Raw genomic sequence first — 142846 nt, 5'->3', positions numbered from 1 at the left:
TTGAACTGAGTCTATTGCAGCATAGCCACCATCACTCCTTTTTTATGGAGACGGTACAGAATTTGACCTCTTTTGGCTCGCCTATTTAGCCCCATCCTGGGGCGTAACTATAGAGGATGCAGGGGATGCGGTTGCACCCGGGCCCAGGAGCCTTGGGGGGCCCATAAGGCCCCTCTTCTCCATATAGGGAGCCCAGTACTATGAATAAAGCATTATAGTTGGGGGCCCCGTTCCAGGTTTTGCATTGGGGCCCAGGAGCTTCAAATTATGCCTCTGGCCCCATCACATTACAGGAACAAAACATTTGCTTAGCCATGGTGGAGTTAGGTACTGTGGGATGGCCACGGTAGGGGTAAGAGAGAGAGTAAGGTTGTAGTAATAATAATATAAATGTGTTTCTTATATCAGCCTAGGCAAACATATATATATTCATATATCCAGCTTCATAGGAAATAGCTAGCAGTTAAATGGTTAACGAGCTCAATATTATAGGTTGGTATGTACAAGTTGAAGTTCCCACGTACAGTTCCCAAAGCTCACTAGCAATGGAAGGAACTTCTTATCTCTGACTGCATACTTTTGGTCCAGATTGGAATATTAATAAAGTATATGCTACTTGGGTATATAGGAATTACGTGTTCACATAGCGACATACACCCGGGGCGTAAACATATGTTAATCATTAGCGTCATTACATACTGGGCCAATCATGAGTTGTAATGATGTTGGGGGCGTGCATGTAATTGGTACGTCATATTCAGTATATCTGTATTGTACTTCCTTTGAATAAACCAGAAGAGTATTGGGGCTGACGGAGAGCATCCGTGGGTTCAAATACATATATTTGTGCATGAAGCTTCCCATTATAACCAATCTGGTTATAATGAAATCTTCTGGAATATGATTTATTCCCGTAACAGTGGGAAGAGAGTAAGAAGAAAGCAAGTAACATAACCAGAGTACACATCTGCATGTACACCCAGCCACACTAAGTTAACTACAACTTGTAGAATGTCATCAACACACAACATGACGTAGTGGACCCTAATGGGAGGCTAGGAAGCTCGGAACTAAGTGGAGCTTCCCTACTGACCAGCTGAATGATAATTTGAAGTAAAAGGGACTATTGAGGGTCCAACAATAACCACCAGGTTGGAGCATTTTAAAGAACTGGAATGAGGTAGGCAACATGAATATTAAAGAGTAATAATAATAATCTTTATTTGTATAGCGCCAACTTATTCCGCAGCCCTTTCAGGCATGGATAAATGCAAAACAATACAACAATTGCAACAAATACAATGTGAGGTACATTGGGTTAGATACAAATTGGTAGAGGGTGGTACAGGAGGTGCAGGGGTTGGGGAACACAAGCAATAGGAAATTTTATGTACAGATGATTTATCAGAAGGCAAACAGGGTGGGGCACCATAGGGAGGGGTGAGGGACTAGGTCAGGAGATTTGGTATGCTTCCCTGAAGAGCTGCGTTTTTAAGGCACGTCTGAAATTTCGTGCATTGGGAATTGTCCGGATGCCTTGGGGTAGAGCATTCCAGAGGATGGGTGCTGCTCTGGTGAAGTCCTGTAGGCGAGCATGAGAGGTTCGTATTACAGGGGTGTTTAGTCTGAGGGTGTTAGCCGATCGGAGTGAGCGGGCTGGGTGGTGTACTGACAGGAGGGAGGTGATGTATGGTGGCGCAGCGCCATGCAGAGCTTTGTGAGTGAGGTAGAGGAGTTTAAATTTTGTTCTGCAGTGGATGGGCAGCCAATGCAGCGACTGGCATAATGCAGAGGCGTCTGAATAACGACTGGATAGAAAAATGAGTCTAGCTGCTGCATTTAGTATGGATTGGAGTGGAGCGAGTCTAGTGTGGGGGAGGCCGATGATTAGCGAATTGCAGTAGTCAAGGCGGGAGTGGATGAGGGCAACCACGAGTGTCTTTAGCGTGTCCGTGGTTAGGAACGGACGTATTTTAGCAATATTTCTGAGGTGCATGTGGCATGTTTGGGCCAGAGATTGGATATGGGGGGCAAAGGAGAGGTCAGAGTCCAGTGTGACCCCAAGGCATCGGGCATGCTGTCTGGGGGTTATGATGGTGCCAGACACTGGAATGGAGATGTTGAGGGGAGGTCGGTTAGAAGGTGGAAAGACAAGGAGGTCAGTTTTAGAGAGGTTTAGTTTGAGAAAAAGAGAGGACATAGTGTTAGAGACAGTGGACAGACAGTCGGTGATATTTTGGAGGAATGGTCCAGAGATCTCACGAGAGGAGGTGTATAGTTGGGTGTCATCAGCGTAGAGATGGTATTGGAGGCCAAATTTGTGGATGGTTTGTCCAATTGGGGCAGTATAGATAGAGAAAAAAAAAGGGACCAAGGACCGAGCCCTCGGGTACCCCAACAGCGAGAGGAAGTGGAGCGGAGATAGAACCAGCAAAGGAAACACTGAAAGAGCGGTCAGAGAGGTAGGAAGAGAACCAGGAGAGAGCAGTATCCTTTAGACCAATAGAGTGGAGCATAGTGAGAAGGAGATTATGGTCGACAGTGTCAAATGCAGCAGACAGGTCAAGGAGGATTAGTAGGGAGTAATCACCTCTCGACTTTGCAGTTATCAGGTCATTTGTTACTTTTGTAAGGGCAGTTTCGGTCGAGTGTAGAGCGGAAGCCAGACTGGAGGGGGTCAAGGAGCGAGTTGTCAGAGAGAAAGCGAGTAAAGCGGGACTAGACCAGGCGTTCCAGTAATTTGGAGATGAAGGGGAGGTTTGAGACGGGTCGGTAGTTGGCAGCATCACTTGGGTCCAGGGTTGGTTTTTTAAGCAGAGGGGATATAATGGAGTGTTTGAATGAGGAGGGAAAAGTGCCGGAGGTTAGGGAGAGGTTGCAGATTGTAGTGAGGTGAGTAATGAGAGCTGGGGAAAGGGACCGGAGGAGGTGAGAGGGTCGCTAGCGCAGGTGGTGGGGCGGGCAGCGGAAAGGAGCCTGGAGACTTCTTCCTCTGTCGTTGGTTCTAGCGTAGATAGTGAGTAGGTGTTGGATGCAGTGCTGATGAAACTGGGATCGGGGCTAACCATGCAGCTTTCAGAGATTTCTTTTCGAATGTTGTCGATTTTTTCTTTGAAATAGGCAGCTAGTTCTCCAGCAGTCAGGTCTGTCGCAGGGGCCTGTTTTTTGGGGCTGAGGAGGGAGTGAAAAGTCTCAAAGAGTTGTTTGGGATTGTGGGATAGTGAGGAGACAAGGGAGGTGAAATAAACTTGTTTGGCATGGTGAAGGGCTAGGTTATAAGTTTTAAGCATGAATTTGAAGTGAAGGAAGTCTGCCAGCAGCTTTGACTTTCTCCACAGCCGCTCGGCGCACCTAGAGCACCGTTTGGGACATGAGCCAGGGTTGCCGTGGTCTGCGTTTGACGGCTCGAGTCACGGGTGGTGCCGCTTCATCCAGGGCACGGCTGAGGGTGGTGTGGTAATATTCGGCTGCCAGGTTAGGGCAGGGGAGGCGAAAGATAGGAGACAAGGAGGACTGAATAGTTACGGCAAACTGTTTAGTGCGGACAGACTGGAGGTTCCTAGAGGTGCGATAGATAGGAGGGTCAGGAGAGATGCTAGGGTGCCTGATGGAGAAAGAGAGAAGGTTGTGATCTGAGAGTGGAAGGGGGGAGTTAGTAAAGTGAGAAGCAGAGCAGAGACGGAGGAAAACTAAATGGAGAGTGTTACCATCTCTATGAGTGGGGGAGTCAGAGATAAGTGATAAGCCAAGGAAGGAGGTAAGTGTTAAAAGCCGGGAGACAGATGAGGAGCTGGAGTCATTAGTAGGGATGTTGAAATCACCAAGGATGATGGTTGGGATTTCACAGGATAGGAAGTGGGGGAGCTAGGCAGCAAAGTGGTCTAGGAACAGGCGGGTGGGACCTGGGGGGCGGTAAATAACTGCGACACGCAGAGGCAGTGGGCGGAAGAGTCGCAGGGTGTGGACTTCGAAGGAGTGAAAGGTAAGCGAGGGAGCTGAGGGAATGACCTGGAAGGTACAGTTTGGGCAGAGGATGATTCCTACTCCTCCGCCATGTCTGTCATCCGATCTGGGAGTGTGGGAGAACTGCAGGCCATCAAGAAGGTGGAAACTAACAATCGTGCATCCATGAATACCAGATACAAACTCGGGGAGGGTTGATCACCAAAACACCGGAACAGTATGATTTAGAAAGAAAGCATTATCAGGTTATAGCAGTATGTGGCGCCTGCGCTATCTCTGAGATTCTGGATTAACCCTACCTATAGTGAATCTCCTTTCCTCTAAGGCTCGCCAGTAAATGTTTTAAGGCCAAATGTAACTGTAATGTGTGTCTGGCTCGATCAGGCAATATAAAAATTGGGCAATATTGAACTGTTAACGAGGCTGTAGCCAGAGTCTGCCTCAGGATAGCGTCCTTCTGTTTAAAGAAGTGGATCCTGCATATAAGATCTTTTGGGCTCATCGGGTCACATGCTTTGGGGCTCAGATCTCTCTGGATTATATTGCTCTCGATGGGACGGTCAGGGGCCTTGTTAAGTAAGGATCCAAAAAATTGTTGCACCCACTCTTCAAGTTGTATGCCACTTATATCCTCTGTCAGACCTCTGATACGGAGATTATTTCTCCAATGTCTATTTTCTGTTATCCAGGTGCATCCAAAGGTCTGCTATTGTCGATCATAGCTTGTCTGTGTGTCTTGAGCACAGTATGCATATGTTCCTGATTTTCCTCCATGGCCACTACCCTGTGGTCTGTCTGCTGTATCTCCCTTTGTAGTGCTTCTTATATGAAGTTTCAAACCTTGAGAAATGCCCATCTCATTCATCTCTAGGAGGGATTGCTCTAATGTGTTGGAAAGATAGAGCATTTGCTGCTGTGTGCACTGTTATGCATAGTCGCTGCAAGATTGAAAAGCCCATAATGGAGGTTGCCCTCCTTCTACTGATGGGACAAATGGCGTCATGGTGAGAGGGGGTGTGCCCTGCCATGTGCTGTTGTTTGGGACCACAGGTCAGTTCTACCTGAGGCTGCTACAGCTTCACTGCCTCCAGAGTTGTATGCTCCAGACGCTCCTGTGAATGAAAAGGAGCCAGGTTAAAGAGCCGCTCGTCTCTGTGGAAGGCAACCCTCTTGGACTAGTGGCTATGCAGCGCTGGTAGCTGAGCGCACACTGGCCCTTGCACTGCCGGAGCGGGGCTTCACTGAAGAAGCGCTGGATGCCAGTGGAATCACTCTCCTATGTCAGGTAGCTTGGCTGAGCCCTATCACCTAGTGAGTCCCCTCTTAAATGTCCTGGTGTGCTGGTAGGAGCTGGGTCAGTAGGAGCTCGCTTACAAAGCAGCTTACTCCGCCATCAGCTGGCCACGCCTCTGGGTTTTAATTTTAAAGAGTAATTGCACTTTTTACAAACTTTTGCCATGTCAAAAGTTAAGATCAGTGAAGGTCCTGCTACTGGGCGCTGTACCGCTTTGGCTGTCTTCGCTGCTTGAAAGCTCTCTTCAGCAGCTGAAGACGGATGCATAGAGGTCTATAGGCATCTCCTGCAGACCTCTATGCTTCGGTCCTCAGCTGCTGAGAGCAGCAGACAGTCAGCAAAAACAGCCAAAGGGGCACAGAGCTTAAAGGGGTTGTCCCGCGCTGAAACGGGTTTTTTTTTTTAATTCAATGGGCCCCCCCCGTTCGGCGCGAGACAAACCCAATGCAGGGGTTAAAAAAAACAAAAACGTTTAGTACTTACCCGAATCCCCGCGCTGCGGCGACTTCTTCCTTACCTTACTAAGATGGCCGCCGGGATCTTCACCCACGATGCACCGCGGGTTTCTCCCATGGTGCACCGTGGGCTCTGTGCAGTCCATTGCCGATTCCAGCCTCCTGATTGGCTGGAATCGGCACACGTGACGGGGCGGAGCTACGAGGACCAGCTCTCCGGCACGAGCGGCCCCATTCACCAGGGAGAAGACCGGACTGCGCAAGCGTGTCTAAGCGGGCGATTAGACGCTGAAATTAGACGGCACCATGGAGACGAGGACGTTAGCAACGGAACAGGTAAGTGAATAACTTCTGTATGGCTCATATTTAATGCACGATGTACATTACAAAGTGCATTAATATGGCCATACAGAAGTGCTGAACCCCACTTGCTTTCACAGGACAACCCCTTTAAGAGAGCACTACAGCACCCTCGTTTCAGCAATCGACAGGGGTCTCAGCAGCAGGACCCCTATGGGTCAAAACTTTTGACCTGTCGCTCTAACAGGTCAAAAGTTTGTAAAAAGTGCAGTTACTCATTAAGTTTAAGCACATCAGTCTTTTGGTAAGGAAAGCATGCGTGTAGAGGTTTTATTTCACTGTTTAAATGGCCACTCCAATGAAAACACATCTGCCCCCCTCAAACTCTGGAGGTCTCCTCTGTATACTGCAGCCACTTTCACACAGTGTAGCCCTTGTCTAATGCTTATCAGGCACCCTCTTAAAGGTGAGATTTTTTTACATTTAGTTCCACATCTAACCCATGAAGCATCAGCACCGCATTAGCCGAGGCTGTATCATTTTTGCTTGCTGGGGGGACAGTTTAATTAATTATCATTATCTTCAATGAACTGCAGACCATAAGTATACAGTCAGAAGGATGATCTGTGATCTCCTTTATTATAACTGTGTGACAGGAACTGTGTTATTATCCTCAGTAACTGTTAGGAGTGCCTGTGCCTCCCTGTAGGCAATTTCAGTGGTAGGTTCATGTAACACCACAGACACTGAGAATTCAACTAGAAAATGAATGTATAACCCCAAGCAGATGTGATCTGGTCAGAACTGAGATCACATAACTGGGAAAAAGAGGCTGGGAGTTTCAGATAGAAATAACTAAGTGAGGTAACACTAGCTCACTTGTAGAAACTGGGGGGATAGCTACATAATGAAAAAAAAACTAGATTTGAGACTTAACCCCCCCAGGGCTTGGTTCTCGGCCCCCTCCTTTTCTCTATCTACACAGCCCCTATTGGACAAACCATCAGGGATTTGGCCTCCAATACCACCTGTATGCTGACGACACCGAGCTATACACCTCTGCCCGCGACATCTCTGCACCTTTCCTCCAAAACATCACTAACTGTCTGTCCGCTGTCTCTAACACTATGTCCTCTCTCTACCTAAAACTAAACCTCTCTAAAACTGACTTACTAGTATTTCCACCCTCCACTAACCGACCTCATCCTGACATCTCCATCTCAGTGTGTGGCGCCACCATAACTCCTAGACCACATGCCCGCTGCCTTGGGGTCATATTCGACTCCGATCTCTCCTTTACCCCCTACATCCAATCTCTGGCCCGAACATGTCTGCTGCACCTCAAGAACATCGCAAGAATCTGCTCTTTTCTCACTGTGGACACGTTAAAAACGCTCACTATTGCCCTCATCCACTCCCAGCTCGATTATTGCAACTCGTTGCTGATCGGCCTCCCCTGCTCCAGACTCTACCCTCTATAATCCATCCTGAATGCGGCAGCCAGGCTCATCTTCCTGTCCAGCCGCTACTCGGACGCCTCTGCCCTGTGCCAGTCACTGCACTGGCTGCCTGTCAAATACAGAATTCAATTTAAACTCACTACCTTCATCCACAAAGCCCTCCCTCATCTCAATCCATCACCCAGCCCGGGCCTTTCGCACTGCTAACGAAACTAGACTGCGCACCCCTCTAATTCGAACTTCTCATTCCCGCCTCCAAGACTTCTCCAGAGCAGCACCGGTCCTCTGGAACGCACTACCAAAGGATACCCGAGCAATCCAGGACTCGCAGAACTTCAGGCGTGCTCTAAAAACGCACCTTTTCAGGGAGGCATACCGCATTCCCTAAACAAACCCCTCTATACTCCACCTGATAACATGCTCCCTGACCTACTGACTGCAATCCCTGTTAACCATCATAAACCGCTCCTGCAGTCATACCGATTCTGCCGTCATACGGCCAAATGTCTGACCATTGTCTGTGTGTATATCATCCCTCACACTCCACCCCGCCATACCGTGCACATCTCCAGCCCATTACCTTCTGTATCATCCCATTACTTGTAGTATGTAAGCTCGTTGGAGCAGGACCCTCACCCCTATTGTTTCCATCAACTGATTACTATGTAACCCTGGTTCTGTAATTTTTGTCCTTCTGTATTCCCTGTCTATGTAAGCGCTGCGGAATATGTTGGCGCTATACAAATAAAGATTATTATTATTATATTATTCCAATCCACTGTCTGACCTCTGAAGACATTATGGTTTAAGGCTGTACAGCTCTGATGTTGGAAGACGTCCATTGGGGTTCTCTTACTGTATATTGCCAGCCTCTCTGCTGTTGGAGCCTATCCAACGTGTCACCTCATGCAGTACTGGCTTTAGCCAGCAGATAGCGCCGTTGTATAACAGCAGAAAAAGAGTAAGCCCCCTAGGAAAACCAGGATACAAATTGGATTGGAAAGTGTTAATACACACGTTTGAGGAAAATATTTCCAAGCTCCACGTCTCCACCCCCTCTCTCCACTGCTGTGTAATGGAAAGTTTAATATACATAGCGTTGTGGTTTTGGGATGCTCCACCGACAAAGTCTTCCACATGCTCACAGATATTTTAATCCATAGATGATAACCATAGTCCTTAGAGTAGGACTGCTGTTTTCTGGGTTTACAGAAAGTGATGGCATACAGAGATGGGTGACATCACATGCAGCTGCATTGTGATGTCACCATTTTCATACGTATGCTGCTTTTCTATAACAGAACACGTGTAATGATGCCTATAGGATTGATTTCTGGACATTTTTGATACATTTTATGCACACTTTCAGCCGTCCCAGACATACAAGACTTCAGCGTAATTCATAGGTGGCCTTTTTTTAACACTAGTGTTTTCATTTGTTCCGTCGTTGGAACAGCAAATCGTAAACGTTTTCGGTTCTGCAGCCCGTAGAAATGTATTGAAACGGAATAGCTTTAATCTATTTCCGTTTCCATTCAGTTTTTCACCCCGGCGCAGACTGCTGGACTTTTGTCTGCAGTTACAAAAATGTAATAAAGATTTATCTGTTTTTTTTTCTTGCATTGCAGTCAATGGCAGACGGGTGGAAACGGAAAGTAGCAGTTTTATCTCTTTAGGACACCTACGTGGTGGTTTTTCCATGAATGTGGTTAAAAAAAACTAGACAATAATGCTATCAACTCATCATGCTTGTTCTTCCTGGAGAGGAGAACAAACACAAAGAACATACAAACTCCTTGCAGATGTCGCTCTTTGTCAGATTTGAACTCCAGCATTGCAAGGCAACGGTCCTCCGCTTTACTTATTTCCACTGTTAGTAAAACTCGGACAATAAAAAAAAAACTATGGAGTGAACATAGCCAGAGAAACGGAACCACAGCAATTAATCTCTTAAAGGGAATGCACACTTTTTTTTTTTCACTTATTACAACCAGATAGTGAAGCATATTCTATTTTCTAAACTACTTTTATTTTCTGATTGTAGATTATTACTGTCTCTACATGACTATGGGGGCTGTCATCTTACCTTTGCCGCAGATATCATGGGCCATTCATACAATGGACAGAGGCTGATGCATTGACTACTATGGGAGTGTGTTGATGAGCATACTGTGTGACCTGGAAAGCGTTAAGCCCCATTTATACGCAACGATTATCGCTCAAAATTAGTTCAAACGATTGCTTTTGAGCGATAATTGTTGCGTGTAAACGCTTCAATCTTTCACTCTTCAGCTGAACGAGGATTTTTAGGGGAGCAGAAAATTCATCATTCAGCCGAAGATAGCTGGGACCGCCCGCTGTGTTCTCCACGGAAGCAGCTGATTACATTGTATTCAACTGACAGCCCATGCTAACACAAGGCAGCTGAGTCCAGACCACATGCTAGGATTTGCAAAGAGCCACTAGAGGCTGATTTATATGCAAATGAAGCTGATAAAGCGCTAATGGACATTAGCGCTTTATGCAAAACGATCGCTAAAACTGCCAATCTTTCAATCATTTGAAAGATTGTCTCTGCATGTAAATGAGCCTTAAGATAAGATGTGACCATCACCTATTGTGTGATTGTTCTCAGTGACAGAAACCAAGTAATCTTGAAGATATGATACCTTTTAAATGGCTAACAAAAATACATGATACAGCAAGCTTTCAGGTGTTCTATCAATCCTTCATCAGGTGAAATTAAAACTGTTTGGATGGGGCATATATATAATACATAAATGCAGAGAGAGCACCTCCTCTTGATTGAAATACAAATAGTCACACAAAGAAATTTGAGACGGTTTTGCACCCTAAACGTAAAAACAGACAAACTGAGCTGAGACAAATACTTAATCAGTCCACTGAGCTCAGGAATGTGAGTTTTATGATGCGTCTTGTCTCTCCTTCAACCTGCACATGAAGAGATGCAGCACCACCTAATGGATGGCAACTTTCTTACAAGTCAAGTTCTAAATTTAAAAAAAAAAAAAAAGGATTGGGAAGAGGCGATCCCTCTTGACCTCCTTCAGACCTTTCATATTCTCCATTTATGCAAGAATCCCAGGCTGAGGTTCATTTCATTCGAGTGTATTAAACATGGCCATAAATTTGTACTCCCAAATTCTTCTGTGATGTTGTGACTTGAAATTGCCTTTCAGTATGATAACTCACATCTGCTCTATGCTGTGTCCCGGACCACAAAAATGTTTTGCCACAGGTAAATCAGTCTTTCCCTCTGTAACTGAGTGGGGATGAGATCTCATCCTGGCTCCCCGACATAAAGTCCCCCCAACAGGACATTCACTGCACAGGATCAGGTACACAACATTGGACATGGAACATGTGAAAAACTGAGAACCAAAAGAGAAAAGGAGTACTGCGATTCTAAGTCCAAGAGGACCCCCCAAGAATTATTTTCTTGATTCCTAGGACAAGGTTAGATTTATAAAAATAAACTATTCAGCTTAAGTTTATAGAACAGGCTCATTATTTGGTCTAGGTATAAACTCATAATTTCTGGTGTACTGGGCACCACTTGGAAGTCATTGAGATAAGGAATAATAGGACCCCTGAGCATCTCATCCTGAATGAATCTCGGTTCCTGAACCTCTTTACCCTTATGGTTTCTCTCACTGCCTTGAGGAGCTCCAGCATGTCAGCTCCAGGTCCAAAGGCTTTGAGAAAGGCAGTTGCATCTGCTGAAACATGTCAGCTACTTGCTAGCAGAGACATGTATCTTTTAACGTGTCTAAATATTTGACTAAGATTTAAAGAAAATCTCGTGTAGAAGCCGGAACTTTATCATACATTATTTCTTGTCCTCATCAGTAATCAGAGGTCCCTCTCTGCTGGTTCCCCATCCAACAGATCATTAAAGGAATTCGAATCCAAACTAGGGAGTTCTAGCACACGGGGTCTTTTAGCTAGGATGGAGGGGCCCGATTGAAGAGTAGAGGAAAGGTTTGAGATTGAAGCCTGCACTTGCTCTCCAACTACACTCCTAATATATCATTCATGAGGGTAGCCTGTTCCTCTTACTGTGTATAATGAAAACAAAGATCTGGTACCGTGTTAGCCAGTAGCGCAAAATGTGATTGTTCTCAGTAAGAGAAACGACGTAGTCTTGTAGATATGATACCTTTTAATGGCTAACAAAAATACATGTAATAATAGCGAGCTTTCGTACCAACACAGGGTACTTCTTCCGGCTAATTTTTGTTAGCCATTAAAAGGTATCATATCTACAAGACTACGTCGTTTCTCTTACTGAGAACAATCACATTTTCCTCTTACTGTGGTGGCAGCACTCAACACAATTGCTTTTAAGGCCGCTTCCACACGGGCGACTATCACACAATTTTGTCGCAACGCGACAGTGCTACAAAACGCCATGTATCTAGCCCATGCCTTCTATTGGGTTCTTTGTAGCCTGCAATTTTGCGAGCCTACAAAATCGCAGAATGCTCTATACAGCCGCAAGTTTTTTGTAGCCCATGTTGCCTTCCTTTCTGTTGCATCGCATAAAAACGTCGTTTTTGTGCAATGCAGCTTTTACAGTAGGAAATCCTCTTGTAAAAGCCCAAATATATATTTAATATTTTAATACAACACCTAAAAGGTGCTGTCATCTCCGACACATCTTGTCCCCTGAAGCTCCCTGGCACTTACTTGAAGTCTTCGTTCAGGAGGATCAAAATCCCAACCTCCAGGAAGGGCTGGCTGTGATTGGTTCACGAGCGCCGCGGCTTAGCAAATCAGAGCCAGCGCTCAATGAACCAATCACAGACACTCAATGAATAGCTGTGATTGATTCATCAATCATTCACTAATCGGCAAAGCCACGGCGCACGTAAACCAATTACAGCCTGACCCTTCCTTTAGGTGGGGATTTTGATCCTCCAATCCAGGAAAGGCTGGCACCAGACTTCAAGCAAGTGGCAGGGAGCTTCAAGGGATGCATATTAGCCTATTACTCCCCATTTCCACAGGAGCCAACCCAAACAACTAATCATCAGTTATCAGGTAACGCAAATAACCAATCACCGGGAATGAGTAAATTCAAACAACCAATCAGGTTGCGAATGGTGTGCATTTGGGGAGTAATATAGATATATGCTCAGGGGACAAGATGTGTCTGTGATGACAGTGCCTCTTAGATTTTTTTTTTTACTGCTGTTAGGGCTCATATTTCTACTAGTGGTTGATTGTGGTGGTTTCGGGCTGCCAATATGACCACCGCCATTTTCTAACTACACTATGCACTGCTCTGCAATGAGCAGTACTAGCCAATCACAGATCAGGTATAGCACATAAGTAGTTCTAACACTACCACTGCACTATAGATTTGGTAGTCTAAAGATGGCGGTGGCCATATTGGTTGCTGAAGAACAGCATCAGGAACCAGCAGAACTAAAGCGCTGACAAATCCACCCAGTCAACGTACTCCTCCACCCTCCTGCCCAAAGACAGAGTTTTGCACCAAACCCGGAGCAACAGTTTATCACCAGCGTTGGCTTTACATACAATTAACAGACAACTACGGATAGTGTGTTTTCATTTATTTCCAATTCGAATAGCAGATATTACTACAAAATAACTGTATAATCTGTATTAGAATTTGATCAGGTCTTCACATGGAAACTACAGAGAGCTGGTCTGCCATCTTCTTTACAGGCCAAGCTTGGTCCTTCTCCAGTGTCTCCTCTTGGAGTTGTACCTGTGATTACAAAATACATATTTTACTGCCATACCAAACAATATGCATTCCTCCAAGTCAGGCCTGCACAACATACGGCCCGGCAGAGGATTTCTTGCGGCTCACGGACTATGACATGACTAATCATGTAATAGTCCACGGCACAGTCATGTCACGCTAGCAGCTGCTAGCGGTTAAGTTTAGGGCAGCGGTAGCAGCGCTGCTAGCGTGACACGACTGTGCAGGCAGTCCCTTACTAAAGGACCTATAGTCATGTTACCGGCCAAGAGAGAACCCCCTGGGAGCGGCGGTGTACAGAATCTTTATAGTAAGTACAAGTGAGCAGCTATAAACCTATCTGCGGCCCGAGAGGTTTGCCCGTGTTAGTTTTGACCCTGAACTACTGCCAAGTTGTGCAAATCTGATCAAAGTGAGCCGAACTATAAAGGCACAGTAAATATACAGTAGTGACTTGTAGCTGTCGGCATTGAAGGAATCTCCCCGGATGAGAGAAAAACCAGCAAGGCAGCCGACAGCTTTACTTTCTGCAGGATAATGACAGCGCCCCCACCATCAAGAAGCGCTGTAATTGCAACCTGCATTGGAAACGCCCCAACAAACTACAATAAAGTCCAATTCTAAAATACACATAAATAACAAAAAAAAAAGCTAACAGCGGTACAATACATTTTAGGAACTGAATTAATAAAACCTTGTGAACTCATGTCAGCTATTAGGATATGTTCACACCGGGCATATAGGCTGAATATTGTCTGCTGCAGATATGCATGCAGAGCATCCGCAGAGTATTACAGTAGAGGCCAAGCGATGAGACTTCAAGTAAGATCACCCACTCTGCAGCGTAAACTGCCCTACGCGGCGCGCTTCACATCCACGGCACGTCAATTTATGCTACGGATTTTGACAGCTATTTAAATGCCCTCAAATGGGGAGCCGATGTCCGTGGCAAATTGACACGCAACACAAAATGCATGTTTGTGTTTGCTGCAGATTTTCCGCTGCAGCTTGGATTCATTCACATATGCGGATTTTTCATGTGAAGAGGTCAGTGTCATGTCCTACTTTGGTGCCAGTTATAGGTCATAGAAGTAAACAGGACAGAGCTACTATGCATACACCCTGTCGTAGTCCGTTTCGGCATGTGAAATATGCAGCATTTTCACATATCAAAACTGTGCGCATTCCCTAGGGCAGTTTTTTTTTGTACACACATTGCAGGTTTTTTTCCCACGAGCACAAAAATTAAATAAAAAACACAAACCTGCAAAGCCCCATTGACTTGATTCATCAATCTGCACGTATCATTGTGTATCTTCATGATCCCATTGACTTTAATGAGCTATTTCAGTCCGTAATACGGACCAAAATAGGATATGCTGCGTTTGTTTCCAATTCTGTTCTGTAGGGCAGGGAAACCGTACTGGAATGTTTTGGGCCTACAGACCAGTGATTTGTCTGGAGAAGGACGAATGAGGCATACACTGAGACCTGCCTACACTGAAGCATGGCGGTGGCTCTGTGATGCTCTGGGGCTGATTTGCTTCCCCTGGCGCTGGAAACCAGCAGTGTGTGAAAGGTGATTATAGAGCTCCTGTCACACAGTTATAATAGAGGAGATCACAGCTCATCCTCCGGACTGTATACTTATGATTTTTAGCTTATTTAGGTGAAGGTGATGATAATTAAACTCCTTCACAGCAGGCAAAAAAGGTATAGACTCTAAATACTGCACCGATGCATTATAGCAAAGATGTGAAAGTAAAAAAATTAAAAATATCACGATTAACATGGTGTCAGGCAGGAGGCTGCACTGCATGGAAGTGGCTGGAATATACAGAGGAGACCTCCAGAGTGTGACAGGAAATCAGATGAGGGGGCAGAGATGAAAAATGTGTTTCTGATAGAGTGGCCCTTAAGGCTGTGATGCGAGCCGTGCCCCTGCAGCTCACCTGCTCCACCGTCTCTTCTGCTCTGCTTGTGCCGGCTGCAGCCCAGCCAGAACATGCGCAGAGTAGAGCCGGCGCGGCAGCAGTGACATTTCTGTGCAGGACTCGCAGAGGCCCGCAGAGAAATAGAACATGCCGCAATTTGTGGTCAAATCGCAGCTGTCTGCATTATCTAATGCAATCCTATAGCAGCCGTCACGGGTGGAAGTTCTGCGGGAAATCCCGCTGCGGCATTTCCGCCCATGTGCAGGGGGCCTAAATAGTTTTTGTTTAATAGTTCCCCCCCTCCCCCCCCAAACAGCTACAAGTTTGTAAATTTCGTAAATAAATCCAATCATAGGTGGCTAAATAATTTTGATTGCAACTGTATGTACAGTTCTGTAAGTGTACCAATTGCCCACTGCCTACTACAGAACAGAGACCACTGCTGTATTATTAAAGAACAAGATTATTGAAGCCATGGCTGGAGGTGCAGGTGGGCTTGTATACGAGAATATATATATTTTATATTACACAAACAAGCCCCCTGCACCCTAACAAACAAGCAGCAATGTAAGGATAACCCACCTCCCTCCCTGTAGACAGGGGTCTGTAAGGCTTTACATACCTGATCTTATTGCCAGTCTTCATTCTGATCCACTGCGGGATCGGTCTGTTCTGTTTCTGCTTTTTGGCAAGAAACCTTTTAATTCTGAAGGTCTTGTGGGACGACTGATGGAAAAGAGGTAAAATATGAAACCATTAGCACTTTCATAATAAAGCACATCTAAAGCACTTCTACACCGTGGCAGATGTCAGCCCTGTGGAGAAAAGTAACACGGCACATGTGAGATCTACATGGGGGGGATAAAGCACTTCTTCCCTACCAAAAGATCCCCCAGGAAGACATGGATGCAGCTATGGTAGTAGGGGTGCAGTTATGGGGCGCAAACGGACAAAATGTAGTGTTGCACTAAATAACCCCACCGGTAAATAACCTGAAGTTTAAAAAAAATCCCTCTATTATTCCCCCGGTGTGGGCGATGCTACATAGAACAGAGGCCAGACATCACAGCGGGCGGGATACAGTCATTATGTCATAAAGGCAGTTTTATCATCCATTCAGAAGCTCTGAACCCCTTTTGGGGCATTTTACTCTGAACTTAAGCGCATGTATTTTGGGCTGTAAACCTTTTTTGCAATAGTGTTTTATTAAAACCGTTGCATCATTTGGCTTCTACATATCCGTGTATAGCGGACGGCAGAATCCTGCTGCCCAGCACAAGGAGCTCAGTCTCCCAAGCCCCTCGGAGCTGCTTTATGACCAAAGTCTATTTGCAGTTTGCTATATAAACGGAGAAGCAGAAGCTGCAGAAGATAAACGGTGCTACATGTTTTATAAACCGCACTGCTAAACTGTTTTGCACCAAGAATGCATGGATTTACAGACTATTCCAGGCTTTTTTCCCCCCTATTGATGGCCATCAATAGATAATTGGCTGGAATCAATCACTCAGCATCCCCGTCGATCAGGCGATTCCCAAGGCCGCTGTCACTGCAGAAAGCGGTGACTGTAGCGCAGCGGCCAGGATGGTAGTGCAGGCGCAGCTCTTGTCGAGTTCAGAGGGGAGTTGCACTGCAATTCCAACCAGGCCGCCGCGCTACGGTCAGCGCTCCCTGCTCATCAACAGAATTAAGAGAGTCCCAGAATACCCTGCAAAAATATAGAATACCCCCAACTGTTTCCATAGCTTTTAAATGGGCAAGCTGGTGAAGGAAAAAAATACAAGACAGTCATATTGAAATGTGCTCAGTGGTGTGTTAGGCCGGGCTCAGATGGCCGTTAATTCACTGCGTGCCGCCCATGACATCGCACACTTGCTGCGTGACGCTCGTCGCCATGTACCATCTTGGTGTGTAAGCTAGAACAGGCTGCAATTTTTCTTGCCGACGCATTTCATGTGAGCGGTAACATGACCGCCTATAGAAGAGCGGTAAAGCCAATCCCACAGCTGAGGAGCGGTACCATTACACCTGCACCTCATCCTTAGTCGGCCCACAGGCAGGTAGTTAAACGGCACCTATAGCATGATGGACATTTATGTAGGCTTACACTAAATTTATGGCATATAAAAAAAAAGCAAGCTTTTACGCAACGGCCAATTGTGAAAAATTTTTTCAAAGATTGGGCAGGGCTTATGGGAGGGAGAGCGGCCGCCCCGGACCGGCACATTTATGTATAGTTTACGCCAAGCTACTTTTATTGATGGCCTATCCTCAGCACAGGTCATCAAAAGTTGACCACGGGGTCTGCCGCTTGGGACCTCCACTGATCAGCTGTTCAGGCGCCTACTGTCACCGTCAAAACACACAGAGCATGGAGAGAAAACAGCTCCGACCTGTGTGCAGTGGCCGGCGCTGGTAACTGTAGTCACACTTATTTTAACGAGAGCTGAACCTCCAACTACCAGTGATGGCCACTAGGTGGGTCAACGCCATCTGCTTCCACTCCATGCCCTGTGTGTTTTATCGGTGACCGCGGACACAAAAACCATCTGATCAGTTGGGGTCCGAGCGGCAGTCAAATACTGATTACCTATCCGTAGCGCAGGCAGCGCTGCGCATAGCGCAGTGGCCTGATTTGGTATTGCAGGCACAGTGCTGCTGCACTACAGTCAGCACTGTCTGCTTCCTCTGTTGACCATAGCGGCAGTGTGAATCAGTTCATCTTCGGGGATCTGAGCAGCGGCTGCAATGGTCATCAATAGAAAAAAAAAATAAGTTCAAGTCCCGGGGGAACCCTTTAGCTTCCCCATAAACAAAACAGCGATATCTACTAAACCCAACCAGTAGACCAGCAGCTTAACGCCAACCAGTGACAAGGAAGCGGCGACCGTCATCAGCGGTCATAGACTACAAATATGGGGTCTAAGCTGCTATTATAGACGTGATCACACAAAAGGTTATTACGCTGCGATATATTAGGCCGCCTGCACACGGGCGGATTTGCATTGCAGCCGCCTCTGGATTCCACCCATTGCATGCAGTGGAAAAGCATGCTGTATTCCTAGGCGGGATCTGTGCAGACGGTGTCCACTGAAGTCAATGGAAGCCATCCAACCCAAGGCCCTTCCGCAAACATCATTGCGAAAAGGTCATGGGATCTGCATCATTGCCTAGCGACAGCGCGGCAACATTTGTAATGCGCATGTACAGCGGCCGGCACATCCACAGCACACATAAGGACGACTCTGGACAGGTACGCGGGGGTCCCCAGCCAACCCGTCCCTGTTCAGGCGCCCTCACAAACCTGATGGGACGCAGGAAACAGGACGGCCACACATTTTTTTTTTTGTTTTAAATCCCACTGAAATAAACCGGGAAACAAATGGATCCGTTTCCTTTATCAGTTCGGCCGCTTCCACATCCGCGCCGCAGCGTCCGCTCGCAGGATCCGTTGCAGATCTGGCAGAAAATACCGGAATATATATGGCTGCATGTAGATAAGATGCCCGGCAGCTGAGTGGAGACCAAGTGGGCGCCATCATAAGTCGTATCCGCTCCGCCGCGGGGATTCCACATTCCTGCTTCCCAGTCGGAACAGAAGCGGCGGCGCAGATGTGAAAGCAGCTTCCATCCTACATAGAGAGAGATGGAACGGCGTGCGGACGCAGATGTGAAAGCACAACCTGCTGGGTACTGTAGTTCTCCAGGACAGGGGGGGGGGTGGGTAACAACCCAGCAGACTGCAGCTGATACACAGCGACGCTTCCCCCCCAGCCAGCAGTAACCGGGCGGCTCCCCGGCACAATACACATATGAAGCGGCTGCTCGGCGTCTCCGCCGCTCTACGGCACAAGACCAGACGGACATAACGCGCCACCGCCGAGGATGACCGCGGATTCACTCACCATGGTGGACCGCCGCGACCCTCTTACCACAATGGCGGGTGAGAAAGAGGAAGCCGGAAGTCAGAGGGCAGAGATTAGCGGTGCGGAGGAAGAGAGAGGGGTGAGGGGTAGACGGGCTCCAGGCGTGCCGGAGAACGCGGGCTCCACCTCGCGGTCGGAGGACTAACTGCAGCAGGGCTCAGAATTGAGCTTCTCAGATGTTTCTTAGTATGTGACATGCAGCATCCATGCTTCGGCCTCCCTCACACATCTGTCTGCAGATTAGTGCAGGCTCCCACCAGCGTGGTGTAGACCGCAGCATGTAGTCGCTGTGTGAGCCGGCGTTTTGCGGCGATTTTGGACTGCGTATCTCAGAAGAATGGGGTTCATATTTGTGCGTCTCGCAATGCAGAAATCTCCCGTGATTTTGATGCCAGTGTGAAGGCATTCTAAGGCCCCCTGTCCACAGCAGTGATGTCGCCGGCTGAAGCTTTCCATAGCATTGCTATGGAAAGCGCCAGCCCTGTGTCCATGAGCGGAGAATCATTGCGATTCTCCGCTCGCGGCCGGCGATTCGCAGCATGCTGCGAATTGCTCCGATTCTCCACAGTCAGCCTATCTGTCAGATAGGCTGACCTGCGGAGAACCGTATGCAGCTCCTGCTCCCACAGCTAAGATTCGCAGCGGGATACTGCAATGCCCGTGGACAGGGGGCCTAAGAGTGTATTCACACAGGAGAGATTTCTGCGCAAATTCTGTCCGTGTCCGAGATGATCAGGACTCACGCGGAAAAAAAAACCCATTCGTTTTAATTGGTTCTCTCGCACAAGTGATTTTTTTTTTTTTACTCAAATTCATGTTTTGAGTTAGAAAAATTGCAGCATGTCCTATTTTTGGGCGAGTTTCGTATGATGATAGGACATGTAACGCGGGGCGTCCCGCCCATTGCAAATGGAGGAATGTGCGTGTGCGGTGCGAGCTGCAGCCGAGAATCTCAGCAGTGTGCATACAGCCTAATTGACATGCGGTGCAGAATTTCAGCAGTTTTCACCTTTTCAAATAGAGTGAAATCCACAAGTCTGTAACCAACCGCACGAGCAGTAGAGGGGCAGCGTTATATAACCACCACCACCACACCCAGGGATTTTACCTAATACCGAGGGTTGCAGTTTGCTCATGCTTTTCCGGAATCTCTTGTGTTGTTTGTCGGAAACATCCATGTCGAATGTTCTGCACAGCCGCCATGGTGACCTGCGATGGAGGGTAGGAGTTCTCTTCACCTTCCATGGGCTGTGGGGCGCTTCACCCCAGCTAAGCTGCTATGTGTGACCATTTATGTATATTTTATGTTCTAAAAAGACACAATCCCTATATAATCTGTAGGCCGCCTTCATACATGACGGAACTTGTGCAGCATCTGCAGGACAAGCCCGGTGGATGAAGTTTCAAAAAGTTTCACCTGCTGCAGCTATTTTCCGTTGCCGAATGCCCATAGAAAATAATGGGGTTTTACGTTTTCTTTGTGTTTATTCGCTGGAGCAGAACAGACAAGTGTGGTGGCCAAAGTGTTAGTTCGACCCTGACCAAGGGCAACATGTGGACGGTGATTTTCAAAGTCCATGCAGATGTTATTCTTGTTGCGATTTGATCCTAGGACCCCTGAACTGCAACGGCAATAGGGTTAACCGTGGAACAGAAGCACACTTTTGCAAAAAATATTTAAAATTGCCCCATCGAGAAACACTACACAGCACACCCAAGATCTACGCGACCTACAGGTCATGTCAGAGAGAGACAATACACTTCAATGCAGGGGTACTGCAGTGTATTATACAAGTGAGCACATGGTAAAGTTCCAGAATGAGACAACCCAGTAAAAAAAAAATAAAAAAAAATTTTAAAACAAAAAAAAAACTTTTCCTGTACATCATGAAAAAAAAAAAAATACATAAAGCAATGAAAATAAATGTAATTGGTATCCCAGTGTACGTAAAAGTCCGAACTAATAAGATATCAAAAATGTTATTGATTCTGCAGAATGAACGTTGCTTAAAAACACACAACTAGGGTTGAATTGCTGTCTTTTGTTCACCTCGCCTCCCCGAAAAACAAAATAAGTGATCGAAAAGTCTTAGGCCTCCTGTCCACAGGAAAAATACGGCCCGCGCCGATTTCTGCTGCAGATTTCCGCAGCGAATGCACTTTAAGTTGTCCTTTTTTTTGCATGCGGGAGATCCACTGAGATAGAGAACAATTGAGCCCGCGTGAGAAATCTGCAAATCGCGTAACACACCATCCGCGGCTATTTAATTAACGTGAATGGTCAATGCTTCCTAATGGGATGCGGATTTCACATGCGGGAGAACCGCGCAAATTTGAAAAATATAATTTCACGGCGGACATGAGGCTTTATGTATCCTGTAAAAACACAACGAGCCTTCACTCAGGTCTGTTAACGGAAAAAGAAAAGTTACGGAAATACAAATTTGCGTAGGTTTTGGTTAACAGTAAAATCTTTGCTGTAAAGCATATTTCAACTTCAAATTGGAGCCTTTTTTTCGAAGACCATTTTATTCGGCTCTGCCCTCTGTGGCTTGGAGGGGTTAGTTTGGCAGCACTCCTACAAAATAGTTTCCTTTATGTTTTCACGATACTTAACCCTTTCCAATCCAGTGTCTGACGTCTACAGACATTCTGATTGAAGGCTGTACAGATCCGATGGCAGAAGACGTCCGGCAGGGTATTCTTACTGTAGGTTACTGGCCATTCTGTTGTCAGGGGCCTCTCCAGCATTTTACATACCGCAGTACTTGCTCTAGCCAGTAGATGGCGCTATTGTATAATGGCAGAAAGAGAAAGCCCCCTAGGAAACCCTGAATCCAAAATTGGATTGCAAAGGGTTAAGGACTAAAGTGTAACTGTTATTTAAATCATTTAAAAAATGTACAGAATAGACAATTATAAGAAATAGTGCAACATTTATTATCCTATTTTGTATATTTTTCCATCAAAACCCTTATTTGGTTATGCAGCTAGGTGAAGATGTTGATAGGGAAATCCGTATTCACATAACAGTATAGCAGAAGAGGGCGCTCCAGCTGTGCCTGCACTGTTCTCTCTGCAGTGCAGCTGCAGGCATAGTTATCATTTACAGTATTACTAAGGGTTTGTTTTAAATTTTATTAATTTTTAACCCTACTTTGTCCTCCTGTGCACCCCTGTTCTGTCCCTTTGCTCTGGTGTTATTTGTCTCAGCAGCTCTGTCCCCGACAGTGAAGGAGAAGCCATTCTGCGCTGCACACAGCTTCTTCCCTGCACAGCGCCCATTTGCCGCCGTACCAGATACACTGCCAGGGTCTCAGTGTATCGGATGGTGATACAATAAGTGGGGCACAGGAGGAAAAGGAGGGTTTAAAAATTAATAAAATCTAAAACAAATTTATTAATGTTTAACCCTTCTATGTCCTCCTGTGCCCCACTGCTCTGTTCCCCCATGCTGGTGTTATTTTTCACTGCCAGTCTCGGCTGCTCCATCCTCAGCGCTGTGAAAAAGCCGATCTCTGATGCAGACAGCTTCTCCACTTTACAACCCTGCTCCCCAGCGGATTTGGTGCACCAGAGTCTTATTGCATAGGGTAGTGACATACTGTACTGAGATCCTGACAGTGCATTGAATACAGCAGGTGCTGTGCAGGGAAGAAGCCATGTGCCTCACAGAACAGCTTCTCCTTAACAGCACCGGCGAGACTACCACCACCAGTGGTAGAACAAAATAGGATTAAAATTAATAAAAAATATAAAAAAACAAAACATTTAATACTTCATTACATGGAAACAACCATGCCTGCAACTGCACTAGCGAGAACAGTGCAGGCACAGCTGGAGCTTTCTCCTCTGTAAGGGCTTATTCAGCCGACCGTATATCGGCCGTGTTTTCACGCCGGCCGATATACGGCGTCCCTCTCGGCAGGGGGAGGAGGCTGGAAGAGCCAGGAGCAGTGCTCTGAGCTCCCGCACCCTCTGCGCTATTTACAATGAGGGGAGGTGGAGCTAATTCCCAAAACTTAGCCCCGCCCCCATCCCGTCTCTCATTGCAAATAGTGCAGAGGGGTGGAGAGGGGGCAGGAGCTCAGAGCACTGCTCCCGGCTCTTCCAGCCTCCTCCCACTGCAGAGAGAGATGCCGTATATCGGCCGGCATGAATACCCATCCGATATACGGTCGTCTGAATAAGCCCTTATGCGGTCAGGTGAATACAGATTTCCCTAGCAAAGTCTTCACCTAGCTGCATAGCAGCAGAAGGGTTTTGAAGGAAGAATATACAGAATAGACTAATAAAATAGCACAAAAATGTTTACAAAAATTACCTACTCTGTTCATTTAAAAAAAAAAAAAAAAAAAAAAAAGAAGTAAGGAGTATTAAATGACAGTAAAGGCCCATTTAGACACAACGATAATTTGCTCAAAAGATGTCGCTCAAGCAACTTTTGAGCGATCGTTGTGTCATTTACAGCTCAAGATGAGCGATCACCCACCAGCGGAGGATGCAGAAGACAAGCGGGGTGTCCCCGCTTGTTTTCTGCATCTAGCTGTTCCCCCTGGGAGCGCCCGGCTGTCATACAGCCAAGCGCTCCCAGCGGAGGATGCAGAATACAAGCGTGGTGTCACCGCTTGTCTTATGCATCCAGATGTTATACAGCCGGGCGCTCTGTGCGGGGTATGGAGAACAGAGCTGGACCACTCTGTTCTTCATACCCAGCCCGTTATCAGGAAGGGGGATACAGCTGAAACAATAGTATCAGCTGTATCCTGCTGCGAATCCCTGGGGTAATGAAAACTGCCCGATGTCAGTGCAGTTACAACAATTATCGCTCAAAAGACGGCTTTTGAGCGATAATCGTTGTGTCTAAATGGGCCATTACACTTTAAAACGGGAATTTATTTCTGTATCGCATTGCGCCGGCTGCAATTCACATGCGCCATTCTTCCATGCTTGCGCTCTGTGAATAATTTTGCTAAATACAGAAATAATACAAGTAGAATTTCAGATTCAAAAATCTCATTTTATTTTTGCTAGAAAAACATGTTAAGAAATAACGTAGGTTATATTTATGTAAGATAGTTAACACTTTATATGCCTCAGGTGCGATAAAATAAGCCGCCACGTGCCTGTGAATATGCCGCTCTTTACTGCTCTCATTGCAAGTAATAAAGATCTGTATGAAAATAATTAGGAAAACCAAAAAGGATTACAGTGTTATTCTGAGCCTCGACAGCATTGTACAGCAGCGATCATTCTGGTCTCCAGAATGTCCGAGAAAGGGGTAAAAAGAAAAAAATATTAACACTTCAACAGCAAAACTGAAATACAGGGCAAGCCGTATGGAAACATCCCATGTAATACTGGGCCGGAACGTTCAAAAATAATCATCTGTCATAACCCTCTGCCAAATCAGGAATGGAGGACTCATGTATCATTAAGGCCACAAAACAAGATATTGTAAACTTCAGGATTTGCGCTCTCCTCTCCCCGCTTGCACTATAGTACTATATACTAAACCGTCCACCAGCATTCTTGCTGCTAGGTGAACCCGTTATGGATTCCGATCCATCTCTGCACGCTCTATACACCCCATAGGTGCCTCCATGCCTTTCCTCCGGACACTGTTCCCGATTCCTTCCCCGTGAAGGCACTTCTGGATTGCAGTTCGTTTTCTTTGGTTGTCACAACGGGCGGGACACTCCAAATCTTCCGGCTCCTTACTCGCCTTTTGGTGTATCATTGGTCTCACTCTCCTGCTTCTTCTCACTAGTCGGATCGCTGGATTTGGATGGGCTCTCATCACACTGTGTTAACCTGCTCCTGCTTCTTGCCCCGGGTTGATATAACTGCATGGCAGGGCGATCCTTTAAAAAAAAAATTAATAATTAAAATATTGTAATAAGCCTGTAACGTAAAGTCCGGACAACGCTTAAAGGGATATTCCTCAGGAATCTTATTTCAATGCGTTTGAAACCGCAAAACAATGCATTCACCCTTAAGATGCTCCGTTCTCCAGATATTGCAGCTATTGATTCCTCTGCCCTCTAGTTGTTTACTGCTCGTTGCTAGGGAAACAGACCACCTCTTCTATGGAAAATAAACAGTTCCTTAAAGGGGTTATCCCATGAAAATCATTTCATACCTATCCATACAATAAAGTATAATTCCTTGCAACTCAACACCCGTTTTTCTAACCATCCCCGTCAATGGAATCCAGTCCAGAGAAGCGCCGGCAGCAGCGTGACAAATACATTTGATCATAAGAAAGTGTCCTGTGTTAGGCCTCGTGTCCACGGGCTTAAAATCTGCAGCATTTCTCCCGAACACGGATCTGCGCCCCATAGGGATGCATTGGACACCCGCAGGTAGTTAAATACCTGCGGGTGTAATTTTTCCCGTTGGGCGCGGATCCGCATGCGGGAAAAAAAATGGACATGCTCCTTTTAGTGCAGGTCTCCCGCGGGGACGGCTCCCGCAGGTTTCTATTGAAGCCTATGGAAGCCGTCCGGATCCGCGGGAGACCCGTACCAGAATAAACGCACCTGCTCCGGACGATGCGGTTCTTCTCTTCTTCGCGGCCGGATCTTCTTTCTTCAGCCAGGCGCATGCGCGCGGCACATCCGCCGGGCCGAAGAAAAAAGATCCGGCCGCGAAGGAAGGAAGATCCGCATCGTCCGGAGCAGGTGAGTTTATTCTGATTTTTAGGCCTCATGTCCGCGGGCCAGGAGGGACCCGATACGGATTCTACATGAAGAATCCGCGGCGGGCCTGATTTTTCCCGTGGACATGAGGCTTATAGAATAAACTTCAAGGCTTCATTTCATGATCTAATAAAAACAGCATCAAAGGCAAATAGTATTTGCTTCACCAACACGTTTCGAACTAAGGACTTCTTAATCATGGTACAGTAGCGTGATAACCGGGGGTCCATGCGGTTTTTATTGGATCATGTAATAATGCCTTGGATTTTATCCTAGCACCAGAACTTTCCTTTGTTCACGTCTATCGATAGAAAGTGAGCAATTAATAATCATGGCAATCTGACTGCTGAAGCCCCCCATGATCATAAGAACAGGGAACCATAAATGCGCCAGGTGAATGGAGCACCGGTGTGCTTGCATTGCTGTCCCCCCCATTCAGTTCTTTCAGGATGATGGAGATAGCCGAGCACTGTGCTCAGCAATCTCTATAGAAGTGATGCGACTTACTTCACTCGGCAGACTCGGGGTGCACCATTCTCAAGATTGCGAGGGGCTCAATAGAAACCAATGGAGCAGCACTAAGTTGCGGCGCGGTTAGGGGATGTGGCAGGGTGATGCATTTTTTAAACCCAACCACTACCAGTGTCACCTGGTAAAGATCGCGTGGCATATGAAAATCTGACATTTTTCGGGTTCCTGTGCACACGCTCTCCCTATGACTTGTATGGGAGAGTGCGCACACGGGAATCAGAGAAGAGTCCAAATTTTCAAGTGGCACGCAATCTTTGGCGAGTGTCTGTGCTGGAACTCTGACATCACTTAGTTTACGGTGCTGTGGGGACATGACAGGTTCCCTTTAGAGTGCCTAGTGAGACTCCTTTCTTTAACCTTCTGTTTATACTGTCGGCCTTTACATTGGATACAACTGCCTATCAGAAGGCCATGTTTCCGGTGAGCGCTCCTTTTATTTCGTGTCAAGTCTTTATGGAGACCGCTAAAACTTTAGTGAAAGAGAAGATGACCAGTCCCACCTTGTTCCTTATTCGATCTCTTTTGGCCATATCTTCTTTCTTTTCTTCTCGGGATGGACGCTCAGCTTTATCAGGGGTTGACGGAGATTCACTAACCTCCTGCTTCCTCACTCTCTCCCTTACTACTTCACGGTCCTTTCTAAAATCATCATCTCGTCTGCGGAAACATCGGTCTTTCTCATATCGATCCCTCTGCTTGCGTCGCTCGTCTTCATGGTATCGCTGCTTCTCCTTTTCCCTCGCACGTCGTTCTAAGTCATAGTCTTTCTCTCTGTAATCCTTTTCTCTATAGTCCTTCGTGTACTCGTCTTCACATCTGCAAGGGGAGAACACAAGGGTTTGTGTAAACAAAGTAAAAAGCTAAACTTTTCCTGCTGTTAAAGTTTTTGGTGAACAAACTGAACTCTTGAGTAAATTCCAGAGAGTGCCCTCCCCTTATAAACCTTTATAGAATTATGTATGTAACATGTTAGGACCTGCAAAGCATAGCAATTACCAAAAAGATTTTTAACCCCTTAATGACATGGGCTATTTGGTCATAAAGACGTAACGATTTTTGGGGGATTTTCATCTCCACTTTTCAAAAGCCATAACTTTTTTGTGTTTATTGTGGGGCGAGCTGTGGTTTTTACTGGTACCATTTTCTTGGGTACATATAAGGTATTGTATAACTTTTATTACACTTATCTTGGAGGGCAAGGAGAGAAAACACATCAATACTGCTATTTTTTTTTTCTTACGGAGTTAATGAAGCAGCATAAATGACAGGCTAGTTTTTTTTTCTTCCTACGGGTCGGTACGATTACGAGAATACCAAAATAAAAAATATATATATTTTTAGTTTTTTCTACTGTTGCTTGATAAAAACTCTTTATTAGAATTTCTTTTTGCATTCAAAGTCCACAGACTTTATTTTTCCATCAATGGAGCTCAGCGAGGGCTTGTTTTTTCACGTGACAGGCTGTAGACTTTATTGGTGCCATTTTGGGGTACACAGTTTTTTGTTGTTTTTTTTTTTTTTAAAAAAAACAGCATTTTGGCTCCATTTTTAAAATTCTGTTTATAGCATTTGCCGTGCTGGATAAAAAAAAAATAGTGCTCAATTTATTGTTACGGGTCATCATTACATATGTGATGATACCACATGTGTTTTTTTTCTTTATTAAACAAAGAGGGAAAAGGTGCAATTTTTTTTTCTTTTTTACTATCCCTTATGTCCCCGTGATCCAATGATCGCTCTGATAATACATTGCAGTACCTCTATACTGCAATGCATTATCACTATTGCAAGCGATCACAGGCCATGGCAGACCTGGACGCCATTATCTGCCATCCGGTTGCCATGGTAATCCATCGGCCCTCCGTAGAGAGCTGAAGACATCACAGAGGGAGCACCTACCCTCTGTGAACCTTTTACATGCTGTGATCAACATATATTGCGGCATGTAAGGGGTGAACAGCAAGGATCGGTTGTTATTCTTACCGATTCCCACTGTTACAGCGGTTGTCGGTCACAGCTGGCTCCCCCTGTTACAGCGGCGGGCTCAGATTCTGAGTCTGTGTCATTCATAGGACACAAGCTTACATCCATTTGTGGGAACCCTTTCCCAGTTTCATCCAGGGGTGGAAGGGGTTAACTTTATCTTTGTTTGCAAGCTGGAGAATTACAGCACTATAAAAAAATGCTGTGATAAAACTGAAATTTGGAATTTCCCAGTTGCTGGACTTTTAGGGGTTTTAATATATGGCAATTTCTTAACAATAAGTGCAGATTGACAAAAGATAAGAAATAAGAGTAAATTACCTTTTAAGGGACCCCCAGATACTTATAGGGACAGACATTAAATTACCTGGTCAGTTACAGACGCAGTGTAATTCAGAACATTCACAAGTCTACAAATACTTGCAGCTCAGAGACGCTTATGAGATAGAGGATTTCCCACTTTGTTGTGGCCGACATTATTGGTACATCCTCCACCACCACCATGGGGGAAAATATCTATAATGTATGAACATCTACAAAGAAAACTAAATCTATGAAACCCAATGACCATTAAAAAGATGTGCAAAAACTGACCAGATAATGGATAGATGTGCAGTCACAAATAATGTGTACAAAGTTAACTTTGACTTCTCCCCACTAGTATACATACTCCGCTATGCGAGTGATCTGCCAACAAATATTTGTTCTTGAGGAACAAGAACAAATAGTGCTACTAAGGTTACTCTACATAGCAAGAAAGCGGGGAGCCCAACACTGGTTGGATGAAATGCCCCCCACAGAGGGGGAATTTAAAACCAAAAGTTACCATATTTTTCGCGCTATAAGATGCACTTATAGAGTGAATGTGCAGTTTGTTTGCGCAATCGCAAGTTTCACGCGTGAATGTGCGAACAACCAGGCAAAGAAACTCACGATCAGTTCGGAGAGCAGTTCTCTCTCCTTTGCACTGCCGCCAGTATATACCGCTGATTGGTGACGAGCGCCAGCGAAAACTGCTGCTGCTTCCCTGCCTCCACCAATCAGATTCTTCCCTTCCCCCTGCCATACACAAGCGCAGCTGTGACACGGAGCTCCGGGGTTTCATACCTCTGCTGCGCCTTCTGCTCCGTCGCCTGCTAATATCCCCTAGACAGTACCTGGGTAAGTTCAAAATATTTTCCCCCTATTTTCCGCCTCTAAAGCAGAGGTGCGTCTTATCGTCGGCGCATTTTATAAAGCGAAAAATACGGTACTTGTCTGTTACCCTGTGAAAAAGGAATCTCACTTAAGAGAAACGCTGGCCACAAATACGACAAGATATGGGGAAATGGTTAAGTACATCTGGAGTGGCAAACCGGAGAACAATGGTTGGCAACTAGGTTATGGAAATGCCCCAACCTAGGAGGGAGTGTTATATACCTGCTGTGACGCAATGGGTTATAGTGGAGATATAATAAATGTAATAACTTGGTAAATGTCATATATGGGTCAAATGTTATACCTATGTGCTTGATAAAATGTAACAGGCCGACTCCTCATGCTCCCTGGAAGAGGGGATCACACTACAAGATACCAAGGACAGACTCTTTACACCTAAGGACACCATGCAGCGACTGAAATAACTGTCACCTATTATGTCTGATATATAGGAGGTTATATGCTGATTTATTTGGTAGGAATGCCAGAGGGGGGTAGAAATATATGTCTCTATTTGGGGAAAAAATAACAAACATCTCAAAAATTATTAAATTTAAAAAATTACCGTTTCAGCTTTTCCTCTCCAGCTTCTCCATCTGACCTCTTGGGCGTTGAGATGCGCTCTTCTCTCACACCGTCTTTTTCCAGCTTTCTGGGTTTATACTTCTTTTCTGGCTCTCGTTCATCATCTTTCTCAGGCTTCCTAAGAAGCTGCCCAGACAGCAAAAGTTGTACTTCAATAACAGCAAGTAACATCGGCTACAAAAGTGTTACCACCAAAAAAACAGAATGACAGAAATTCTGCTTGCTTATCCCTCATCAAAAAAAAAAAAAAAAAGAAGTTGTATATAGCCAAAACAATACCAATGGAATTTACGAATCTACCTGTCAAAAACAAGCTCTCGTGCAGCTCTGTCAAACAGAAGAATAAGAATGCCATGGGTTTTAAAATACAGCAAAAAATAAAAAATAAAAAAAATAAAAAATAAAAAAAAATAGAAAAATCCTAAATAACTAGACTCTGATTTTTGCCTCACGACCGTCCTGACCTGCAGATACAGCTAACATGTCATTTATATAGTGCACTGAACTCTGCAGAAACTAAATCTGAAAAACAATGGTGGAATTGCAGCTTTATTTAAACTCCTCCTCTAAAAAAATAATAGAAGTTATAAAAAAAACATTATGTACCCCAAAATGTGTCCATTAAAGGGATTCTGTCATTAAAAAAAAAAAACCTCAATACTTACCTATTCCTCCCCGTCAGTCTTCTTACCGCACTTGTCCAGTCCCCCGGGTCACCTCACCACAAGCCGGACAGATCCTGTTATTCTTGTTATGGAGCGTCCATGCCCGGCATTCTTCTTCCGGGAGGTCAGTGTAGGTTATATTACTAGTAAGCTAACGTTTACTGCCTAGGAAGGAGTGCCGATCTATTGCTGAGTCTGTGCATACGCACGGTCTCGCCACGAGTGTTGATGTACTATTGCAGAGAGACAGCATGCATGCACGCACAGTCTCGGCAATAGCTCGGCACTCCCTGCTAGGCTATGAACGCTACGTCACTAGTGACCAGGTACATTGACCTGCAGGAAGGAGAATGCCGGTAATGGACGCTTCGTCACCAAGATGCTTCGAAGACGAAGAATTGGCCGGCTGGAGGTGACGTAACTCAGGGGAGGCGGAGAGGGGGAGGAGGGGAAGAGGGGGAGGAGAGGGAGGAGGGGGAGGAGGGGGAGGAGAGGGAGGAGGGGGAGGAGAGGGAGGAGGGGGAGGAGGGGGAGGAGGGGGAGGAGGGGGAGGAGGGGGAGGAGGGGGAGAGGGATCTTTCACTCTCCACTCCACTCCCCCAAGCCTGCTCGGGCCAGTAAGCAGTTACTCAAGAAGAGCGATGCTTGCTAGAGTAGCTGCTTTATTGGTAAAATAGAACATGCCGCGATTTTTACCCGCGGCAGAATCCCGAATGTGATGACTGAGCTATTAGATTCAATAGAACCTAATAGCTGCGTTATTCCGCTGTGGGAAACGCGGCATAAATCCGTCCGTGGGCATTAGCCTTAAGTGATGTTTTTTGGTAGCATATTGTTCTTTATACGATTGGTAAATTTTGGTTGATATGTTTTGTGTTTGTTTATGAAAACATTCCTAAATTTACAGAAGTTTTTTTCAGACTTTGACAGATACTCATACTACACATGGTAGTTAATAGATAACATTTACCATATATCTACTTTATACTGGCATCCTTTTTAGGCGTCCTTTTATTATTATTATTATTATTATTATTTTTTGAGTTTTCGGGTGTAAGAAATCTTATAAAGTATAGGGACAGTTTTTTTCTAATTTTGAAGAAACTATCCTATTTAAGAGATCAACTGACTGTATAGTAATCTTTAATTTGTACATCGCCAACGTATTCTGTAGCGCTGAAGAGACTTTGACAGATCAATGCATTAGAAACCCCCCCACAAATAATTTTTCCCAAAAGGAAAATAACTTAATAGTACAGGTTGTTACGTATGCATCAATACCAAACTTGTTGGTTTCTTTTTATTTGTGGTTTACCAGTAATAAATGGTATTTTTATTGGATTTTTTTTTTTTAAAGGGAGGGAATTCACCTTGCAATACTACGCCTTCCTGAACGGAATACTTTAACTTTATTTTTCAAAAGTAGTTACACAACAATTGGCAAGTACTTCACACATCCAAATGAGAGTTGAATATAGTTTTGTCGTAATATAAAAAAAAAACCACCATAATATTATTAGTGCTCTGGTAGCATTAGTTTGAAATTTTTTTACTCAGGTTAGTATTCCAAGGTTAAGGGCGCCCACCCACTGGCGATTTTTTTCCCTGCAAAATTCGCAGCATTTTTTTCTCTGCAGGGGTCTATGGGACTTGTAATGTTAAAATCGCGATCGCGCAAAATCGCAATTTACCGCGAAGTCCCATAGACCCCTGCACAGAAAAAAATGCTGCGAATTTCGCAGGGAAAAAAAAAAAAAAAAAAAAAAATCGCCAGTGGGTGGGCGCCCTAAATGAAAACTTCTTTTTTTGCAAGATTTCGGGGTGTCACCGCTGGGGCCGCTCTGTGGGATGTCACTATTACCGCTGGGGTCGCTCTGTGGGATGTCACTATTACCGCTGGGTTATGTTTACATGTAGCAGAAATGGGCAGGGCTGTTTCAAAATAGACAGGGTGCAGATTTTGACTGCTTTTTGGATGCGGTAATGCTGCAGAATTTTCCACAGACATTTCCGCATCCAAAAAGCAGTCAAAATCTGCACAATTTTGAAGCGGCCCTGTGCTTTTTAGAACGACGGGGGTAAAATCATAAGTTGTGATAAGCCCCGCCCCCTGACATGTTGGCACTTTGCCATAAATAAGTGGGTTTTGGGTTGCAGTTTGGGCACTCTGTCTCTAAAAGGTTCGCCATCACTGCTATATACAATCCTGCTTTGTTTTTCATTTAAAATGCAATGGAGGAACGACCAGAGTCAGAGTAAGTGACCTATGGCAGAAAGTACATTTTATAAAATGAATTGCCCTATGTCAAAAGTTTTGCATTTCAGAGCCCATCTGCTGCGTTACATGAGCAGCTACTTACTCATTTAATCAGGCATACGAATAGGTCACTCTTTCTGTCAAGACAAACTTACTAATCACTTGCAGTAATATTACTAGCTGCAGGATCCGGATGATTCTAAGCAAGTTACGAACAAAAGGTCGGACCATTTCTAAAGTCACCTAATAAGCTGTAAAGACTATTCCCATGTGCGATTCTGGGTACCTTAATTTTAGGCTCATCCTTTCCTCTTTCAGTTTCTTTCTCTGGAGTCCTTTCATATTTCTTTTGTTTTTCCGCTTCTTTCCTTTTTCTTCTCTCATCCTCTTTCCACTTCCTCCTCTCTTCTTCACGCAATCTTTTACGCTCAAGTTCTCTCCTCCTTCTCTCTTCACGCTTTTCATCTCTTATTCTCTACAACATTTTGCACACAGTACAAGTCAGGCTGTGTGAGTCTATCAGACTTCCAACAAACAATGAACTAACACTTAAGTTCAAAGCCGGGTCCTAAATAAAATCCAGATATTCCGTACATACAATAGTAGTAGTATACGTACATATAATAATCATCTTTATTTGTATAGCACCAACTTATTCCGCAGCGCTTTAAATAAGTAGTAAGACTGACCATACATCGCCTCGTCCCGGGCCAATTAGAACTACCTAATTTAACTGCAACCATTATTGGAATTCATTACATGTGAACATTTGAAATGCTGTAATAGATATTAGAGGATACAGTGTCTTCCAGCATCATGTGGTTCTCCATTCCTTGCCTACAAACTTTGCGGAAATTTCAAAAACTTTCTTGGGTTGCTAAAAATTTGCTTAGTTTATAACAGTAAACAGAAGTCCTGGAGGAGGAAGGTGCAGCTTCTATTACAGGTATATATCTTAAAGGGGTTCTGTCATTAGAAAAAATAAACAAATCTGTACTTACCTATTCCTCCCAAGGCATCATCTTACCGCATCTTCTCTTGGCTCGGCATTCCCTACTAGGTAGTTAAATGCTACATCACTAGTGACATAGCGTACATTGCCCTGCAGGAAGGAGAATGCCGGCAATGTACGTAACGTCACAGAAAGAGGTTCTAGCTGGCTTGCGGTGATGTCACCCAGGGGACCGGAGGAGCCGGGAGAAGATCTGGTAAATAGGCTACCTGGTGAGGAATAGGCAAGTATAGTTTTTTTTTCTAATGACGGAACCCCTTTAATGAGCGAGTATTGATAAAACAAGTGCAATTACATATGGAAGAAAGCAAGGTCACCAACCTAAAAACATCCCCATTTGCTGCCAGTAGAGTCCACTATCTTTTCTGCAAAATCTAGCAGCAATGTGTTTTGGGATCTACCTAAACTGAGTCAATAGAGCGAGACCCAAGTGAAACGACACCCTACAAACATTTAAAGAAGAATTTGTCACCATCTTTTTGTAGCCCTCACCAAGAGCATCATAAGCTAGTGCCTGTCACACTGATTACATTGGGTGGGGAGGGGTATAGTTTCTCCTTAGAGAACACTTAGCAGGTGAGTGACTTATACGGCCATGCAGGCTCCTCTGGGAAATATACGCAAATATGGAAGATGGAACAATACCTCTGCAGCGCCACCTATTGGATGGCAGCATGCCATTGATATGTCTGCTGAATGTATCTGTGCAGCAGTTTGGGAGAAAATTGAATTTAATTAGTAGCAGCCAGACACAGAACTAGTACTGCATATTCATGAGCTGCAACTAGCCACACCCACACGTACCTCCAGCCAATGATTGGCAGCTCTACTATAATTACATAATAATAATAGGCAGCTATCTGTCTGTCACTATTATGCACAGTAATAGGCAGCCAGCAGTCAATCAATCACTGGCTGGAGGGCAGGGTGGGTGTAGCTAGCTGCAGCTCATGACTATACAGGACTACTTTAAGTAGTGCACTATGCATGTGCTGCTACTGATAAAACGCAAGTTTCTCCTTAACTATTGCACATATCCACAGCAGACATATCACTGCAGTCATTGATAACAATAACAAGCACTACCTTAGGGTGGATTCAGACGGCCGTATATCGGCTTGGTTTTCACGCCGAGCCGATATACGGTGTCCTCAACTGGCGGGGGGGGGGGGGGATGGAAGAGCCAGGAGCAGGAACTAAGCTCCCAAGTTCCAAGAATTAGCCCCGCCCCTGTCCCGCCTCTCCCTATGGCAAACAGTGCAGAGGGGCGGAGAGGAGGCAGAGAGGGGGCGGGAGCTCAGAGCACTGCTCCTGGCTCTTCCAGGCTCCCCCGCTGCAGAGAGAGCTGCAAAAGGACAGTGACAGAATCTCTTTAACTTAGCAATAAGTTCTTTTCCCCCTTTGAATGTTACTGGCTTTAATATGAAATGAAAATAAGTGCAAAAAATACAGTTAAGGCGATAGTGTTATAAACGTGATGAAACTATACGAACCATAAGCGCGGCAAAATTCTTACCTGTCTATTTTTTAAAAAGCTTAACAACGGAGTTGTCTTTTTAGCTATAAAATAAAAGGGAAAATGAATAGTCGTCAGAGAGTTTCCTGTATAACAGTCCGGCAATCAGAATTTTTGTAATGTTTTGAAAGCTACCACAGTCTTAGGACTCGACGGGTATGCGAGTGCGTATGGCGTGCGTTGTTCTCACACAGCAGTATGCAGCAAGTACACATGTAAATGCGTACTTGCTGCATACGTTCAATTCCCATCGCCCATCTTGGAGCGTATGCGTATGTAATATGCACAAAGATAGGACGTGCCATGTTTTTGGGGGGGGGTTTGCGCACATCGTGTGAGTGGCACAATGACAGTCCATGGCTTTAGCAATTGTGTGACTTACATCTTTACAGACAAGAAAATACTATATATTGTGCCATAATTCAAAATCAGATTTTACAAAGGGCCCAGATAACCACGATTGTAGAGTGTTATACATTTTTGGAGCACCCTGTATGTAATAAGTAATACATTAGACTATAGTCTGCGTTACCTATCATTTCTTTGTTTCTTGCCTCAATTTCTTCCAACAATGTCTCGGGGGTGGAGGTAAGCTTCTCATCATCCACGTTGTATGATTCTAAGAACTTTCTGTATTCTGGATCTAAGGAAAAACAGAAAAGCTACATCACAACATGTTTTACAGGCACAGTAAAAATCTGGCATCAGTAGTCAGGTATAGCAAAATAATACTGAATCTCACATGACCAAAAACAGCAGAATAAGCCGAGATCCGCAGTCCTGCCCTTTAATAAGAACACAATGTGAGGGCAATATATGGTAAAGTGGATCCTGAGACTCTGTGGAAACGCACGCTCCTCAGTTCATGTGCGACAAGTACCTGACAACTTTCTTTTTCTTACTGCTTGTTCAGTTGCTAAAACTTTATAATGATTCTATCCTAAAAGTATTTTGTTCAAAAGTACTTTTCAGGAAAAGTTTATAATGTTGTGTATGGGGCCTACGTGTAGGTGTGTGGGGCAAAGGATGTGGGATGGCTGGAAAAAGAACTTACCATCAACTCTACATGTAGGCCCCATACGTAAAATTATAACCTTTGACTGCAGTGCTGGACAGCTACCGGGTCAGGTGAGTATACCTTTTCTTTTTTAGGCCATATCGCCTTTTTTAGGCCCCGGAAAACCCCTTTTGCCATACACAAATAAAACCTGAATGATTCTTTAACCCTTTACAATCCAATTTTGGATTCAGGGTTTCCTAGGGGGCTCTTTCTGCCATTTTACAATGGTGCCATCTGCTGGCTAGAGCCAGTACTGCGGTATGGGACATGCTGGAGAGGCTCCCCGACAAAAGAGCAGCCAGTAATATACAGTAAGAATACCCTGCCGGACTTCTTCTGACATCGGAGCTGTAGAGCCTTTAATCAGAATGTCGTCAGACAGTGGATTAGAAAGTGTTAAATAAATTTTATATATATATTATTCCTAGCTAACAGTTTGACCCAAGCAGAGCCCTAAACACAGCACCTCCAAAAAATCCCAGAATGTGAGTTCTTACATATCGCTTGTGTGTACATTCACATTCCTAGACATATTCACAAGAGTCAAGACACTAAAAATCTCCATAATCCACTAGATAAATGTACTGAAGAGGTGCAGGGGGCGATTAGGGGGAAAGGGACTTATTTGTATAGCGCCAACTTATTCCACAGAGCATTCAGCTAATTTATTTATTACCCCCCACCAAGCTGGGTGCTCATTTTACTGACCTCAGAAGGATGAGTCAACCTTGAGCCGGCTACCTGAAACACGCGGGGATTAAACCTACAACCTTCAGGTCGTGAGCGAGAGCTTAGGACTGCATACTGCTGCCTTAACACTCTGCGCCCCCTGATTATAAATGCAGCAGCTTATATTATCACTCCTGCAGCAGGACCCTCCCCATCCCCACATATGACAATCAGAGGGCATATATCCTCAGCAAGTAGTATATGAGGCTGATAACATGAAGAAAAGTGTCCCCCTAGGGTCACTGGAGGCTGTATAGGGGGGAGACGACCGTAAAGTCACTTTCAGCTTCGTCCTTTGCCCCACATATAGAATCAGGAAGCACAACATTTTATGCGGCTCCTGAAATATTGCATCTACAACATGGTACCAAGATCTAAGCTCCAGTACTTGGTATACGCTACTCAGATTTTACCATCGTCAATAGTCCCGGTCTTGGAATCCTTTTTCTTGCTTTTCTTTTTTGCCACTTTTTGAAAAGGGGCAAATTCCACAATCGCTGGATATTCCTGACCTGTAATAAAAATAAAGTGGGTATACAGAGAATATTTTCAGTTCAATCCTCCCATTCTATCTAAAAGCACAAATCCGTATTGTTTGTGTATCGAGTCACAGACACGTGTGCCAATATCTGAGAGTAGGAATGGAAAGCTTTGATGGACATCACACCGGTAACACTAAAAGGGAAACAGTCCCATCCGCTGAGCACTAAGCTATGGTGCTTATAGGACAGGGAATTTGAAGTCGGTGTGTACAATGTATAGATACTCAGCTTCCTATTTCCTCGCTACCATCCTTGGATGTCAACGCTCGGTATGTACATGTGACTTTTTTCTTCAATCAGTGTGCACAAACTCCCATAGAGGAAGTGTGTGTGACTGACTGACTGAAGAAGAGAGTCCTGCTGAGAGACCACCGTCCAGGGGTGACAGCGAGGGAACGAGAAGCCGGGTATGTACCGTCTAGTCAACACCATAACTTAGTTTATGGTGTTTACCGGACGTGACAAGTTCCCTTTAACTTGGCCCATATAAAAGTTACTTATGGTACTACAATGATTGGTTTCATGCTTAGATGCAACATTAGCTGCGCTTCCTTGTTGCCAGCAGTGGATACATTTGTGCAGCAAGGTTTGCAACAATTAGAATGGCTTCAAGCATGGAACACACAAAAGATGTGCAAACGATCCCACTACATTGGAGGGGGGGCTTGTCACTAACCGTTATCACCTCTCCAGGAGATGAATGGTAAAGGTTAGCCATCATGGCCTCCACCAATCACTGGAACAATATCTAACCACTTACCTTTATGATCAATGAACACGTAGCCATCGAAGCGATCTCTGAACAACATGATGTCATCCGGACTCTTGAAGTTGATATAAGCCCTTGAGAACATGTGAGGGAATAAGCTGCGAAACAGAAACAAGACGACATATTGGACAAGACCAGAAGCAACAGGAAGGAGTCCCGGGGACGGTGAGAATGTACCCATTTCTATCGCATCGACTGGAATTACCTGGTGTCATTTGCAAAAAACTCAAAATAATCGTGTTCTGGTAGAGGCTGCAGATGCTCTTCCAGCTGCTCTTTGGTAAGACTTGGAGGCAGGCGGCGGATCACCACCTTAAAGCAAGAAGTATCGGTTAGAACCAGGTTATTGCCATTATTTATCTCCTTAAGGCTTGTCCCATCTCTCCAAGGTATCCCCTATCCACAAGATAAGGACAATTTGTTGATTGGTGAAGTCGACCACTAAAACCCCACCAATCCCTAGATTTTGCCCCCAGTGTGTCTCACAGCCATAGTCTTCATGTGCTCCATGGAGATAGGCAAGTTCACGGCCTCCGCCGTCTGCAGCGTTTCCACTGAGGTGAATGGAGCGTTGGCACAAGAGGGCGCCCCCTGCCGGGAAAACTCTGGAATGAAGTCTAAAAATTGGTGGGGGTCCGAGCGGTTGGAGCAGAGGAGGTGGTCCTGTGGGAACCAGACATTACCTGTGCAGGTGACATGTTGTGGGTGGCCTTGTAGGTCATTATTTAAACCTGACAGGGACAGAAGGGTAAAGCCGGAGTCACAGGAACATATTTGCGCACACAATACGCAGGAAAAAAAAAAAATAGAACCCACTGATTTCAATGGGTTTATTTACATGCGCGTATTTGGCGTGCGCAATTCTGTCGCACAAATAAAAATGCGTCATGCTCTACTTTCCTGCACATTTGCGCAGGGAAAGAACACATCTTGGACTAACTAAACTAACTCGCCGTTTCAATGGCGGAGAGCGTTGGTGCGTGTTTTTTTCACGCGCACAACTGCGTGCGCAAAAAGTACCGTAAAATACGTACATGCAAAAATGCAACACAATGCGCAAATATGTGGTGAAAATGGGCATACACCCGGGTGAATCCAGCCTGAGAGAAGGAGTAAAGGAGTAGTCGTGCTGCAGCGCTGATGCTAGATGGGAGGACGTGCGGGAGAGGAGGAGGCAGAGGCGGCGGGGGCGAGGAGGCTGGGAGAGGCGGCGGGGAGCACCAGGATTCTTCTTGAATTGGAATTGAAGAAAGGTTGCTTTTACAAGGGACGACTACGGGGTGCAGAAGCCCGACAACAACAGCACAACAACGATTATCACTAGCGAACGGAGGCGGAGCGGGTTGGGGATCCTTCCGGCCCGCCTCCACTCCCAGTAAACAGGTTGTGTTCATAAGTGAGCAACTGCCTGTTCACACAAGTCCATTCAGTTCTGTGTATGAGAAAACTGAAGCAAAGAAATTCTCGATGGTCATTCAGTCGGGGCGTGCCTTTACACTCAACGATAATCTTCACGGTCCCGCTGGATGCTTAGAACCATTTATTGTCCTGCGTAGAAGGGTGCAACAAACAGGTCACTAGTGAGATGGGACGAGGGAAGGTACCGGAGCGGTCAGAGACCCCAGCGGGGTGCGGAGGGCATCGGCGGCTCATCAGAGGAGTCTCATCCGGTCCAGGAATGAAAATATAGTTATTGAAGTCTATGTAACTATACAAAGTAATAATAGACTATAGGGTCATAGAGTTCAAGAAACTCATTTTCATTCGCCGGACTGATGAGGCTCCTCCCACTTCATCTCTGATCGCTCCGCTTCCTCAGGGATCAGCAGCAGCTTCTATCACCCCGGCTTACATAGAAGATGACATTACTACTACACGAAGCAGCGTGCGTATTAACCCTCTAGGTGCCTCACGTCTACCTCCTGCTACATGCATGCATATGTGCTATATATATTATATATACATACATACACACACAGTCAGTATATGATGGCTGGCCGGGTACACAGTGTGCAGGCCGCTCCTCACCTTGCTCATGACTTCCTTCTTCTCCTTCACCCTCTCGGCTCTCTCGCCCTCCTCGGCGCCCAGCTGCTCCGCTCTCTTCTCCTTGGGTCTGGTGTTCTCCTTGTCCTCCTTCATGTCTCTCTATGGGAGGCGGACACCAGCGACGGCCAAAAACTCCAGCAGCACTTCTCCTCAGCAGTCTGCAGCTGCGCTCTGCGATTGGACGAACACGCCGTCACGTGACCAGCAGCGGCGCACAACAGCCGCCACCTTGGGCGGGGAATCACCTGACAAACACTAAACAAACAGCGCAGGCTGCACCCGCAAGGGAACCACCTGCCGCCCCGACGGACACAACGAGGCCGCGCATCCTCTGCTACCTCACGGGCGTCCTCCCGACGTGCCTAGCGCTTAGCACAGCAGTAGAAACTAACTTACGTTATCTGTCACTGGAGGAACTTTTCCCTTCACAACATGGGCGCGCGCTGACGTCAGCTGTTGCTGTGCGTCGTTTTTTCTCGTGAGAAAGCTCAACTCTCGCGATGTTTGGTTCCTCTCTCGCTGACTTCCGGCGCCATTGCCGATAAGGGCGAATGTCAAATTCATTGTTCAAAATAATACTTAACCGATAAGATGTAATATAAAAGAAAAGCACACGATCAAAAATATATCGCCTTACTTATTTTTTTTCTAGAATTCATTGTTTTGGTAAACGGGTTTGCCAGTAGTAAACATGGCGGACTTCCGTGACATTAGCAGCGCGCTGTGCATGCTGGTCCAGCCCTGTGACCCTGACCTGCTCCCGGCTCTGCGTTCTCTGCAGTGAATCTCCCGGGGAGCCCGGAGAAGCGGCGTCATGTGGTACGAGATCCTGCCCGGCTTCGCCATTATGACCGTTTGCCTCATGATTCCCGGTATATCCACCATTTGGATCAATCGCTACACCAACGGGGGCAAGGTGAGCGCCGCCCTATGGGCTGCTGGTGGTTACTACTGCAGTTTTACTTTTTGCTATCTCACGAACAAAGATGGCGTTTGTGTTTCCGCTGAGGTGTCGTCGCCCCCAACGGTCTCCCATCTTCGTCCGGGTTCACGTGACCGTATTTGCGCACGCAATCCGCAGTGCATAGAGCCCATTGATGTTAACGCGCTCTACAGCACTCTTTCCGCCCGCAGGGCGTCATCATTCGCGCGCAGCAAACAAGACGCTCCGCTTGAAATGGCTAATTCATTCCACAAGTGTGTTGTTTTTTATTTTTTTTTCCCCTAGCGGAATTCCGCAGCGTATCGCGCCTCTCCGTATGGATCGCGCCTCTCCGTATGGATCGCGCCTCTCCGTATGGATCGCGCCTCTCTGTATGGATCGCGCCTCTCTGTATGGATCGCGCCTCTCTGTATGGATCGCGCCTCTCTGTATGGATCGCGCGCATTTTTGCACCCCATTGACTTTGTTGCACAACTGCGCAGGAAAACGGAGCGCGCTGCATTTCTGTTTTTCCCCGTGACCGAAGCGCACAGGAAAAATGCGCTCATGTGAACGAACTTGCTGAAAGCAGTGGGTTCTAGTCTCAGCATATGCCTTGTGTACATTTTGCGCGCCCGCGTGATGGAGCCCTCAGATCGCCAAACGGCCGGCGTAAAGGAAGTTGCACATTTTTGTGCATTGAAGTTTTGCAGGCTTAAAAATGCAATTCTTCTTTCTTTTTTTTTTAATTTAATTTTTTTTAATTATTACGCCAACTCGCCATTTTCTAAAGAAGATGGGTGGGGCTTAGCAGGATCAATGGAGGCCGTCCGCATGCATTCTGCAGTAAAATAGATTTCGCTGCAATGTTTCTTCCGCTCACGGAGTACGCAATCCATATCCGCCACTGTGAATGAAATATTGAATGTTTGGCTTGTCTGCGCGATTGCGGAATCCACAATACAGATTGGCCCCTCGGAGCCGCCGGCCTCAGTAAGAAGAGAACGACCCCCGCGCATGACGACCCCCGCGCACATCTCACTGCGCTCAATAGTTTCCGAGATGATCAAAAATGCTGGTTCGCGATGACCTTCCATAAACTGCCCCTGCCCCCCCCCCCCCCCCCCCCGTATTTCTTGACTAATACGTCTAAAAATTTAGATTTTTAAATATATATTCTCGTTACAAACAAATGTGCAAAGTTTTGTAAAAATTGGCGCTAGTCGGGTGTTGGGGCCCTTTAAGATGGAACAATCATCGTTCTAGAAATCTATCTTTCATTCTAAACGCAGCCAACGATGAATGATAATCATTCACTTTTCATTCGTCGCTCTTCACTTCGTTGGCTCATTCGCTAACCATACGGACCCTTATACAGCGAATGTGAAGGAGCCGGCGCTGTATCTGCTGTATAAGCTCTGACGTCGTTCGCTCATTCACACTATGTATCGTTTGGTGTAAGCGGCCCGGAGCCCTCGGCTGATTGTCCTGGAGGGTCCTGAGCACCGGTGGCCGCTGATGGCGCTTGCTTTTTTTGACAGTTGCCCGGCTGAACCTACAAGTGCAGATGCAGCCCGTCGCTTAGGCCGGTCTCACACGGGCAACAAAATCCCGCGATTTTCTCGTGATTTGACAGCGCTACAGAAGAGGCCCGAGTGTTTCCACTTGTGTAATATTGCTAATTTCCAGGCTGAACCTGCAGTTGTTGGAAAACACGAGCCTGGAGATCGCGGCCCGGCACATGCGCAGAATAGAACATCTGCCCAGAAAAGGGCCAATTGAACTGCGCATGCATCGGGCGCGATCTGCAGACGCATGCGCCAATTCACTAGCCTTGTGGTCAACGACTTTTACGTCACCTACATCATGCCAGCGGTGGTTAACCTAGCAGACGTCGTCCACAGGGCTGATTTTGGCAGCCAAGTTGGTCCAGATGGCTTGGCTAATTTTGGGGTGCCACACAGGAAAAGTCTAAAACTCCTTTTTCTAGGTATGAGTTAATCACTATTTTTAACAATAAGTTTGAGAATGCCCAATCCTGCCATGGGGTACAGGGGGAGTCCGTCTAATGGGTTCCCTTTTATAAAGTGGTTTTCTGAGGTTCTGAATTCGATATCCGATGAGTGGGGGTCCGGCACTGGGGACACCCACAATCGGCTGATTTAAAGGGAAAGCTGCGCTCACCTGATCGCCACGGCCTGGGAGAGCTCGGTCTAGTGCAAGTGAATAGGAGTGAGCTGCTATACAGTGTCCGGTCTGTGACTAGTGTGCACTGATGTATTGGAGTCTTGGAAAGCCCCTTAGAGGTCTGTTCGCTTGTGACGGAAATTCGGCGGAAAAACACGGCTGCAAATCTGTCGCAAATTCTGTATTTGCTACGTGGATTTACAGAATTACGGCAGATTTCACCACGCTCATTGAAAGGGGTGAAGGTCTGCAGCACACGTTGACATGTTGCAGACTTTAAGGCAGGGTTCCCACGGGGCGGATTCCCGACGGAAATCTCGCGGTTTGGCCGCAGCGAAAAACCGTGAGATTTCCGCCGGGAGAACCGCTGCTTCAAAACCCGCGGCGGTTTTGAAGTGGCCTGGACGCCCGCTCTTCCACTGCTGCCGGCGCTGCCATAGAGGAAAGCGCGGCCGCAGCGGGGAAAAAAAATGGACATGCTGCGGTCGGCAAATCCGCGCCGCAGCAGCGTCTTCTGCCGGCTTAACTGCAGTGGATTTGCCGTCCCGTGTGGACGAGATTTCTAAGAAATCTTGTCCACATGGCTGGCTAATCCCGGGATTAGCGGCCGCATGCGGATTCGCCGCAGTGAAATTCCGCACGGAATTTCCGCGGCTAATCCGCCCCATGTGAATCCAGTCTAAAGTGCTTTTCCAGGCAGCGGCCGCCGAGATAAACGGGGGTCGGGTGGATCACTGCTCCGACCCCTGTGTAGCGTCCGGTGCTTGTACTTGCAGTCGCAGCTCTTACTGAAATCAATGGGAACTGTGCTTGTGATTGCAGACTGGGGTCCCATTGATTTCAGTGACAGCCGTGCCTGCAATCAACGAGCGCCGGCCACTACACGGGTCGGAGCAGCGCTTCCACTCCAACCCCGGTGGACCCCAGCGGGTGCTGCCTGGGGAATCCCTTTAATCTCATCCACACTGCAGGCCAGTATCCCATGCATTGGTTTTCTGCTTCCCATTATGTTACAGTAATACACTGCAGAGATTCACGGAATTCTGCTGCAGAAAACATGCGTGACATTCGCTATATATGAACATACGTTTATGGCTACAGGTAACGCGGTTTCTTTTGCATTGCCTATTTGACGTCTTACATTTGTCGTCTTCTATAGGACAAGAGGGTTTCCCGGTTGCCCTACCAGTGGCATCTCCTACAAAGAGACAAGAGAGTTTCTGGGGAGCAGATTTATTACAAATCAAAAGTAAGTAATCATCTAACCAACGTTGTGCTCTAGTTGGGATTTTGCTGCTAGCGTCCCGCATTGTGCTGCCGAATTAGCTTTCACACAATAGTGACAGTCGTTCAGTAGATGGAGGTGTAGCAGGCTGGAGATCGCTCCCGCCTCCATTCACTGTGAACAGGCAGTTCTTCATAGATGAACAACTGCCTGTTTACACACAGTTTAGGTGACCTAAAAACCAAAGGACTCCAACAGGGGAGCGATTTCCCGCTCAGTGCCCCGTCGGGGCTGTGTACACGGGACGACCAATGCCTGAATTTGTTGTTTCCAGCGATGATTTGGGTGATATTCTATTGAAATGGAATTCAGTCTAACAGTTTTTTTCTGTTTTTTTTCTTTTTCAGGGCCTGGAAAATATTGATTAAGATGACTTACTAGCTGTAGAGAGCGTTCCCCACATGTCTGTCTTCAATAAACGTTATGTACAAACAGACCAAATGATGTGAAGTCTCACTGATTTGTCACGGCCGGCATTTATCACAGTTTGTTTGAAAGCAACCTTGAAGTTGGAAACTTGACAATAAAATGTTTGCATAACTCTTTCCATTTCCCCCCCCCCCACACATCCTGTGGTGCTGCGGCTGCGAAAAGTCACATGGGCGAACAGAATAAACATGCGTGCCCCTTCCCCACCAGGGAGCTGTGGCGCACTGCTTCATTGGCCTCTATGGCCTAGGGATGTGTTCACACGGAGCAGATTTACCATGGATTGTTCAATCCGCATGGAATATCTGCGGCATTTACAGTAGCGATGGCCTGCATGCGGTTTTTAAAATCTCATCTGATCCGCCCATGGGCATGAGGCCCAAGGGTGCAGAAATGTGCCCTTATTCCACTCATATGAAACTGGCTTTAACCCTTTGCAATCCAATTATATATTCAGGGTTTCCTAGGGGGTTTTCTCTTTCTGCCATTATACAACGGCACCACCTGCTGGTTAGAGCCAGTACTGCGGTATGGGGCATGCTGGAGACAACAGAGCAGCCAGTAAAATACAGTAAGAATACCCTGCCGGACGTCTTCCGACATCGGAGCTGTACAGCCTTCAATCAGGATGTCTTTAGACGTCAGACAGTGAATTGGAAAGGGTTAATAACACTGGTACTCTAAAGGGGTCTTTTCATCCAAGTCATTGGTGGTGTGCCGCTATGGTATGACACCAATGTTTGTTGTGTGGGAGTCCAACTTCTGTGCACCATGCCAATTGCTAGAATGAAGTGGCATTGGTGCTAAGAAAGTACCATGACCTGTTGGATCCATGCAGCTTCTTCAAGGCGGCTGCATCTGCAGCCATTGTCTGTAATAGTTGTCCTCCCATGCTTTAGACTTTGGTGCTATATACAATCAATCAAGTCTTCCTGATAACTTATTTTGGACATGCTCGTCCATAACATTGCTGAGCATCCTGCAGCTGAGACCCCCACTAATAAGGAAAGACCGTGCCCCCAGCACTGGAGAGATGCGTGTGCAGCCACTACCGAAATAAAGGAAGTTTTATAGGAACTTCTACAACACAATGATGCTTTACAATATATATATATATATATATATATATATATATATATATATATATATAATATACACATTCACATGTAGCAGAGTTGGTGCAGATTTTCCACACCATTGCTGTGGATTTTGATGCGGATCTGCAGAAGACTTCACTCCTTCAATTGAAAGGGTGAAATCGGCTGCGGATCCACGTCAAAACTCGTAATGCAAAATGTGCTACGGGTTGTGGTGTTGATCTGCACCAAAATCTGCTACATGTCAACGTACCCTAAGGCCTCATGTCCACGGGGAAAATCAGATCCGCTGCAGATTCTACATGGAGAATCTGCAGCGGGTCCCTCCTGCCCCGCGGACATGAGCGCTGAAAATAGAAATTTAAAAGCATTTACCTATCCGTAGCGGGCGGCGAAGGTCAGCTGTTCCTCACGGCCGGATCTTCATTTTCGGCCGGCGGATGAATTCCTGACGCCGGCGGCACGTCGCCGGCACGTCGTCGACGTGCCGCGCGCATGCGCCGGGCACATCCGCTGAGCCGAAGCAAGGGAGATGCGGCCGTGAGGAAGAGCAGAGCTTCGCGGTCCGCTGCGGGTGAGTAAATGCTTTTAATTCCTATTTTAGGTCTCCCGCGGATCCGGACGGCTTCCATAGGCTTCAATAGAAGCCCGCGGGAGCCATCCCCGCGGGAGACCCGCATGAAAATGGAGCATGGTCCAGATTTTTTCATGCTCCATTTTTTTTAAAATGCCTTTTATTGACGATCCGCGGGTATTTATCTACCCGCGGGTGGTCAATGCATCCCTATGGGGTGCGGATCCGCGCGCGGGAGATCCGCTGCGGATTTTAAATCACATTTTGCCCGTGGACATGAGCCCTAAATGTGTGTATGTAATATACTCCCTGAAATCATGAATGCCAATACTTCAATACTATTGATTTTTATTTGCATAATTGTGGAAGTAACGTCCTGTTTTTGCTCATGCGGCAAAATCTTCATTGTTCAGAGCAGAAAGTGACGTTGCACAAAGAACAATACAAGCTGAAGGCAGATGAATGAGTGAAGCGCTGGTTGCCAGGCCATCCTACTACTGGCTGAGAGAAGATCCGTTTGCCCAGGAGTCTCAGTAATGCTGCATGTTGCTTTCTGATCTGTAGGAAAGGAAAGTGAGACAAACCGTTAGGGTAAAGTTCTCTGTCGGACAAATCTATTAGCTAATTAGTTTTAACTAGAAATAACCAATAGTCCCAATACAGTCATACTGCTAAGAATCTGATAAGCTTAGATGGTTCAGGGAGGCTGTTTGCATGTAGATAGGTATACTCCGTCCCGTGGATGGGGAAATAACTTTCCATCTTGGCAAAACTCTTTTAGCCTAACTTTTCAGAACTGACTTTGTCACCAACACTTGTACCAGTTTTCTTATACTGACCAGGTCCTGTGATGGATTACTAATGGTTCCATCAAATTTTAATTTTTTCATATAGTTCTAGAATAGTGTCACATACCGTTGTAGATAATAGCAGACCGGACTCCAAGCCAGTAGACGTCAAACGACTGTACAACTGTGGCTCTAATTAAAAAATGAATCGTACAGTCATTGATAAATTCAGCAACCATGATCGTTTACATGTAGGCTATGCGCAGGTAGTATTACTATGGGAAATCAGCTGTATCCAAGAGGTTGACTTGTCATACGTCAATATATCCTACAGTATGTGGACCGCAAACGCCACTGTTACAGCTCCATGTGTTTAGTGTCAAGAGTACTTGGCACTGTGATGCGCTGCGGAGTTTAGATCCGCAGTAAGTCAATTGTTTGCTGTGGATTTGCATTGCAAAGGGTGAAATTTGTGTCAAAATCCTCAACATTTGGTACAGATTTACTTGCTGTGGATTTTTTGCTAAGGAAAATCTGCAGCAGATCAGACCCATCTGAACATATCCTACTGGAACATTATGGGGGCAGTACCACTTCCGTAACGCACTTCTGTGCCTATAATGACCAATCAGCTGCAACCCCACCCCCTCTTACGTGATCCCAATGACCTTCTTTTCATACTTCTGCTGCCATCTTGACCGTTGTCCTGATGCGCTAACCTTCCGGTCTTGACCGTCCCTGCTTCAATAGTACCGATATTTATGAGGTGGGCGGACGGGACCAGAAGATTAGATGAAGAATGAGCACGCACGGCTCCAACATAAGTAGTCAGCGCTGCTCATACTGCCAGCTTGGTGTCTCAGACTAATGCTCAATTGCTGCCATATAGCATTTAGCGTATCAGGACAGTGATCAAGACGTCATGTGAAGCGTGTAAAGCACTGCTGGATCACATACCGGCGATTGTTTACAGTTGATTAGCGCATTTTAGGTACTAAAAGTGGTACTTCAGCCAATCATCAGTTAAAACATTATTGTTAATCTAGTCCCAGAATACCCCTTTAAGGCATCTAATGATTACTGATCATAATCAAGAGAGTTTTGTGGAGTTTCCCTCCACTGCTGTTTACTTACATGAAGAATAGGACATCTGGACAACTTGTATTTGGTGCTATCCAGATATACGTAGTGGACTTGCCCTTTAGGTTAGTGTTGGAGTGTGTAATAGAACCAAGGGGATTTTCAGGACACTGCAATTAATAAAAAAAAGTGTAAACTTTCAATTAGTTTGAGACTTGGGCTACATGATGACTTGCTGTAGTTGTATTACCACAACTGCAATGGTTTACTGCAACAACAAAAAGAATGAAAAGCAGTATTTTTGAGGCTGTTACAAGGTTGTTACTTTTTTGCCATAGGAAACCATTGCGGTAGTCATGAGAATTTATCTCAATTCACACGGCATTAAAAAAACAACACGTAAGTCTTCGTTAACACTGCATGACTAGGGAGCAATTAGTGGAATAATTGGTTCATGTCGGTATTGCGCCAATTTCACGAAAATCATCGTAAATTGGAACCGTCGATTCTGACTCCCATTGAAGTCAACAAGAATAAACATCGGGTTCACTAATTTGCCCTCCAGAAGGTCTCTAATGCCACCAAAGTCCTCTAAATTGCATGGGATTACAGCCACACATCTGGGGACACTGTGCTCCTCCCAAAAATTGGTATAAAATAGTGTACAGTGGTGTAAAAGTTCAATTGTAGCACAGGGGTGTCACTGAAAACAAAAGAAGACCCATATAGGGTCTCCTAGATGAAAAATTGCGTAAAGGCAGGCGTGCTGCTTGTGTTAAAAGCAATGTCATAAGGTTTGCAAAGGACACATTCCGCGAGGTGAACAGAACAGCCAAGCACGGACCTTCTCCAAGGAAAAGCTGTAGAGCTACAGATGTTTGTTGTGCTTTAGAAAATTTTTGTTTTGGGAGACTGAAGAGGAGGAGGAAACATGGCGGAAGCAGAAGAAGGAGAGCAGCAGCCGTTCCACCAGCAGCAGCAGCAGCAGCACCTTGAGGACAGAGTCTGCTCCACATTGCAACATGACAACTGTAGCTCCGTAGTTCCATTCTGACATTTTTTATTTGGGAAAGGAAGGGGGAAGTAGGAGAAGGAGAGCAGCTCCACCACCAGCAACAGCTCCTTGAGGGCAGAATGAGGTATTTGATATAAATCTATGCTCAATCACACATGAGTAAAAATTGCAGCATGCTAACTAATCAGTGGAACCTTCCATGAGGGTGCAGAAGTCAGGTGAAATCCATGCCTCGTTCAGCTTTATAAACGTTAGACAAACCACATTGTCTGTTGACAGGTGGATGCGTCTGTCAGTTATCACACCCCAGCTGTGTTGAACACCCTTTTGATAGTACACTAACAGGCAAGCAGTTGTGTAAGCTTCTGCCACTCGTCCAGCTTAGACATCCAGACGTCTTAAAGAGCTAATGCCATGTCTGAGTACATCCGTATGGGAGCTGACATAGTCTTGGACCATCACGGATAAATGCTGCTGTGACTGTCAGTCTCACCCTGTGCTTTTGCTGCAGGATGCGCCAGGCTGAAAAAAATCAGACTTCTCTTACCACCAGTGGTGGTTCTGCGGTAGCGGGTTTCTGCTCGTTCACTATGAGCTGTAGAGCTGTGATTCATTGCGGATGTATCCCTGTGGCCATGGGGAAATACTGTGCTCAAGCTGCTTAACAGTCAGTCCTGGTAGTGCTGCATTTTGAGATCCCTCTCCACTGCCAGAATAAGATTTGTCATTTTGGCCTTGTAGTAAAGAGCAAGGAGGGTGACCACCCAGTAATGATCTGATATTTGATGTGGGCTATACGACGATCCTTCTGCAAGCACTACAGCATAAAAACACTCATATACCTCAAAATATCTAAGGGTGATGACCCACATTCCTCAGTGTCCCGCCATCAACATAGAATATATTCTTCTCCCATGGCTGGAGAAATGTGTTGGAGAAGATTCCCCTCTTTCTTATCCAAAGTCACCCTCGTGCAGTGTTGAGTAATGGTGGACTGGCCAGACATTTGGGAGATTGGTATCCCTTACTCCTCCTCCTGTGACAACACATCATTGTCCCTGAAGCCCTGTAGCATCTGTTCCAGCAGGTAGACAACAGGCATGGTCATACTGATCAGTGCATCATCATGACTGACCATTTTGGTTGCTTCCTCAAAGCGGGCTAAAATGGCACATACGTCTTTGATCTGCAGCCACTCACAGGCATCAAGTGACCGATATCCATACAGAGTCTGCTAATGGCATACACCATCTGGTATTCCGTGATTGATCTCGTCTGCTGGCATAGTCACTGCAACATATGCAACGTGGAATTCCACCATATGGGCATACCGCAGATGACACAGTTGGGTGGTAGCTCGAACTGTCACTGCAGGAATAGCTGGTGACCTGGCACACGCTGGAATATAGGGTAGATGTCAATGCCGGTGATAGTGGCGGCTCAACTTCTGCTCTTTCCCACTCATGGCTCTGAAGCCTGCAACCTGATTGTCAATTGCGGAGGAGAGACCTGAGGTAGGTGTGCTACTGCCCCTACAAAAAACTGCCTCTCTGTGCTCAGAGGCTATGGGGAGGAGATGGAGAAAGAGACAGCTTCAAAAGAAGAGGGAGCAGAATAAGGCTGACTCTTTGCCCTCTGGCCCAGGTGGTCTCTACAAGGCAGCGGGTAGTGGAAGTTCATTGACTGTTCATACACATGGTGTTGAGGTTATTTATGTTCTTTCCGCATTTTAAACACTTACCCCCTGATGACCGCTCTATTGTTATTATGTGCTATTTCAAAGAATACCCAGACTGCCCAAGTCCTGTGAGTAGACCTAGCTATGGGCCTGATGTTGTTGCTGCTGCGACAAGTAATACCTGAGGGTGGGTGACACTGACCTTTTGTTTTTTTGCTGCTGCTTTGGCAGGGTGCTGCCCTGCAATGTCTTCCCCCTATAAGTGGCTATGATGACTCTCCCTACTTCATCCTCTTCCACCTTCTCTTCCTCTTCGTCATCCTTCTCCTCCTGAGTAGACTGTATGGCACAGTTAGCACCAGGAGCTAGCATCTCCATTTACACATCCTCCTGAGTACACATTGCTTACGGAGAGCTGACCACGCGCACCTATCCACCCACTTTTTACTCTTTGGAGGAAAAATTGGTTGGGCATCAGTGCATTCAATATATTGGTCTTTTCTCTGATTGCTTGAACCGCCCCAGTTGACATCCATGACACTGAATGATCAAATAACTCCTCAGCTTCAAAGGATGCAGGGAATTTGGCACGGGATGAAGTAGAGGCGGGATGCTCATGGCTGATTGCTGCAGACTGACTCCTGTGTGCTTGTGATTGAGAAGAAGAAGAGGAGGTGGTTGTACTTCAGGCATGATGTGTCATCTACTCTACAATCTGTGCTGAGTGCTGCGGATGTAACGTATGGACAGAACCACTTCTAACGAATGGCAGCGGGCTTTCCTCGCCTCCTGCAGAACATGGAGCTGTTGTTTCAGTGGTTTCTGCTTGAGGTGCTAAATTGGACCATCCTCTACCCCTTCCACCACCGACACGTCCACTACCCCTTCCACCACCGACATGTCCTCTACCCCTTCCACCACCGACACGTCCACTACCCCTTCCACCACAGACATGTCCTCTACCCCTTCCACCACCGACACGTCCACTACCCCTTCCACCACCGACATGTCCTCTACCCCTTCCACCACCGACACGTCCACTACCCCTTCCACCACCGACATGTCCTCTACCCCTTCCACCACCGAACACGTCCACTACCCCTTCCACCACCGACATGTCCTCTACCCCTTCCACCACCGACACGTCCACTACCCCTTCCTTTCTTCATGTTTCCTTTTTATTTATTTTTGTTAATTTTTAGTGTACTTTCATGAAACTTATCAGCTAACTTGGTAGTTTGCAGAAAACCACTGCTAGCGGCGTAAGGCCCGCAAATAATTCGTAGTGGCCAGACTGGTGACTTTGAATGACATCTGAGACCGCTATATGTTATATATGGCTAGGTCATGTGATGCAGACGTCCAATGAAACTGCCCCCCCCCCCCAGGGCACATTTGGCGTCATCAGCAAAGCACCTTGGCTGCTGATTGGCTGCACGCTGACCTCTACAGCAGGCATTCTGGGAAATTCGACTGCTGCCAAAAATTAGTACGGACTAACGGATTCGATTTTGCAAAACTCAGGACGATTTTATCACCCAGCTGCTCAAGATGAGCAACACTATTCACAACCATCATTTTACCGGCAATATCTTGGTGTTGATTGGAGGTTCAAGCCATGTCCCATACGGGGTAGTCTTTGAATATGTCCGGGCTTGTAGTAAGATACCTTTATATGGAGGGCCCAGTATCTGAACTACAAACAGAATCATTTCATTATAAAATATCATCCATGGTAGAGCGACTAATGACACGAATGAGCATGGAAGGCAGTCAAGATCTTGTCATAAAAGCTGCAAATTGGTCATTTTAATAATCAGAAAAATTGCAATAAAGTCACAACTAAGTTTCTTCTACCTGCAAATCTATTGTATCATAACACAATACTAATGGCTTCGGTAATGATAAAGTAGTTCACACTTGAACAATTACGTTTCTTTCCCTTAAATCCCCCTTATTGCTCTGTTACTACATGGATGTCTGTTGTATTTACGTAGACACTTTCCTATCATTTGCTGTATTAGTGTAGCTTCATTTTCAGGCTACCTCTATTTCTTCATGTAAAGCACTATTGTTACCTTTAGGGTATGTTTATATGTGGCAGGTTTGCTACAGAGATTTCTGCTTCTGTTCTGTACATCTGAATGGTGTTCATTAAATGTCCTGTATATGGTGCAAAAACAACCCCATTCATAGCAAAAATTAATTCTATATACTATACTAAAAGGATGGGATTTTATATGTATCTGTGTCAAAACAGCCAGTGTGAACCCACTGTGCCACAAACAGATTTGTCTTGGGCTCTCGAGGGCAGCACCTGAGTCCCCTGGTATACATGTATCATAGTTTGACAACTTAGGCGCTAAGTCAGGGGTGACAACTTTTTCTGTTTTTCTGTTCTGAAGGCTTCATTTAGAGATGAGCAACTGCCTACTTCTCTGAAAAGATTCGGGGGGCGGCGGGGGGGGAGAGAGAGAGAGATCTCCCCCCTGCTCTCCCCTGACCCCCGTCGAATCTTTTCGGACGAGTAGGCAGTTACTCGAAAAAAAGCATTGCTCGTTTGAGTAATTGCCCTAACCGAGCATGCTCGCTCATATCTAGCTACATTGCCATACTAAACCACTTCCAAGGGCTGCAAGGGTATTCCCATCTGAGACATTTATGGTGTATCCTAAGTATACTCTTCCACTTCCAGGACTTCCACCTATTGGGAGTATAAGGGATCACCTTCCCCCAGAATCAGCACTCAAGAGAGGAGGAGACAATGCATGCGGCTCTCTCCATTGTAAACGATAGATGTCCAGGTAATGGCCTGGCATGTCATAAGTCCTATAAACTACAATGGAGAGAGCTGCATGTATATACAATGCCTCTAACTCATATACTTATTTCTGGAGTGCCACAGGGGTCAAGAGACTGTATTCTCCTAATATATAGGGGACCCATCCATGGCTTTGTACCACTCCTCTTCACCCTGACATGGAAACTACATGTGAGCAACCACACACAACTATTTATGTGTCCAGATGATTGGGGGTGCACAGAATGGCAATGGGGACCACATGTGGCCCCAGTCTATAAGTTGTGCATCCCTGCTCTAAGTCCTATATCTGCCCAGTACATTTTTAATCTCGGTCGGTCTCACATATTACATTTCCTAAGCATGCCATGGTTATAGCTAATTGTTTTAGACTCTTACCTTGTATGGCTCCGCCATTTCGGTAGGAACTAGAGTTGATCTTCATCATGTAGGGTGCAGGCTTTGGCTTTGGATAGACACCATCATGTTGGGGCTTCATGGTCTGACAAGCAGATATTGGTGCCCCACTTGGATAGGAGACTGATATTGTGTTGCAGGTTATCATCACCAGTAGTAAGGACAGAATAAGTTGGGTCATCTTGTTGGATGTGTAATCTGCTTCAGTCTTGGAGAACAACTTGCTAATAACCACACTCCGAGCCTTTCAGCAGATTTGGGAGTAATAGTCACAATTCACCAATTAGTTGCAGTTATATAAAACAGAGTCATCTGTTTTCAAGCTCATTCTATTCTGTGAAATCGATGATTTGCTGATTTGTTGGCCAGTTTTGCTGATACTCTTATATAAGAGGAAAAGGGATTCACAGCACTCAAGTAAATGTTTACAATGAATATACAGAATCTTTATTGCAGATATGCAAACATATAAATGGACCCTGGGCAGAGGATTAGTGGTATATTGGTAATACAGCCAGAATGGGTGCTGCGGACCAAAGCATGCAGTGAACTTTCTCAACAGATGTGACTATCCCATTGTAATCGAGGGGAACAAAGCCAAGTTAGCGATCGCTGCATGTAAGCGGGTGAAAGGAGGAGGTGGCCCAAAGCCCTCCATGTCTGCCATGTAACTGAGCCTATTAGACCCTGCCTCCAGCAGAATCTAATAGGATGCAGCCATATGCATAGTATACTGCATCACAGAAGTAATGCAGTGTACTGTGCTAGCGATCAAATGATCACATCTTCACGTCTCCTTGAGGGACTAAAAAATTAATATAGAAAAAGTTCAATAAAAGTTTAATTTAAAGAAATTCCTCATAAAAACTTTAAATAAAAAGAATACCAAATAAAAGACATATGATAGGTATTGCCTTGGTCATAGCAACCAAAACAATGAGAATATTTAGTTATTTATCCCACATGGTAAACGGTGTGGAAATATATATATCAGAATTGCTTTTTCTCATTCATCTGCCTTGCAAGAAACACAATAAAAAGGAATCAAAAAGTTGCCTGTAACCAAATAGGGTTAACAGAAACTACAACACTTCTTACAAAAGACCCCACATAGCTCTTTGGGTGGAAACTAGAGATGAGCGAGCGTACTTGGAAAAGCACTACTCGCTCGAGTAATTTGCTTTATCCGAGTATCGCTGTGCTCGGGTCTGAAGATTCGGGTGCCGGCACGGAGCGGGGAGCTGCAGGGGAGAGCGGGGAGGAACGGAGGTAAGATCTTTCTCTCCCTCTCTCACGCTCGCTCTCCCCTGCTCCCCGCTGCGACTCACCTGTCAGCCGCAGCGGCAGCCGAATCTTCAGGGACGAGCACAGCGATACTCGGATAAAGCAAATTACTCGAGCGAGTAGTGCTTTTCCGAGTACGCTCACTCATCTCTAGTGGAAACATAAAAAGGTTATGGGTCTTGAAAAGCGGTGATGCAAATTCAGTTTGGTTTCCTTAAAAAGTGGTTTTATTGTGCAAAAGTAGAAAGAAAAATCGCCACTTTGTTGCAGTTACATAAAACGGAGTTGTCATGTGTTCTTAAGCTCATTCTATTCTGTGAAATCGATGATTTGCTGATTCGTTGGCCAGTTTTGCTGACACTCTTATATAAGACATAAAGGGATCCACAGCACTCAAGTAAATGTTTGCAATGAATATACAGAATTTGTATTGCAGATGTACAAACATATAGATGAACCCTGGGCATAGGATTAGTAGTATATTGGTAATACAGCCAGAATGGTACACTGGATGCTTCAGTCTGTAGGGTCAGATCGGGCTGTTCTCTGGCCGTTGTTCCCCTTGATTACAACAAAACAACCACATCCATTGAGAAAAGTCATATAGACCGACACATCCGGAGTACTCTGGCTGCATTACTAATATACTACAGGGTGTTTCTCTCACTAGTAAACCCAAACATTCCTCAATCATCATTTTTGTATGTTACCCTATGAAAATGAATATGTGTTTGCCTTGAAAGCTGCAAAACAAGGTCTGCTTAGAGCAGATGCCGAAAATGGCCCCTCCAGAAACCAAGCACTTTTGAATGCAAATTGTTGAAGTCATGTGCTAATGTGGAGTCAAAGTGGTTAATTATGCAAATACAGCTAGGTGAGGGTCTTCTGTATTTTTTCGGATCCGTTATGGGCTCATTTGAAACGAGAGATTACGGAGAAACTAGAGAGGAGAGAATTTGTTGAACTGTTTTCTGGTGATTTTCCTGCGACCAGGGAGACTAATTTTGAGAGAAGCACAAGAGGAAGGAGGAGGAACATAGGAGGCATTGGATGGTAGGAGGATGCCCCAAACTTTTGGCATTTAACTTTGGGATTTTTGTATCTCTGTTAGTATCTGGGGGCTAAATATACAAGGAGATTGCGCATCGTTTTATTCCTATATAGATAGTTTTTGGGAGAGATGTAGGATGTATGGTGGCCACTAGAGATGAGCGAACGTGCTCGTTTAGAGCACTCACTCGAACGAGTATCGCTTTTTCGAGTAACTACCTACTCAGGCGAAAAGATTCGGGGGGTGCCGGGGGTGAGCAGGGGGTTGCGGGGTAGGAGAGAGAGAGCTCCCCCCCTGCTCCACCTCGGCGCCCCCCAGAATCTTTTTTGCCCGAGTAGGTAGTTACGCAAAAAAAGCGATGCTTGTTAGAGTAATTGCTCTAAACGAGCACGTTCGCTCATCTCTAGTGGCCAGGTCTGATGGCGCTACAATGTCCATTTCAGTTAGTGCCTGGCAGCACACATGGGTATGCAGTAGGATCAAATAGACCTTCCTTTGTCAATGTGTCTCATAATGCTACAGAGATTAGCTTCTTTTCAGGGGAGGGCGGCAGCTCAAGTGTCAGGCAGTTGGTCATTGCTAAGCTTGGGTTTGTTCACAATATAATAATGGGGATAGTATGATGGGACTCAGTTGCCATTCCTGGCATAAGTGCTCAAGATGTGGGGAGCAACACCAGTACGCTAAATGTTTCAAGCCGAGCATTAAGAAAGGGAGGAAGATGCTCCTTCCAAAGGGGAAGACTCCAGTGAAAATAAATGTATGCACAAAACTCGAATAAATATGAACGCCATTCTTTTGAATGGAATTGTACACATGAGCGATTTTCGTTTTTACCATGCAGCGATGCTGTGAGGATAAAAGCCCCAGCATGTTCTACGTATCTTCTGGAGTTCCCTCGGAATGCCTCACCCATTGTTTCCAGTGGGACCATAAAAGACATCACATGAAACTTGCATGCCGTGTGATGTGGATGCGAGTGCAATCTGATGTTTCCCATTGAAATCAAGCACATGCATCTCTAACTTTTTCATTGTCCGCCATCCAGAGACAGGCGGCGCCATCGTTACAGGCTCCTGTGTCTTTTAGAACCATTTCCTGGCGCCTGGCTGAAGGACATTTGGTCTCACAGCGCCCATTCCATGTACTGCCTTTGAAACCCACCAACTGTCACCTCATTTTGCAGTAGTGCTGAGAACAATAAAACTGTCCTGCAGCGGAGTGGAACTGGGTTTTCTTCAGCGCCGAATCCAAGTTTAGTTTGGGCACTGACAACGATCGTGTTCATGTCTGGAGATCTAGGGGTGAGCGCCTCAATCCTGCCTTTGCTGTGAAGCGGCACACTGCCCCCACTGCTGGTGTGATGGTCTGCGGGGCCATCATGTAGGACAGTTGGTCACCCCTAGTAGTGGTACGAGGGACAATGACAGCTCAGCGATATGTTCAGGACATCCTGCAGCCACATGTGTTCCTCTCATGGCGGCTTCCAAGAGGCAACAGAATAATGCTCGCCTGCACACACAAGGGGGTCACAGGAATGGCCCTGCAACATTACCACACTTCCGTGGTCTACCCGGTCACCAGATAAATCGCCAATGAAAATGTATAGGACCATCTGGGATACCAACTTCGACAATCTAGAGACTCACTTACAGTAAATGTGGAGTGATATGCTGCAGGATACCATATGTAACCTGTGTGCCTCCATGCCCACCCATATCACATCTTGTATCCAAGCTAGAGGCGGTACAACAGGGTACTAGAGCCTCCATGCCCACCTGTATCACATCTTGTATCCAAGCTAGAGGCAGTACAACAGGGTACTAGAGCCTCCATGCCCACCCATATCACATCTTGTATCCAAGCTAGAGGCGGTACAACAGGGTACTAGAGCCTCCATGCCCGCCTGTATCACATCTTGTATCCAAGCTAGAGGTGGCACGACAGGGTACTAGAGCTATCACGCCTGCCCGCATCACATCTTGTATCCAAGCTAGAGGGGGTACAACAGGGTACTAGAGCCTCCATGCCCACCTGTATCACATCTTGTATCCAAGCTAGAGGCGATACAACAGGGTACTAGAGCCTCCATGCCCACCCATATCACATCTTGTATCCAAGCTAGAGGCAGTACAACAGGGTACTAGAGCCTCCCTTTCTACAATAAATTATTCAACACTGAAGGCAGATGGAAGCCCTTCAGTTTGCTTTCCTCTGTCATTAAAGGGGTGGTCTCGCGAAACCAAGTGGGGTTATACACTTCCGTATGGCCATATTAATGCACTTTGTAATGTACATTGTGCATTAAATATGAGCCATACAGAAGTTATTCCACTTACCTGCTCCGTTGCTAGCGTCCTCGTCTCCGAAGGGACAAAAGGTTTCAGCAGCGACTTATGGAATACCCTGTGAACCCTCCATGTGGCTGGCAACCCCAGCTCGTAGGCGAGTGGGTTCACCACACGTGTGATGGCAAACGGCCCCACGTAACGTGGCGCCAGCTTCAAGGACGGGACCCGCAATTTGAGATTTTTAGAAGACAGGTATACCTTCTGTCCCACCCTGTAAGGTTCAGACACCGACAAACTCTTCCCACTGCGCAACTGCATACGGGCCCCCGCTGCCTCCAAGTTTCTCTGCACCTCTTTCCATACTCCCCGAAGCGTATCTGTGGCGTCATCAGCTGCCGGACAGAGCGACGGAGTAGGGATTGCTGTAAGGAAGCGAGGATGCTGACCGTATACACTAAAAAATGGAGATACCCCAGTAGAAAAACAAAGGCGGTTGTTTAGTGCAAACTCTGCCAACGGCAGGAACTCTGCCCACTGGTAAGCCTTTTCGCTAGCAAACAACCGTAAATATTGCACTAAGTCTTGGTTCTTCCGCTCAGTCTGACCATTAGTCTGCGGGTGGAACGCTGACGAGAAGGAAAGCGACGTTCCCAGGTTTCTGCAGAAGGCACGCCAAAACTGCGACACAAACTGAACCCCGCGATCAGATACAATATTTTGGGGAACCCCATGTAGGCGAATTATTTCCTTTACAAAAATCGTGGCGAATTCTTTTGCCGAGGGTAGCTTTTTTAACGCCACAAAATGTGCCATCTTTGAGAACCGGTCGACCACCACTAAGATAGTGGTGCACTTCTGGGATTCTGGTAGGTCAGTGATGAAATCTACTGATAAGTGAGACCAGGGACTGGAAGGAACCGGTAGTGGTCTCAGATGACCCTCCGGAGGACGCCGCCGACTCTTATTGCGAGCACAGACCGAGCAACCCCTCACGAAGTTGCGGATCTCCTGAGACATGCCTGGCCACCAGAAGTATCGGGAGCAAAGCTCCAGGGTCCCCTGGAACCCTGGATGCCCGGCGAGAGCCGACGAGTGGGACTCATCCATGACTCTAGGGCGTAGGGTCTCTGGCACAAACCATCTGCCCTCCGGCACCCCTGACGGAGCGTCCTGCTGAGCATCCTGTAGTTGAGGGACGAAGTTAGACTCTAACGCTGCCACCACCACGCCGGGGGCTAAGATATTCTCGGGAGTCATGGTCCCACTGTCTGGTACCCCGAAACTCCGTGACAGGGCGTCCGCCTTCACGTTCTTCTCTCCGGGGATATATGTCACGACGAAGTTAAACCTGGCGAAGAACAACGCCCACCTGGCTTGACGAGCAGTGAGTCTTTTCGCATTGGCGAGATATACCAGATTCTTGTGATCAGTATATACGGTAATTGGGTGTCTAGCACCCTCAAGATGGTGTCGCCACTCTTCCAGAGCCCATTTGATAGCCAACAATTCACGGTTACCCACGTCGTAGTTGCGCTCTGCTGAGTTGAACTTTCGCGAAAAGAACGCACATGGGCTATAGCCAGACCTCCCACTGACTTCCTGCGACAATACTGCTCCTGTCCCCACTTCCGACGCGTCTACCTCAATAAAAAAGGGTAGTCGTGCGTCCGGCTGTATTAGCACCGGGGCAGTCGTGAATGCCTTTTTTAGACGGCTAAAGGCCTCAAGGGCTGCAGGCGACCATTTACCCAAGTCAGCCCCCTTCTTAGTCAGGTCGGTCAGAGGTTGAGCAATAACTGAGTAATTTCTAATGAATTTGCGGTAGAAATTTGCAAAACCTAAGAACCGCTGGAGAGCCTTGAGGTTGTCGGGTCTGACCCATTGGGAGATTGCTGCTACTTTATCAGACTCCATCTGAATCTCTGTGGGTGAGATTACATAACCCAGGAAGGATACTTGTTTAGAGCCAAATGTACATTTCTCTAATTTGACAAAAAGTTGATACTCGCGCAAACGGGTCAGGACCAACCTCAGGTGCCGCACATGTGAGTCCCAGTCAGGTGAGTACACCAGGATGTCGTCCAGATAGATGACCAGAAATACCCCCAGGAAGTCGTGGAAGACTGCGTTCATAAAACCCTGAAACACAGCGGGGGCATTACAGAGTCCAAAAGGCATGACCAGACATTCAAAATGTCCTAACGGGGTGTTGAACGCTGTCTTCCATTCATCTCCCTCTCTGATGCGAATTAAATTGTAAGCCCCCCTTAAGTCCAGTTTGGAGAACCAGTGAGCCCCTACCACCTGATTCAACAAGTCAGGAATTAGGGGCAAGGAGCACTGGTTCTTCACAGTGATTTTATTCAAGGCCCGATAATCCACACAAGGCCTTAGTGTCCCGTCCTTCTTCTCTACAAAGAAGAGACCTGCCCCGGCAGGGGACCTGGACGGCCGGATATGTCGGTTGGCCAGAGCTTCCGAGACATAGGACTTGAGGGCTTCATGCTCACGACCTGACAGATAGAAAATGGCTCCCTTAGGGATGGGACCGTTGGGAATCAGGTCGATACCACAGTCCCACTCCCTATGAGGAGGCAGGGCCTTAGACAGTTGTTTGGAGAATACATCCTGAAAGTCTGACAAATACTCCGGAATGAGCACCGTATCTGCGGAGCACACAGCTATGGTAGACAGGTGATTGTGACACGATGACCCCCAATGAGTCAATTCCCGGGTGGACCAATCAAATTGGGGGTTGTGCAGTGCCAACCAGGGCATACCAAGCACCACATCAACCGACATTTTTTCCATAACCAAGAAAGACAGTTCTTCCGAGTGGAGGACCCCCACCGTGAACTGTAACCTTGGGGTCCTCCATCGTACCAAGCCTGTAGAGAGAGGGGTAGCATCAATGCTGGTAAAATGAATTGGCGTCTTCAACGCCACAAATTCCGCCATCAGAGAACGGACAAACCCCAGACTTATCAAGTTAGCGGCTGCTCCGGAATCAATAAACGCCCGCCCTGATCGGGAAAAATCCCAGAATCTCACATGACACGGTACCAAAAGTTTAGGAAGTACCTGAAGTCCTAGGCGATCCTCCCTGCAATCGCCTAGGACTCGGAGTTTTCCGCCGGTTCCGGCTGCGGGCGTTGAGACCTCAGTGGGCAGGTTATCACCCGATGTCCAGCTTTCCCGCAGTAGAGGCAGAGGCGATGCAACAAACGGATCCGGCGTCGCTCTTTGGGGTCCAGCGGGTCCACCTCCATCGGCTCGGGCGCAGAGACTGGTAAGGAGGAGGAGGGACCAGGGCCACTGACCTCCCTGACTCTACGGGTCTGCCTGTCCTGCTTCCTAGACCTGAGCCTCCTATCTGCCCTCACCGCTAGCTCCATAGCCTCCCTTAAGGACCCGGGAACGGGATGGGAAATTAACAGGTCTTTAACTGCGTCCGAGAGGCCCTGCAGAAAAACGTCCTTCAGCGCGCTATCGTTCCATGTCGTATCCCCCGCATAGCGTCTGAAGTTGGAGCAATAATCCTCCATACACGACGACCCCTGCCGCAGCGCCAACAACCGTGAAACCGCCAACCCCGCTTGGTCCGGTTCGTCGAAGATACCCCCGAGTTCCTGAAAAAAGGAGTCCACGGACTGCAGGCAGGAGGAACCCTCGGGGATGGAGAAAGCCCATGTCTGGGCCGAGCCCCGCAGCAGGGACATTATCAGCCCGACCCTCTGAGCCTCCGACCCGGAAGAACGGGGACGCATGCGAAAAAAACAGGCGACACGCCTGTCGGAAGACAAAAAACTTGTTCCTCTCCCCAGAAAACACCTCGGGAAGAGGGCACTTGGGTTCGGGGCTGGTTGAGGCGTCCGACCCCTGCGACACCCCCCGCTGCTCCTGGGCCACCATGCGGGCGGATAAATCCTGGATCACAGGCACCAGGGCCTGCAGCTGGTTCGTGAGGGAACTGATCGCCTCCATGACAAACGGTTTTAAAAGGGCCAGTTATTATGTTACGGCACTCTGCCCCCCGAGCGCCAGTTGGGGTGCCCTGATCTCCTGCACCCCACTGTCCCTGCCTACTTGCCTCGGCCCTGGCTAACCCCAGGCGGACAACTGGGCGGCAGTCCCTGCACTGGCTAGGGACCTGGCGACTGCCTAGATGGAACTACTAACAGGAGACAGAGTGCCGACAGAAGAGGCAGGTGTAACAGACCAACAAAACTACTAGGTGAATCAAGGCTGGAGGTGTAGCTCTCAGGCAAACGAAAAGATACTGACAAGCAACTAGGACAGACTAGAATAGACCTGACTAGAGGCTAGCAGAACCAATAACTGGCAGTGAGTTCAGGTCACTGCCAGCCTTTTAACTAAAAGCCTCCGCCCCGGGGCGGAGAGTGGGAGGAGCCGACTCTCCCACTGTTGCATAAGGGAGGTGGATGAGAGCGGGCGGCACCCTACGGGCGGACACGCCCACGCCGCAGCACGCTGGCTGCTCCACGCCGCCGAGAGATCCCTGACAGCACCGCTCCGGGACGCCGAAGCCGACCTCGGAGCGGCGCGCGCCGGCCGCGGGAACCAGCGCCGCCCTGCATGGTAACACGAATCTTCAGGGACGAGCACAGCGATACTCGGATAAAGCAAATTACTCGAGCGAGTAATGCTTTTCCGAGTACGCTCGCTCATCTCTATTCAAAAGTTAACGTTTCATCTCCCCTCACGGATCCGATGATATATCTGTCATTATATCGGTATGATTATATTGGTATATGGTTAGCATCTAAATGAAGTATAATATTGGGTGAAAAAACAATGTCAGAATCACTTGGATAAGCAAAACCTTTACAGAGTTATTATATGTTATATCGCTCCAAGAAAATAAAGAGCAGTGAGGATTGCAGGAGCTGCAGGGGAATTAAGGAGGTATTTCTATCTGGACTTTTTATGGCATACCCATAGGAGTTCATGCAGGTCACAGCAGTAATAGTTGATAATATCAAAAATGACTTAGATGATTTCTTAGAACAAAGTAACATTAAAAAGCTTGTCTCACATCTGCCCTCTCCTGAAATTCAGCCCCAGCTACATCCTGAAGTATGTAGCAATGCTCTTCTTAAGTAGAACAATACCCTTCCTGACCCACATCACAGGCTTCTCTCTAGCCAAGCCAGAAACCTACTGCACTGATGAGGGTCAAAGCCCCCTAAACAATTTCCAGTCATTGTTATAAGGCTTGTCTGACATTGAACAGTAATTATTAGGAAATTATAGTACCAGAGTTTCTGGTGGCGCAATGCACCACACAGCTTTGCTACATGCACGTCACACACAGCTGTGGTACATGGGTGTGTGACAGACACACACAGCTTTGCTACATGCCATGCGCCTGAGAGAGACAGCTCTGCTACATGGCATGCACCTAACAGACACAGCTCTGCTAAATGGCATGTGCAACACAGGAACAGCTCTGCTACATGATATGTGTGTGACAGACACAGCTTTGGTACATGACATGCGCCTGACAGATATGACATGCGCAGTGTACAAACATAGCTCTGCTACATTATATGTGCATGACAGACACAGCTGTGCCACAATACATATGCATGTTATAAACTCAGCTCTGCTACATGACATGCGCATCAGAGACACAGACAAAGCTCTGCGACATGATAAGCACGTGACAGACACAGATGTGCCACAGTACATGCACATGTTACAAACACAGCTTTGCTATATGACATGCGCATGACAGACACAGCTTTGGTACATGACATGCGCATGGTACAAACAGCTCTGCTACATTATAAGTGCGTGACAGACAGCTGTGCCACAGTACATGTGCATGTTACAAACTCAGCTGTGCTGCATGAAATGGGCATCACAGACACAGCTTTGGTACATGATATGCGCCTGACAGACATGATATGCGCATGGTACAAACACAGCTCTGCTACATTATTTGCACATGACAGACACAGCTGTGCCACAGTACATGCGCATGTTGCAAGCTCAGCTCTGCTACATGACATGCGCGTAACGGACCGCTTTGGTACATGACATGAACATGGTACAAACACAGCTCTGCTACATGACATGCGCATCACAAACTCAGCTCATGACAACACGCTACAGGGAGTAAACTCCCCCCTATTGATTATGTTAGAAGGTATCGCGTGATGCCGCTGATGGACGCTTCAGTGTGAGTATCTATTTGCGTTTTTATGTGTACTTGACAATTGTGTATTTTATGCTTGAAAAAGGCACAATGGAGTGCCAAAATGCATAGCTTTAATAAACACTGAGACCAATCCACAAGAGGGTTCCAACCAGAGGCGTAACTTGAAGCTCCTGGGCCCCAATGCAAAACCTGTAATGGGGCCCCCAACTATAATGCTTCATTCATAGTACTCGGCTCCCTATATGGAGAAGAGGGGCCTTATGGGCCCCCTAAGGCTCCTGGGCCAGGGTGCAACCGCATCCCCTGCACCCTCTATAGTTACGCCCCTGGTTCCAACTCTGTGTAATCACAGCATTCTAAGGCCTCATGTCCACTAGGTAATTCTAATTTCAAAATCTGCGCGGGTGTCCTGCACGTGTGATCTGCGCCCCATAGGGATGCATTGGGCACCCGCAGGTAAGTATATACCTGCGTATGTCATTTTATGGTTTCATCTTATATGTGAGATTAGAGAGATGGAAGAGCTCACAGCATCACTCAAAGACGCTCATGAAAAATTTGCCAAAACGTGGCATCATTGGCTGGAGTTCCAAAACTCTGATGAATATAGGAATCTCTCTGGACAGAACGTTAGGTAGCTTTTCCAACAGGGGTTTTCAGCCAGTTATTAAATCCCCCACCTCCACGCCTTATATGCCTTCTCTTACAGAACATAGGGACCTGTATTTGTCCTTCTCCCCCCTCCCCCCCTTTTTTTTGTCTTATCCGTCTTTGTCTTGTTGCTTTTCCCTCCCCCTCAATCCTTCTATGTTCCCTTTCCTTACCCTTGCTGCAAGTTAAAGGGGTTGTCCCGCGCCGAAACGGTTTTTTTTTTTTTTCAACAGCCCCCCCGTTCGGCGCGAGACAACCCGATGCAGGGACTTAAAAAAAAACCCGCACAGCGCTTACCTGAATCCCCGCACTCCGGTGACTTCTTACTTACCTGGTGAAGATGGCCGCCGGGATCTTCTCCCTCGGTGGACCGCAGGGCTTCTGTGCGGTCCATTGCCGATTCCAGCCTCCTGATTGGCTGGAATCGGCACGTGACGGGGCGGAGCTACATGGAGCCGCTCTCCGGCACGAGCGGCCCCATTCAGAAAAGAAGAAGACCGGACTGCGCAAGCGCGTCTAATCCGGCGATTAGACGCTGAAAATTAGACGGCACCATGGAGACGGGGACGCCAGCAACGGAACAGGTAAGTGAATAACTTCTGTATGGCTCATAATTAGAGATGAGCGAACGTGTTCTTCCGAGCTTGATATTCGTGCGAATATTAGGGTGTTCGGGATGTTCGTTATTCGTAACGAACACCATGCGGTGTTCTGGTTACTTTCACTTCCTTCCCTGAGACGTTAGCGCGCTTTTTTTTGGCCAATTGAAAGACAGGGAAGGCATTACAACTTCCCCCTGTGACGTTCAAGCCCTATACCACCCCCCTGCTGTGAGTGGCTGGCGAGATCAGGTGTCACCCGAACATAAAAGTCGGCCCCTCCCGCGGTTCGGCTCAGATGCCGTGTGATTTAGATGAGGGACAGTGCTGTTTATACCGGAGCTGCTGTAGGGAAAGAATTGGTAGTTAGTGTAGGCTTCAAGACCCCCCAAAGGTCCTTATTAGGGCCACTGATAGCTGTGTGTTGGCTGCTGTTAGCAGTGCCATTTTTTTTTTCCTCAAAATCGGCTCTGCAGAGCGTTGCACCCGGCATTAGGGACAGAAGTGCTGCATAGGCAGGGAGAGTGTTAGGAGTGAGTGTAGCCTTCAAGAACCTCAACGGTCCTTTCTAGGACACGTGTCGGCTGCGTGTGCAACCTGTAAAAATCATACGCACCCAGCTACGTTTTACTCCGGGCTTCGCCATTTGCTTTCCTTAATTGGGAAAAAAAATACCTGCTCTGCCACAGTTAATAACTCTGCTACCCTCATGTTCTGTGACACATTAGCAGGAAAACAGCACAGTTATTAAACTTCTCATGTTCATAGAATATACGCAGTGCTGCCTTTTGGTGCAAAAAAACGGAAAATAATTCTATTTGTCCTGCCTCTGTCCGTACTAACGCCGGTGGACACGTGTCGGCTGCGTGTGCAACCTGTAAAAATCATACGCACCCAGCTACGTTTTACTCCTGGCTTCGCCATTTGCTTTCCTTAATTGGGAAAAAAAATACCTGCTCTGCCACAGTTAATAACTCTGCTACCCTCACGTTCTGTGACACATTAGCAGGAAAACAGCACAGTTATTAAACTTAGATTATTCATTCACTAGAGGCAGTGGGGCCTTTCGTTTTCAAAAAAGGGAAAAAATTATATTTGGCCTGCAGTCTTGCGCCAATTTATTAGCTGCCTGTGAAATCAAATCACTGGTAATACAGCATGCTGAGGGGTAGGGGTAGGCCTAGAGGACGTGGACGCGGCCGAGGACGCGGAGGGCCAAGTCAGGGTGTGGGCACAGGCCAAGCTCCTGATCCAGGTGTGTCGCAGCCGACTGCTGCGCGATTAGGAGAGAGGCACGTTTCTGGCGTCCCCACATTCATCGCCCAATTAATGGGTCCACGCGGGAGACGGTTATTAGAAAATGAGCAGTGTGAGCAGGTCCTGTCCTGGATGGCAGAAAGTGCTTCGAGCAACCTATCGTCTACCCGCAGTTCTGCGCCGTCCACTGCTGCCAATCCGAATCCTCTGTCTGCTGCTCCTCCTTCCTCCCAGCCTCCTCACTCCACTACAATAACACCTGCTCAGGAGCGGGAGCACTCCCAGGAACTGTTCTCGGGCCCCTGCTTAGATTGGGCAGCAGCGGTTCCTCTCCCACCAGAGGAGTTTATCGTCACTGATGCCCAACCATTCGAAAGTTCCCGGGGTCCGGGGGAAGAGGCTGGGGACTTCCGCCAACTGTCTCAACAACTTTCTGTGGGTGAGGAGGACGATGACGATCAGACACAGTTGTCTTGCAGTGAGGTAGTAGTAAGGGCAGTAAGTCCGAGGGAGCAGCGCACAGAGGATTCGGAGGAAGAGCAGCAGGACGATGAGGTGACTGAGCCCACCTGGTGTGCAACGCTTACTCAGGAGGACAGGTCTTCAGAGGGGGAGTCAAGGGCATCAGCAGGGCAGGTTGCAAGAGGCAGTGCGGTGGCCAGGGGTAGAGGCAGGGCCAGACCGAATAATCCACCAACTGTTTCCCAAAGGGCCCCCTCGCGCCATGCCACCCTGCAGAGGCCGAGGTGCTCTAAGGTCTGGCAGTTTTTTACAGAGACGCCTGACGACCGACGAACAGTGGTGTGCAACCTTTGTCGCGCAAAGCTCAGCCGGGGAGCCAACACCAACAGCCTCACCACCACCACCATGCGCAGACATATGATGGCCAAGCACCCCGCAAGGTGGGACGAAGGCCGTTCAGCGCCTCCGGTTTGCACCCCTGCCTCTCCCCCTGTGCCCCAACCTGCCACTGAGATGCAACCCCCCTCTCAGGACACAGGCACTACCGTCTCCTGGCCTGCACCCACACCCTCACCTCCGCTGTCCTCGGCCCCATCCAGCAGTGTAGTTCAGCGCACCGTCCAGCCGTCGCTTGCGCAACTGTTGGAGCGCAAGCGCAAGTACGCCGCCACGCACCCGCACGCTCAAACGTTAACCGTCCGCATAGCAAAATTCATCAGCCTTGAGATGCTGCCGTATAGGGTTGTGGAAACGGAGTCCTTCAAAAGTATCATGGAGGCGGCGGCCCCGCGCTACTCAGTTCCCAGTCGCCACTACTTTTCCCGATGTGCCGTCCCAGCCCTGCACGACCACGTCTCCCGCAACATTGTACGCGCCCTCACCAACGCGGTTACTGCCACGGTCCACTTAACTACGGACACGTGGACAAGCACAGGCGGGCAGGGCCACTACATCTCCCTGACGGCACATTGGGTGAATTTAGTGGAGGCTGGGACAGAGTCAGAGCCTGGGACCGCTCACGTCCTACCCACCCCCAGAATTGCGGGCCCCAGCTCGGTGGTGGTATCTGCGGAGGTGTATGCTTCCTCCACTAAAGCACCCTCCTCCTCCTCCTCCTCCTCTGTCTCGCAATCAAGATGTGTTAGCAGCAGCATGTCGCCAGCAGTCGGTGTCGCGCGGCGTGGCAGCACAGCGGTGGGCAAGCGTCAGCAGGCCGTGCTGAAACTACTCAGCTTAGGCGATAAGAGGCACACGGCCCACGAACTGCTGCAGGGTCTGACACAGCAGACCGACCGCTGGCTTGCGCCGCTGAGCCTCCAACCGGGCATGGTCGTGTGTGACAACGGCCGTAACCTGGTGGCGGCTCTGCAGCTCGGCAGCCTCACGCACGTGCCATGCCTGGCCCACGTCTTTAATTTGGTGGTTCAGCGCTTTCTGAAAAGCTACCCACGCTTGTCAGACCTGCTCGTAAAGGCGCGCCGGCTCTGCGCACATTTTCGCAAGTCCCACACGGACGCTGCCACCCTGCAACATCACTTTAAGCTGCCAGTGCACCGACTGCTGTGCGACGTGCCCACACGGTGGAACTCTACGCTCCACATGTTGGCCAGGCTCTATGAACAACGTAGAGCTATAGTCGAATACCAACTCCAACATGGGCGGCGCAGTGGGAGTCAGCCTCCTCAATTCCTTTCAGAAGAGTGGGCCTGGTTGGCAGACATCTGCCAGGTCCTTGGTAATTTTGAGGAGTCTACCCAGGTGGTGAGCGGCGATGCTACAATCATTAGCGTCACCATTCCTCTGCTATGCATCTTGAGAAATTCCCTGCAAACCATAAAGGCAGCTGCTTTGCGCTCGGAAACGGGGGCGGGGGAAGACAGTATGCCGCTGGATAGTCAGAGCACCCTCCTGTCTATTTCTCAGCGCTTACAGGAGGAGGAGGAGGAGCATGAGGAGGATGAGGAGGAGGGGGAAGAGACAGCTTGGCCCGCTGCTGACGGTACACCGGCTGATTGCCTGTCATCCTTTCAGCGTGTATGGCCTGAGGAGGAGGAGGAGGAGGAGGAGGATCCTGAAAGTGATCTTCCTAGTGAAGACAGCCATGTGTTGCGTACAGGTACCCTGGCACACATGGCTGACTTCATGTTAGGATGCCTTTCTCGTGACCCTCGCGTTGCACGCATTCTGGCCACAACGGATTACTGGGTGTACACACTGCTCGATCCACGGTATAAGGAGAACCTGCCCACTCTGATTCCCGAAGAGGAAAGGGGTTCGAGAGTGTTGCTATACCACAGGACCCTTGCGGACAAGCTGATGGTAAAATTCCCAGCCGACAGCGCTAGTGGCAGAAGGCGCAGTACCGAGGGCAAGGTAGCAGGGGATGTGCGTAGATCGAGCAGCATGTACATCCCAGGCAGTGCAACAGTCTTTAAGGGCCTGGCCAGCTTTATGGCTCCCCACCAAGACTGTGTCACCGCTCCCCAGTCACGGCTGAGTCGGCGGGAGCACTGTAAAAGGATGGTGAGGGAGTACGTAGCGGATCGCACGACCATCCTTGGTGACGCCTCTGCCCCCTACAACTACTGGGTGTCGAAGCTGGACACGTGGCCTGAACTAGCGCTGTATGCCCTGGAGGTGCTTGCTTGTCCTGCGGCTAGCGTCTTGTCGGAGAGGGTGTTTAGTGCGGCTGGGGGAATCATCACAGATAAGCGTAGCCGCTTGTCAACCGACAGTGCCGACAGGCTAACACTCATCAAGATGAACAAAGCCTGGATTTCCCCAGACTTCTGTTCTCCACCAGCGGACAGCAGCGATACGTAAGCAATACGTAGGCTGCACCCGCGGATGGAAGCTACGTTCTCTCTCACCATCCAAAACGGGGACATTTCTGCTTCATCAATCTGTGTCTAATATTCCTCCTCCTCCTCCTGCTCCTCCTCCTGAAACCTCACGTAATCACGCTGAACGGGCAATTTTTCTTAGGGCCACAAGGCTCACTCAAATAATTTTTCTGAACAATTTTTATAAGTTTCAATGCGCTTAAAAGCGTTGGAACTGTAACTTGAACCAATTTTTCGTTACACTGGGCTGCCTCCAGGCCTAGTTACCACTTAAGCCACATTAACCAAAGCGATTAATGGGTTTCACCTGCCCTCTTGGCTGGCCATGGCCAATTTTTGGGATGTACATTAGTACTGTTGATACAGCAATTTTTGTGGGCCCTCGCCTACAGTGTAATCAAATTAATTTTTAGCCCACCTGCATTCCAGCTGACATTACCTCAGCTGTGTTGGGCAATGCAATGGGATATTTTTGTGTACCGCCGGTGGGTTCCAGGGAGCCACCCATGCTGTAGGTGCACACGGAGTTTTTAACACATCTGTACACTTGTAAAGAACCCCAGTCTGACTGGGGCATGCAGTGTGGGCCGAAGCCCACCTGTATTACGCACGACATTACTACCTCAGCTGTGTTGGGCAATGCAATGGGATATTTCTATGTACCGCCGGTGGCTTCCTGGCACCCACCCAGGCAGTGGGTCCACAGGGAGTTTAACCTACATGTGTCCACTTCTAAAGAACCCCAGTCTGACTGGGGCATGCAGTGTGGGCCGAAGCCCACCTGTATTACGCACGACATTACTACCTCAGCTGTGTTGGGCAATGCAATGGGATATTTCTATGTACCGCCGGTGGCTTCCTGGCACCCACCCATGCTGTCGGTCCACAGGGACTTCACAATAGGGAGTTGTACCTGCCTGTGTCTATGAATTAAAAAGCCCGGTCTAACTGGGGCATGCAGACACCTTGACAGAATGAATAGTGTGTGGCACATAGGTTCCCCATTGCTATGCCTACGTGTGCAGCTCCTGATGGCGGTGGCACAGGATTCTATTTCTCATTGCTTCTGTACAGCATTGTGGGCTATCGACCCGCCACTTTTAAAGAGGGTCGCTGCCTAGCCGTGCCAACCCTCTGCAGTGTGTGCCTGCGGTTCCTCCTCATGGCAGACGCACTTCTAAATAGACATGAGGGTGGTGTGGCATGAGGGCAGCTGAAGGCTGCGCAGGGACACTTTGGTGTGCGCTGTGGGGGGGAGGGGGGGGCGGTTGGTCAGCATGTAACCCAGGAGAAGTGGCAGCGGAGTGTCATCCAGGCAGTGATTGTGCTTTGTTGTAGCTAGTGTGGTGCTTAGCAAAGGTATGCCATGCTAATGAGGGCTTTTCAGAAGTAAAAGTTGTTGGGAGGGGGGGCCCACTCTTGCCGGTATTGTGGCTTAATAGTGGGACCTGTGAACTTGAGATGCAGCCCAACATGTAGCCCCTCGCCTGCCCTATCCGTTGCTGTGTCGTTCCCATCACTTTCTTGAATTGCCCAGATTTTCACACATGAAAACCTTAGCGAGCATCGGCGATATACAAAAATGCTCTGGTCGCCCATTGACTTCAATGGGGTTCGTTGTTCGAAACGAACCCTCGAGCATCACGGGAAGTTCGTTCCGAATAACGAGCACCCGAACATTTTGGTGTTCGCTCATCTCTACTCATAATTAATGCACGATGTACATTACAAAGTGCATTAATATGGCCATACAGAAGTGTATAACCCTACTTGCTTTCGCGGGACAACCCCTTTAAGGTACATATGGTCAGGACCTACCTGGTCCCATATGGTGACTGATATTTTGGAACGTTAAAGATGTATGTACACTAGAGATGAGCGAACGTACTCGGATAAGCACTACTCGTCCGAGTAATGTGCTTTATCCGAGTACCTCTCCGCTCGTCCTGAAAGATTCGGGATGCGCTGTGGAGCGGGGAGCTGCAGGGGAGAGCGGGGAGGAACGGAGGGGAGATCTTTCTTTCCTTCTCTCCCGCCCGCTCTGCCCCGCTCCCCGCTGCGACTCACCTGTCAGCAGCGGAGCGCCCCGAATCTTTCAGGACGATCGGATAAAGCACATTACTCGGACGAGTAGTGCTTATCCGAGTACGTTCGCTCATCTCTAATGTACACATATATTTTGTTTTTGTACTTGGTAAATGTTGAATTGCAGTTTTATATGGAAAACTTATAAATAAAGAATTTAAAAAAAAAAAAAAAAATCAATTTCTAGGCCTCATGCCCGCGGGAAAGGAGGGACCCGCTGTGGGATTCCGCATGGAGAATCCGCTCAGGCCTGAATTTCCCAGTGGACATGAGGCCTGAGTCCCCTGCAGTGCGGGGCTATTTTTTCCCAGTTTTGCACTTATCCATGGCGAACTCCTGGTCACCCAGCCAGCTTGTTACACCTCAGATGCCTCACCACACCACGGTGGATAGCGGACAAAGAGTGATCGTTTATACGTTACCCCAGATACAGGGTGCCAGAGGGTTTTCCCAGGACAGGGTTAACCCTTTGAGCACCAGCTGAGTTAACATTCACCTTTATTCCTCTATATTGCTACATAAAGAACAATAACTGATTCATAAGGCCCTTTCTCACATTTGCTTTTCTTGTTACAAACACAGCTGTGCTACATGACATATAGCCATGCTGACTATACACATTACACGCACAGCACATTAGACAAACAGCCACTCGCATCTCTACTACATTTATGCTGACTGCACACATGACACACACAGCTCCTGGATACAGTGATGAGCCACTGGTCATGTGATCCCTGACTCCACCCACACAGGTGATCACATGATGGTGACATCATCACAGGTCCTGTACTTTCTAGTGGCTTATCCAGTATACAGTACTACCAAACTCCAGAATGGCTCCTCTCACAGCAGTGACGTCACCACAGATCCTTCAGCCCGCCGGATCTCTGTGGTGATGGTAGGTCAGTGTGTCCTGTCAGGAACGCTGAGTTGTGTCTGACTTAATAATGGCTTAGTTGTATTCTCAGTGTGTTAGGACCTGCCATAACAGCGCCAGGGGGCAGAGCTATGAAGTCACCATGGCCGGAGCTATGATATTTACTCACTCACATACATACAGACAAGTGGACTTAGTAATTTGACTTGCAGGAATGCTGCTTTCCAGTAGGTGGTGCTGTAGAGGTATTGTTCCATATTCACATTTGCAGCAGAGGCGAACATGTGAATCTCCACTTCCATTAATTTTAGTGGAACCAAGTTGAACAGGAAGATCATACATCAGAAAAGGTTAATACAAGTAAAATGGTGGATGCTTTAAAATGGAGCACGGAGTTATGCCTATTTAAGGGCGAGGGAATGAGACAGCAGCTTGTATGGGGAAAGTTTACTAAGTCTGCATACTAATGCGGCAAAATGTGACCAATCAGCATATATATAGATAATGGAATTTCTTTTGTGTAAGTTGTATAAAAAGTGTATGCCCCCTGTACAGGGTTCAGGATACAAGATTTCTCTTCTGATTCTGCATTGATACAATTAAAGAAGCTATATTTCCTGAAGAAACTGCCCCAGTGTCTTGGAATCCCAATACAATAACGGAACCTAACAGCGTAGAATAGACCCCATTGACTATAATGGGGTCTGTTTGGTTTCCACTCAGCTGCCTGGCATTTTGCCATAAGAAAAAGTGTTGCCTGTATCGCTATTTCTTCTGGCAGTTTGTGCTGAATCTGCGATGGAACTTCTGAATGGAGGGTCCAGTGCAGAAGTGAACCCGGCCTTCCTTTACACACCTGCCTAAAACTTTTACACAGTCCTGTATCTTAACAGATTTTAGTGAAGGAGATGCTGAAAAGAACTGCTGACACAGATGTGAACAGGTCCTCATATATTTTGTCTCTTGCAGCCGCAATACTACTTTTTTTTTCATGCTTTACTTGCTCTCTTGTTGTTCCTACTTTTCTTCCTCTCTTGTTGACCTGTCTGGGAAAGGAGAGCATCGCAAAGTAAATGCTCTCACTGCAGGAAGAATATTACACTGCAAGACACCTGCTGGATTCAAGAATGTTGGCCGTCCTCCAGGGCCACAAGCTGCATTTGACTCTACTCTTTATTTGGCTAAGGCGGTAGGTTGGGGGTCAAAATCAACAAAGGCTAAATAAAGATTATTATTATAGAATTTCAAGAAAAGAAGAATGCCCTGTTTAATCCTAAAAAGGAATTTCTGAAATCATGACTCCTTATGTTGTAGTAGAACAGTCAGATCCCTGGATCTTCTCTACATCATTGCGACTGCGAATCATCAGTACGTCGTCCTCTGTGACATCATCAGTCTGATTTTACACTCTGTGAGTACAGAATTGCTATAGTTACATTTCCAGTTCAGTCCAACTAAAAGTACGAAGAATAAGAGGAAATACAGCAATTAGGAGATATAAGGAGATCACGGTTGCCTCCTATGACGTCTGCAAGTAGAGTTCAGCTCCGCTGATATCAGCCACCTATATAATACAATTTCCTTTAGGATATTAGGATAGGTATTAAAGGGGTTGTCTCGCGAAAGCAAGTGGTGTTCAGCACTTCTGTATGGCCATATTAATGTACTTTGTAATATACATCGTGCATTAAATATGAGCCATACAGAAGTTATTCACTTACCTGTTCCGTTGCTGGCGTCCCCGTCTCCATGGTGCCGTCTAATCTCAGTGTCTAATCGCCCGATTAGACGCGCTTGCGCAGAAGGGTCTTCTCCCATCGGCTCGGTCCAGCACGAGCGGCGTTCTGGCTCCGCCCCTTCTACGCATCATCACGTAGCTCCGCCCCGTCACGTGTGCCGATTCCAGCCTCCTGATTTGCTAAAAACATCATAAAAGTGGTTCAAGGCATGTAACACAGTTTTCTGGCACAATTTGCACCTGAAAATTGATGCATTTTCAATAGTAAATCTATCCCAATGTATCAGTTTTGCTCAGAGTGTTATATTAAAGAAGCACATTGTGGTATTGCCAAGGTGTTTTTTATAAGCATTTTTCAGCAGTTCTACCCAATAAAGGGTGGTTTAACATCTAGATAGATATGAGATAGATATGAGATTGATAGATATGAAATAGATAGATATGAGATAGAGAGATAGATAGATAGATAGATAGATAGATAGATAGATAGATAAGATAGATGAGATAGATTATGAGATAGATAATGAAATAGGTAGATGTGAGATTGATAGATAATGAGATAGATAGATAGATATGGGATAGATAGATAGATAGATAGATAGATGAATATGAGATAGATAGATAGATAGATATGAGATAGATAGATAGAAGGATACACAGATAATGAGATAGGTAGATGTGAGATTGATAGATAATGAGATAGATAGATAAAGATAGATAGATATTAGATAGATAGATAATGAGGTAGATAAGATAGATAGATATTAGATAGATAGATAATGAGATAGGTAGATTATGAGAGAGATAGATAGATAGATATTGAAATAGATAGATAATATAGATAATGAAATAGATAGATAGAGATAGATAGATAAGATATAGATATCAGATACCGTGGATCGATAAGAGACAGAACGATATCAGATAGATAGATCGATCGATCGATAGATGTAAGATAGATATATAGATATGAGATAGATAGATTGAGATACATAATGAGATAGATAGATAATGCGATAGGTAGATAATGAGATAGGTAGATAGATAGATATCAGATACCGTAGATAGATAAGAGATAGATCGATCGATAGACGTGAGATAGATAGATAAATAGATATATAAGAGATAGATAAGAGATCGATAGATAGATGTGAAATAGATTGATCGATCGATAGATATCAGATAGATAGATAGATATTAGATAGATAGATAGACTCCCTTTTATTATTTTTATCTATCATGATTGGTTGTGTGATATGAAACCGCTTGTCAGTACGCCTGCGGCCAGCGATACTTCACATCCCAGACATTATCATATCGCAGGTTTTTGTACACGTCCAGTCCTTAGAAATGCTACAGTGAATATTATGGGAAGTGTATAGAGCAAATGCCTGATCTACTAAATGTATCAAAATGTTTCCTTCTGTGGAGAGGATGAACCATGATGTCAGCGTACACCAGACAAACCCCTGCCTGACCGCTCAAGGTATTGGAGACTGCAGTCTGCCTGTCATTGGTTGGCGCACAGATCTCCATAGCTACATCTGTGTTCAAACACTGTTCCCTGCTTCTCCATGCAAGCTGTGACTTATGTCCAGTCACACATCTCCCAGCAAGACGAGAGAAGAATCTGGTAGGTGTTTGTGTCCTTGCAGGTTCTGCTCCAGTATAACCCGTACCTGCTCTAATCCTTTCTATTGTTATATTTTAATTGCAGCACGATACAATGTAGCAGCGCTGAGATCAGCGTTTTACAGACCTCATTATGATGAAACAGTGCGAATCTATCATTTCTCTCTGTGAACAATGTACGTAATGCAGCTGCATATGGCAAATTTATCTTTTCTACATCAGTGTTGCATCCCTGAAGTTGATGCTAAATGACAGCGTTCTAGAATTGCACTGCCTTGAGGCAAACGGAGATAGAAATGATAGTAGAATAACTATAAAACCTGTTTGGCACAAGAGAAATGACTTTATGGACCTATAGTTCTATATAGTGCAGTGCTATCAACCATTGTGGGGGCAAAGGGTAACATAGTCTTTGCCACATAAAGTTAAATGGGTGATTTGGGCATCACTTAGGTTATATAACATTGCATACAAATGTATTTGCATGTTTAAGGGGGCAGGACTGGGAAGAATGGATGACAGGAGACATGTTGCATCAAATCATGGTTGAATGAAGAATCATAAAATGAACTCCAAATATAACTTTATTATCTTACTGATATTTTTTGAAATTTTTTCCTAATTCCATTATTTTAGGTTAAGTACCTTGAAACTAGAGGAACTCTTTTCAGATTTGTAGATTAAAGGGGTTTTCTGCCATCTTTATCCACTGGATAGGTCATCAGTAGAGATGAGCGAGCACGCTCGGTTAAGGCAGTTACTCGAGCGAGCAATGGTCTTTTCGAGTAACTGTATACTCGTCCAAGAAAATTCGGGGGGCGGTGGAAACGCGGGGGAGAGAGAGATCTCTCTCACTCTCCCCCCCCCCCCCGAATTTTCTCGGACGAGTATGCAGTTACTCGAAAAGACCGATGCTCGCTCGAATAACTGCCTTAACCGAGCATGCTCGCTCATCTCTAGTCATCAGTAGTTCATGGACAGGGGTCCGCTACTTGGGATTCTCATTTATTAACTGGTCGTCCGGCCCGTTGCCCTGGATGTTATCATCAGCATACAGGGAAGGGAGTGGGAAGATCGGCTTCACTCCCATTAAAATGAATGGGAGAGCTGCATGGCTATTCCACTTCTTCCTGCTTCTTTCATGGTCAGGACTGGATTTGACATCTTGACCATGAGAGAAGCAGAAAGTGGACTAGCAGTGCGGCGCTCTTATTGATTTCATTGGGAGTGAAGGTGGTGCTCCCATTTTCTGTTTTAACCGCTGATGACAACATCCGTCCCACTGCACTGATAGCAGGCAGTGTAATCAGTTGATGGGCAGAGGTCCTCCTGAGCAGAAGACCCTCGTCTATCGATTACTAATGACCTATCCGGAGGATAGGTCATCATCAGTTGAGAAAGGGCAGAAAGCCCCTTTAATGCATACATATATGAGTGTTTAAAAAAGCAATATAGTTGCATTAAAAACTTATTTTTTTCCATAATTAAGAGGGTATGTTGAGAATATATTGCCTCACAGAGAAAGTACCACACCATAAAGATTTTGGGCAAACCACGTGACCTGGGAGTGCAATAAAAGGGGAAAACCAGTTTGTGAAGCTAACTTTGGTGACTTTGTCACGCCCATAGATATTGCTTTGTGTTGTTGTTGTTTGTGTCGGGATAAAGATTAAGGAGTGAGATGTGATGTATGAGATGTTAGCCCAGATCCTGGATCTAAATGCACAGCTTGCAACACTGAGATCCATTGGAAATCTGGAAAAGGGTATGCTTCTCACTGAGCGGGCACTCGCTGGGGTAGATGTGGGGGTGGATGATAGTTCAAGAGTAGGATGATCAGGCAGCTAGCTGGATGACAGAAGGAGGGGTAGAGGGAAGAGATCCCAGAAGGCTAGTCCTGACCTGGCACACCCCAATAAGTTTGCAAAGTTGGCAGTTGAGGGGGATGCCATTACAGGGTTAGCACTGCTGCAGCACAACAAGAAGGGAAATAGGAGTGCTGGGCAGGCTAGACAGGTGCTGGTAGCGGGGTACTCAATTATTAGGTGGACAGGGGCAATCTGCCACAAAGACTAGGATCGTTGAACAGTGTGTTGTCTTCCTGGCACTCAAATTCAACACATTGTGGAACTGGTTGACAGATTACTGGGAGGGGCTGGTGAGGACCCAGTGGTCATGGTGCACATTAGCACCTATATCAAAGTTAGAGGTAGGTGGAAAGTCCTTAAAACCAGTTTCAGGAAACTAGGAAGTAAGCTTAGGGCAAGGACCTCCAAAGTAGTATATTCTGAAATACTACCAGCTCTCCAGTGGTGGGTGCAGAATTTGTTTTTTTTATACAGCTACGCTTCAGTCTGAAAATATGAAGAAACCTGAAAAACTCTAACTAGAGAAGGTATAGAACAGTAGTGTCAAACTCATTTTCATCGACGGCCACATCAGCCTTATGGTTGCTTTCAAAGTGCCAATCTTAATTGCAAGACTGTATAAAGTTAGCTACTTTTTACCTGTTAAGCCAACTGGGTAGGTATTTTCTCCACCCTCCCAGAATGCCCATACTAGATAGGTAATTCCCCTCCATTAAGTAGATGCCCCCAGTAGGTAGGTAAACTCACCCAGAATGCCCACAGTAGGTAGGTAATTTTCCCTAGTTAATTAACGACCCATACCGATAAAGCAGCTTAGGGATTTTCTGTATAATAATTACACATAACTCCCCAATGCTGGTTTATAGGTAAGCACCCCCAGAAAGCCTGCTGCAGCCAGTGTGTGTGCGCTACATTACCAAATTATGGAGGTGCTGACTGTTCTCTGACTTACTTAGTGGCTGCCATCTTACTGACTGCTTCTCCTGCAACCAGGGACACAAAGATAATGATACAGCGTCCCATAGGGTGACCCCAGACACATGGCATATGCTGAGGAGCTAGGAGGGCAAGATGCTGGCTTTTCATGGCGGCACTTACCACGCTCCCTCCAGGAGGGACGCACGCAGCCAAGGCCAGGGCAGCGCTGGGCATCTTCTGGACACCCTCGGCATGGAGGTGCCCAATAAACATTCGGACAGATGATGAATGAGGTTGTCATGGGTTCATACCGGTGGGAACCACCGTTCCGGTTCCCACCAGTATGAACATCGGCAAGGAAATAAACGAGCCACAGACAGTTGTATAGTACCTCAGGTCTGGGTCAGGGCCTGGAATAAACTTTACTGGAAACGTTTAGTAGTACAAGGCACCAAGAACAAGTTTAGGACGTGCAGGAATGAGATGAAGTAAAGTACCTCCACACAGCAGACCAAGACTGTAGTTGCTCGTGTGTGATTCTATGAAGACATGTACCTCCACTCAGCAGGACTCAGCCTTTAAGATGCTTGAGTGTGAACAATAAAGCTGAAGTACCTTCACCCAGCAGTCCCAGAGTGTTGGACACGCGGGTGTGAATTGATTAGATAAGAGTACCTCTGCACTAGACCTTGCCACAAGAACACACACGAGTAACTCACGCTCTCTCTCTTAGTAGCATTTCTGGTGGTGTGCAGGAAATCTTTCCTCTTCTTCCATCTTCAACGCATGAGGGCTGAAGGTCCCCCCATGTGCCTCTGTGATGAACCTCCAGTTGGAACTCTCAGATAGAAGACGAGATGGGAGACCCCTTCCCGCTCTCCTGCAATCACTTTTATAACCTCACTCATACCACGCGACAGAGTAGAAATAGAGACATTTACCAGACAGTCTTTAGATTTTGCAGACATTAACCCATCACGGGATGCAGCTGTGCAATACACATAAAAGAATGACAAGACAGTTTTGCACAGTGCATCAACATAAGACAAGACATGCATGGCATTAATGGAGGGGACCAGGGTGATGTACTGGGCCACTACAATGGCGCCCGATGCATTCACACAAGTGGATGGGGGAAGACCTGATTCAGGTATTTACATGCAGCGGACCTCGCGGGCCACATAAAATGAGGTGGTGGGCCAGATTCGGCCTGCGAGCCCTATGTTTGACATGAGTGGTATAGAAGGAACTGTGAATAGGTACATAAATAACTATGTTGAACAATGTTGACAGGACTGAAGTAGGGACAAGATGAAGGGTGTTTTGTTGTAAAGAATACCCAGTTTCATTATGGAAGCTGGAAGGTAGAACTGGTTACTGAGGATGAGGATAACATCACAACATCTCCGTCCATCACAAGTACAGATCCTAGAGTGGTGATGTTCTTGGCTTGCTGCTATTGGAGGACTAATGTCACTCTACACAATCCTCATATTTCTGCTACTCTCAAAGAAATCGACTTGAAGGCACAAGCCGATACTAGGGTGGGTTGTCCTCTTGATTCCACTATGGAGCCTCATCTTCCATGTTCACCCCTCCTATCCTGTTAAACATGAGTTTGGATTTTTTTCAGTGATAGGCAAAAAAGTAGCAATGCAGTACAACCAGGTCAACCAAGGAGCCAATACCAAACAACAGATTTCAGGCATTTGCCTGGTTACTTTATATAGTGGACGTATAACTATCCAGTCGTCTTGTTTTATTATAGGCTATAATGGATCCTGAGGAGCTGTATATTGCAGCACTTAAAGAAAAAGCTTGTGAGCTGGTAGAAACTGCGATTAGAAATGCCCAGGACTCTCTGAGAAGCCTACAAACAGGCCAAGGCGAGGAATCGATTCCAGGTACTGTGAACCTACTCATGTTACCTGCATGTAAGGCATCTATAGGCATTAATAATACATTAACCCTTTCCAATCCACTGTCTGACGTCTTAAGACATTATGATTTAAGGCTGTACAGCTCCGATGTTGGAAGACGTCCGTTGGGGTTCTCTTACTGTATATTGCCAGCCTCTCTGCTGTCAGAGCCTATCCAACATGTCACCTCATGCAGTACTGGCTTTAGCCAGCAGATAGCGCCGTTGTATAACGGCAGAAAAAGAGTAAGCCCCCTAGGAAAACCAGGATACAAATTGGATTGGAAAGGGTTAATCCATATATATTGTCTTGTTTTAGAACAGGAGTATGAAGGGACAAATATTCCATGGCTCTCCTGTCAAGACTTCACCGTGGAGCTGGGCAAGAAACAAATTGAAGACTATGTCTCGGTAAGATTAGATGACGCAGGATACAGGACCACACATTAATAAGCAAGGAAGCTTTATTTACACCATGGGTAGATTTAGCAAAATTGTACATTTTTCTCGACATATTCAAAATATACATAGAAGCTGGCATGGATAATAGTAAGACCCCCATATATTAGGACAAGATGGTCTAGTATTGCTTGCCATAACCCGTTTCAATCCCGTAGAAGTGAGTTTAGCTGTGTGATCTTTGTGCAGAGCCGCTGCTAAACTCCCTCCCACCTCCCTTTCCCGGCAGCTCTCATAGGCTTCCATAGAAGTCTATGGGACTGGCCAGCGTATTCCGGACGAAAAAATAGGTCCAGAACTATCTTTTCCGGCCGGCGTAAAAATGGCTGATCGGAATGCGCACTGTATGCGCTATCTTTTCCGGGCGACCGATTTTAACACACCCAAAAATCGCCCATCTGAACTGATGCATTGGAATTAGAGATGAGAGAGCATACTCGTTAAGGACAATTGCTTGATCGAGCATTGTCCTTAGCGAGTATCTCCCCACTCGGGAGAAAAGGTTCGGCTGCCGGCGCGGGTGACGTGTGAGTTGCGGTGGTGAGCAGGGGGGTGCGGGGGGGAGAGAGGGAGAGAGAGATCTCCCCTCCATTCCTCCCCGCTCTCCCCCGCAGCTCCCTCCCCGCCGCCGGCAGCCAAATCTTTTCTTCTGAGCGGGCAGGTACTCGCTAAGGGCAATGCTCGATCGAGTAATTGCCCTTAGCGAGTATGCTCGCTCATCTCTAATTGGAATCCAATGCATCAGATGGTCGCATATATCGGCTGGCCATGAAAACGGGGCCAATATACGTGAATAAGCCCTTAGCCTGCACGTGACGGAAGCCACAATATGTCTTGTGATTATCTCATTTATTGTCAACAGACCTGGGAATTCCATGAGAGTTGGTTGTACTGTACAGACTTCCTGAGAGAAGAAGATACAGAGTTCAATAAACTATTCCATTATCGGATGAGATGGAGTATCCCAACGTGTAGGAAGCCCATTCCAAGGGCAACGGCCTGCGTCTACTTTACCATTAAGATCTCCAAAATTAAACCTCCAGTAAGTATTGGTCTACTAGTAAACCAATCAGGATCATAGAAGTAATATGTGACAAGGATATTTCCTTGTGGTGAACTACAGATAGGGGCGTTCTGTGGAAAGGCCACAGGTCCAGTGCTCGTATACAGGTCACACTATCAAGGTAATTGCACTGATTCCCACTCTTGTGGGAAGAGGGGGTCCCATTGTAATATTTGCTATGTAGGCTTGTGATTACATATTTGTGTATGGGGCTATGGATTAGACAACACCGTATGGCTAGTTTCACACGGGCGTTTCATCGTGGCGGAAAATTGTGACCATCTGGAGTATTGGATAGGTCTTGTTCTATCTTTTGCCAGAATACACCTGCCGTTCCCATAGACTCCTATGGGAGCCTATGAGAACCATTAGAAAAGGGAAGGGGGAGGGAGTTTAGCAGCGGCTTGCGTTGCTAAAGTCCCTCCCCTTCCCCTTGCCAGCAGCTCCTGTAGGCTGGGGAGGGAGTTTCGCACACTGGCTCCGGTAAGCTCCCGCCCCCTCCCTTTGCCGGCAGCCGGCAAGAGGCGGAGAGGGAAGGGGAGGGAGTTCAGTAGAGCTGAACTCTCTCCCCACGGCTGACAGTAATCTATATCTCTATATCCCCGAAGTGATGCTAGGCAGTTTTGACATAAAAATGCCTTGCATCTACAGGGAAATTGCATGTGGATGAGGGCGATAAACCTAAGGGCTTGTTTATACATTCTACAATGTCTTTGATCACTTTTATTGAGTTTCTTGGGAGGCAGAAAAATTAAAGACAGCATTTTGACCTGGTCTTTGCTGATGACCATCGGCTGTGTGGTTCCCCACTCACAGCGGTGGACATAGGGTTGCCAACCGGCCAGTATTTCACCGGCCTGGCCGGTGCCAGTATTTTTTTTTTTTACCGGCCCTATTACAGGCCGGTATTTTCACTCGGAGCAGGGTGCAGGACCCCGAGCAGCGCTGGGGGGACACGTAGTTGACCGCGGTGCAGGAGGCTCCGGCTACATGACAGTGCGACGCTTCTAGGCTCGGCTCTCAGATGCTAGCAATAGGGATGGCGGATGGAGCAGCCCTGCACAAAGACGGTCACCCCTCCGCCGCTGCTGACCCAGGGATGGCAGCTCGGAATTGCTGCTCATGGTTAGGGAGCTACTGGGACTGGTGTTCAGCTTCCTGCTTGCCACGCGTCTCATCATCCCCCGGGCCGCCGAGCTGCACTGCTACAGCCTGAGAGGTTTCCGCAGCGCATTCCGGCTCAGGAAGGGCCTCACCTGGCGGGATCTGCAGGTTCCCTACATCAGCTCCCTGGAGGCCAGCAGCGAGGAGGATGTGCCCCGCGGCAAGAGCTTCCTCTACATGGGGGTGATGACTGTGCAGAGTACCTGAAGACCAAAGCCGTGGCAGCGTACAGGTGAGCAGGGCATTACCGGGCACCATGTGTGGGTGGGCACTAGACAAGGGGCACTGGGTGCCACACATGGGACTGGTGCAACATGGCACTAGCATTGTACATGGGATGGGTACAAAGAGGCACTAGACAAGGGACTAGTGTAAAGTGATCCTGGGTGGCACACACGGGACTGGAGCACAGGTGCACAATGATGGAGCCGGAGCATAGGAACATTGGGTGGCATAGGGGCATAATGCATAGACTGAAGTCAAGAGCCACCAGCACTGTACATGGGTTGGGTACAAAGGGGCACAATGCATGGGACAATGCACAATGCCTACAAGCCACGCCCCCTTTTTACCATGGCCGGTATTTTTTTGTGACAAAGGTGGCAACCCTAGGTGGGCAGTGCATGCTCTTTGTGCAGTGGCTCACCCCTAAAGCCAGCCCTGACCAGGATAAATTCAGCGTATATGCTTTGAACTTCCCCAGTGCATAGGAGAAATGTAGTTCACAAGTGCTAAGCAAGAAGGATTTTACCAAGTGCCCACTTCCCCCACCTTACTGATGAGGATGGGTCCTTCATTATAGGGGTTATCCAGCTGTAAATTTTTGAGGGCATATTATTAGGACAGGCCATCAGTAATAGGGTCTGCCTCCTGGGACCCCTGTCAATCTACCTTAAACTGGGCCTTTGTGCACTGCGCTGATTTATGCAGGAAACAGACAGCTCCATTCTCACTGCAGTGGCCAGCCTTGGCATTACAGGTCAAATTCCCAAGTACTTCAATACCTGTAGTACCTAGCTTGGCTATTGTAGTGGGAACAGCACTTTCAGCTTTCGGCATAAATCAGCTTAATGCATGAGCACAAAGGCCGAGCATATAGCCAATCAGCGAGAATCCAAGGCAGCAGACTCTTGCCAATCTATTATTGACTGTCTATCCTAAGGATAGTTCATCAATGGTTTACAACTGCACAACGCCTTCAAGTGGGTTAGTAGTGGGGAGTGGGGTCCTCAGTCATTGATCAGTAATATGCAGAGACCCCCTAATAAGTGTATATGTTATGGGTCCCTACACTATACACTGATTCTGGCTGAGCTCACTGTTCTCATTAGAGCCAATCTTATAACATTTACCAAACTGTCTACCCTCAGCTCAGCAGTCCTCTTCTGAATGCAGTTCTTCTGCTACCCTGCAGGCGGCACAGCAAGCAGCAGTTCTTCTGCTCCATTGACATGAAGCGATTACAATACCTGTATGTTTGAGTGATGCCGCACATACAGCTCCATTGTTGTTAGCAGAACACGATTTTTGGTGTCACATAAATGATGAGATCACCAGAAAACGAGTGTTTAAAAAACTTTTCCAACATGGCTTGTGATTCTTTTTGTCCTTGACTGTATGAATTTGCTTTGTTTTCCAGACTCAACCAGTTGAAGTTTATTTTGTCTTTGAATCCAACAGCCTTGTTCACAGGTACAAAATATAACTGCACTTTTGTGTGGAATTCACTCATTCTTCATATTTACAAAGTTGGTATTACAGGGAACCTGTCATCTCCCCACAGCACCATAAACTAAGTTATAGCACTGTTAGGGGACGTGACAGGGGGGCGGCTGTATTTTTTTATACTTACCCGCGATCCAGCAGTGTTCCCCTCTGAAGTTGGCACACAGCATGACAATCTGACACTTTTCTGAGTCCCATGCGTGCTCTCCTATACAAGTCTATGGGACAGCGTGGTGCGCCAACTTCAGAGGGGGTCACTGTTGGATCGTGGGAGCAGGCGAGTATAAAAAATACATCACACGGCTCCCATTCACGTCCCCTAACAGCACCATGACTTAATTTATGGTGCTCTGAGGGCATTACATTATACTTTTGCTCACTATATCCAGAGTTCTCTCCCGCTTCTTCTAGAGCAGGGGCGCACAAGGTTTCCTGGTGTGAGGGCTGCGTTGTCATATTGCTTTACTTTAGGGGCCATAATACATTTTAGAAAGGTATTCCCATCTCAATCCATCTTGGTCGCGATGGGAAAACCTTACTATGCTCTACAGTTAGGGTGGTCAGGCATACGGAAAGACAAGTGGGATGCTTTACACTATTTCTGTATCTTTCATAGAAGTCAGTGGGGGTTACAGAAACAGTGTAGCATAGTGAGCTGCACTGTTTCCATAACCTGGAAGCTGTGGATACATCAGAGCCTGCAGAGCTACGCCCACTCTTCGCCCATAGGCTTCCATGTTAACCCTTTCCAATCCACTGTCTGACGTCTTCCTACATTCTGATTGAAGCTTGTACAGCTCCAATGTCAGAAGACATCCGACAGGGTATTCTTACCGTCTATTGCCAGCCACTCTGCTGTTGGAGCCTCTCTGGTGCACACACACTGGCTTTAGCCAGCAGATGGTGCTGTTGTATACCCAACAAAAAGAGCAAAAGCCTTTTAGAAAACCCTGAATCAAAAATTGGATTGGAAAGAGTTAAAAAACAAAAAGTATACTGCGCGGTACACATGCTTTTGCTGAATGACTCGCAATAGAATAGTGCAGTCAACTACGCTCTTCTGTCCAGCAAAAAGGTATACTGATGTACATGAGAAAATGCCACGCTTTTGGCCGGATGAATGGGGGCCTATGGATACGTTTATTGTACACACTGGGAGCCATGCACGGAGCCTTTACGGCCTCCACTTGACGCTATGCCATGCTCTGTTGGGTGCAATATGTATGGAGCTATTCTCCCCTATCATAGAAACAAATACATCTCATTTATTACACAGGTATGATGCCTGCCAGTGTGCTTGGATATTATAATTTAGTTTTTACTTTTTCTGCACTTCCTACAGGCCTGGCCAGACAAGATTCAGAGAAAAATGGCTGAAGGACATAATCGAAAGCAAGTTGATATTGATGAACAGTATTACATTTTGATTTATTGGACCGTTCTTAGTAAACACCTCCATACCAAACCTTACAATTTGTGTAAGACATATTTAGGGAAACGCTGAAGGAGTTAAAAAAAAGTCAGGGAATTAAAAAGATTGTCCAATTATTACTTTTTCTATTGGAACTAATAAGAGAAATCTATATTTTACCAGTTACAAGGGGCTGCTGATAAGTCTTTGGCCTTACCCAGAAAGAAACAAGATAGGAAGATGAAACTTCACATTTATTCCACATACTCTCCACTGATGCCAACACACTTCTTACATCGGTATTCCAAGTTCTGTAAGCCTTGCAAAAAGAAGGATTTCAGTTGTGACTCAAACCAGTCATCCGTAGCAGCCATGGCATCAAAAATGGGGTGAAATTTGGTACCCTTGAGGTGTTTCTTCAGGTTTGGAAACAGATGATAGTTGGAGGGAGCTAGATCTGGTGAATAAGGTGGGTGGTCAACCAGCGGGAAGCCCAGCTCCACCAGTTTTGCCGTGGTCGCTTGTGCAGTGTGAGCGGAGGCGTTGTCTTGCAGGAACAAGGTTCCTTTGGACAGCTTGCCGCACCTTTTGGCCTTCAGTGCTGCTTTCAATTGGTCCAAAAGTTCAATGTAATACCTTGCATTGATGGTGGAACCATTTTGAAGGTAGTCCACTAGCAGCCCGCCCTCCTTATCCCAGAACACAGACGCCATCACCTTAGTGGCTGAACTTCTTTGGGCGAGGAGAACCACTGTGCCTCCACTCTTTTGACTGCTCCTTGGTTTCAGGGTCCTACAAATAAATCCAGGCCTCATCCATAGTAACCAGTCGATCCAGGAAGTTCTTATCAGTTCGGAAACGCTGACAAATGGACTGGGAAGTTTTCACTCGCATGCTTTTCTGATCTGTTGTCAAACATTTGGGGACCCACTTTGCAGATAGCTTCTTCATGTTCCAATGTTCATGGATAATGACTAGAGATGATCGAACGTGTCCGTTACGGACACTTACGCACCCGGACACCGGCTTTCCCGAACACTTCAGTGTTCGGGCGTAAATGTTCGGGGGCCGCCGGGAGGGCGGGGGTCGCCGTGGCAGCGCGGGCGGCAGCAGCGGGGAACAGTGGGGAGCCCTCTCTCTCTCCCTCTACCCCCCACTCCCCGCCGCACCCCCCCGCGCTGCCACGGCGACCGCCGAACATTTTTCGCCCGAACACGGAAGTACTCGCAAAGTTCGGTGTTCGGGCGAAAAGGGGCGGAGCCGAACATGTTCGATCATCTCTAATAATGACACAAACATGTTCACCAGAAATCCCCATGATGTCTGCTATTCCTTTAGCTGAAATTGGCCGATTCTCCAGTATGAGGTTGTGCACAGCATCGACTATCTCCGGAGCAACAACCTCTCTCGGTCGTCCAGGACGTTCCTCATCATTGGTGCTCAAGTGGCCCATTTTAAATTTGGCAACCCAGTTCTAGAGATGAGCGAGCATTGCCTTTAGCGAGTATCTCCCCACTCGAGACTGAAGGATCGGGTGCCGGCGCGGAGGCGCGATGAGTAGCGTCTGTCAGCAGGAGGGAGCGGGAGGAAGAGAGGGAGAGAGAGATCTCCCCTCCGTTCCTCCCCGCTCTCCCCCGCAGCTCCCTGCCCGCCGCCGGCACCCGAATCTGCAGTCTCGAGCGGGCAGGTACTCGCTAAAGGCAATGCTCGCTCATCTCTACCCAGTTCTTAACTGTAGAATATGAAGGACATTGATCCCCCAATGTCTGCGACATATCACCATGAATATCCTTCGCGGACTTTCCTTGCAGAAACAACATTTTTATCACTCCTCTGCTCTCATTTGCTATGATTATCATCTCAGACTCCGCCATTTTGTTTTCCCGCGTGCCGAGATCACTGTTGCCAAAAGCTACAAACACAAAATTTTGAAAACATATATTAGACACATAAGGCTTTCATGTGATGTAACATTCGTTACCATAGAAACAAAAAAAGAACACAAAGCCAAAGACTTATCAGCAGCCCCTCGTATATTAAAAAATGCCCCCATGTTTAGATATTGCTGTTACTTATGGTGCCCACTGGTGTTTTTTTTGGTTCCACCAGAATATCCAACTATCAGGGAGGATGAGGCCCCCCACTAATCTGATATTTATCACCTACCTGGGATAAATGCTTCAGGCTTAAATACCCCTTTAAAAAAGGATCTGTTAGGGCTTTTCCACACGACCGTATGCGTTGTAAAATCGCATGAACGAAAAATAGCTGCGATCAAGTCCCGATCTTTACCGATGCATTTTCTGATGTTCACACGGTCGGCTGCAGCGCATCGGCAAAAAATATCCCGCAATCGGCAGAAATCTTTGGAATGACTACAAATGCTTAAATAGAGCCAGATGTCTTCTTTTTCCCAGTGTTGGCCACAGCTAAACTCCCTCCCCCTCCTTTTTCTTCAGCTCCCATAGGAGTCTATGGGAGCTTCCAGCCTATCTTGGCCAGTGATAGGGCAAGACCTATCTTTGGACGCAGTGTATAAAAATCGGCGACCAAAAATGGCCTCTGATGTGCTTGTTTTGCCGGCAGGTTTTTTCGCAGCTAAAAAAAAGAAAAAGTTTAAAGAAAAATCGCTCATCTAAATGAATCCAAAGCTTCAGATGGTTGCCTGATTTTTGGACGCAGCTTTTCAGGAGGAACGGAGGAAACAGCATAATGCAGAATTGTTGGTTGTGTTCTGCACACGGCAGTATGATTTTCGGCTTCACCAGAAATTAGACAAATATCTTATTAGTAAAATATTATTATTTCATTAAAGTGACATTACCACCAAAATGAAGAAAAAAAAGCAGTCTCCAGGCAAGTCAAAATGACATTCCGTCATACTATAGCTGGTCTGCTGACAGATTTGCAACGCACCCTGCATATTACCAGAACTGTAGGACTGCTGAAGGGAACATTTTTGATAACAGCAAATTGTGAGATTGAAATCTACTATGTTAGCTAAAGTATTGCCCCCCCCCCCCCCCAATGCTGTGCGGTCCGGTGAAGGGGGTATGCACATCGGATGTGTGAGCATTCGGTATAAAGGAGAGGATCACACAGTATATCCCAGTTCAGAGACCACCAGGACGCCATGAGGTGTAGAGCGGACAACGGGGTCTGGTGGTGGGACGTCACCTGAGCAACCAATCAGTACGGGACATCACAGCACTTTTGGAGCTTCCAAACTCCACTACTGGCCATGTTATTGGGACATGGAAACCATCCGGAGTGTGCGGTGCACCACATGGGGACCTCGTAGACTGACAGACTGGAGAATGAAGCCTTCTACAAGCTGTGAAGGCATCACACACATCTGCTGAAACACTCGCTCAGGAGGTCTAACAGGCTGTTGGCACATCCATAACCACAGAACAATCCAAAGGGAACTGCATGGGAAGGGGCATCATGGAGTGGCTGCATACAACATCACAGCAGTGAATGCACCGCGGCGCCCGCGATGGGGCTTGGAGTGTCCTTCTTGAACTGTAAAGAAGTGGAAGGAAGTGTTGTGCACAGATGAGTGACAGCACACTACGTTTCGATCAGATGGTCACACTTGGGTGTGGCGATTTATACACGACTGCAGCATCCCAACAGTTAAATTTGGAGGAGGTGTTTTTTGGTGTTTTGCTGGGAAGGGCAAGGGCCATTGGTTATAGATCACACTCAACCCAATGGGTACAGAGACATTCTAGACAATGTGGCATCACCTACCCTGTGGTACAGCGCCGTGTCTCTACCACCATGACCGAGCACCATTTCATACAGCACACAGTATGAAGCAGAACATCTGCAAACTTCATTGACCAACCCAAAGTCCGGATCACAATCCCAATGAACATATTTGGGATGAACTAGAACACAGTATCCATGCGTGCCACCACGCCCATCATCCCCCACATCACTGTCTGAAGGAAAAGAAGCAAATTTCTCCGCACTTCTATCAGAATTTGGTGGAAAGCGGCCTAGGAGGCTTACTGCAGTCATTGAGGCCAAAGGCGGCCAACACCGTATTTCATCACCCTCTATGTGTGCTCCTATACTTTAGTCAACATAGTCTATAAGCAATTACTCATTATATAATCTGTAAAGAGGCTCTAATTACCTCAATACAACAGCTGTGCCACCATAATTACTGCTCAACCGAGAACCATGCTGCAGAATCGGCACACCGGTTACATGGCAATAAGCAGTCAACACCATCGACTTCACCTATAATTGCTGTGAAACAGCGGAAACAAACGGTACATCGCAGGCATGGGAATTATTACGTTAGGCGAATTTGGCGTGTTCGAGACTCACAAAACTCGCCGATTACGAACCCCATTCTTTTAAATGGAGTCGTATATATGAGAGTGACAGGTCCTATCTTTCACTTTTCTCGGAACGCATCACCTATTGTGTTTTACTGTCCCATTGAAAACATTGAAAGGCGTGCGATGTTGGGTTTCCCATTGAAAACAATGAGAAACATTTGCCGAACCTCTAAGGGGCCTGAAAGCCACGCCGGAGGATTGCTACTTCACCGAAGTGATAGGAGGCGTTCTTACCAGAAAAATGCCTCGCACCTTGTTGAGCACGATATCGGGCTGAGATCACGCTGTATGTAGCCTTAGGGCACCATTAGGCGTTTTTTTACTAGCTTGTAAGGGCGCTATCACAGTGTTAGCAGCGTGTACCAGCACTAATAGCCTGACAATTGTCGGGAAAACATGAGCGCTGGCTGCTAGATCTCATGTATTCGCAGGCTAAACATCATCATGGATTTCATACATTTTACAAGCTTTTTTGTATCCGGCGCCGCAGCTGTCAGTGATTTCCGTGTGTGGTTTTGTAGCTCAGTTGTAGCGCAGTTTCTGGTAGAGAGCAGCCATGTTTTTCTTCTTGGAATCACTTTTACCAATAGAGGGGATTGAACACACCAGCTACGATGAGGACATTTTCTGTTGTGGGGAGTTCGTGGGAGGAAGGATTGGGGGAACAGGGAATAACACGCTTGTCAAGTTTTGCTAAAGAAGTGAAAATGTTATAAAGTACTGTATATAAGAACCAGATCTTTATTTATACTGAATTCATTAAAATAAAATTATACGTTTTTATTACGTTGTAATGTATATATAAGAATGCAGAACTTCCAAAATGTGTGGAATATTAATCAACCTATATTTTTAATAGACACATACTGTGATAATATGTGATTTTGCGCCAAGGTCACTGGAGTAATAACATAAATACGGGTATTGCAGTTTACACATGGAGTTGCAACACTGCAAGTTTTCCCTATATTAGGGTGGCCTCACACGAGCATGTGCGTACATATGTGTGCACCCCTGTACACGCAAAAACATGCGCGTATGCAGGTGCGCATTGCATTCAATGGAGCCTGTGCCCTTCATCCCCGCACGCACAAAAACAAACTCGTGTGAAGCCAGTCAGTGGGAAAACCAGAGGAGAGACACAAAAATCCCTAAGACTGTATTGCATCATCTGGAGCTTCTATGGCAAGTTCCCACAGTGCAGCACACTGCAAAACTATGTAAAAACTGCAAGTATTTGGAAGATTGAAAATCTATAGAAAACCATTTTATCCATGCACTTTTCGGCAGCAGGTGAATAATGTTTGTAAACCCTCGGCACATGCATTGTACTGTACGGTGCTGCATATCTTAAGTTGCAAGATTTGTAGCAAGTACTTTAAATGTGAATCTGGTACTCCTGAATTAGATGAGGTCCCACTAGCTGGTATTTAAAGAGGTATTCCAGCGATAGGTGAAAACTGAAGAATATGATATTGCCCAAAAATAGGACCTGTTCCAATTTTTTCATCTTGCAGTTACAGGAGAAAGATCGCACAAGTAAATGCATCCATTGCAAATAATCGGTTCTATTTCTGTTCGCCTTGCAACACACAAAGCGGCATGATAAAATCACCCATGTAAACTCAGCCCAAGGCTACATTCCCACGGGCGAGTTCAATATCGGGCTGATAAACCTGGCCTGATATCATGCTTGTCAGCCCACGGATGCAAAGGGTTTTTCATGCAAAACACCTTGCATTATTTCTGGGAAACTGCGATCCTCCTGCACTCGTTTCATGCGCAGCAGAGGATTGGCAAGGATTCCCATTGACTTTAATAGGAAAGAACACATTGCATGGCATGCATTGTGTTTGACTGTCCCATTAAAAACAATGGGTGATGTGTAGGACTCCACTTGTGCGAATGTAGCTTAACTTGCAGGTGAGAAAGGCTGGATGCACATAGCACATGACCTGAAAATATGGCTATCAGTGTAATTCAACAGATAGCACACAGGCCAACTACAGACTATGGGACTATGCACATGGGCGCATTTTCTCCATGGTCCGTGTAAGAAAAACCCCAAAAACTCATGACATCTCCTATTACCCTGTCTTTCACAACGAGAAATAGGACATGTAATGCCCTAGAATGTGCGTCGTCCATGTACTGTCTAGTGCTAGTTGACCTGAGCCCCTTGGTTGCAACTCATACTTACGGACATTTGCGCCTAGCCCAACTCTCCCAAGCTATGGTCCCAAGTTCTCAGTAAAGTGTTCCAGGCTCCTTCACTCAAGTAGTTGGCAGGGATTTTAGCTTATGGACCACTCATGCCATCGTCTGACACACTGATAGCAAGAAGTCATCATATGACCGTGCCAACCACAAAACCAAATGGTTACGGATTCTAATCAAGTACAATATTAAAGGGCGCCTTTAGTTCATGAAATATTTTGCAGATTTTTTTTTAATAAGTTATTTAAAACCACATTACAGGGGTTGTATGTTTCCACTTTAAATCAGAACGAAAAACTTGATAGAAATCAGAAGACTATGTGGCAATAAGAGTCTAGATATATACAGAGGGTTTAGGAAGTTCCCATTGGAAAAGGGAATGGGGGGGACGAAAAAATAAAAAGACCTCCACCGTCCTTTCTTGATAATATTGGAGATGGACCCCAGGTAGAACACAATGCTGTAGAAGTTGTGCACACTGTGGTTCTCATTTGTCCTCCTTCCCCTTGGTCTTCCTGTAAACCATCTCCCTGAAACTTGACAAGATCTTGTTTTCCCTCTTGCGCCGCTCTTCTTGGTTGAAGGAAGCCAGGGCCCTCTTCTCATCTGCACTGTAAATCTGGTTCTCCTTACGCAGACGGACGGCCTCCATACGCCGATGCCTTAAAAACAATGACATGTTAGCTTAGGTGGGTTCAAAATTGCTTTTCTTACATACTCAAGACATTTTGCGAATATACAAGGAAGGAAAAAAACCAATAAAAAAAAAAAACCACGCCTTCAAACTGAAAAGGCCACTATGGGTACGCCTTCACCTAGTGATGGTCCCATGGACACCAAGTAGGACTCTAAAAGAGGTCTTGTTCCACATAGGATTGTCCTGTAACAGATCCTCTAACGTCTAACACACCGCTATATCTGCCCAGCTATATATGTGGCACATACAAAGGAAAGGGGGGCAGTGCTGCATAGACTCTCCATGAGACCAACACCTAACCGTTGACTTGAAACTAATCGCAGATGCATTCAATGATGTATAAAAGTCAACAAATCATCATTGTTCTCCAAAGCTTTGGAAGAAGAATAATCACATACCTGCTTCCACTCATTACATAGCCAGACTTCTCAAAAGAGGCAATTTCATCACTTGTTAACCCGATTTCACCTCTCCTTGGGATACGTTTACCAGCCTTTACATATTCTGCCATAGCTGCACCTTCACCGGGTAGCAAAGCATGACCATAGCTGTTTAAAAGAGAAATACAAGGAAAATGATTAAGTATGACATCACGTCTGAACGGAAAGGGAATTCCTCATCTACTTTCAATAGATTGAAATCTATAAAAAAGGAAATCTCCACAGTCAGCAGTACCGGAGGCTCACACTTCCTTCTGGGTGCGCTCTATGGTGGTTGAAATGGAGGGGGCTCAATAGAAATGCCACCGATTATTTAGTCTACAGGTAAAGATGGATCACAGTCTGCATTGAAGCCAGACTTCCATATGGAAAAATTCTCCTTAAAGGGGTTGTACCAAAATCTAAAAAAGTTATCCCCTATCTGACAGCATGGACTGTCATCCCCCATCTATTCAAAGAATGTGGATCCTCATGGTCCCCGCATGGATGGAGCGGGGGTCGTCCAAATGAGCCGCGACTCCAATCATTTTAATGACAGTGCTGAAGATTGCAAAGTAGGAGAGCTCAACAATCTGCAGCATGGTTGTTGAAATGAAATGGAGCGGTGAAGGGCATGTGTGTCCTCCGCTCCATTTATGTGCGGGCCGTCAGGAACCCCATTCTTGGGATCGGTGTGGGTCCTTAGCTTCAGATCTTGGTACAATTCCTTTAACCCCAAGATCTCAACTACTTCTGCAGACTTGAGTACTAGGTTTATAATACCGGATGGAAGGATATATCAGGGTCAGGGCTACTGGGTGGAAACAAACCTAACTTAGCTGCAACTAAAAGCTGATTTTCTCTGTAATTTGGACTTCTGCATCAGAAGTGGATTTAAAAAATAAAAAAAAAAATAGAAAATTCTCATGTGAAAAGTAAGAAAAAGAAATAAAAGTCTTACATCATTTGTATAAGAATGCTACAAAATATCTTAAATTAGCCCAACGGTGACTTGTTAAAGCACAAATAAGCAAAATGTAAACTCACTTTAATGGTTTGTCATCCTGGGATAAATGTGTTATCGGAGCTTCAGGCCCAACAAAATCCACGTCTTCAATATTAACCTCTGTGGGAAACGGATGCAAACATTTTACTATTCAATTAGTCTTCCAGGACCAACGGTCAGTAAAGCATTGTAGACTAATATGATACTTTTGCTTTTTCTTTTTTGCAGGTCAGTCAGGCCTTTCTTGAAGGCTCAAAAAGAATCCATTAATCCAAAATTTCCAGTTTGTCTGCATTATACAGAGAAAATGGACATAAACTGGAAAAACTAATTGCACATTTCCTCAGTTCTTTCCCCTTGTACTCTGATGTACTTGGGCGGAGGAAGAAGCTATTAAATTTAACACATAAAATAATCCTCTAATACTTAGGAGTATAAAGAATTGACTGCTGCATTTAAAGGGTTAACAGCCCCGATCAGCCGCGAAGCGTGTTGGAGCTGTTGCCCGCGGGTGTCAGCTGTAATAAACAGCTGACACCCGTGATGTATGGAGGGAGATCGCAGCGCCATCTCCCTCCATACACGTCCTGCAATGGCAGGACGTAAAAACACTGTTGGGCCGTCACTAGACATTTGACTCTTTAAAGTAGCCCCCTCTAGCTCATATAACAGCTCTACACAATCGAGGGATTCTTCCTACAATTACATTCAGATATTGTTCAGAAGATTTCTTCCCAACATCGTTGCAGAGGTTCCCACAAATGTGCTGCACTTGTAGGTTGCTTTGCTTTCACCCGTCTGTTCAGTCCATCCCAAAGAAGCTCAATGGGGTTCAAGTCTGGAGGCTGTGCAGACCATTTCATAATTTGAAGCCTATGGGCTTCTTGTTTTCTTAAGTAGTTCTGACATAACTTAGAAGTAGGTTTTAGATTATTGCCTGGTTGTAAGATGAACCCCCTGACCAACTGGGTGTACACCAGAGGGCATTGCATGGTATATCAAAATGCTGTGGTAGCCCTTTTTGTCCATTGTACCAGTTACCCTGTGCAAGTTACCAACACTGGATCAAGCAAAAGAGCCCCAGACCATTACGCTTCCTCCTCTATGTTTAACGGTTGGTGTCACGCACTGAGAAGCCATCCTTTGGCCTACCCTAATGGTGTACAAAAACCCTGAGTGATGTACCAAAGATGTCACATTCTGATTCATCAGTCGAGCCAGGAGCCTGGATGAGGCTCGGCCAATCAGCTTCGAACACAGAACAGCATCTCAGAGGAGAAAGTCTGTGTGGCTAAGGGGTGCAGAGGGAGAAGGCACTACATGGAGGCCGTGGGGGAACCGTATGCAGGAGATGATGATGATTGAGGGGAGAGGGACAATATTTGAGGACTGTAATGAATGGGGGAATGGAAACCCACCCTCATGTGTTTAGAACTAAAGTGCTTACGCCATTCTTTTACAGAAGGGAGTCGCATGCACATTAGTTCCTTGGTAAGTACAGATTATAAGTATTGGTGCATTCAACTCTGATAATCACTGTACATTAAGGAATTGCTGTGCATGTGATTTGCTTACGTTAAAAAAAAAGAATAAAAAAAGAAGAAGGAGGTATCCTAATATTTTTAGCAAAACAACTTCAAAAGCATATTTATTCTGAAATACTGCAGCGTTTCAGAATAAACATACCTGGGCGCAATGTGCAGCCTGTCCTGGATTCATGCCGCCTGTGCTTCGGAACCTGGCGAAAGATTTCCTACCGCTCTTCAAGTCTTTTTTTTTAACCTGGGCTCACCTTGTAAAATGTCCAGGTTATATAAAATACCTACTTGTTCTCTCCACCCATACATTTTCTTCCTGCATCTGATCATCTGACTCTTCACTACTAGAATCGCTGGACTCCTTTCTAGCTTTCTTGCTTTTCTTTTTCTTGGATTTCTTTCTGTAAAAATATTAAAAAGTATATCAGGTCCCCCATTAAAAACCGCAGTTCATACCAACACTTTCAGGTAAGTCAATGGGTAAAAACATGAAAAAGTCAAGTCCAGAAACTCAACTCAAGTATATAAAGGAAGAAAAGGAGACAAACCTCCCTGCGTAGGTACAGAAGATGCCAAGATCAGGAGGGTGGGGACAAATCAGAGTAAGCTGGGCAAAAACTCAATTTTTAGTTACACTTTGAGCCCTAAGACCTCATGCACAAAGCAAATCGTGTGCATGAAGGGTGTAGGTTGGCACATGGAGTCTCCAGTTATACAGACCCACATGCACTCCGGGTGGTTTCATATGGTGAGTAATGTAGTATATGATGAAACATGACACATACTTCTCAATGACTCACATTGACGGTTGACCTCCCAAAGCATCAGTGTTTCCACATACATATTGTGGTCGTTTAGGTGTTAATGTGGTTTTTGACTGTTGACCTATCTGCCATAATACTCAATTTGGCAGGTCGAATACAGTTCCAACATGATTTTTGTGTCTCTCATAGACCATACGTGCACAGCCCCTTCCCTACAATTAAGGGGACATGAGAAAGCCTTCCCCAGAATCAGCCGGGGTTCCAGATATTTAAAAACCCCTTTAACTTGATCAAAATACAATCCTGATGGTTACACAAATAAACCATTTGTAACTCCAACCTATAAAAGGACAATATACAACGTACTTTCTGTGTTTCTTCTTCTTTTTCTTCGACTTCTTTTTTTCATCTTCATCTATTGATAAAAAAAAACAAAAAAAAAAAACATAAGAATTTAAAAACGTATGAGGCTAAATGTGTCACAAGGGGGCGCTGCTCGGTATGGTTTGTAAACGGAAAATCCAAATCAGAAAGGTTTTTGGCGCATCATATAGTTACAAAAATTGATTGGACCCAATCAATCAAAACCATCTGGCAGAAAAGCTGGCCTGGTTACCCATAGCAACCAATTAAAGTTTAAACACAAAAAAGGAATGTATCGCATATATATTATACATTTTTTTTTTTTTTACTAAATAAAACCCGACAGTGAACAGATTTCATTTGCATTTTTTTTTTAAAATCTCCTTTAAATTTGCTGATTGTAGATTTTGTTATTCTACCGTCGGTATATGACTTATGAGGGCAGCCATTTTGCCTCTGATGCAGTGAACAGTATTTAGAGATGCCTTCGGCCTCATGTCCATGACACGCACGGATTCTGAGTGGGGAATCCCACACAGAATCTGACCGTGCCCGTGGCCATGGACAGTTTTCTCACCTGTCCAGGTGCGGTGTGGGTCTCCTGCATCCCGATCTGATCTTTTTTATTCTGCATGGTCGGATGCGTGCGGGCGCGCCGGCCGTCGCCCCGGGAATTCCCAGTGCTTTTTTTCCCCTGAAAATCTCCTGCTTTCCCGCGGATCCGCAGCACGTCCACATTGTCAGCTGTGGGTGTGCTGCAGATCGGACGGCTTCCATTGACTTCAATGGAAGCCGTCTGTGCGGGAATCCGCAGAAAATGGAGTATGCTGCGATTTTTTCCGATCCGCACGACAGGAAAAAAAAAATTTGACATCCGCATGCTTTAATCATTTTGCACATGCTAATGCATCCCTATGGGCGGCTTGATTTGCAGATCTCCCGCATGGGTGCCCTGCAAATCAAATCCGCCCGTGGACATTGCGCCTTACAACAGAGCTCCTGGGCCTAATACACTTGCATTAAAAAGGTTATTGCTTTCCCACTATAAAACACGTTTGAAGTGGCTGCCACTAGGGGTCTCACTTCCAGCTTTTCTGCAATCCACTCTGTCATTTGGTACAGAACTTCCTTAATAAAAGGAATACAAAGACATTTGTATACCAACAGGAGAAGGGGGCATCTTCACAGATGGTTTCCCTGCACGCCTAGCCTGCAGGCTGACAGATCTGCAGACACAGTGATACCGATCTTCACAGTCTCTGCCTCTCCTGCTACTACAGCGTGTAGGTGGGTGTCTGCACAGATTACACACACTATAGTGGGTTTACTCACCATTTGGCCAGAATAACGAAATGTTTTATCATCCTGGGAAAGCGTAGATGCTGCCTCTTTGCTGATTGGACCAGAGAGAGTGCAATACAGCATTGGAAGTAAGGGCAAGGAAGCGCAGGATAGTGAAGCACTGGCAGAATGCTAGGCTTGCTACACGTCCCCTTATTGAATGGCTGTGATTGGCTGAGGCCATGGTCCTAAGCCAATCACAGCAATCTCTTGCTGGAAGCAGAGTATATAACTCACATTACCAGGATGAGAATGCTCTTTCAGCACGGAGGACGACACGAAAAACCGCTGAAGTGCCTGGAGAGCAGCGAGAGACCAGGATGGCACCTGCTAGGCAAGTATTAAGACATCCTTCGAAAATAAGACACTGTGCCTTTTTGGGGGGCAAAAATCAATATAAGACAGTGTCTTATGTTCAGGGAAACACGGTATGTTCATGTTTTAAACTATGTACCCTAAGTTCCTATGACCACTACAGTGCCATAGGAAAACGGATAATTACCACTGCTTTCTGACTCTCCCGAGTCGCTTTCGCTGTCTTCTGAGTGTTTTCTACGCTTTTTTCTTGACGACTTTTTCTTTTTTTTCTTTTTCCTTTTTTTCTTTTCTTCTGCACAGTGAAATTCAAATACGTAAAAAACACACAAACTAGACAAATCTTATGAGTCATTCCATGTCAAATGGTCTAAAACGAAAAAAAATGTCCCCACCTTCATATCTCAGATTTGGTTCAAAATTTACCATAAAAACCATAGGTGGCAGTGCAAATGAAAAACTTACTGATCTAATAGAGAAAAAAAAAGTCTCTTTCACATCAGTAAGAAAAAAAATAAGCTGACTTTTTTTTTAATTTTTACAATTACCGTATTTTCCGGCATATAAGACGACCCCCGGCTTTTCGTCTTATATGCCGGGAATACAGTGTGGAAAAAAATATGAATCAATACTCACCTCCGGCGGCACTGCTGCAGGCTGTCGCTTCCTCATGCACGCTAGCAGAGCATTGCTTTCTGCAAGTAGAGCTTGAATGCCCAGCCTCCAGAAAGCTAAAACTCTGATTGGCTAACTTAGTCTGGCGTTAGCCAATCAGAGCATTAGCTTTCTGGAGGCGTGGCATTCAAGCCCCACTTGCAGAAAGAAACGCTCTGCCAGCGTGCACGAGGGAGCGACAGCCTGCAGCAGCGTCGCGGGAGGTGAGTATTGATTTTTTGGGGGACAGCACCTCATTATCTGTATATCCAGCGTATAAGACGACCCACGACTGCAGAGCAGATTTTCGGGGTTAAAAAGTAGTCATATATGACGGAAAATACGGTAAGCTTAAAAAATGGTTACTTCTATAGTTTTTTTGTAAGCAATGACATTTGATTGCTGTGAAGTGCCTGCAGGTCTTCAGGACTAAACAGGGGATCCAACTCAGAAACCATTATCTGTAGTAACCTGAAACTTTGGCAGATTTCTTTTGATACCACGGGCGCGTAATACACAAATTTTGAACAAACTCTGAGATACGAAGGTGGGGAGCATTAGACCACTTGACATTGAAAGAATATGTATGTTAAGAGTCAGAGAAGTTGCATCTTCATGTAAAGGGCGAGGCGTACCCACCTTCTGAAGAATCTGAACTGCTGGATTTCTTAGATCTTTCCTCATCTTCCACCGGCGTGTGCTCATCCGAACTGTAAACATTTAAAACAAGGTTTCAAACCAAATTATATGGCTTCTCACTTAACTCCTTGACATCAAAGGGTGGCAATGTTTGTATACGGTGCGCCCGGGAGCCGAGCTCGCTTCATACACAGCGGGTGCCTGCTGACAGCCGTCACCGGCTCACAGCGGGTGCCTGCTGACAGCCGTCACCGGCTCACAGCGGCCCCCCAGCCGTCACCGGCTCACAGCCGCCCCCCAGCCGTCACCGGCTCACAGCCGCCCCCCAGCCGTCACCCGCCCCCCCAGCAGTCACCCGCTCACAGCCGCCCCCCCAGCAGTCACCCGCTCACAGCCGCCCCCCAGCAGTCACCCGCTCACAGCCGCCCCCCCAGCAGTCACCCGGAGATCGCTCTGATCGCAGCTATTGACCATATAGATGCTGTTGTCATAGCTGACAACGGCACTTAAATGGCCCAACAGAGGGAACGGGCTCAATAATAGAATGCCTACTGAAGTATTGCTGCATATTGTATAAGCGATCAGATCAGTTCAAGCCCCCTATAGGGACTAAAAAAAAGTAAAATAAAAAAACTAGGAAAAATAAGTTGAAGTTCAATAAGGCTTTTTTAATTTTATAAAAAATAGAAAATCTTAAAAGCTTGAAAACCCTTTTTCAACATATAGGTTGTCTCACAAAAAAGACCTCACACAACCCATCAACAGACGGATAAAAAAAACTGAGATGGCGGCAGAAAGCACTTTTTTCCCTAAAAGATAGTTTTTTTTTTTGTTTTTTTTTAAAAGTAGTACAACGAAAAAGCAAGACGCCTCACTCCATGCAGAAAAAGAATGGCAAAATTGAGTTTTCTTCTCCATTTAATCCCGCTTAAAAATTTTTGAAAGGTTTTTCACTACCTCATATGAATAACTTTACTAGCACTATGGAAAAATACAACTCGTCCCTCAAAAAAATAAGCCCAATAGGAAAATTAGGAAGTTTTTCTTTTGAAAGCGGGAAGAAAAAAAAAAAAAAAATGGCCACGTCCTTCAGCGTTTATCTTGACACGAGCATGGTTTTAGCGCAGTACGGGCACGTGAAAAAATTGCGCTTATAATATAGTAAAAATCGCATAACCGGCAATTTTTTCACACGCATAAGACCCCAGCTTCATGCGTGTGAAAAATCGCCCATTCACTGGAGCAGCGCGTTTTTTTAAAATAAAGCGCAGCTGCTCAAGAAGATCGTGATCCCCTGCTGTGGCCGTGAGCGCCATCCAGGGGTTTTCACATGCCTTCAATGGGGCAGGTGGCAGCAGCGCTTGCTTCATTGAAAACAATGGGAGAACTTTGCAATCCCCTGCTGCGACTGTGACAGCCGCGTCGGGGATGAAGGGAACTCACGCATGGATGCAAGGCTGTTCCCATGTAAAAACGCCTGGCATACAGAGGTTTTCAGCAGGATGGCGAGGGCGATGTCGGTCTGTGAATCATGGCCCGATATCACTCTCGCCAGTGTGAAAGGGCCCAGAGAGATTTCCCCATAGCAGGGAGAGAGCGGGCTATGGAGAATTAACCCATAGCCCTGCTCTCTCTCTCTCTCTCTGCTCTGAGTAGGTGGGGCTATAAAGAGGGAGCGAGGCTAAAGAGCTTTCCACAGGGATTCCCCATAGCAAAGAGAATGAAGAAATGCTCCCGGGAAAGCCCTGTAACCCCACCCCCTCTCTCCCCACAATAGGGAAATTCCTTGGGGAGAGAGGCGGAGTGGTCAGGCTTGGTATTACAGGCAAACTTCCCATTCAGTTCAATAGAAACTTTGCCTGTAATACCAAGCTTTGCCACTGCAGTGAGAATGGAGCTGTCTGCTTCCTGCAGAAACCAGCTCACTGCATAAGTGAATCAGCCTAGTAAACAGCAGGGATCCTGAATGGCAGACCTTCACTAATCTACTATTGATAGCCCGCCCAAAGGATAGGCCATGAATAGTTTACAAACTGGACAACCCCCTTAATCATGTCAAACCATTCTAACAACAACAGTGTAGTAACTTACTCTGGTTCTGGAACTTTCGGCGAAAAACCCCAAACTTCTGGAGCTCCCAATTCTCCAATCCTCTCTCTTTCATTTAGGCGCCTGCACAAAACAAAAATACCTTATTGTAAAGCTTACAGTACAGGAGCCTGCCTATGCCTTATGGTAGTCAGCGCTGAGTCAAAGGTCTGACAACTTGGATGCCACAGAAATATACTCAGAACGAAGACAAAGGTTTGGTCCGGTGTTAGCCAGTAGAGCAAAATGGGATTGTTCTCAGTGAGAGAAACCAAGTCATCTTGTAGGTATGATAGCTTGTAATGGCTAACAAAAATACATGATGTTACTGCGAGCTTTCCAACCTACTCAGGGTTCTTCTTCAGGCTAAAATGACTCAGAATGGTTGTCACTAGAGATGAGCGAGCCTACTCGGCCACGCCCCTTTTTCGCCCGAGCACCGCGATTTTCGAGTACTTCCGTACTCGGGCGAAAAGATTCGGGGGGCGCCGTGGGTGAGTGGGGGGTTGCAGCGGGGAGTGGGGGGGGGGGGGGGGGGGGGGAGAGGGAGAGAGAGGACTCCCCCCTGTTCCCCCCGCTCCGCCACGCCTCCCCCCGCCCCCCGAATCTTTTCACCCGAGTACTCGAAAATCGCAGTGCTCGATCGAGTAATTACTCGAAACGAGTAGGTTCGCTCATCTCTAGTTGTCACCCCCATGCAGAGGCTAAACTCAGTGTATTTGTTTTAGTATACATGCACTCAAGGAACATTTTTAGCCAAGGAAGGAGGGTGTAATATAAATAAAAAAATATATATATATATTTTATTTTTTAATTTTTTTTTAGAGCGATTATGCTTAATAGTAATAAGTGTATATTAACCACTTCCCATCCACGGGCTTCCTGAGTCTGCAGCCTCTCAGCGCCATTTTATACGGAATGATTCATTCAAAAAAAATGACTGGATTGCGCAAATTTGTCCGATAATTGCTGAATGTAAACACCGAAGAGGCTGAACGAGAATTTACAAGTGCAAACAAGAACGCAGCATGCTCTATTTTGCCACGGATTACGCACAACAGCGCCCATTGTTCTCCTTAGACATCAACGCCCGCCATACGCAATTTCGCGGGATATTTAAATACATTAAAAAAAAGACAAAAACAGGAAGACTGCGCATGAAAGCGTGCACAAGATATGCTGTCATGCGCAGTAAAATGTCGCTGCCATATGCAGCACTACACCGGCTCACCAGCGGTAAAACCTGCATACGGTCATGTGAAAGCGGCCTTAGGCGGATGTGGGTGGTTACCAATATGACTCTGCCCTCATGTGGATGCGTTGTGTAACTACACCGTGACCCACACTCATCATCGCCATAGCATCCACAGGGCACCACGGAAAATCAGGCCCAGCAACACACGCTTTAGGAAAACTGTCTAAGACATAAATCTTTGTTGCCCATAGCAACCAATCACAGCGCAGCTTTCATTCCTTACCCTGCTGAGTTAACATGAAAGCTGTGCTGTGATTGGTTGCTATGGGCAACGATGTTTTGCTAATACACCGTCTATCTACAGACACCGGTCGGGTCATACCACTGTGCGGGGGGCGCCTCTCTCCTCCTCACCTGGCTATAAAGGCCTCCTGCCTCTGTCTCATTATCTCCTCCTTCCCCTTCTCGTAGTAGTCCCCCCACTGCTTGCCGTGGTAGGTCCGGCTGGAGGAGGCTCGCTCTCTGGAGCGGCTGCGGCGGTGGCCATTGCTGACTCCGCGCTCTCGGGACTTGGATCTCTTGCTCCTCTTCTCCGGGGACCGGTCGCTGCTACTACTGCTGCTGCTGCTGCGGTGCCGTTTCCGCGGAGAGACGGGACTGCGGCTCCGGGAGTGGTGTAGGGGCGACATGCCTCACTACACCTATCCTCTACGTTGTTTACAGGGAACCGGAAACACTTTCTACGGAAGCCGACGCGTGTCCAAAACGGAAACGCGTTCTTCTGACGTCACTCCACACAAAGCCAAGCTTATAGCAAATGACATCAGAGAGGATTAGAATTGTGTGGACATTTTTGAACAAATATTTAGCTTCTCTATTGGGGATTCTGCCCTAATTTAACCCCTTAGTGATCTAATTTGCTGTTTTTTTTTAAATCTACAGAATAGATGATTGTAAGCATTTTTTTAATATGTGTTAATGGCCTATTCTATACATTGTTCCTTGTTTGCATTTTACCCCTCTCTTGCTATGCAGCTAGGAAATTAATGTTGCCAGGGAAACCATTCTAGCACTGTATTAGACAAATGTTTTCTATTATTGTTTAACCCTTTTACTCCCATGCTCTGTTCCCTCGCGCTGGTGTTATAACTCACCGATCTCGGTGGCTCTGCACCCGGCAGCTCTTTACCTGATGGCACATTGAATGGGAAGCCGTTCTATGCTGCAGACAGCTTCCCCCATTCACAGCGCCCATCTCACATACATCCTCTGAATTCGATTGGAACCATGTTGGAGTTCATATGACTTTTCATCGCACTAAAAAAAAAAAATACTTGGAGATGGGGTGAGCAAAAAAGCGCAATTCTGGTGTTCTGAATTTTTTTTTTTTTTACAAAGTTCACCATGCGAGATAAATAATGTGTTAATTTGATAGATCAGACTTTCATGGATGTAGCGATACCAAACATGTTTAGGGTTTTTTTGTTTTGATTTTCTTTTATTATAAGTGTTGGGAAAAAAGGGATTTTTAAAACATTTATTCTTTTATTTTTTTTAAAAATAAAACTTTTAAAAATTTCGTAGTCCCCATACGACATTTGAACTTGCGATAATTTGAAAGCTTATACAGTATAATGCAATACCATAGTATTGCATTATACCGCGTTCTGACAGGCTGTCTATAAAGGCGTGCCACAGGCATGCCCTGGTAGGCAATCTGGCATGGCAGCCCTGCTGGCCTTTAGAAGGCCCTGGGCTGTCGTGGCAACCAAACGGCAACTCGCAATCTCATTGGGAAGGGGGACGTTTGGGACCCCAGAACACTAAATGGGACATTTAAATGAAGCTGACAGAATTGACAACAAGATTTAAGGTTTAACAGCTACCATCAGCTTTGTGGGCAGCTACCGAAGACAGTCGTCATCCACCATGTATGGATTGAGATCGGCTCCCAATGCCGTTCCAACCCCACGCACGCAGGATGTAACTGTATGTCCTCGGGTGTGAAGGGGTTAAAGATGTTTTCCTATCTTAAACATTTTTGACATATCTTCAGGTTATGAAATAAATGTCTGATAAGGACCAGTACCTCTTCTGTGATTAGGAGTCCCCACACCCTGTTCTTCCAGTCTTTGGCCGGCTGCACACAGGCGGATCTGCATTGCAGAATCCGGAGTGGAGGTTCGCCTCCAGATTCCGCAGCAAGTACCTTCCATAGCATGTTATGTAAAAACGTGATTTATCTAAATGGGTGGAAATTGATTGCAATTTTTCGCTCGCGGAGGAGAAATCGCAGCATGCTGCAATTTTCTGCGGAGTCCGCATGAATGGCTTCCATTGAAGTCAATGGCAGCCATCTGACCTGCGGCCATTCCACAATCATCATTGCAGAAAGGTCATGGGATCCACGTCATTGCCTAGCAATGGCATTACCTGTACTGCGCATTTGCGCTGGATGGCACATCCGCAGCACAAAAAAGAAGACGGTTGACAGGTACACGGGGGTCACCAGGCGGGCACCAGGTCGAATTGCACTGCAATATCCCACATGCGGAATCCAACCCGGTCATGTGCAGGCAGCCTTTGAAGAACACAACCAGATAGGGAATGAAGAATTGGTGAGGCTTGAAGTCTATAGCAGTGACAGTAACACTCGGGCAACCCCTAGAAGACATTTATAGCATAGCTAAGGCAAATTTTTCAAGGAATCTGCCGAAGAAATCTGAGGCTGATATTGGATCTCTTCTGTGGATGACCACGTGGATTAGTTCCACTTCAACTCAATGCACCTAATCCGTGGATTTCCTGTGTGGCATCCACTGCAATAATGGACATGCAGTGTAATTTTCATTATGCGGTGCAGAATTTTTTTTATATATATACATGTATATATTTGAGTCACAACCACATCAGAAAAAGTTTGTTTGAAGCATTTGGCGCTGCCCTTCGCCCTGAGTCGTTGCAACTATTAATATCTGTTCCATCCTTGTATTCATAACAGTGCATATCAGGCACACAGATCCACCACCCGAAATATGGGACTGTCCCCCCGGATCTGGGACAACGGGGAGCCATGTAGCACGTTCTTTGCTATTCCATATATAGCGGCACCATTATACCCTATAGATTGACTCTCTCCTGATCAGTGAGGAGGGCTTTAAACCCCTCCATGGGGGCAGGCATGTACTTGCTATGTGATCACTATACATGGCTGATAACACTGTAACATGTATGCTGATAGTTCTGCACTTTCCCCCTTGTTGCATCTGATATTTTCTTTCCACTCTTTACAGATCACTGTAGATTTTATGGCTGCAGTTCTTAATGTGAAGTGACAGCCGCGATCCGCTGGGGGCGACACCGCTCTGGCATCAGTGGCCCTTTTTGGCTCCCAAATATCTCTTTGGGCAGAATAGCGCCGGTCCCATGGGGCAGGTCTGTGAACTAGATCTCCTATGGGGCTGTGAAGGGGTTACAGTCTGGAGTGACTCCCATCATCCGCAGTGACTCACTGGTTTTGTCAATCTCCTTTAATCCCGCCCTTAAACGGCGCAGGGTAGGCGTGTCTACTTTGACATCTGACAACCACATCCTCCAATGGGAGAGTCCTAAGTCTGCCCATCCCACACTATGAACCAATGAAAGCCTTCTAGAGGCGGAGCTTCGGCAGCAGCGTTAAGGTGACCTGCGGCCGGGTACAGTGGTTGCCATTTGCATTGCTCGCTGTGTGCAGCACACCAGTCATCATGTCTCTGTCTACCAAGCTCACCCTGGATAAGGTGGACGTGAAGGGGAAGCGGGTGGTGATGAGGTGAGCGGGCAGCAGCCGGATGGGTCCTTGCAGAGTACCAGTAGTGATGTGTGGGTGTGACTGCCCCATCCCGTGTAGAGGGGAACCGTACAGTCCCTGCACATAGCGGGCTGCTGGGCGGTACGGAGGAGATCAGCTGCTCTGTAGACCATAGTGGCTGGGAGTAGTAGTCCTCCTCAGAGAGCGCACTATAACTCCCCTATAGAGGTTGTCCTGGCAAATGGCTTTTCCTACAGTTGTCCTTGTGATGGCCAGCTGCAGAGGAGGGTGAGGGTCTGCTGGCTGTCACCCGCATACCCCCTGATCACTGCGTGCTGTCACCTGCATGCCCCCCCTCCGATCACTGCGTGCTGTCACCTGCATGCCCCCCTGATCACTGCTTGCTGTCACCTGCATGCCCCCCCTCCGATCACTGCGTGCTGTCACCTGCATGCCCCCCCTCCGATCACTGCGTGCTGTCACCTGCATGCCCCCCCTCCGATCACTGCGTGGTGTCACCTGCATGCCCCCCCTCCGATCACTGCTGGGTGCTGCCACATGGTTTTGCAACAAGTCATGATTGCTGTACTTCCTGCAGTCATTTACCCGAATCCATGCTGCATGACTAACCCTCAGTGGAAAACGTTTCTCTTACTTTGATGCATCGTATTGACTTGATTTACCACTTTTATTTCTAACCTAATATATACTCCCCCCCCCCCCCCCCCACACACACACCTCATGCCCAAAGCTACACTATGTTGATAAACATTTTGAGAAGGTGATGAGGTTGGATTTTTCTGCATTCCTCAATATGGTGTTGGGCCACCTTTTTGTCCTCAGTGACTGCAGTGACCCTCCTGGGCCGCTTTCCATCACATTCCCATAGATGTGTGGAGGGATTTTCCTCCATGAGAGCTTCAGATAGTGATGCGGGCGATGATAGGCATGTTGGCCGTGCATATATACAGCATTCCAGTTCATCCCAAAGATGCTCGATGGGATTGTGATCTGGACTTTGGGCTGGCCAATGACGTTTGCAGACGTTCTGCTCCTCAGGTCAAGCCTCACACTGTATGACATGGAGCCCGGTCGTGTTGGTAGAGACACAGAGCGGTACCAAAGTATTGCTGCAGGATAGGTAATGCCACATTGTCCTGAATGTCTCTGTACCCATTGGTGTTGAGGGTGGTCTACACTATAACCAACAGTCCTAGTCCTTCCCATCCAGTTTGCACATCCCCTTCGCCTGACAGTACAGGATTGGTGGGTGTCCCAATAATTTGGCAACATAGTGTATATAAAAGTATCCATTGCGGTGCTTCAGCACCATGGCCTCTAGCAGGTGATGTCAGCAGGGCCTCTGGGCTGGGATCCTGTAAACCTGTCACATGGGCTTCTAATGTAAAAACCCCCAGCAGGTTTGCGGAATGGCATTGCTGGGTCTTCTATTGGCTGCAGTGGATTTTTGGGTAACCAGCCCACGTGACCGCTGCTGCCCCTGTAAGTAGCAGGCCGGGCGAGCATTGCGGTAAGGGTTTTGTCTTTTAATGTAAATGCATCCCCCTGCTGTCACCGGTGTAACAATTCGGGCCCTTTTACATGGGGTGACTGTTGGGTCCTTTACACCGGAGCGCTCAGGTAATGGAGGCGGACTACGCTGGGGATCATTCCAGCACCCCTCTCCATTCACAGTAAACGGGCCGATCGCTGATTGATTTTTATGCCTGCAGAAACTGAACAACGAATGAATTAAACTGTTATGGGGCTCAAAGGCGACAGAACCGGGAAAGGGGTTTCATACTTTCGGGTCTTCAGTACCACAACAGTGTCTCCATAAAGTTGGCGTTCGCACACTGCGTGACTCTTCTCAGCCGGCTGTCAATGTGTGGGTTTTTTTTTGTTAGTTTTTTTTTTTTTTTCTAAACATCTAAGGGCCCATTCACATCTGCACTGGAGCCTCTGGTACTGATCAGCACACAATGGTTGGAATACTGGAAGCCAGCTGACCCGATTATAGTCATTGGGGTCCATCCAGCACTCTTTAGGTCTGGCATGTGCTAGCAGTTCTTTTTTTTGGAAGAAAGCCATAGAGCGGAAGGTGTCGTTACGGACCCCATCAGTGCTATTTATGATTCTCCCGTGCTGGGATCACACTTCATGAGTTGTGTTTTTCGGACCGGCCTTAGAAGTGGTATAACATTTTTAGTAATATCAGTTAATTCTGTCCAGAAACGAAAAAAAAAAATTCAGACTTCTGATAGTTAGACTGGTAGAATTCTTCAGTAAACTTTCAGGGCATCAATTTTATATTTCCAAGACCCCTATTACCCCTTACCCCCCCACCCCCACCCCAATGAGTGGTGTTCGAACACTCCCTTAAGAAGTATTATAGCGATGACCTGAAGACGTTCACACAGCGTGATTATTCATGTGCCCCATCATGATGCTGCTTCTATTCCCTGTCCCTGTGATGTATCTTCTTATGAAGGGCGGCTTGAAGGTCAATGTAGACATCAAACGGTCTCCTGGGGCCATGGTTACTGGCATTACTGCATCAGTGTAGTAGTATCTCCCAGGGGAAGGCACAATCCATGTCTGCTAACCTCTAATAGTTTTATTTAGCTAAACACTACACATACTAAAATATTAATGGCCATCCCTGCAATTATCACGCTGTAGCGGTGCGTGCTTGGGGTTTTGTGACCTGGGCCTCCTACCTGTGGTAGGACATTTGCAATACTAGCAAGTATCTTCTGATTGCACATAAATCCTGTGGCGTCAATCAGTAAGAATTAGCAAACTGACAAAGTCAGCTTGTGCGCCTGTTCTGGTAGAGCGTGCAACCCCGACCCCGCAGATGAACGCTGGTATCAAGTAGGGCGAGATAATTCTGCCTGGCATCTTCTGAAGACTAAAATAGCACTATGGGAACGGCAGGAGGGGCTGAAGCTGAACACGTGCCGGGCCATACATGTAGAATGTGTGTTACACTCCGCAACAGGAAATTCTGGTGTCACAATGAACCACAATTTAAAAATGCATTGTTCCTAACACGTGGTTAACGAGTCTATGGCTACCTTAAAGGGACTGACATCAGAAAATGACATAGCTTGAATCAAGTTTTTATGTTCACTATATCTAAAGAATTTTGGTAAATTTCCCCCCTACTTAGGCCCTACTTAGGCCTAATGCACACGGGTGTATTTTGCACTGCGAGATCCGGAGCGAGCGTTCGCCTCCGGATCCCACAGCGAATCCAGTCCATAGACCTGCTATGCAAAACACTTTTTCCCATGCCCACGAGCAGGAATCAACTTTTTTCTTCCACTCGCAGTCGGAATCTGACCCGGCCATGTGCATTCGGCTTTAAAGGGTGGGGAAGTAGTGAAATCTTGCAGTTTTCACTTTGGCCACTGAGCCTCATAATAGATGGACTCTTGGTGTTCTATAGAGAACATTACCCACCTCTTTAAGGGATATCACGTCTAATATAGGAAATGAAGGGGCAAGTTGTCCACTGAGGTACAGCTGAGAACCCCATCCCCAAGTGTCTGACTTGCTCAGTCACTCCGGGTCCAGCGTGTGGTGGCGATTCTCCTTCCTGACCGCTTCTTTCTGGTATCGAGGTGAGGATGAGAGAAGGTGGCCTTATCTCCATACTGGATCGAAGCAGCCACAGGCGCGTTTCTAACTCATATGCTGACTACAGTCTTGCCTGACTCCAGGGGCGGTTTGGCGGTCGATAGGGGACAGGGGGGCTTTGTTTGCAGGACTATAGAGGATGATGCCCTGTATCGTTGGTGTTTGTGTATTTAATGTGTGACCCGAGACAAGTCTTCTTCCAATGTGGCCCAGAGATGTCAAAAGTTGGACACCCCTGGTGTGAAGGGTTGCCCCGACCCATCAACTACACTTATCCACAAGATGGGTGATGAATGTATAATTGCTGGGGGTCTAACTCCTAGGACCCCACAATGGGAGTTCTGAGCCCCAGCATTTCCACTCCAATCGCTGTGGGACAGACGGCGGCTTGATGCCCTTCATCATCCTGTAGGCCGTGCTGTTATATGTGAAGCAGGTCATGTGGCTGGCATCTGTACACGCGTGCCTCATGTGCGGTGACCCCATTGCTACTTGCGTCTAATGGGTCATAAAATAAAATAAAAAAAATCTTATTTGTATAGCATCAAATTATTCCACAGCGCAAATCTTGTATTTGAGAATGGTGGAAGTTCCCCAGGCCCACCAGGCTTCACAGGTTTTATTAGTTGGTGTCTTTCTAATAAAATGACATAAATGGAATATACCACCTGACTCTTCCGCCATCACATCTTCCAAGGTGTTGGCACCCAACCTTTTTTAGGCCCTTTCAGGAGATCCATGGCTGTCTCTAAACAGATCTGCTCTTCGGGGTCAGTTGGGTGACGACCCCCTTAGATGCTGTAATGACGTGGTTGTTACAAAGGATATAAAAGGCAGAATAGCTGATTTTTAACAGGAAAGAACAACTCAAAACCATCAGTGGTCATCCTAAATACTCCTTGGGCCAACGGCACTGGGGTGTATTTTCAGTCCGTGCGGTCGGTCTACAACTTACAAGCCTCTGACGGCACATGGACTCGTGTTAGGCCGGTTTCACATCTACATTGGAGCCTCCAGTCGGACGTCCATCACAGATGGAAGAAAGCTCTGCATTAGGCACGCTCTTCTATCCAAAAGCCGGGCACCTGGGTGAAGAGCGGGCGGACCCCAGTATAGTCAGTGGTGTCTTTTTGGCGCTGTTCGGTTTCATCCTGAGACGGAGCCATTCGGCCGTAGGGATTCCCCTTTCCCGCTCCCCAAATGGAGTAGGAAAGCAGAATCCCGAGCGCAGATGTGACAGCACCCCCGGGCAGCGGACCGATTCACAGGAGTTCGCTTTAGATGGCTTGGGTGAGAAATAAGCGCAGCATGCGCAATTTTGATCCGCTTTGTGGATGAGACACACTTGTTCGAGTCAATGGGGATGTAAAAAACGGACCGCACTCGGATGCTGTCTGCGTCCTCTTTGTATTTCATGACTGTTTCTAAAGAATTGGATCGTTTTTTATTTGCACAGAAATTGGACAGGAGGAGAACCCGGTGTTTTCAATGGGTTAATTTATGTCCTATTTTCTAAGAGCGCGTGGAAAAAAAACCCCGTCGCATTGCATGTGATTTGCACGGAATACTCAGAAAACACAAGCCATTGATTTCAAGGAGTTTGTTCAGAAGTGTGTATTTTCTGTGCGCAATTGCGTTGTGCAAAAAAAAGTCGCAGCATGCTGTATTCTCCTGTGCATTTGCCGAAATGCATGCAAAAATGCAACGAATATTGCGCAAATGTGCATATGATCGTGTGACACAAGTATGAGAACATGTAATTTTTTTTTCTTTTTCAAACAAGCGTGAAAATTGTATATACAGCGCTATGATGCGGTTTTCACACTCAACACAATTGCAGGGAAAAATGCAGGTTTAAGGCTGGACTCACAATTGCGTATGTGCAAAAAATGCACATGTAAGTGCAGTCCATTTTTTTCCTCTGAGTGATGTGCTTTGCGTGCCTTTTTGCATGTATTACTGTACTTTTTCCGCTTGCAGGGTCATTTTACATGGGTGCAAGACAAAGCCCCGCCCTGATTTAAAAGGCTATTTAGCCTAATTAGTTCAAAACTTAGTGGAACTGGGTTCTATTCTCTATTGTGCGCACAAATTCGCACGCCCATAAGGGTGGTGTTGGTCCAAGTTTTCTCAGACTGATCTGTGTTTTTAAATGGGCTAAAGGACTATTTTATGTGGAGATATATTTATATAGTCTATACAGGATAAAGAACTAAACCTTGTCACTCACATGTATCCTTCCGCCAGACTTCCTGAAGCGCTTCTTCTATGCTGATTGGCTCATGTACCGTGGGCCATGAAGAAGTAGGCCGGCACTACACTCTTAGGAGAGCTGCCTGAAAGAAAATCTGCCCTTGTTGCCTATAGCAACCAATCAGGGTACAGGTTTCATTTTACCTCAGCAGTATAAGAAATGGCAACCAATCACAGCGCAGCTTTCATTTCTTAAGCTGCTGAGGTAAAATGAAAGCTGTGCTGTGATTGGTTGCTATAGGCAACAACGGCAGATTATTTTCTTTTCAGGCAGCTCTCCTAAGTGTGGTGCTGGCCTACTCTTCCACGGCCCTACCTCTGTATTTGACATTTTTTTTGCTCTTATATCGTGTACAATGTTTATTGAATGAACTCTTGTTTATGACCAAATGTAATAACTGTTATCCTCACTCGGTATGATATGTCACTGCAGACGTGTTTTCTCCCTAGTTATACCCCGGCCTAGCTCTATATCAGCATAGAGTATAGTAGCTATGATGTATTGCCGGTCTGCAGATGGCACGTACGGTAGCAGTCAGACAGGTTATCTGGGGTATAAGGCGCTATTTGTTCCAGCAGACCGCACTTTTCTTAGGCCTCTCCCTTTGTTTACTGTAACGTGCCAAAAAGTCCCATCTTCCGCTGTAGCAGCTGAGTCACCGTGCGGCGGGCCGGAGTGCGTGTCTCCATATTAACAGGAATTAACTCTTAAATGTATCACGCAAAGATATACTACTAGGCAAGAAAATGGCGGCTGCAAATAATTAAATGCTTCGTTTTAGCATGTCCGCGGTTCGCCCTGTCCCTTAGGCCTCATGTCCACGGGGAAATTATATTTAACAAATCCGCACGTGGAAAAAAAAAAAAAAAAGCAAATCCACATCCCATAGAAAAGCATTGACCATCCGCGGTTAGTTAAATAGCCGCAGATGATATTTCAAGTGATTTGCGGATTTCACGTGCAGGGGAAAAAAACGCGACATGCTCCATTTTAGTGCGGATCACGTGTGCGGGATCTCATAGAGCTCATATCTCAATTGATCTCCCGCGTGGAAAAAAAACACCATTATAGTAAATCTGCGCAGGCCTGATTTTTTTTTTTTTTTTTTTTTTTTTAATTTTTTTATTTATTTTTTTTTCCCTGTGGACATGAGGCCTTATAGTACTGGGCGCTTCACTATCATACTGGACCGCACGCTGCGGATAGTCCGCTCAGCCAAGCCGCACTGAAACTAACACGCCACGTAGAATTCAAAGCCACGGCATGTCTATTGTATCAGTTTCCGCTGTGGGCTCTCTTCTCTATGTGGAGAGATGGCTATAGTGGAATAAGCTGCCTTTAAAACCTGCGCCAAATGTCTCAGGACTCCAGCTGCAGAAATCGCCCAGGATTTCCTTGCGGTCACGCTGCGGGACATTTTGTGAGATTTCCGCCCCGTGGAAACCCAGCCTTAGGGCTCCTTCACACTTGCAAGAAAATCGGTCTTTTTTTTTTTCTTTTTTTTTCTCTTTTACGATGTGAGAGCGAGTAAAAACACATGATTTTCAATGGTTTCATTCACATTTGTGATGTTTTCACTCCTGCGATGCTGCGTGAAAAAAAAATCGCAGCATGTCCTATCTTTTTGCGATATCGCCCATTGTTTCCAAAAGAGCCGGCCCCATTGAAAGCAATAGGAGAAGATAGCGATCCCCTGCTGCCGCTGTGACAACTGCAGCAGGGGATTCCTTCAGCCCCGCAGGAAATCCGAAGCTGTCGCATCCAAGGATTTTTTTTTTTTTTTTTTTTCTTGTTCTCAACGGGGCCAGTGCCATTGAAAATCTAGGGAGAACATTGCAATCCCCTGCTGCGGTTGTGACAGTTGCAGTATGGAATTCCTTCAGCCTGCAGAGATGCGAGGCTGTCACATCCAGGGATTTTTGCATGTTTTCAATGGGGTCAGAGGCAGCGGCGCCATTGAAAATGGTGGAGAATATCGCGATCTCTTGCTGTAGCTGTGACAGCCACAGCGGGGATGCAAGGCTGTTTCCAGTGTTCAGCGATAGGGGGGGGGGGGGTTGACTCCTTTGCCTCTAGAAAAACCGCTTCATAATCTGCAGCTCTGACGTGGCTTGAAATTTCAATACAAAGACTTGCAGAAATGCAACTTCCCGCGTCAGATTTCTGCATGTGGATTTTGGCCATTGATGAGGATTTAAATTCCACACCGCTAATTTCCACATGGGTTTTGTGCGGATTTTTTTTCTGTAGCATGTGGATGAGGTTTTGAAAATCTCACCCACCTTGCTGCTACTTTAAATGCAGTGTATTTTCTGTACATGGGGTCAGCATGAGAATTCTGCCCCCTGTGGACAGGTGCTTATGGATGTGGGTCACATGGGTGTATTGCCCGTTTACTGCACTGGGAAAAATTACGGCTGGGCTGGCCACTGTACTCTATTATACCCAGGGCCAGCCGCATGCAGTTAGGAACCACAGCGGCCCACCTACCCAGGGGCAGCCGCATGCAGTTAGGAACCACAGCGGCCCACCTACCCAGGGGCAGCCGCATGCAGTTAGGAACCACAGCGGCCCACCTACCCAGGGGCAGCCGCATGCAGTTAGGAACCACAGCGGCCCACCTACCCAGGGCCAGCCGCATGCAGTTAGGAACCACAGCGGCCCACCTACCCAGGGGCAGCCGCATGCAGTTAGGAACCACAATGGCCCACCCACCCAGGGCCAGCCGCATGCAGTTAGGAACCACAGCGGCCCACCTACCCAGCTGTATGTGACTGAAGTAACAGAGTATAGAGATGCTGGCATGCAAGGGTGAGGAACCCGGGGGTAGACCCTTACAGTTCAGCCCCTGCTATTGCTGCCCCAAATTGTTAGTCAGTGTGGAGAGAAGAGTCAATATGGAGCCGTACAAGCTGACTCTAAACTAGTGAGCCTCCTCACTTGGCCAGTGCTTTGTAGTCCCGCTGATCATGTGACATTCTGCCAGCCTGGAGGCATTGGGTCACAATCGGCAGAGCAGTGACGAACAGTTGGTGCTGTTGGCTTCGCCTCCTCATCTTGCCCCTCTCAAATTCTCTCTCGGACTGCAGCTAGGCCAGTGCACAGTGCCCGCTGGCAGTGAGATAATGAGCGGGTGGCCCAGTACAGACAGTAACTAGTAGACTAGCCAGGTCAGCCACCCAAGCTACATTAATTTAGAAGTCATCAGTGTAGCCCGTCTCAGGTTGGTATTAACTGATATTTGAACCCTAAGGGAACTGTTCACACAGCAGAATTTTCACCTGTTCTTGCTATGGATCCGCACGTGTATTTCTGGTCACGGGTTCCAAAACCCAGCCTCCAGGCGCTGGCTCTGATTGGCTGAGCCATGGTGCTCAAGAACTGAGCGTTGTAGTGATTGGCTGAGACGCACCGCTCAAGAACCAATCGAAGCCAGCGCTTCCTGTAGGCAGGGATTTTGACCCACTGACCAGGAAGCGCTAGCTGAAAACTACAAGCAAGTGTGCAAGGGACCTATGGAGAAGATGTGCGCCGGAGCAGACAGCGCCTGATAGGTGATGTATTATTTTTTTTGTTGTTTGTTTTTAAAGGCTAATGGGGCTTATTTTTGGGGGGAAGGGCTTATATTTCTAAATCCTGGCAAAAGAGCACCATAAAATCGCAATGTCATAGTGATATTGCACAGATGCAATATTGCTGTGATTTTTGCATTATTTTTTTTGATTACGCACAGGCTTTCTGTATTGGTAGCGATGCCTTTCACCTCCAATGTTCCAGCTCATCTCAGATTCTGTAACCTGATTTGTCCTCAGTGATGGCCATACAAACGGTGAAACTGATCACTGGTGGTTGTGTAGATTTTAATTTAACATACTATGCAAAATAATGAGACTGTGATCATTTAGACCAGTGTTCCCCAACTCCAGTCCTCACGGACCCCCACAGGTCATGTTTTCAGGATTTCCTCAGTATTGCACAGGTGATGTAATTATCGTCGGCGCCTCAGACATTGCCACAGGTGTTCTTACCATAGGATATCCTGAAAACATGACCTGTTGGGGGTCCCTGAGGACTGGAGTTGGGGACCCCTGATTTAGAGGGCTTTCACAGAAGTGACAACTGCAGGTTGTATACACAAGTGTTTTTGCAAGTGAGATGTTTGCATGTGCCGTGATATTCATTTTAGCACTAGATAGAAATATATATAAAGCAGTTTCCTTTGCATAAATGTCATTATCTGAATCGGACTCCTGGTATGTAAACCTTTATGTAATTCTTCCTCTAGGGTGGACTTCAATGTGCCCATGAAAAATAACCAGATTACTAACAACCAAAGGTAAGCCGATGCCTCAGTGATATTTACTATGCTCATATCTCCTTTCTGCACCTCCAAGGGGTGACTTGTTTAGTAAACGAACACTTCATAAAGTTTCCAATTTGCAATGCAAAACAAGTTTAATGACAAATTGTAACCAATGGAAATAAAAATGTAAACATTCAGAAAGTAAATCTAGTATCTGTCTTCGACATAATGATCAACCATCACAGCCTCAAGATCAATGGAAGCTTGGAAGCGATAAGCCTCGTGTCCGCACGCATCCCTACATATTTGAAGTGGAAAGTTGAGTTCCTTAGTGATAACAAGCTTCAATTTGTTGATTGTTGAAATGGGATGTTTGTACACTCTATCCTTAAGATGGCCCCAAAGAAAAGTCAGGTGGGGTAAGTTAAGCGGCCAGTCCACTGGCCCAGATCTGCCTAGCCAATGCTCTGGAACTGGGGCCCCGTCTAGTTGCAACATGTCATTGGAAATATCTGAATGAAGGGATAAATGGGGGGCTGAATTAGCTGAAACCTGGCTTGGAAAGTTTGAAAATGATGCAGAGTTGCAACGCCAATGTTGTGGACTGATGGGGCTGAGTTCCTTGTGTCCGGAGGCGTTAACACACAACTGTGTTTGATGGCCTGAAAACCCTGAAGTGACAATTGAGATGAATAACTGCAGTCCAGGCGTGATGGTCTGGGCAGGAATTTTGTATTCGGTGCTGATGGACGTGTTCTCATTTTTTATTTTTTTTTGTTTGCAGGATGTATGACCAGAAACTGTTACTTGGCTCTGCTCCAACGCAGTTTATCCCAATTTTCATTACCATTTTGTTACAATTTTATCACAAAATTTGTTTTGTACTTGCATTGCATTAAAAATGATATAACTATTTCTTCACCACGTTGTATAGTCTATAAGCAGCAAACTATGCCCAACTGTTCCTGCTAAATATCTGATATTCAGGTTGTATAATAAGGGTCACTGATCGTGAATTTGCCTATATATCACTATAATCCCCAGGATTTGGTAAAGGGATCTTGTCACTCTTTCAATAATGCCTCCCATAAGTGACCATGGAAATGAAGTAGGTGGCAGTGCCATTTAATGGTTACGATAGCTTGCTTGAAGACGGTGTCCCTGACTACTCTATGTAGACCTGCCACATGACTGATCTTCCTAGTTGATGGCTGATGACTTGTTCTCGGGCACACATGTCGGCGCACATTTGTTGTATTCGTTAGTTTCCATATTCTTTTCTGTCTGCCTAATTAAAACGCCAGCATTGTATATTTAAGCATGCTTGTAATAGCTGATGTTGGAAGATGTTCTGGCTTGCTACATTGCTGATGTGTGTAGTTTTCTTTATGCCTATCATTGATCTCTAGGATTAAGGCCGCTCTCCCCAGTATCCAGCACTGCTTAGACCATGGTGCAAAATCAGTCGTTCTAATGAGCCACCTTGGCAGGCCAGATGGCGTTCCCATGCCCGATAAGTACTCTCTGGCACCAGTAGCTGAGGAATTGAAGTGTCTTTTGAAGAGGTAATGTTTCTTCTTCTTAGATTTCTTTTTTTTATTAAAGATACAATTTGCCAGCTTGCAATTGGGTAATAAAAAGTACCTTTCTATTTGATGTAAATGTTGTCTCCCCTCAATATGTTCTAATACTTATTGAGACTGAAGAGTGAATTTCATTTTGATTAGCAATCTTCAAATGTATAAGAGCTGTAATTGAGACTTTAGTTCTGCTTGATTGAGTTAAAGGGATGTGGTGAGCCTATTCTGCCTTCTGACAGCTTTCTCCCTATTACTATGCATGGGGAGGAATCTGTCAATCAGCAAAGGTAGCTTACATCTCATAAATATTATAGACTCTTGCCTTGCAGCACTTACATCATTCTGCAACAAATAAACTAAGGGTACTTTTACACAGGCTGACTATTATAGAACAATGTCATTTCCAGCAATAGTGTCCTTCACTAGTGATTCCGGAGCTTGTAACTAGACTCTTCACAGCAGGAATCTGCCTGATGAAGAGGCTGGTTCAGCCTTGAAACATGTTGCTGGGATACCAATATGTTCAATAAAGGAAGTTGTCCATTTACCACCCTGTTCTGTAAAGTGTGCTGTTACAAGCTCTTCAATCCCTGGTGAAGTTTGAACATGACTCTCTTCTCTTGGAGGGGGGAATAAACCTGAGCCTACAGGTTCGCTTTAAAGGGCTTGTCTAGGGTGCCTCCTTGTCAATGGACATGAGTCGTATTTAGTATTGCAGCTCCGCTCCCATTCACTTCAATGGAGCTGAACTGCAATACTACACAATCCTATGGACAAGGATGGCACTGTTTTGGAAGAAAGCAGGCATGTTTTTCTAAACTTGCCTAACTCCTTAAGGCTAATTTCGCACAGGCAAGCACGATATTGGGCCATGAAGCTCTGCCTGATATCCTGCTCGGGAATGTGCAATTTTCGCCGTGGAGCGTTTTTCTGTCAAACGCCTCACATCACTACAGGCAAGTAGCGTTCCTCCAGCATGGTTTTCACCACGCCGGAGGATTGCCAAGTGTTTCCCATTGCTTTCAATGGGAAACCTCGCACGCCGTGCAATGTTTTAGCTGTTCCCCCATGGAAGACAATGGGTGAGGTATTCCAAACATATTACATGCCATACATCCCCATACCACGATGCAGGGAAAAAAAATGCTCATGTATATTCATATTCGTGCAAAATTTGTGCATCTTGTGACTTTTTTTTTTTTTTTTTTTCTTGTCTGAAAGCAGCCTTAAAGATCTACCAACAGATTTGGCCATTTTATTAGGCTTATTCTGGATTTATGTATCCTGCTTCGCTATTGATGACACATGCTGAGGATAGGGCATGAATATTAAACCATCTGGGATCTGACTCCTGGCAGCCCCTGCCAATCAGCTGTTTTAACCCTTTCCAATCCACTGTCTGACGTCTTCCTACATTCTGATTGAAGCTTGTATAGCTCCAATGTCAGAAGACGTCCGACAGGGTATTCTTACCGTCTATTGCCAGCCACTCCGCTGTCGGAGCCTCTCTGGCACACACACTGGCTTTAGCCAGCAGATGGCACCGCTGTATAACAGCAAAAAGAGAAAGCCTTTTAGGAAACCCTGAATCCAAAATTGGATTGGAAAGGGTTAAGGGGCCCCAGTGCTTGGGTGAGTGCTGTGGCCTCTTCAGATTATACCTTGCATGGCACTGCACATTGTGTGGGAGCTTTGCCTGGTATTGCTACTCATTCACTCTAATGGACCTGAGCTGCAGAAAAGCAATGTGACTGACGAATGTGTCGTCGTGGGCTGAAGAGGTGGCAGTGCTCATCGGCGTGCCGTTGCTTCTTCAAACAGTTGATCTGCAGGGTTTCTGGAAGTAGAGCTGCCACCGGCCCGATATTATTCGGAGACATGTATTATGGTTTGTAATACCAATAGAAAACTAAATTTCTAGTAAAGAGTTTCAATTCTTCACATGTCTAATGTGTAACTTCTTCTTTCATGTGTCGATTGTGCAGAGATATATTGTTCCTGAAGGACTGTGTGGGACCAGAAGTCGAGGCGAAATGTGCAGATCCAGCGCCTGGGTCCATCATTCTCCTGGAGAACTTGAGATTCCATGTGGAAGAAGAGGGGAAGGGCAAAGATGCTGCTGGAAATAAGGTCAGACACAATACAGAAAATAGGCTTCTTCCAACCAAAATGATCAGTCCCCACCACAAATATTCTTTTTCCAAACCTCTAAACTTTGAAAACCAGTTTGCTTCCATGTTCCCCCATGGAACAACCGGAGAAATCTGTCTGGCGATTTATCTAAATGTGGGGCGAAGCTAGAACACAGGATCAGGTTTAATAACTATCTGTTGGGCTTATGACCTCCTGACATTTTACTTGAAGGTCAAGTAGAGTCTTTTAGATGTCAAACCTACTAAAAATAGAAGACCCGGTGTAGCAGCCCGTCTTTGAGTATTTCCCCTACTGTACAGTCGGATGAATGCTGACCTATACTCTGTGGCCTTTACTGGCTGAAATAGGAGAACCAGCATGTGAACTTTCAGAGAGTTCACTTGTGCATGATATGCCGAGACCAGCAGTCCTTCTCCCTTCCAGATAGTACTGTCTTTAATGCCTGATCACAGCCATACAAGTGAATCTTATCACTAAAGAATAGTAAGGACTAGAGATGAGCGAGCACGCTCGGTTAAGGCAGTTACTCGAGCGTGCGTCGCTCTTCTCGAGTAACTGCATACTTGTCCGAGCAGATGCGGGGGGGGGGGGGGGGGGGGGGGCGGGCGTGGAGAGTGAGAGTAACTGCCTTGACCAAGCGTGCTCGCTTATTTTGTGTCTCTGTTAGGGCTCTTTCCCACGAGCGTAGATCGGCTGCCATTTTGCCAGCTGATATACGCTACGATCTGATGCATTGGGTTCAATGCATCAGATTACATGGCTGTATTCCCACAGCGTAAAAGCCCCCGGCCAGACCAATATAGTGCCAGGTGCTTTTATGCCTGGCCGGAAAGATAGTCCTGGAACTATCTTTCTGCCCGGAATACAATGGCCGCTGCATAGACTCCTATGGAAGCCAATGATAGCATCTGAAGAAGGGAAGTGGGAGGGAGTTTAGCAGCGCAACTGCTAAACTATCTCCCCCCTTCTCCCCTCCCCTTCGGCTGTTTGCAATGGGAGGGGGCGGAGCTAAGCCCCACCCCATTGCTGCTGTGGACAAGGGGAGGGAGCTTGGCTCCGCCCCCTCCCATTGCAAACAGCCAGAGGGGAGTATAGGGGAGGTGAGCCGGTGAAGGGGGAAGACAGCTAAGCTGTCTCCCCATGGCAAACAGAATTGCGGCCTTGGCACATATGAGTCGGGGCTGTGCTGTCTGAACGGGCACACAAACATTAGATTTGCCAGCGGGCGCATGTAAAAATGCCTACGGCCGTGTGAAGGTGCCCTTATCTTTGTTCTTTCCCCCGGATGATCATATGATCTCAGTTCTGACCGGCTCATATCAGCTTGGGGTTATGAATTCCTTTTCTAGTCAGTTTCTCAGTCGTTGTAATGCTATTGCACGAATCCTTCCACAGAAACTGCCTACAGGGAAAGATAGGCACCATCTGTCAGTTACTGATGATGATCACACAGTTGTAATAGAGGAAATTACAGCTCATCGTCCTGACTGTATACTTATAGTCTGTAGCTTATTTAGGTGAATATAGAAGGCAATGATCACTGAACTGCCCCCAATAGGCACAAATAGCATAACCTCAGTTAATGCAGTGTTTATGCATCATGGGGTTGTTGTAAAAGTAAAAAAAAATCTCAGCCTCAAGATGGTATCTCATAAGCATCAGACAGGGAGGAGGTTGCACTACAGGGAAGTAACTGGTTGCCAGATGAAAGTGTAACCAGCAATCAGGGGATTTGGTGATAGGGGGTGTGTTTTTGTTTGAGTGGCCTTTGACGTGTGACCACTGATCATTATTCTAGGTATGCAATAAACAAAGTTATTAACTATATCTAGGTATGCTATTGACAAGGTTATCTACTATAACTTTCATACTCTTCCATTCAGACCAAGGCAGAGCCTGCTCAGTTAGAAGCTTTCAGGGCATCTCTGTCCAAACTTGGAGATGTCTATGTCAATGATGCTTTTGGGACTGCACACAGAGCTCACAGGTAAGAAAGCCACTGCTTCCAGGTAGGGCTGGGTGTTTTTGTCTAAAATTAAAATCTGCTACTTTTTTTTTTTATTTCTCACTTTAAATAAGGAAAGTTAATGCACAGCAGTTTTTTATATTTACTGACAAACAAAATTGTATAGGAAAGTTCCCTTTTAATACATACTTCCTATCGGCGCATACCAAGGACACGAAGCCACCAGCCTGCCGTTAGGGTCATCTTTAGAAAGTTAAACCCAGCTACAGGTGGCCAGTTTTGGTAAACTATAATGCCCCTTTTCTAGATAATACTGCGACGTCCCGGACTCCTCTTGACAGGCATTGGGTGCACGCACCATGAAGATGTTTTGTCTTCGTCTTCGCATGTGCCCGATTCAGGTGAAGAGTCTGGACTTGTCTCCACTAAGATAGAACGCCCTTTTCTTGATGATGCTAAGATAACTGCTTGTCACGTGGACAGCTTTAGAAAGGTAAACCCAGCTACATAATGGCAGACTGGTGGGTTAGTGGGCCTTTCACGAATTGCTGTGCAAGCTTGTCTTACTGTAACAGAATGGGGTTCAACATAGTATACACATGCAGGATGGGGACCTACCACCCGGAGCACTCATGGCCACCCACGTATTAGCCATTATTCATTACAGCTCCCTCCCCGTTCTGTACTCTCCATAGTCCTCTCCTCCACAGCTCAGACAGACTGCCCCCTGTAGCATTCTCCTCCACAGTGCAGTTTAGTATACATGCATAGAGCCGATTGGCCGAGTCACAGCCAATCGGTGCTATGCTTTCTTGCAGCACCGCTGCTTCTACTACTTGCTGCCCCTTCTAGCTATATCCTGTGCCACTTCTCCTTTGCCCAATGTTAGCCAGGCCCAGCAGATTTCACGATTCAGAGGGAATAAAGTCATGTGACCTTAAAGTGGCAAATTAATTAAACTAAATGATTTCACTTAATCGCCCAGCCCTGCTTCCAGGTAAACTATTGCTGGTGTTGTAATGTCTTTAGCTGCAGGGGAAAAAGAGACTTAGTAAATTGGATACTTCCCCGGTGTCTCCTGAGGGCCATCAGACTAGCTAGAGGGCCAGTAGGGAATAGATACAGTCGCTTCAAAACAACTAGACGCCATATGTGCCTGAACTTCCTTGATCTCAGGGAATTTGAGGTTCCTGATGCTCTTTTGTTTAGGATTTAATGTAAGAAGTGTTTGTTCTTGCAGACCTGGAGACCTTAGATCCTCTCCAAAGAGAGCAATAGAATAGTGGACGGTTCGGCCGTGTAGCACAACCTGCTAATCTATGCAGTTTATTTTGCTTGCACCCTCGGCTAATGCATATTGATGATAATGAGTGCCAGTGATCAGCACTGATTGCATCTACTCTAGCTTAATAATATCTGCCAGCAGTGTGGTCTGGGTTATACAAGAGGAATGTTAGCCATTTGCCAAGTCACCAAGTCCTAGAAAGGTCTCAGTAACACCTGGATGACTGCCAACCTAACAGATGGTGGCCATTGTTCTACAGAATTACTATTGTAGGCCTTCTCTTCAATTCTCTCTTGTGCTAGTTAGGGTGAGAAAAATTTCATAAAAAAAAAAAAATTTTCATATGCATGTTTACGATTTCTCCCTACAAATTTGGTTTAGAGGGGCCACTGGGGGTTCAGGTTTTATTTATGACCTTATACTTGTTGAATTGCATTTAAAAGGCTATGGACTAGAGATGAGCGAGTGTACTCCGCCACGCCCCTTTTTCGCCCGAGTACCGTGATTTTCGAGTACTTCCGTACTCAGGTGAAAAGATTCGGGGGGCACCGTGGGTGAGTGGGGGGTTGCAGCGGGGAGTGGGGGGGGAGAGGGAGAGAGAGGGCTCCCCCCTGTTCCCCGCTGCTGCGCCCCCCCCCCCCCCCCCGGAGCCCCCCGAATCTTTTCACCCGAGTACTGAAGTACTCGAAAATTGCGGTGCTCGATCGAGTAATTACTCGAAACGAGTACGTTCGCTCATCTCTACTATGGACACTTCTGGGGCTTGTGTGGGCTCTTTTTTTTCTTTTGCATGTTTCTCGGGCTGAAAATATCTGTACAGTTTTCAGCTTTCTTACTCCATGCAGAAAACTGCACAGGGACAGGAATCTGCATTGGATCACAATGTAAAGGGACCCTTTTCACATTAGACGACTGTCCCATGGACTTCTGCCTGACTATTGCTTCTTTGCTTACACAGGAGCAATAGTCGCTCAAGTGAATGGAGGTAGCATGACTGGGAATCGTGCCTGCCTCCCTCCATTCACAGTAAGGCCGAATGCACACGGCCGGGTCGGATTCTGCATGCGGGATGCCGACCCCAGTGACCCCTGTGGACCCCCTGCGTACCTGTTTGCAGTGTGTTCATCTGTAATGCGGATATGCTGTCGGCAGTACAGATGACACTGCACTGTCGCTAGGTGATGACTTGGATTCTGCAGCCCGTTCGCAGTGACAGCTGCGGACGGGCCGTGTATCAGACAGCTCTATTGATTTCAGTGGAAGCTGTCTGTGAGGAAATCGTGCTGAAATAGGACATGCTGCTTCTTTTTTTTTTTTTTTCCCTTCTGCGAGCGGAAAATCGCTATTGGTTTTTCGCTCGTGGACATGGAAAAGCGTTTTTACATAGCATGTCTATCGGTGGTATTTGCTGCGAAATCTGGAGGTGCGCACCCGCTCCAGATTCCACAATGCAAATATGCCCGTGTGCATTGGGTCTAAACGGGAGTCACTCCGATATTGAGCGGCTCCTGTTTACACGGCCTGACAGTTGTTTGGCTTTTAGTTCCGCTAAAAACTAAGCAACTCCGACAACTGAATAATTTCTTGCTCAGCGCCGTATTGGCGGCTGTGTGTACACAGGGCTATTATTGCAAGAGTTATCTGTTTCCAGCAAGAACGTGGGCAATAATCGTGTAACGTACCCTTTAGTCTCCAGCCTTTCTCTATCCTTTTCTGAACGTTCTTATCTGATCTATGTCCTAAACAACGTTTTAGTCCTAACCGCTGTGCCCGTGTGCTCAGTACTAGGCTTGTCCACGCTCCCTGCAGCACTCTGCCTATTGACATGATGTTCCTACTCCTCTTCTAGCTCCATGGTAGGCGTTAATCTGCCCCAGAGAGCTGCTGGATTCTTAATGAAGAAAGAGCTTGATTACTTTGCCAAGGCTTTGGAGAACCCGGAGAGACCATTCCTCGCCATCCTGGGAGGGTAAGTAAGCATGCATTAACAGAGTAGTCTAGCATCAGGTCTTCCCACCTAACAGATCTTTACCACCTGGAAATGCTCAGAACTTTTGAGGTTCTTGCATTGTCCTCTTCAGAAATACTTGGAAGGTTTAAATTGGTGTCTACATGTTCTGGAAGACTGTTTTTGTAAAGTGTGTCGACAAGAATCACATGTTCAGAACGATTTATACTTGGATTTCATTTCAAAAATATAATTTTTTTTTTTTTTTTCAAATCTCCTTTTTGGATCTACTCCTCAAATGGACTTCTAGAGACTCTGATCTGCTGTGGTTTTAGAAAGTGAGGAAGTTGGAGTATCGTGTGATCTAAACCTCTCAGGAGATTAGAGCAGATTAGCATGAGATGTTCCTGGATACTCTGGCTACTTTAGTTGTGCAAAACCATTGAGGTTTTTACATGAGTGATTACGGACTTTCACCTGCTGCAATCAGCGCTCCCCTGCTGTGTAGTAGAGGAGTCGCAAAATGCTGAGTTAGCAGCAAGATGTCTATAGCAGTCGCTGCACTTGGACTTTGACAGATGTTGAGAAGGCCCATGCTTGACAACAAACACCATATTTCAGAGGTTCTGGTGAGACACTCCATATCAGAATCCATAAAAAAATAATAGAGAAAGATTGTGCAGCATGCAGTGCTATTTATTTATTTTTTGTTTTTTAGAAAAATGCAAAATGCCTTTAACCCTTTCCAATCCACTGTCTGACCTCCTCAAGACATTATGATTTAAGGCTGTACAGCTCCGATGTTGGAAGACATCCATCGGGGTTCTCTTACTGTATGTTGCCAGCCTCTCTGCTGTCGGAGCCTATCCAAGGTCTCAGCTCATGCAGTACTGGCTTTAGCCAGCAGATAGCGCTGCCATATAACGGCAGAAAAAGAGTAAGCCCGCTAGGAAAACCAGGATTCAAATTGGATTGGAGAGGGTTAAAGGGCCACTCTAGTGCTTATATATAGATAAAAAAAATTTTTAATATTCATTACAAACCCCCCCCCCCCCCCCCACCCCCCGGTATATTTCTCAGCTAGTGCTACCTTGGTTAGTTATTCCTTTCTATCTGAAAGCCTCTTTTTCCTTAGATGGTCATGTGACCAGCTCAAACAATATGAAACAGCCAATTCCTCAGTCTGTTGTGCTGTTATGTGATCCCTACCACAGACACTGTCTAGCTGAGGACACAGGCACTCCTGTCAGTTACTGATGATGATCATATTGCTCCTGTCACACAGTTATAATACAGGAGATCACAGCTCATTCTCCGGATTGTATAATTATCTTCTATAGCCACCTAAAAAAGCTACAGACCATAATGATTAAACTCCCTAATGGAAAAGCAATGATTTCATGCAGTCTTTAGTTTTCATGTCGTCTGGTTTCAGGGCCGGTAACAATTGTAGTCGGTAGGGATAACATCACGAATGTTTGCACAGAGTCTTCCACGGAGTCGGCTGCAGGACATCCAATTTTTTTGGTTTCTCTAACAGTGGCTATCTGAGGACTTTGTATGAAACGTGTACGGACACGCTTACCACGCTTACTGATGGAGCGGCTTTTTTTTTTTTTTTTGCGGATACAACTTTTTTCCTTTTTAAAATTGGAGTACGATTTATGAATTGGGCACCCACTAGGCGGAGCGTCACCAGATTGTTTGAAAATGACTTTGCACACTGATAACAGACTTGTGACATGAAAATCAAGGACACACCGCTCTCCTGTCTTCTTCGTTGGCTGCCATTATGTCTCATATCCCCTAGCTATTACAGCAGAATAAAACTTTTTGCGCCTCATTTGACAAAACTATCTACCAGTAAGACTGTCTAAGGCTATGTGCAACAAGGACAGTCTTAGGCCTCATGTCCACGGTAAAAATAAGATTTAAATCCGCAGCGTTTTTCCCGCACGCGGATCTGCGCCCCATAGGGATGCATTGGACACCCGCAGGTAGTTAAATACCTGCGGATGTCATTTTCCCCTTGAGGCGCGGATTGCGTGTGCAGGAAAAAAAACGCAACGGATCCGCGGAACACCCGTACCTGAATTAAACTTACCTGTCTGGACGCTGCGGATCTTCCCTCCGTCGCGGCTGGATCTTCTTTCTTCGGCCCGGCGAATGCGCGCGGCACGCTGACGGCGTGCCGAGCACATCCGCCGGGCCGAAAAAAGAAGATCCGGCCGCGACGGAGGGGAGACACCCAGCGTCAAGGACAGGATCTTATTTTTAGCCTCATGTTCCCGGGAAAGGAGGGACCCGCTGCGGGATTCTGCATGGAGAATCTGCGGCGGGCCTGATTTTCCCCGTGGACATGAGGCCTTACTGTTCTACAGCTTTGCTAGATATGTACAATTTGATATCAAATAGAAAAAAAACATCAAACTTTTTATTTGAGTCATTAAAGAGGAGTTCTGTGGGGAAGATCATTTGGGATAACCTGGTATGTACTACATGTGAATACCCAATAGTGTTAAAGCTATAGAAAAGTTGTAGTATGGCTTGTATACTTGGAACACCACAGCTTCTACAAGAGGGCGTGGCTAGAGGGGTTATTATAGTAATCTCTCTCTAGCCAACTGAGGGGGAGGGGCTAGCGGGTGGAACCCGCTAGCCTCACCCCCTTACTTGGCTAGAGAGGGATCACTATAACCCCTCTAGCCCCGCCCCTATCTCCAAATATGGGGAGATATGTCAGAGATCGCCTGTAGCTCCGCCCCCACCCCCTCTTTCCTTACAGGAGGGGGGAATTCCTAGCCTGCTTTGCGATCTTCTCCTACTGATTTCAATGGGTCCAGCACTGCTGCTTCCGGCCCCATTGAAGGCAATGGGCGATATCACACATTCTTCTTTGTGATGCAAGGTTAGAGTTAAAACATCGCTAGTGAGAATGAAACCATTGAAAATCATTGATTTCATTATTATGCATTTTCACTCACTCTCGCATCGCAGGAAAATCTATCACCAATGGGTAAGGGCACTTCTAGCGTGTCTTCTAATGCAACCTAAAGCAACTACTGATTAATATTCAGATTTAAGCTCCCAACAGTAATATTTAAAGTCCCTGCAATGTATCCCCTAGAGGTAAGTGCTCACTTGAAGGCAGAAGTAAAGGCTCCCCTGTTTATGAATGGCAGGGATTAGTCTACATCATTGGCTTAGTGGATGTTATAACTTAGGTTGGATAATCTTCATTGTCCGGGTCAGCCTTAGGGCAGCATTGTAAATCTCTAGGGGTGACCGCTGCTGTACTTCTGAGCTATATATGGACGTCTCCTTCCCTTCCAGGGCCAAGGTCAAGGACAAGATCCAGCTCATCAATAACATGTTGGATAAGGTTAACGAGATGATTATCGGTGGAGGCATGGCGTTCACCTTCTTGAAAGTATTAAACAACATGGAGGTAAATTGTTATAGGACATCAGTCTGAGGTTTCGGTCAGGATGACAAGGGGTTACTATAGTGCAACTGCAACTTATGGTTTTTTTCAGCTTGTCCTACTGCAACTCCCAGCATTCCCTGTGTATTTTCAGCAGTAATATGCTAAACTTATATAATATGTAAAGATTGGAAAACGCTGATAAAGTCATTGAATTTGCAAACTGCAGTCCTCGTGACCCCCAACAGGTCTGGTTTACAGGACTGCCATAAAATTAAACAGGTGATGTAAGTATTGCCAGTGGCTAAGATATTGTAGATAGTTCCCTATAGGATATCCTCAAATCACTTAAGCAGAGGAATCCAACACTGCTGAACCTCATTAAAAACGCCCAACTTTAATATAAGGGAGGGGGGCCCACACAAACTGATTTTAATTGCAGATTCCTTTATCTCCATCTGCGTTGACAATCCATTGCAAAACGTAGGCATTGAGAGGCATATAGCTTCATTTTTATTATTTTTTCACCCTCACAGGTACGAATTGCGTATTCTGTGTGTGGAAGAAAAATCACAACATGTGCCATTTTGCTGCGGAAGTCAATGGAGCCGTCTGACCCGCAGCCCATACGCAATTAACATTGCGTATGGGTTGCAGGTACTTACATCATCGCTAAGCAATGGTGTGGGAAATGGAGGCAAACCATCTGTACTGCACATGACCACCTGCGAGCCTCGGTGGCCATACGCAATTCAGGTTAGTGCTGTACGCAGGGTCGCCGGCCGAGCTCCCAGACGGCATCCGACTCGGTCATGTTAACCCAGCCTAAGTAATTAAAAATCACCACCAGTAAAGCCATTGGCTTTATAATTTTGTGATTTCTCGCAGTTCTGGGAAATCATGCGATTTCGTCGTCAGCGTGAAGGCACCCTCACTAAATCATGACCTGTTGGCGGGTCAGGAGGACTAGAGTTTGTGAATCGCTGCTTAATATATAGCACAAAGTTTGCGTATTTGTGGTATGCTAAATTGTCAAATAACACTTGTTACATCCAGTGGGTTTGATGAAGCCAAAGTTGACTCTCTGCTAGATAGAATTTTTTTAATTTATTTTTTTACCTTGATGTGAAAAATGGCAAAGTGCGTTATTTGGTGCAGAGGCCATGCATGCAGTAACTCAGATCCTTGCATTTATTTCACTATGACATGGAGGCATTGATCTTGGCTTCAGTCGTTGATTTTATGGATGATGGAGTGCCTTTAAAAGGGGTTTTCACACCATAGCAATTTATGGCTTATGTCCTCCCTATGGGACTACTAGAGATAACTGACTCTGGGAGTCCCACAGAAATGAATAGTGTAGGTGCTAAATTCATATAGGGTGGGGGTGACGTGGGACTTTGCAGAGGTGGAACCCCCAGCATTCACTCCTCACCTACTGTGTGGATAGGTAATAAGTTGCTAGTGTGGAATAACCTTTTAACAAAACTGGTAGGAGTTGAACTAAAAACTCTGCCCCTTATGGCATATCGATAGATTATATTCTAAACGGCTGTCTGTTAGGGGCTCCAGAGAAAGAGGCCATGCTCTGTACACCATGGGGAGGGATGTCAAAATGGTGCTGTTATGACCAGCAACTGCCCTTTCTATGCCAGTTCTTGTACGATTTGTGTATTTTTCCACTAATCTACACATTGATTTTTTTATATAATGTATATATTTTTTAATCAGATTGGCACATCCTTGTATGATGAAGAGGGCTCAAAGATTGTAAAGGACTTAATGGCTAAAGCTGAGAAGAATGGTGTAAGGATCACCCTGCCTGTAGACTTCACCACTGCAGACAAGTTCGATGAGAATGCGACTACTGGACATGCCAGCGTTGCTGCTGGAATCCCAGCAGGATGGATGGTGAGTCTAATCTGTGCCAAAGCTTTAATCTTTCTGGTAATCTTTAGCATGCATTGTTTTGTTTTTTTTTGTTTTTTTTTTTGTTTTTTTTTTTTTTGTGGACCACCTGAACTCCAATATGCAGAAATGGTGTGCAAGGAAACTCTGTAGAGTAACACTCTGGTTTGACCTGGCGCCATATTATGAGCCTGTTGGGCACTATTCTTCTAGAGGAGACCAGTACCTGAAAGCGGGCAACTGGTGACCCATTAAAGATCCTTGACACTAGTTTACAGTAAACCAAAATATTGGTTAGTCTACTACAATATAATGGTAATCTAATATACATCTAGTGTTTGCACCTTGCAGAATAAAATACGGCCAGTATAATATGTAAGAAAAGGGGCTGCCGGTCACTTGTGGTTGCCATCATGTGCTGTAATGATTCTTTGTTAATGCTCTTGGCTTACAGGGTCTTGATTGTGGGCCAGAAAGTATGAAGCTGTTTGTGGACGCTGTGGGAAGAGCCAAGCAGATCGTATGGAACGGTCCAGTCGGTGTGTTTGAGTGGGACAAGTTTGCTAAAGGAACTAAAGCGGTTATGGACAAGGTTGTGGAAGTCACAGCAAAGGGCGCCATAACCATCATTGGTGAGTTGTACAACAGCGTATTTACACTTTCATCAGTTTACCATTGTTATCATATGCGGTTTTCCAGTACTTTAACACTGATGACCCTTTCCATAGGAGAAGTAGTCAATGCAAAATTTGATGCTGGTGTCAAGAACCAGACCACCATTGAGCAGCTGATTGCAGGGGCTGCAGCTCTCGGGGGCGAGCACTGCAGGCTCTTCATTGTTTACCAGGCACAGCATTGTATTTACAAATGCCGGTGTAAAAGGCCCATTTAGACACAATGATAGCTTTTGAGCGATAATCATTGGGTGTAAATGTGCCCATCTTTCACTTTTCTGCCAAACGATGAATTTCAGTTAGGCATGAAATCCATTATTCAGCAGAACAGCTGATAAGAAGGACTGCATGCTGTGTTCTGCCTGGGGAGCGCAGATTACATTGTCTCAGCTGACAGCCTTGTGGCAGAACAAAGGGAATGTATTCTGAGAACAGCGGGTGGTCTGTTCCCTAAATACAGCTCCCGGTAGCTCACAAGCTACTACGGTAATTGGTACTAATAGGCATTATTACCAATTAGTAGTTTATGCAAAATGATCACTCAAAAGCCATCTTTTGAGCGATCCTCTTTGTGTAAATGCACCTGAAGACTGGCCGTATGTACGGATTGCAGCAAAATCTCAGGTTTTGCACCATGACTTAGCTAACAGGTACATGCGCAAATCCTTATCCCTTTTGAGGGCGGATTTTCAGTCTTTGCACATGTACCAGTCGGCTTAACCCCTTAAGGGTGACTACCCACCACTTTTTTTTTTTTTTCATTGCGAAATTCGCAGCATTTTCTTTCTTTTTCTGCAGGGGTCTATGGGACTTGTAATGTTAAAATCGCGAATTGCGATTTTGCGTGATCACGATTTTAACATTACAAGTCCCATAGACCCCTGCAGAAAAAAAACGCGAATTTCGCAGTGAAAAAAAACTGTAGTGGGTAGTCACCCTTAAAGGGGTTGTCTCGCGGCAGCAAGTGGGGTTATACACTTCTGTATGGCCATATTAATGCACTTTGTAATATACATCGTGCATTAAATATGAGCCATACAGAAGTTATACACTCTGCTGTGTTCAATGGAGCCGCTCCGGCGCACTCGCGCCGGAGAGCTGGTCTGCGCATGCGCAGAAGACCTCGGCGGCACGAGCACGCCGGAGAAGCTTCATTGAACACAGCAGAAGACCGCACAGCGCAAGCGCGTCTAAATGGAAGGAGAAGACGGCGTTAGACGGCACCATGGAGACGAGGACGCCAGCAACGGAGCAGGTAAGTGAATAACTTCTGTATGGCTCATATTTAATGCACAATGTACATTACAAAGTGCATTAATATGGCCATACAGAAGTGCTGAACCCCACTTGCTGCCACGTGACAACCCCTTTAAGTATGAGATTTTGCAGAATTTTGTTGATGTACATGTCATCCACATTATAGGGGAAGAGGTGGCCTTTTAGGGCAAAACCTGCAACTAGCGGCAATGGACGATCTCTCACCCGAACAACTCTGATTAAATAAATTTAAAAAAGGTTTCCCCTGCCGCATGTAAATGATGCAAACAGTGATTCCTTAGGAATGCTTTATAAAGGGACATGGCAAAATACGATTGAGAAGAAGATACACGTCATAATTGTAGTACTGTGCTTGGCTAGAAACTGATGACAGGTTCCCTTTAACACACGATGCCGTTAGCAGTGACCTGCAGTGGATGGTATCTTTCCAACACTAGACTTCAGCTTTAACCAACTGCAAATATGTAGTTTGTGTTGCAGTTTCTGGTGCTTCTTGGCATGTTCTTAAGCAAAGTATGAAGAATACCTAAATCTTGCAGTGCTTTAGGGTTAAATTTATTTATGATTTCTTTTTTTTTTGTTTTGTGTTAAATCTGCTATATTAAGCTTCTAACCTTTTTATACTCTGTCCACAGGTGGAGGAGACACCGCAACCTGTTGTGCAAAATGGGACACTGAAGACAAAGTCAGTCACGTGAGCACTGGAGGAGGCGCTAGCCTGGAGCTTCTTGAAGGTAATATAACTTGGAGGTTGGCTCATAATGGCACCCCGTGAATACTTCCTATTGGGGCGAAAGGATGTCAAAGGGTTGTCCTCTCCCTCCCCTCTTAAGGCAGAACTGATAAGAGATCAGTTTCCACTGACTTGGTCTGGCTATGCTACTTGCCAACCATTCCACAGGGTTGGCATTTAATAGACCTTTTTCTATAGGCAAAGTAAATGTAACTAGAGCTGACTGTTTTTTCTTTCCTCTCTAATCCCTTGTAGGTAAAGTCCTTCCTGGCGTGGATGCTCTTAGTAATGTGTAACCATTGGTTATCAAGGAATTAAGAACCAATGTTGAGCGAGAACGGTTGGGGGTCATGTCCTGGTGAATGAAACCTGAAGCCACAAGCACTGTACCTTGAAATCCTGCGGTTCTCACTTGGACAGTTATCAAGCTATTTACTTGACAACCTTGGTGCATTGCCTAATGTGCCAGTAGTGAAAGGGTTATCACACTTTCTCACATTACCCAATTCACGGCTTGTCTGGACAGAATATGTTGCAGTGTGTACTAGGCCCCCCTTTATGTGGTGTATACTGTTTTGCTCCTAGAGGTATATATTGCCCTGTAGATGTCAGTCTGTGTCGTTCATCAAGTGTTAAATGTGTTCACGGTTTACAAGACAAACTACATGGGCGCCCCAGTACAATCTGCTCAAAATAAAAACCTACACCTCTCAGCCTCGGTTTCGAGTTTTAATAACGTCCAAGTCTGAAAATATATTGGCATTGGTAAACTCCAAGTAGCGGGATCGTTGTCTTCTGCATACACAGGTATGATCGGTCCAGTGCACAGTAGTTCGTGTGCGTTTCCCGTCAAGTCTGTTCCAAAACTGCTAAAAAAAAGTGATAACTTTTTTATTTTGTTTCCTCAATGACTGGGGAAAAAAGCCCATGTGAATACACCCTCGAGCATATGTGTACACTGGTGTGCACAAAACCGCGCACCCACGTACTGCATTCATGCGTGTTTGTGCATGGTCCATGCAGCATTGCTTTTAATGGGGCCGTGGCTGTAACATGGAAGCATCTAGAGCAAATGATGTAAGCCTAACAGGAAAACTAATCCCTAACCCTAACCCTCCAGGCCAGGAAAAAAATCAATATAGTTAGCCTGGGGAACAGGCTGCTTCTTTATATGGGCGAACTTACAGTGCTGGCGGCAAACTGCTCCACTGATCCGGCACTCATCAGTGCTGACCGCCGCCTCTCTGCTTCCTCCTTGCCGCCCAAGGTCATGGGAAGGGAGGTGGGAGATCACATGTGGCACAGAGAGTCACTGCAGGGCTGCTAAAAAGGAGTGGAGGCGATCGTATTCCTCCACGCCAGCAACAGTCACAGCGGCCCCGCTAAAGGGCAGTGCAGCAGTGACAGTACAGCCACCAGGTAGAGCAACAGCGGCCCCAGTAACAGGAATGGGAGCCCACAGTGCATGGCGCTGCTGGGAGGCCGCCACCGCCTACAGTCACAGCGGGGACACAGCGCAGCACACGCAGTATACTCACATCAGGAGACTGCCGTGCAGACTGCCAGGACCTACTGTGAGCCTGAGAAACGGGAGCCGATCACGAACAGAGGGCATCACACCCCCCTGTCAAGCACCCTTTATCTTGTCTCCACCACTACTTCTGGTGGTGACAAGATACATTAATACCGTCTTATACTTCCTAGTCACGGCCTGAATCCTTTTCAAGAATTTAACCCTGTGTCGAAAGTTGTTAAATTTATATTCCCAGATTCTTCTGTGGCTTTGTGATTTTGAAATTGCCTTTCAATATAATAACTTTCAGGTCTTCGAAGTTGTGTCTGTAGCTAGAAAAGTGCTTTGCCACAGGTAATTTTGTCTTTCTCTGTTTAAGGGTGGACACTCGCTAGCGATATTTTCTCTCTTGCGCTGCGGGAGCATGAGAAAACTCTCGCAGCGCAAGAAAGACGCCGGTATAGAACCGACATATCGCTAGTGCTTTCAATGGGGCCAGCGGCAGCAGCTTTAGCCCCATTGAAAACATAGGGAGAATGCCGCGGACTTCTGCCACAGCTGTGATAGCTGTGGCAGGAGTTTCCTTCATACCCGCGGGGACCGACATTCTGCTTCTCTTTTCAATGTGGCTAGCGCTGCTGCCGCTGGCCCCATTGAAAAGACTGGTGATATGCTGTTGTGATGCTGGCTTTTTTTCTCGCACGGCGATGCAAGACTTTAACTTTACTCTCACAGCGCAGTGGAGAAAAAACCACCAGTGGGTGTTCACCCTAATTGTGTGGCGATCACATCTTCTCCTCGCTTTCAGTTTTTGTCCTGTTTCTCCAACATAAAGGCCCCCAACAGGACACTTACTGCACCAGATCAGGTACACAACATTGAACGTGGATGTGATCTTTAGTCCAGTTGTGTGTTGGGGTTATGTATCCTGTCCGCGGTCCGTACATATGAGCAGGTCTGGAAGCTCCTTACCTTACAGGGATAAGTTCCTTTTTGTGTGTCAGAGGACAATGCACGGTTCCTCAAATTAGGACGTTGCCTATAACACAAAAGCGGAGGGTCCAGGAATATGGTTTTCAGACTGTCATCCTTGTGTAGGGTTTGGTGGCGTTTTACAGTTTTCCTTAGGACCTCTAGCTGTGAATTGTAGGTTATTACTAAAGGCACACTTCCATTTTTTTTCTTTCTCCTTGTATTGGACTAGTTGATTTCTGGGTATCCTGGTGGCCCTGTGATTTGGTCATGAATTATGATGGGATGGTAGCCCTGATTTTAAATGTCCTTTTTTGATGGTATAAATGTTCCTCTCTGTTGGGTTGGAGCAGATCCAGTTGTATCTGATGGCCTGGCTGTAGACAATGGACTTTTTGATGTGTTTAGGATGGGAACTGTCCCATCTGAGGTATGTGGGTCGATCAATTAGTTTTCAGTACAGGGATGTCTGTAATGAGTTGTTTGACAGTTTTATGGTGGTGTCTGAAAAGTTGATTTCGAGTAGCTTAATGTCAAGTTTATGATGGGATGGAATGCATTGAATCGTTCATGAATTTTATTAGTTCTTGTTTGGTGTTGGTCCAGATAATTTATGATGTCATCAATGTAGCAGAAGTAGGCCAATGGTTTGTTTGGGCAGGAGGCCGGAAAGGCACTCTCCGGTTTTGCCATGAAAAGGTTGGCATACTGCAGTGCCATTTACTGCTCATGGCGGTTCCGGTGAGCTGCAAGATTATCCCTTTGCCAAAGGAGAAGAAATTGTGTGTGAGGATGAATCTTGTAACATGGATTCAGAGGCAACCCCATTGGCCTCAAGGTGTGCCTGGCAGGCGGTCAGTCCATCTTTGTGTGGGATGTTAGAAAATAAGAACTCTATATCCATGGTGGCCAGGATGGTGCCATCTGAGAGGGGATCTACGGTTGACCGTTTGTTCAGTAGGTCCGTGGTGTCCTGTAAGGAGCTGGTTGTACTCCTCACCAGTGGTTTGAGGACACCTTCTACGCATCCTGAGATTCCTTCAGTGAGGGTACCTACGCCTCCCTGGGAGTCCAGCTTTGTGTAGTTTGGGAAGCATATAGAATACTCCAACCCTGAGGTTCTCTGGTATCAAGTCCAAGAGTTTTGTGAAGCCCACAGACAGACTTCTGATGACCCTTCTCAATTCCCTCCCATATTTCCGAGTCTGGTCTTGATTCAGTTTGGTGTAGCATCTGGTATGTCAGCTGTCTGTCTGCTTCTTTTGTGTAGTCCGATGTATTCATGAGGACTATAGCACCACCCTTATCTGCAGGCTTAATGGTGATCTTGTTGTTTTTGAGTGCATAGATGGTTAGTGAGTACCATGCTACTTTTTCTATTTAGTACAACATTTGATTGAGAACTCTGCATACATACAATGCTGCAGAGGATCCATAGCTGTTGACCACCTCTTTGGGTATAACTGACAGTACCAGATGCTTCAAGTTAATCCATAACTGCTTTTCCCATATACTTTGGTGTTTTTACCAGTCAAGTGCAACATCCAGTGAATAAATATAAAAATTCATGAACTTTTTTTTTTTTTTTTTATTGCTAATACACAGGTGACGGTAGCGGTCACACATCAATGCACACTTTTTTCACATCTAACAAATATGTAGAGAACGCAATAATAAAAATCCATATTTTGCAAAATGGGGCTATAACGTCGTTGGATACACAACAAGATGCGTCTGACTAATTATTGTCCAATTTTGACAATGTGCAATTTATTAGATGACATTTGCTGTCACACATGAATGCGCCCTTTCTCTCTATTTTTGCATATGTGTATATATTTTAAAAAAAACTACTGCATTTTATATTCTCTGGCTGTTACAATTGACAGCTCTTCTGACATCCCCCCCCCCCAAAGCTGCTTCTTTCTAGTTTGTCATTATTTTTGGCTGTTACACACAGAGCGTTGTCTCCCTTATTTCGGGAGCCAGATTGGATGTAGTGTGTATCTACTGTATATCTGGTGTGGATTTCACTTTAATTGAAGAAGTGACATCTGCTCTGAAAATAGGAAGCATAAATTGACATGATGTGCCACACTGCATGTCCAGTCTGCTGCGGATTGTATGTAGGTTTAAAAAGAAAAAAAAAATAATTTTTGGTGTGTGTGTGTGTGTGTGTGTGTGTGTGTGTGTGTGTGTGTGTGTGTGTGTGTGTGTGTGTGTGTTAAGCGTTCATCGGCTTGTGTAAATGGGCCTTAAGACGTAACTGTCCACGTGGTGGAAAAATATCACAGTGGAAGTCACTGTAAAGCTGCAGCAATTATGTAAAAAAAAAAAAAAATCTGCATATGATGCTGTGGATTTATCCCCATGCATGGGGAGGGGGGTATGAAATGCATGGTGAAAATCCTGGCTTTACTGCAACATAATGAGCATGCTCATTTTTGTACTCCATGCTCATGGTTTTCTTTTAATCCCATCTACTTACATACTGTAAATTGCTACAAGCTTGCATTGTGGAATCTACATATCAAATCCACAACATATCAGTTTAAATTTGAAGATGGTTAGATTGTAATTGCACATCAATAACAAAACTTGGGTAGTCCTGACATTTAAAAAGATAAAGTCCCATGGTGCAAGCACCGAGTCATGACGTATCCTTGGCAGACCGGTTTTGCCTTTCCCAGTCATCTTTACACCCAGCAAGCTAGGTACTCATTTTACTGACCTCAGAAGGATGGAAGGCTGAGTCAAGCTTGAGCCGGCTACCTGAACCATGTGGGGATTGAACTCGCAACACTCAGGTCGTGAGTGAGAGCTTAGAACTGCATTTCTGCTGCCTTAGCACTCTGCGGCAATACCAAATTGTTATTACTCCTTAAGTACCTAGAACACGGTATATCATACTTTACTTATTGAAAAAAAAATGACCAAATCTGGGATTGACAAGGCAACTGTTAGGTGGATTCAGAACTGGCTGAGTGATCGTACTCCAAGAGTGGTCATAAATGGCTGCACATCCAAGTGGCAGAATGTATCAAGTGGGGTACCACAAGGCTCTGTCCTAGGCACAGGGGTGTTCAACATTTTTATAAATAATCTGGAGGAGGGAATTGATGGGAAACTGATCAAATTTGCTGATGAAACAAAGCTAGGAGGGATAGCTAACACTAGGGAAGAGAGGGAGAGTATTCAAAAAGATCTAGAAAAGCTTGAACAGTGGGCGGCGACTAACAGAATGGCATTTAACAAGAAGAAATGCAAAGTCCTACATATAGGGGAAGAAAAATGAAAAAAAGTACATACAGAATGGCAGGAATTGAGCTAAGCAGCAGCACATGTGAAAAAGACTTGGGAATACTAATAGATCACAGACTGAACATG

General features: G+C 46.3%; 7 protein-coding genes and 1 non-coding gene across 11 annotated transcripts; 3 read left to right on the top strand and 5 right to left on the bottom strand.

The window, feature by feature from the left end:
- Positions 1-13051: 13051 nt before the first annotated feature.
- On the bottom strand, positions 13052-19190 carry RPL39 (ribosomal protein L39). The gene is made up of 3 exons (XM_066581746.1): positions 19067-19190; positions 15784-15887; positions 13052-13230 (listed from the first exon to the last, which is right to left on the bottom strand). The coding sequence occupies exons 1-3, from the start codon at positions 19067-19069 to the stop codon at positions 13182-13184; spliced, it is 156 nt and encodes a 51-aa protein (XP_066437843.1). The 5' UTR covers positions 19070-19190; the 3' UTR covers positions 13052-13181.
- LOC136581183 (small nucleolar RNA SNORA69) lies at positions 13680-13812 on the bottom strand. The gene has a single exon (XR_010787056.1). It is a non-coding gene; the product is annotated as a small nucleolar RNA SNORA69 (small nucleolar RNA).
- A 4896-nt stretch (positions 19191-24086) lies between the features above and the next one.
- UPF3B (UPF3B regulator of nonsense mediated mRNA decay) lies at positions 24087-41136 on the bottom strand. 3 transcript variants are annotated; one of them, XM_066581743.1, is made up of 11 exons: positions 41080-41133; positions 40663-40854; positions 38840-38946; positions 38626-38732; positions 37737-37835; positions 36067-36177; positions 35535-35578; positions 33293-33481; positions 30065-30210; positions 26820-27135; positions 24087-24951 (listed from the first exon to the last, which is right to left on the bottom strand). In XM_066581743.1, the coding sequence occupies exons 2-11, from the start codon at positions 40774-40776 to the stop codon at positions 24805-24807; spliced, it is 1380 nt and encodes a 459-aa protein (XP_066437840.1). In that variant the 5' UTR covers positions 40777-40854; positions 41080-41133; the 3' UTR covers positions 24087-24804. The 3 variants fall into 3 exon arrangements, with proteins under 3 accessions (XP_066437840.1, XP_066437841.1, XP_066437839.1); XM_066581744.1 differs by having other exon boundaries at positions 26916-27135; positions 40663-41136; XM_066581742.1 differs by having other exon boundaries at positions 40663-41133.
- Positions 41137-41402: 266 nt separating this feature from the next.
- On the top strand, positions 41403-45518 carry NDUFA1 (NADH:ubiquinone oxidoreductase subunit A1). The gene is made up of 3 exons (XM_066581745.1): positions 41403-41599; positions 44952-45041; positions 45425-45518. The coding sequence occupies exons 1-3, from the start codon at positions 41498-41500 to the stop codon at positions 45443-45445; spliced, it is 213 nt and encodes a 70-aa protein (XP_066437842.1). The 5' UTR covers positions 41403-41497; the 3' UTR covers positions 45446-45518.
- Positions 45519-47521: 2003 nt separating this feature from the next.
- LOC136579820 (putative defense protein 3) lies at positions 47522-55209 on the bottom strand. Its single transcript, XM_066579876.1, has 5 exons — positions 54938-55209; positions 53322-53434; positions 49100-49215; positions 48093-48157; positions 47522-47735 (listed from the first exon to the last, which is right to left on the bottom strand). The coding sequence occupies exons 1-5, from the start codon at positions 55134-55136 to the stop codon at positions 47587-47589; spliced, it is 642 nt and encodes a 213-aa protein (XP_066435973.1). The 5' UTR covers positions 55137-55209; the 3' UTR covers positions 47522-47586.
- A 22644-nt stretch (positions 55210-77853) lies between these two features.
- AKAP14 (A-kinase anchoring protein 14) lies at positions 77854-89458 on the top strand. The gene is made up of 6 exons (XM_066579875.1): positions 77854-77913; positions 82467-82602; positions 82936-83027; positions 83938-84117; positions 86942-86994; positions 88370-89458. The coding sequence occupies exons 2-6, from the start codon at positions 82473-82475 to the stop codon at positions 88452-88454; spliced, it is 540 nt and encodes a 179-aa protein (XP_066435972.1). The 5' UTR covers positions 77854-77913; positions 82467-82472; the 3' UTR covers positions 88455-89458.
- Positions 89459-95227: 5769 nt separating this feature from the next.
- On the bottom strand, positions 95228-106788 carry NKAP (NFKB activating protein). 2 transcript variants are annotated; one of them, XM_066581740.1, is made up of 9 exons: positions 106447-106788; positions 104841-104921; positions 102750-102820; positions 101644-101751; positions 99804-99852; positions 98962-99074; positions 97177-97255; positions 96109-96258; positions 95228-95675 (listed from the first exon to the last, which is right to left on the bottom strand). In XM_066581740.1, the coding sequence occupies exons 1-9, from the start codon at positions 106719-106721 to the stop codon at positions 95501-95503; spliced, it is 1101 nt and encodes a 366-aa protein (XP_066437837.1). In that variant the 5' UTR covers positions 106722-106788; the 3' UTR covers positions 95228-95500. The 2 variants fall into 2 exon arrangements, with proteins under 2 accessions (XP_066437837.1, XP_066437838.1); XM_066581741.1 differs by lacking the exon at positions 101644-101751 and having other exon boundaries at positions 106447-106787.
- Positions 106789-109692: 2904 nt separating this feature from the next.
- Positions 109693-137687, top strand: LOC136580858 (phosphoglycerate kinase 1). Its single transcript, XM_066581739.1, has 11 exons — positions 109693-109843; positions 120007-120057; positions 121434-121589; positions 123590-123734; positions 125642-125745; positions 128859-128978; positions 132291-132405; positions 134113-134292; positions 134744-134921; positions 136877-136975; positions 137230-137687. Exons 1-11 carry the CDS (start codon positions 109779-109781, stop codon positions 137268-137270), a joined length of 1254 nt encoding a protein of 417 aa, XP_066437836.1. The 5' UTR covers positions 109693-109778; the 3' UTR covers positions 137271-137687.
- Positions 137688-142846: the final 5159 nt, after the last annotated feature.

This window comes from Eleutherodactylus coqui, chromosome 10 (assembly GCF_035609145.1).
Source record: "Eleutherodactylus coqui strain aEleCoq1 chromosome 10, aEleCoq1.hap1, whole genome shotgun sequence".
Taxonomy (NCBI): Eukaryota; Metazoa; Chordata; class Amphibia; order Anura; family Eleutherodactylidae; genus Eleutherodactylus; species Eleutherodactylus coqui.
This window is presented reverse-complemented; position numbering and strand designations above follow the sequence as displayed.

Bases quoted from the DNA above. Each gene is read 5' to 3' on its own strand.
- RPL39 (XM_066581746.1), bottom strand. The intron at 13,231-15,783 runs GTATGTAAAGCC...TTGTAATCACAG, and splicing joins AAGACTGGCAATAAGATCAG to GTACAACTCCAAGAGGAGAC.
- UPF3B (XM_066581742.1), bottom strand. From the start codon at position 40,776: ATGAAGGAGGACAAGGAGAACACCAGACCCAAGGAGAAGAGAGCGGAG. The intron at 33,482-35,534 runs GTAAGAATTTTG...AAAATGTTGTAG, and splicing joins GCTTTTTAAAAAATAGACAG to AGAATAAGAGATGAAAAGCG. The intron at 24,952-26,819 runs GTGGGACTGGTC...TTTTTTTTAAAG, and splicing joins GAGATCGAATAAGGAACAAG to GATCGCCCTGCCATGCAGTT.
- NDUFA1 (XM_066581745.1), top strand. From the start codon at position 41,498: ATGTGGTACGAGATCCTGCCCGGCTTCGCCATTATGACCGTTTGCCTC. The intron at 41,600-44,951 runs GTGAGCGCCGCC...CGTCTTCTATAG, and splicing joins GCTACACCAACGGGGGCAAG to GACAAGAGGGTTTCCCGGTT. The intron at 45,042-45,424 runs GTAAGTAATCAT...TTTCTTTTTCAG, and splicing joins AGATTTATTACAAATCAAAA to GGCCTGGAAAATATTGATTA.
- LOC136579820 (XM_066579876.1), bottom strand. From the start codon at position 55,136: ATGACCCAACTTATTCTGTCCTTACTACTGGTGATGATAACCTGCAAC. The intron at 53,435-54,937 runs GTAAGAGTCTAA...TTCTGTTTGTAG, and splicing joins AAATGGCGGAGCCATACAAG to TTCAGATACTGGGCCCTCCA. The intron at 47,736-48,092 runs GTATGTGACACT...CCTTTCCTACAG, and splicing joins GTCTGCTATTATCTACAACG to ATCAGAAAGCAACATGCAGC.
- AKAP14 (XM_066579875.1), top strand. From the start codon at position 82,473: ATGGATCCTGAGGAGCTGTATATTGCAGCACTTAAAGAAAAAGCTTGT. The intron at 83,028-83,937 runs GTAAGATTAGAT...TATTGTCAACAG, and splicing joins AAATTGAAGACTATGTCTCG to ACCTGGGAATTCCATGAGAG. The intron at 86,995-88,369 runs GTACAAAATATA...CACTTCCTACAG, and splicing joins TCCAACAGCCTTGTTCACAG to GCCTGGCCAGACAAGATTCA.
- NKAP (XM_066581740.1), bottom strand. From the start codon at position 106,721: ATGTCGCCCCTACACCACTCCCGGAGCCGCAGTCCCGTCTCTCCGCGG. The intron at 96,259-97,176 runs GTGAGTTTACAT...TCTTTTAAACAG, and splicing joins CAGGATGACAAACCATTAAA to CTATGGTCATGCTTTGCTAC. The intron at 95,676-96,108 runs GTATGTGATTAT...ATTGTTTTTAAG, and splicing joins TATGTAATGAGTGGAAGCAG to GCATCGGCGTATGGAGGCCG.
- LOC136580858 (XM_066581739.1), top strand. From the start codon at position 109,779: ATGTCTCTGTCTACCAAGCTCACCCTGGATAAGGTGGACGTGAAGGGG. The intron at 125,746-128,858 runs GTAAGAAAGCCA...CTCCTCTTCTAG, and splicing joins ACTGCACACAGAGCTCACAG to CTCCATGGTAGGCGTTAATC. The intron at 134,293-134,743 runs GTGAGTCTAATC...CTTGGCTTACAG, and splicing joins GAATCCCAGCAGGATGGATG to GGTCTTGATTGTGGGCCAGA.